This window comes from Giraffa tippelskirchi, chromosome 9 (genome assembly GCF_054371585.1).
Source record: "Giraffa tippelskirchi isolate mGirTip1 chromosome 9, T2T-mGirTip1v1.2.pri, whole genome shotgun sequence".
Classification (NCBI taxonomy): Eukaryota; Metazoa; Chordata; class Mammalia; order Artiodactyla; family Giraffidae; genus Giraffa; species Giraffa tippelskirchi.
This window is the reverse complement of record NC_137283.1, coordinates 126,298,632-126,428,657: the sequence shown is the minus strand read 5'-3', so window position 1 is coordinate 126,428,657 and position 130,026 is coordinate 126,298,632. Positions and strand designations below refer to the sequence as shown.

General features: G+C 40.1%; 3 protein-coding genes, 3 long non-coding RNA genes and 1 pseudogene across 23 annotated transcripts; 4 read left to right on the top strand and 3 right to left on the bottom strand.

Annotated features, from left to right (window-relative positions):
* Positions 1 to 47,297: 47,297 nt before the first annotated feature.
* Positions 47,298 to 48,377, bottom strand: LOC145520988 (CBY1-interacting BAR domain-containing protein 1 pseudogene; annotated as a pseudogene). Its single transcript, XR_014064968.1, has one exon. The product of XR_014064968.1 is annotated as a CBY1-interacting BAR domain-containing protein 1 pseudogene (transcript).
* Positions 48,378 to 50,206: 1,829 nt separating this feature from the next.
* PNRC1 (proline rich nuclear receptor coactivator 1) lies at positions 50,207 to 54,266 on the top strand. Its single transcript, XM_081528565.1, has 2 exons — positions 50,207 to 50,884; positions 53,185 to 54,266. Exons 1-2 carry the CDS (start codon positions 50,339 to 50,341, stop codon positions 53,626 to 53,628), a joined length of 990 nt encoding a protein of 329 aa, XP_081384691.1. The 5' UTR covers positions 50,207 to 50,338; the 3' UTR covers positions 53,629 to 54,266.
* Positions 54,267 to 64,236: 9,970 nt separating this feature from the next.
* Positions 64,237 to 106,330, top strand: LOC145520989 (uncharacterized). 2 transcript variants are annotated; one of them, XR_014064969.1, is made up of 4 exons: positions 67,809 to 67,910; positions 99,031 to 99,104; positions 102,504 to 102,629; positions 103,658 to 106,330. It is a non-coding gene; the product is annotated as an uncharacterized LOC145520989 (long non-coding RNA). The 2 variants fall into 2 exon arrangements; XR_014064970.1 differs by lacking the exons at positions 99,031 to 99,104; positions 102,504 to 102,629; positions 103,658 to 106,330 and adding exons at positions 64,237 to 64,286; positions 77,431 to 81,056.
* SRSF12 (serine and arginine rich splicing factor 12) lies at positions 66,131 to 84,197 on the bottom strand. Of its 15 annotated transcripts, none has more exons than XM_081528574.1 (6): positions 83,545 to 83,954; positions 80,978 to 81,033; positions 75,875 to 76,221; positions 74,943 to 75,066; positions 74,624 to 74,765; positions 66,131 to 68,092 (listed from the first exon to the last, which is right to left on the bottom strand). In XM_081528574.1, exons 5-6 carry the CDS (start codon positions 74,752 to 74,754, stop codon positions 67,723 to 67,725), a joined length of 501 nt encoding a protein of 166 aa, XP_081384700.1. In that variant the 5' UTR covers positions 74,755 to 74,765; positions 74,943 to 75,066; positions 75,875 to 76,221; positions 80,978 to 81,033; positions 83,545 to 83,954; the 3' UTR covers positions 66,131 to 67,722. The 15 variants fall into 15 exon arrangements, with proteins under 15 accessions (XP_081384700.1, XP_081384701.1, XP_081384697.1 ...); XM_081528575.1 differs by having other exon boundaries at positions 74,943 to 75,054; XM_081528571.1 differs by lacking the exons at positions 80,978 to 81,033; positions 83,545 to 83,954 and adding an exon at positions 83,998 to 84,197 and having other exon boundaries at positions 75,875 to 76,461.
* LOC145520991 (uncharacterized) lies at positions 84,729 to 107,562 on the bottom strand. Its single transcript, XR_014064972.1, has 3 exons — positions 107,481 to 107,562; positions 100,098 to 100,225; positions 84,729 to 86,282 (listed from the first exon to the last, which is right to left on the bottom strand). It is a non-coding gene; the product is annotated as an uncharacterized LOC145520991 (long non-coding RNA).
* Positions 88,113 to 91,154, top strand: LOC145520990 (uncharacterized). Its single transcript, XR_014064971.1, has 2 exons — positions 88,113 to 90,263; positions 90,380 to 91,154. It is a non-coding gene; the product is annotated as an uncharacterized LOC145520990 (long non-coding RNA).
* A 2,956-nt stretch (positions 107,563 to 110,518) lies between the features above and the next one.
* PM20D2 (peptidase M20 domain containing 2) lies at positions 110,519 to 129,395 on the top strand. Of its 2 annotated transcripts, none has more exons than XM_081528563.1 (7): positions 110,519 to 111,118; positions 113,216 to 113,364; positions 119,547 to 119,689; positions 121,037 to 121,191; positions 123,555 to 123,690; positions 124,727 to 124,834; positions 125,056 to 129,395. In XM_081528563.1, the coding sequence occupies exons 1-7, from the start codon at positions 110,663 to 110,665 to the stop codon at positions 125,193 to 125,195; spliced, it is 1,287 nt and encodes a 428-aa protein (XP_081384689.1). In that variant the 5' UTR covers positions 110,519 to 110,662; the 3' UTR covers positions 125,196 to 129,395. The 2 variants fall into 2 exon arrangements, with proteins under 2 accessions (XP_081384689.1, XP_081384690.1); XM_081528564.1 differs by having other exon boundaries at positions 124,727 to 124,867; positions 125,009 to 129,395.
* The last annotated feature ends 631 nt before the right edge of the window (positions 129,396 to 130,026 follow it).

Below are 130,026 nucleotides of genomic sequence, written 5' to 3'. Positions count from 1 at the left end.
TTAAATGACCCTGCCATGATTCTGATTGGGATGGTTTTTACTCTAGATCAGTTTATGAAGGATTGACATCATGATAATATGAAGGCTTCTTTCTAATCATGAGCAGTTTCCAATTTCCACTCTATTTAGATTTTTATTTCTCTCTATAATATTTGTGTTTTTCAGTGTAGATGTTTCCCACATTTTTTGTTAAACTTGTTCATTCCTAAGTATTTTGTTGTGCTGCTTTCATAAATAGTATTTCTTTCTAAATTTCACATATGGCCCAGTAGCATAAAATATATCTTGGTGAATGTCTGATATGCACTTGGTTTTTTTTTGATTTTTTTTTTTTTTTTTTGATATGCACTTGTAAAGAATGTGTACTCGGCAATTTTGGGATCATCTAAATATGTCAGTTAGGTCAAGTTGGTAAGAATGCTGTTCAAATCTCCTATATCCTCACTGATATTTTTGTCTATTTATTCTATCACATACTGAAAGAGATGTATCAAAACCTCCAGGTATGACTGCAGATCGATTTCTGTCTTGTCAGTTTTTGCTTCCGTATACTTTGATGGTCTGCTGTTAAGTGATCACACAATTTGAATTGTTATGTTTTCTTGATTGATTGAGCTTTTATTGTTACAATATCATTCTTGGTTCCTGAAAATACTCTTTGTCTTTAAATTTACTTTGCCTGATATGTGGAAATACAGAAATACTAGCTTTCTGATGCTTAGTGTTTGCATACTATAGAGAAACAGCTTAAAAATTAAAGGTTAAAAAAAAAAATCTATGTATGTCTCTGTATTTAAGTGTATCTCCTATAAACAGAATATAGTCGGGCCTTGCTTTTTATCCAGCCTGACAATCTTTATCTTTTAACTGGAAAGTTCAGTCCTTCAAATTTGATGTATTTATGTTATAGGTAGGGCTTCCCAGGTGGCAGTAGTGGTAAAGAACCCGTCTTCCAATGCATGAGACATAAGAGACAAGGGTTTGATCCCTGGGTTGAGAAGCTCCCCTGGAGGAGGGCATGGAAACCCACTCCAGTATTCTTGCCTGGAGAATGCTATGGACAGAGGAGACTGGTGGGCTACATTCCAAAGGACCACACAGAGCCAGACATGACTGAAGCATCTTATCATGCATGCTTGCACACATTATAGGCAGATTTCAGTCTCCTATTTTGCTATTTGTTTTTAATTTGGTCTTCTTTTGGACTGAGGTTTTTTTGGTTTGGGTTTTGTACGTATGTGTGTTATTGTTGTTTATTTTTGTGTACTAGCTTATCCCCTCTATTGGCTTTTTAGCTTTTTTTTTTTTTTTTTTTGGCCGCATAGCTTGCATGATCTTAGCTCCCCAACCAGGGATCAAACCTGCACCCTTGACAGTGAAAGTACCAAGTCCAACTACTGGACTGCCAGGGAATTCCCCTTTAGGTAATATTTTTAAAGTGATTACTAGAGATTATAATATACATCCTTAATTTATCAAAATCTATCTTGAATTGATATTATACTACTTCATATATACTATAAAAGCCTTATAACAGTATATGATAATTTTTGGTAAAAGTTGTACCTTTTTTGAAACTTCAAATTTTCATGTACATGTTTATCAACACCCATCAAATGGAATACTTAAGATATTTGTATATAAAGAACCATGAACAAACATCAAACTCTAGATAATGGTATGCATACTGAAGTGTCCAGGGATGAACTTGACTGATGTCTCTAACTGCTTTAATATGCATCAAAAAATAAGGTGGATTGATGGATGGTAAGAGGAATGGCTAGATGGATAGACATGTGACAAAGTAAAGCTAGCAAATATAGGCGATTCTTTCCATTCTTCTCCTTGTTTGAACACTTTCATAATAAAATGTTGAATTAAAAAGCCAATCTTCTAATACGCCATAAAAATTAAATTTTAATCTATTTTGCAGCAACAATTAATTACATAATGAAACCTTAAGGGCAAAAGAATTATGCACATAAAATGTTGTGGTGATGGCTTTCCATACTAGCCCAGTGATTCCTTGACCTTGGTTTTATTTTTTAATTAAAAAATTTTAAATTTTATTTATTTATTTATTTATTATTATTATTATTTGACCACACCATGTGGCTTGCAGGATCTTAGTTCCCTGACCAGGGATTGAACCCGGGCCCATGGCAGTGAAATCACCAAGTCCTAACCACTGGACAGCCAGGGAATTCCTTCCTTGACCTCTTAAGGTCCTTTCTGGCCTAGTCCTAAATTCACTACAGTGTTGCAAGGCTACAGAAGATCTCACACTTGCCCACCCTTCCAGTCTCACATACAGCCCTCTTTTCACTCTGCACACCAAACACAGGAAACTTTCAGTTCCCAGAATGCCCTGGGATCGATCTTGCCTGAGGCCTCAAAGCCTCCACATACACTGTTTCCTTGCCTGGAATGCTGCCCACCCCTCCAACCCTCTCCTTGTTTTGGAAAAGTCATGCTCACCGTTTGGATTTCAACACAAATGTCATTTCTGTTGAAATGAAGCAGAAGCAATCCCTCCTCTCCCAAAGTAGGTGGGGTTCCTGTCCTGGAGGAACTAAGGGAAAGCACCTCCCAGGGCCGGAATTGCTCTGAAGCCCTCACAGAATCACTGAGTTTCCTTCTCAAAGAAGGCAGGCTGTGACCTGTGTAAGTTGTCCTTAGGCGAGGCATTCCCCTTCCTCATTATGTAAGAGTGTGTGTAACACCTAAAAATTTCCGATTAAAAGCCTGTTTGGGTTTAAAAACCATGCTTGCTTTTCATGTTATATCATCAGGGGAGAAATATTGCCCCTCCCCCGTGTCCTAAATGAGGGAAGAGAGGTGTGATAGGGTACTACCCTGGACCCTTGGGAAGCAATGCAGAGGGTCAGAACACCAGCAACACACACACACACAGAGTCATGCAGTAACTCCTCAGCAGCCTGTCAGCTGAACCCAGTCTCTCCAGTCTACCCAGTTGCCAACGCTCCCCTGCAAAGCCATCTGCACATGTGCAGAGGTCCACCTTCAGCCAGAGATCCAAAGCAGTGCCTTTATAACAACAGTGACAAACTGGAGTCACCAGGAACAGAGAGCCAGTGAAAACCGTGGCTTGGTTTCTACTGTGGGGGGCCCTGAGTTGCCTGTCATGTTAGAAGTAAAAGACAGCCAGACTTGATTCTGAAAAGAGAAGGGAAGCAGCTCCAAATTTAACAAAGCCCAGAGCAGCCTTCGGCTCCATAGCTCCCCATGGTTCTCTTTGTAAAACCAACCCCGTCCTTCCTTCCGTGTTCTTCTTTGCATCAGCGTCTAAGCTCCATGAAGGCAGAACCATCATCTGCCTTGCTCCCTGTGGTATACATCAGCAGGTAGTGCGGAATAAGACTTTCATAAATGCTAGTTGAAAAAAAACAAGGAATCCCTGTCTCTCTTCTTCATTATAACACCATTCTGTATCTTAATCATGGGCTTCCCGGATAGCTCAGCTGGTAAAGAACCTGCCTGCAATGCAGGCGATCCCGTTTCAATTCCTGGGTTGGGAAGATCCCCTGTAGAAGCAATAGGCCACGCACTCCAGCATTCTTGGGCTTCCCTGGTGACTCAGATGGTCAAGAATCTGCCTACAATGCGGGAGACCTGAGTTCAGTCCCTGGGTTGAGAAGATCCCCTGGAGGAGGGCGTGGCAAATCACTCCAGTATTCTTGCCTGGAGAATCCCCATGGACAGAGGAGCCCGGTGGACTACAGTGGCAAAGTAATGCTCAAAATTCTCCAAGCCAGGCCTCAACAGTATGTAAACTGAGGAATTCCAGATGTTCAACCTGGATTTAGAAAAAGCAAAGGAACCAGGTGTCAAATTGCCAACATCTGTTGGATCACAGAAAAAGCAAGAGAGTTCCAGAAAAACATCTACTTCTGCTTTATTGACTACACCAAAGCCTTGACTGTGTGGATCACAACAAACTGTGTAAAATTCTTTAAAAGATGGAAATATCAGACCATCTTACCTGCCTCCTGAGAAATCTGTATGGAGGTCAAGAAGCAACAGTTAGAACCGGACATGGAACAACGGACTGGTTCCAAATTGGGAAAGGTGTATGTCAAGGCTGTATATTGTTACCCTGCTTATTATATGCAGAGTACATCATGCGAAATGCAGGGCTAGATAAAGCGCAAGCTGGAATCAAGATTGCCAGGAGAAATATCAACAACCTCAGATGTGCAGATGATGCCACACTTATGGCAGAAAGTGAAGAGGAACTAAAGAGCCTCTTGATGAAAATAAAGGAGAGTGAAAAAGCTGGCTTAAAAGTCAACATTCAAAAAACTAAGATCATGGCATCAAGCCCCATCACTTCACGGCAAATAGATGTGGAAACAATGGAAACAGTGAGAGACTTTATTTTCTTGGGATCCAAAATCACTGCAGATGGTGACTGCAGCCATGAAATTAAAACATACTTGCTCCTTGGAAGAGAAGTTATGACCAACCAAGACAGCATATTAAAAAGCAGAGACATTACTTTGCCAAAAAAGATCCATCTAGTCAAAGCTATGGTTTTTTCAATAATTATGTATGGATGTGAGAGTTGGACCATAAAGTAAGCTGAGCAATGAAGAATTGATGCTTTTGAACTGTGGTATTGGAGAAGTCTCTTGAGAGTCCCTTGGACTGCAAGGAGATCAAACCAGTCAATCCTAAAGGAAAGTCCTGAATATTCACTGGAAGGACTTATGCTGAAGCTGAAACTCCAATACTTTGGCCACCTGATGCGAAGAACTGACGCATTGGAAAAGACCCTGATGCTGGGAAAGACTGAAGACAGGAGAAGGGGACGACAGAGGATGAGATGGTTGGATGGCATCACTGACTTGATGGACATCATTTTGAGCAGGCTCCAGGAGTTGGTGATGGACAAGGAAGCCTGGCATGCTGTAGTTCATGGGGTCACAAAGAGTCAGACACGACTGAGCCACTGTCATTACATTATCTTAATCCTGACTGCCACTGTATTGTACGCATTCTGCACTGCATTCATTCATTCTTTCCTTTAATCATTTATTCAACTGACATTATACATCTGCTAAATATTGAGGGAGCAAGTATTACTATTACAGATTCCTTACCCTTAAGAAGCTCATAATCCATAAGAAGTCCAGAGACTAGCAAGGGAAGCACCACCATATCAAGAGGAAGTGCCACATGCCGGCATGAAGGAGACAGACGACAGACAGGAGGGTAAAATAGCAATGAGGAACTCTCCTCTATCAAATTAGCAAACATAAAAATAAAAGAGTAATAGTCCGTCCCTCCTTGTTCCTTTCTAACAGAAGCCCCAGTTTTTCTTTGGGTGTTCCTACCTCATCCATGCAGTCAGATGCCTCAAGAGAAGCTGACTTTATCCCAGAATCCAAAGGCAGATTTCAAAAGAATCACAGTTCATTCAGTGGGTGGCCAGTAATTGGCTCAAGAAGCCAGGCTTAAGGTTAGAGTTAGATTCCCCCAGCAACTATTGTATGTCCAGGGAAAAGCACATGACCTACAAGTGCTTTTAAGTTTGACTCCATCAGACCTAAAAGTGGAACTTTATTCCATCATCAGGGTAGCATTTCACCCCTTCACAAGCCAGGAAGAGACTGTCTCAGCCTTGATGTGAGGGAGCCCTGAGGACAATGTCAGCCCATGGCAGGAGTGTGGAGCAATTGCAAATAGGAGAGAACTACAGAAAAATAGAGTAGAAACTCAAATTATAGCCTGCCTGAAGCCTGCCCTACTTCTGTGGCTCTTGTTATAGCAGTGATTACGATGCATTCCTTATTGTTCAGGACATTCTGAGTTGGTTGTTAACTTGGATCCAAAAGTATTCCAACTGAAAAAGCAAAGGTATTATGAAATTGTGTAATAATACAGGGAAACGTTTACACTAATACTACCAGCGCCGCCCCCACCAAAAGTAGACTACCAAGTAATGCACACATAGAGATTACAGCAATATTTAAAAATCTATGAGAATAGTTGTGAAAATACTTAAAATAGTATAAAAATCATTTAAAAAAAATAACCATGATTGTATTTGGATAGGTGATAGTCACTCAGTCGTGTCCAACTCTTGGCGACCCTGTGGATTGTACCCCACCAGGCTCCTCTGTCCATGGGATTCTCCAGTCAAGAATACTGGAGTGGGTAGCCATGCCCTTCTCCAGGGGATCTTCCCAACCCAGGGATCGAACCCAGGTCTCCTGCATTGCAGGCAGACTCTTTACCATCTGAGCCACCAGGGATAGATGTACTATTGAGGAATAATTTTTAGCTCTCACAACTTTCTATAATAAATATATGTTACTGTTATGGTGAAAAATGTTTGAAGATTTAGTGGAAACATAAAGGAATGGAACTCTGCATTCAGATGGGAATATCTTTTCTTTTCTCCTTTGTTTTTCGCTTCTCTTCGCTTCCCAGCTATCTGTAAGACCTCCTCAGACAGCCATTTTGCTTTTTTGCATTTCTTTTCCATGGGGATTGTCTTGATCCCTGTCTCCTGTACAATGCCATGAACCTCTGTCCATAGTTCCTCAGGCACTCTGTCTATCAGACCTAGTCCCTTAAATCTATTTGTCACTTCTACTGTATACTCATAAGGGATTTGATCTAGGTCATACCTGAATGGTCTAGTGGTTTTCCCCACTTTCTTCAATTTAAGTCTGAATTTGGCAATAAGCAGTTCATGATCTGAGCCACAGTCTGCTCCTGGTCTTGTTTTTGCTGACTGTATAGAGCTTCTCCATCTTTGGCTGCAAAGAATATAATCAATCTGATTTCGGTGTTGACCATCTGGTGATGTCCACGTGTAGAGTCTTCTCTTGCGTTGTTGGAAGAGGGTGTTTGCTATGACCAGTGCGTTCTCTTGACAAAACTCTATTAGCTTTTGCCCTGCTTCATTCTGTACTCCAAGGCCAAATTTGCCTTTTACGCCACGTGTTTCTTGACTTCCTACTTTTGCATTCCAGTCCCCTATAATGCAAAGGACATCTTTTTTGGGTGTTTGTTCTAGAAGGTCTTGTAGGTCTTCATAGAACTGTTCAACTTCAGCTTCTTCGGCGTTACTGGTCGGGGCACAGACTTGGATTACTGTGATAAAGAATAGCAAGGAGAGATAAGAAAGCCTTCCTCAGCGATCAATGCAAAGAAATAGAGGAAAACAACAGATTGGGAAAGACTAGAGACCTCTTCAAGAAAATTAGAGATACCAAAGGAACATTTCATGCAAAGATAGGCTCAATAAAGGACAAATGGTATGGACCTAACAGAAGCAGAAGATATTAAGAAGAGGTGGCAAGAATACACAGAAGAACTGTACAAAAAAGATCTTCACGACCCAGATAATCACGATGGTGTGATCACTCACCTAGAGCCAGACATCTTGGAATGTGAAGTCAAGTGGGCCTTAGAAAGCATCACTATGAACAAAGCTAGTGGAGGTGATGGAATTCCAGTTGAACTATTTCAAATCCTCAAAGATGATGCTGTAAAAGTGCTGCACTCAATATGCCAGCAAATTTGGAAAACTCAGCAGTGGACACAGGACTGGAAAAGGTCAGTTTTCGTTCCAATCCCAAAGAAAGGCAATGCCAAAGAATGCTCAAACTACCACACAATTGCACTCATCTCACAAGCTAGTAAAGTAATGCTCAAAATTTTCCAAGCCAGGCTTGAACAATATGTGAACCGTGAACTTCCAGATGTTCAAGCTGGTTTTAGAAAAGGCAGAGGAATCAGAGATCAAATTGCCAATATCCGCTGGGTCATCAAAAAAGCAAGAGAGTTCCAGAAAAACATCTATTTCTGCTTTATTGAATATGCCAAAGCCTTTGACTGTGTGGATCACAATAAACTGTGGAAAATTCTGAAAGAGATGGGAATACCAGACCATCTGACCTGTCTCTTGAGAAACCTGTATGCAGGTCAGGAAGCAACAGTTAGAACTGGACATGGAACAACAGACTGGTTCCAAATAGGAAAAGGAGTCCGTCAAGGCTGTATATTGTCACCCTGCTTATTTAACTTATATGCAGAGTACATCATGAGAAATGCTGGGCTGGAAGAAACACAAGCTGGAATCAAGATTGCCGGGAGAAATATCAATAACCTCAGATATGCAGATGACACCACCCTTATGGCAGAAAGTGAAGAAGAACTAAAGAGCCTCTTGATGAAAGTGAAAGAGGAGAGTGAAAAAGTTTGCTTAAAGCTCAACGTTCAGAAAACTAAGATCATGGCATCTGGTCCCCTCACTTCATGGGAAATAGATGGGGAAACAGTGGAAACAGTGTCAGACTTGATTTTTTTGGGCTCCAAAATCACTGCAGATGGTGATTGCAGCCGTGAAATTAAAAGACGCTTACTCCTTGGAAGGAAGGTTATGGCCAACCTAGATAGCATATTTAAAAGCAGAGACATTACTTTGCCAACAAAAGTCCGTCTAGTCAAAGCTATGGTTTTTCCAGTGGTCATGTATGGATGTGAGAGTTGGACGGTGAAGAAAGCTGAGCGCTGAAGAATTGATGCTTTTGAACTGTGGTGTTGGAGAAGACTCTTGAGAGTCCCTTGGACTGCACGGAGATCCAATTAATCCATCCTAAAGGAGATCAATCCTGGGTATTCATTGGAAGGACTGATGCTGAAGCTGAAACTCCAATACTTTGGCCACCTCATGCCAAGAGTTGACTCATTGGAAAGACCCTAATGCTGGGAAGGATTGGGGGCAGGAGGAGAAGGGGACGACAGAGGATGAGATGGTTGGATGGCATCACCGACTTGATGGACATGGGTTTGGGTAGACTCCAGGAGTTGGTGATGGACAGGGAGGCCTGGCGTGCTGCAATTCATGGGGTCGCAAAGAGTCGGACACGTCTGAGCGACTGAACTGAACTGTAAAGGAATGGATGCCTAATATCTGGAGCAGTCGGAGCAGGCTTTACAAGGAAGTAAGGCAAGCTGATGCTGTCAGGAAAAGTCATTCACCAGAGGCAATTCTAGGTCATACTCATTTTCTTTGTTAGATTTGGGCAAAGAAATTAACTCTTACCAGCCTCATTTTATTTTTTTGGCCTCACAGCATGCAGGCTCTTAGTTCTCCATGAATGCTAAGTTGATTCAGTAGTGTCGGACTCTGTGACCCTATGGACTGTAGCCCACCAGCTCTTCTGTCCATGGGAATTCTCCAGGCAAGAATACTGGAGTGGGCTGCCATGCCCTCCTCCAGGGGATGTTCCCAACCCAGGGATCAAACCTGCATCTCAAGTCTCCTACATTGGCAGATGGGTTCTTTACCACTATGGCTACCTGCAAAGCCCCCTTAGTTCTCCAACCAGGTATCAAACCTGCGTCCCCTGCATTTGAAGCACAGAGTCTTAACCAGTGGACTGCCATGGAAGTCCCTCAGGGTCCTCATTTTAAACTATGGATAATATGACCTGCTCCACAGAGTTTTAGCTGGAGGTGATGGTGATAATGATTGATGTTATGTCAGAGAAAGAATCATGAATGTGCACGGCTGGTTCAGAGAGATTAGAATATTTTGGTATGTTTGGAACACAGGGCCCATGTCAGACCTGGAGCAGTAGCCAGTTCAACAGGGGCCTTGTGTGTCCTGTGGGAGATAGAGCTTCCAGTAACCTGAAGCCTTATCCCGTTTGGGAAAGTCTGATTCAGATGTCACTGGAAATTGTTCTAGGATTCCACCTGGGCCCACTGTGATTGCTTAGGAATGTACTGAGCCTGCTACACACCATCTATATTACAACCTGAGAAAAGGCAGAAGTGCATATCCTCCCCAGGGCAGGGTGCTTCCTACCATGAGAAAGTTAATTCATAGTTTGCACCAGGAGGCTGGCAGAAACACAGAAGAACTATCAGCTTCTGAGACCAACTGGCCTTCCGGAGGGGGACTGGGATGGTCTCTCCTCAAAGGATGCTGGTCCAGTGGCAGCATCAGTATGCAAGCATGCTAAGTCGCTTCAGTCATGCCCGACTCTTTGCAATCCCATGGACTGCAGCCCTCCAGGCTCCTCTGTCCATAGGATTCTCTAGACAAGAATATTGGAGTGGGTTGCCATGCCCTCCTCCAGAGGATCTTGTCTCCTGCATTGGTAGGCAGGTTCTTTACCACTGGTGCCATCTGGGAAGACCACAACAGCATCATTTTAGGGTGTCTTTATGGGAACTTGAGGCCAAGGAAAGCTTTGGCTTTCCTTTGGGGAGGATGCTGCCAAGTCTTGCTTTTTTTGTTGTTGTTTTTTAAATTTTTTTAATTGAAGTATAGTTGATTTATAATGTCATGTTAGTTTCAGGTGTATAGCACAGTGATTCCTATAAATATATTCTTTTTCATATTCTTTTCCCTTATATACTATTACAAAATATTGAGTAGAGTTCCCTTTACTATATAGTAGGTCCTTGTTGGTTATCTATGTTATATATGGCAGTGTGTATATGTTAATCCCAAACTCCTAATTTATCTCTCCTCCCACCCAAGTCTTGTTTTGTTAAGCACAACATTTACCAGGTTGGAAATCATACCTTTTGCCTGTGGTGTTTAGAGTATTTTTTCACCACCTCCATCACCCTTCCAACAATCACACTACTTGTCAAGGAATTTGCTTGTCTCCTATAGGCCAGTAGTTCTTCCCTTTTGGGGAGCCACAGACCTTTTCAAGACTGTTATGAAGGCTATATACCCTCTCCTAAGGAATGGACATAATCATGTCAGTTGTCTGCACATCTTCAAAGGGTTCCTGGCCCCTTATATGCCTAATATCTGTGGACCATGAGTTAAAGACCTTAGCAGCAGAGAATGGTGAGTCCTGGAAGGGTTTTATGAAAGGGAGTGGCCAATCACCCCAGCAGTGGGGTGAATCCAGAAATGGAATCGGAGGTAGAGGGGGTGAAGGCAGTGCTAGTGGTAAAGAACTCACCTGCCAACGTAGGAGACATAAGAAATGGGGGTTCAGTCCCTCGTTGGGAAGATCCCCTGGAGGAGGACATGGCAACCCACTCCAGTATTCTTGCCTGGAGAATCCCATGGACAGAGGAGCCTGGTGGGCTACAGTCCATAGGGTCACAAAGAGTCTGACATGACTGAACTGACTCAGCACACACTCACAGGGTGAAGAAGAGACCGAAGGCAGTAAAACCACTTATGAGGCCACCACAAAATTCCACAGGCCTGAACTAGAGCAAAGTCAACAGCAAAAGAGAGAAGGTGGCAGCTCGGTCTTTGTTGTGAGATCTGTGGAGGCTGATGGAGCACTTGAGCGAGCGGATGGGTTAGGGGAATCCTCATTTACCTTCAGTCACCATGGTTGAAATTTTGGAATGCCAGGAGAGTCAGTTCTAAGCTGCTTAATGTTTAGGCCTCCCTATGCCCTCTCCCCACAAACACAGCAACCCAAATGTCCAATCTGGCAGAGGTTTATGATCTATAATATTTTTTTTTAATGAAAATAACGCCGAATAAATTTACTGAAAGTTCTGCTCCTTTGGAAGCATACTCCATGATAAATCTCCTGTCTCAACTTTCTTTTCTTTTTTCTATTTTAGAAGCTCAGTCGTGTCCTACTCTTTACAACCCCATGAACTATATAGTCCATGGAATTTTCCAGGCCAGAATACTGGAGCAGGTAGACTTTCCCTTCTCCAGGGGATCTTCCCAACCCAGGGATTGAACCCAGGTCTCAACTTTAAACAATAAAAATAGAAATGACTTCTCAGAAAGCATCATTCTATGTTCTAACAGAACTCTATCTTTTGGATAATGTTAGTTGAAGTAGCCACCTAGAAACAATCAATTTTCAAAAGAACATGGAGTACATCTACAGAGATTTATTACCGATATGGATTTCCTTTTTTAACTTAATGACTCACCAGCAAAATCCTTTAGAATTGGAAAGCTCTGTACTTGATGAGTGTGTCGATGTTAGTCACTGATTTATTCCCCTGCGTATAATTTGGAAGAAACTGCTATGTAAATCTGAATACTGTAAACCTGTAAACCATGAGTTGTTTTTAGTCTAGTTTCCCTATTAATGGTGCATAACACTTGAGAGTAAAATCATGAATGGAGTGGAGGAGAGGATTATGGAATCTTTGCTGTGCTAAACTTTTATGTAAAAACTTCTACTGAACCTACATTCAGAGGATCAGTGGCAGATTCAGCACAAATAAAAGCAGAGAACCAGGCCCTGGGATGGGCAGACCGAGGTGGTTGACCATGATTACAAGGACTGATGTCTTGAAGTTGGGTAAATGATCCTTTGTTGTTGTTGCTTAGTCATTCAGTCATGTCCGACTCTTTGAGACCCCATGGACTGTAGCCCACCAGGCTCCTCTGTCTATGGAATTTCCAAGGCAAGAAAACTGCAGCGGGTTGCTGTTTCTTTCCCCAGGGTGGGGGGTGGGACAGTCAATAATCCTGAATTTATCAAAGGGAAGAAACACCAAAAAAAAAGTCATTCTTGTAAATATATCACTACAAAATACGCTGAGTGTCATGAAGGCCATGTGCATGGTACTCTGATAATGTCTAACTGGGGATTAACTTGGTCTAGGAATGTTGGAGGAATTTTCTTTTCTTGTTTTGGAGGCATTTTCTTCAGATGACTCAGTTATCCATTGTTGCACAACTAGCTACCCCAAAATGTAATGACTAAAAGCAACCATCCTGAAGAAGAGGAGCCTTTTATTCTACTTGCTCACAACTTTGTGATTTGGGTGGAGCTGGTTCATTGCCCTGCTGGTCTTGTCAGGGGCCACTCACGCAGCTGCATGCAGCTGGCACATAGGCTGGGACACAGCTAGGGTTCTCAGGAGGAGCCTCTCCATTTGGTCTCTCCAGCAGGGGAATCAGACCTTTGTTACACTGGCCCAAGTCTTCCAAGAGCACAAAAGTAGAAGTTGCCAGCTTTTCTTAAAGGTTAGCCTCGGGACTGGCACAACCCCATCTGGTACTGAATTCTGTTGCTTATAGCAGTCACAGCACCAACCCAGAGTCAAGGGGGAGGAGAATACAAAAGGAGACGAATACTGGAAAGTATAATTCACCAGGAGCCACGTTGAAACAAACTACCAGAGTGACACCAGTCAGGAATCTGGAAGATGAGTAGGAGCTAACTGGGCAAAGAGGGTGGAAGACTGTTCCAGGCAGGGGCAATGGTACCCTCAAAGCAATTACAGCAGAGGAGCAAAGGAGCTTCTAAGTGACTGAGAGAAAACCAGTGAAGCTGGAGTACAGAAAGCCAGGGGAGGGTGCTTATGGCAGCAAAGGGCCAGACCACACCATGCCATTGTATATTTCTTAGCTATCTTCCATGTGCAATTGGTAAAATTCCAAGAGATACTGGCTTAAGCAAAAATATAAGCAAAACAAACAAAAAAAGGAATCAATAGAAAAAGAGAGGGGGAGAGAGAGAGAATTTCTTAGTTCATGGTCCTGAAAATTTATTAGTTCATGGTCCTGAAAAGGCCAGGGCACAGTTCACTTCAAGTATGGCTGTATTGGGACTTCCCTGGTGGCCCAGTGGCTGAGACTCCACCCTCCCAATGCAGGGGGCCTGGGTTAGATCCCTGGTCATGGAACTAGATCCCATATGCCACAACTAAAGATCCCATATGCCACAACTAAGATCTGGTGCAGTCACATAAATAAATAAGTTTTAGCAAGTATGGCCATATCTGTTGAGGCAATCTGAGAACGAGTTGGAAAAGAATTTTCAAACACAGACTATTTCAGAAGAGAGTGAATTTATTAAGAACAAAGAGCAGAGATAAAGTGAGCACTGCAAGCACAGGCAGGCCAACCTCCTGACAGACCAGGAAAAGTCGATACTTTTAATGGGTTAGTAGCCAATTTTTAGAACTTCCAGACAAAGAAAATTCCTGCTGGAAGGTTGGCGTTAGGTGATTGGTTAGGGCACTATAGGGTGACTACTGAGGTGGGCATTTTTGCCTAATATGGGTCAGGAAGCCTGCTGGTGATGATCAGGGGGCCTTTTGGCAAGGTTACAAAGGGGCTCTGTCAGCTTTTGAGGTGACCTTGGTTCTGGGTTCTGCTTTTGTGGCCTTGGTAAAGGCCTCACACCGGTAGAATCCCGGGCTGAGATGGTATGGCCAGGGTTTGTCTACCTCCGTCTCTTAGCTCTGGCTTCCTCTTGGTTGCCTTTGCTCTCAGCTTCTGAAGCTCTAGTTTCACGTCCTCCCAGATTTAAGTCCTATAGAAAAGAGAGCTCTTTTCTCTCTGATTAAACATTCAATGGTCCAGGATGGTTTCAGAATCAGTCTGGGGCCCAATAGGAATCAGATGGCACACTCTATAATTTAGAAAGAATTCATTTATAAGAGGACCATCTCAGTGAATGCTGTGCTGGAGCTGGCTCATAACAGTTTATAAAAGCCGCCTCTTAGCATTTTCTCCCAACTCTGTGTTCAGTGACTTCACACTGGTAGCTTGAGATGGGCCATGATAGGAATATTCACACCGCAGCAGTTGGCAGGTGCTGCAAGTTAAGGCTCTCGCACACCCCCAGCTATCTACCAGCATATCACCAGCCTATTTTGAAGATGTGGGAGAGATATAGGGGTCCTGCAAGGACCCAGGGCTAATAGCAGTAAAGGTCCAAAAGAGCAGGAGGAGAAGGAGGTTACCAGAATCCAAGAGAGAGGAGTTGTGATACCAGTAGTCTTAGGGGTATCGCAGGAAGGGAGCTGGAGAATAAATATCCCAACCTTATTTTCTGCACCAAAGGGGGTAATATTGTTTTATATCTTCTAGAAAGAAAAAACTGAAATGGACTAATCAGTGTTCAATCAATTCATACTAATAGAATGTAGAGTATTTAGCTGCCAATTTATTTGCCTAATGTCAAAAAGTACAGAGCTAGCTTTAGGAAGTCCCCATCCTTTCCTTGCTGGAAACTCCCGTGGCCTGACAGTTTCGGAGCCAATCCCGTTCTTGTCATGGACTTCCTCCTCCCACTGGTTTCAAATTCACTTCTACATATAACCTGAAGAACTTCCATTGATGTGGTAATTTAGTATATAACAAAATGGTATTTAAAACATTATAGAAAAGATAAAGTGAAAGTGTTAGTTGCTCAGTCATGTCCAACTCTTTGTGACCCCATGGACTGTAACTTGCCAGGCTCCTGTGTCCATGGGATTCTCCAGGCAAGAATACTGCAGTGGGTTGCCATTCCCTTCTCCAGAGAATCTTCCTGACCTGATCAAACCTGGGTCTCCCAAATTGCAAGCAGATTCTTTACTGTCTGAGCCATCAGAGAAGAGAAAAATAAAGTGTTTAATGAATAGTATTGAGGGATTTCCCTGGTGGTTTCAGTGGCTAAAACTCTGTGCTTCCAATGCAGGGGGCCTGGGTTTGATCCCTGGTCAAGGAACTAGATCCCACATGTAGCAACTAAGAGTTTGCTTGTCGCAACTAAAGAACTTGCGCACGTAACAACAAATATTGAAGATCCCGAGTATTACAATTAAGACCCAGCATAGCCAAATAAATAAATAAATATATTTTAAATAAATAAATAAATAGTATTGAGACAATTGTCTAGTCATTTGGAAAATAAAATCACATCCCTACCCTATACCAAAATCATATGTTAAATGTCCTCAAAACAATCTGTACAACAATTTTCACTTTTCTGTGGTCCTATTCTCTCTATAGTTTCCTTTTGTGACTTTTTGCACTAGATAATTTTGTGTAAGTTATATTAAAAAGATTAAAATGTGCATGAGAAAATAAATCATTCCCTTACGGTAAATAGCACTAAGGCCATTCATTCTATTCGATCCAAAAGTTTAGTTGATGAGGCTACTTATATGTATAATTCAAAAGCATTTCACAAGACATCAACCCAAATGGTGAGATTTTTCTTGTTTTTCTCTTTAAATTCCACCCAAGGGCACTGTCTATTTTAACAGAGACAGGCAATTTACAAGTGTAAAATTGTAAAAAGCTGTATTTGGAAAACCTGAATTAACAGAGACACCACAATCTAATGTATTCAGCAATGATTTGTGTCTCTTAGAGGTAGTTCAGGCCACTGCTGCCTGGCTTGACCCCTAGTTCAGCTGTCTGCAGTATTTACACTTCTGGTAGGCACAGCCTTTCAGAGTAATGAATTCTATATTTTCATGCATGCTATATGAAGAGGTATTTCCCTTTTGTTTTTATTAGAAGGATTTTCAAGCTTAAGAAATGTTACCTATTTCTATTTTTTTTTTAATAAATTTATTTATTTTAGTTGGGGGCTAATTACTTTACAATATTGTAATAGTTTTTGCCATACATTGACATGAATCAGCCATGAGTTTACATGTGTTCCCCTTCCTGGACCCCTCACCCACCTCCCTCCCCATCCCATCCCTCTGGGTCATCCCATTGCCCCGGCCCTGAGCCTTTGTCTCATGCATCGAACATGGAATGGTGTTCTGTTTCACATATGATAATATACATGTTTCAATGCTATTCTCCCAGAACGTCCCACCCTCACCTTCTCCCTCAGAGTCCATAAAATTGTTCTATGCATCTGTGTCTCTTATTCTGTCTCACATATAGGGTTATCGTTACCATCTTTCAAATTCCATTTATATGCATTAGTATACTGTATTGTTGTTTTTCTTTCTGGCTTACTTCTATTTCTATTTTTTTTTTTTCAGATTTGAGAAAGTAATCTGTGATTATTCTTTGTGAATTTAAGACTTTAAATTTTTTTCAAGTAGAATCTTTTTTATTTTTACTACCATACCTACCTAATTCTTTCTGCCCTTGATCATCTTTAACATCCTTCTCTGGGTTTTTTTCTAGCTCTATCTTATGCTAGATAGACCAAAATCCTATGAAATATTTATCATGTAAAATATTCCAGGACCAGGCACTCCTTTAATTATAGTCACCTCTCTTTTTCTACAATAATCTCCAGACCTGTTTCAGTCATTGCTCCGACATATCTCGCAGACCTGTGCTTGCCAGAGACAGAACCCTATTGGAGAGTTCACAACTTGTGCCTCCATTCTGGTGTGAACTGAATCCAATCCAAAAAAATCACACTTGATACCATAATCTTTCCTTCATCAAATATTTATAAGAGTTTAAGAATGTGCCAAGCATGGTGCTGGGTATGTAGACATGGGACTAGGGGGTGTTTTTAAAATATTAATAAGAAGAAAGAGCACCTTGATTTTTCCTTGGCAGAGAGGGCCATATTGAACGGGTTTTGTCTCTGTCTATTGTAGAGTTTGGTACCTAAGGCTTCACCCTCCTGAAATAAACACAATTTGAAGTAAGGATTTGTTCACATTCATCACAAAGAAGAAAAAAAAAATCAGACCCTAAGAAACACACCGAAACAGCTTAATGGGGAAACATATGAATTAAAAATTATATACAGATATAGATACATAAATGTTGTGAAATTCACTCCATCTCCTATTAATGCTGTAGCAGTTTAACACACACTTAGTGGCTTAATTCAACACCAATGTATTCTTTTACAGTTCTGGAGATCAGAAGTCAGAAATGAGTTCTAAAGGTTAAAAATAAATGTGTTTGACAGGGCTGGTTCTTTCTGGAGGCTCCAGAGGAGAATTTGTTCCTCATTTCTCCCAGCTTTTCAAGGCTGCCAGCAACTTTGGCTCACTGCTGCCTCACTGCAGTCTCTGCTCTCATCATCACACTGCCTTCTCCTCCTCTCTATGACCATCCTGTCTTCCTCTTATAAGGCCCCTTGTGATTACTTCAGACCCACCTGGATAAACCAGGATACTTACCCAGCTCAAAATCCTCAACTTAACATCTGTGAAGTCCCCTTACTATATAAAATAATATAAAGTATTTTAAAATAACTTGCCCAGCATCTAAGCTGGCAAGCAGAGGAGTCAGGATTCAAATGAAGGTGTCTGCCCAGAGCCTCTGTTCCAAAGCGTGATGCTGTCAAAGAAATGAAAGAGAGGGCATTCCAGGACAAGAAAACGGTATATTTAAAGGCCGAGAAGCGTGAAAGAACACAGTACCTGCAAACTATAACTGAGGTGAGCATGTGAAGGGAAGAATGATGGAGAATAAAGATTGTAAGGGAGACAGAGATTCAAGGTGATAGACTCCATGGGAGAGCGAGTGTGGAATATTTTTTCTGTCAATAGTGGCAAATCCTCATAAGATTTTACAAAGGAAGATAACCTGATTTGATGGCTGTTTGAGAAAGATCACTGGTGGCAGCATTTTGGAAGAAAATTACAGAGGTGTGAATTTAGTAACAAAGTTATTCTAAAGATCCAGGTAAGAGCCGATGGGAGCCTACATTGTAGCCTGGGAGGACAGGAAGGCCAATCAGAAGAGTCATGGAAGAGGTAGAATCAACTGGGTTTTGCTGACAATATCCATATGGGTGTGAGGGAGGTAAAGAGGGCAGATTTAAGCATGTCTCAAGATTCTGGCATGGCTACTGGGTGTCAGCAAATTAAGAAGGGGCTTCCCAGGTGGTGCAGTGGTAAAGAATCCATCTGCCAATTCAGGAGACACAAGAGACTGGGATTCGATCTCTGGGTTGGGAAGATCCCTTGGAGGAGGAAGTGGCAACCTTCTCCAGTATTCTTCCTGGAGAATCCCATGGACAGAGGAGCCTGGTGGGCTATAGTCCTTAGGGTCACAAAGAGTTGGACAGGACTGAGCGACTGAGCACAAATCGAGAACAGTAGAAGTTTCACATATTAGATGGTATGAAAAGTCTTCTATTTGGATTAATAAAAGTCATTGAGAGCTTTCTACTTACTGAGAAACTGCACTCCTATGCTGCCAAGAGATAACCCTCCTCAGTGGTCTGCCACTGACTCAGGTCCAACAGCCCAATCACAGAGTCCCTACATCCTAGCCACCTGGTCTGATCTTATTACCACAACCTAACTGAACTGAAAACAGTGATATCAACAAAGAAAACTGCCCACCAACCACAGCCTAGCCCAAACCTGCGTGATCTTGCTCTGTGACTAAGTAGACATTTCAAGAGGACTTCAGAAAAGAGTAAAAGTTTTTCTATCTCCCTGGGAGGGTTGAGGCTCACTGTGGGTATAAGATAAATAGTGTCCATGAAATAGTGAGCAAAAATACAAGGTAGATTATAATAAAGCACTGTCTTGTGAAGTACATTTCATTCAGAGGAAAGTGACATAATTTTTACTCTCCTAAAACAGTCAGGAGAGATATTAATTTTTATTGAACATCTAGTGTCAAACCACCACCTTGCAAAATATTGTCCTATTTTCTGAAGAAGGTAAAAGAACTTCCCTAAATCATACAGATGGGGAAGAACCTGGGTGAGAACTTAGGAAAGACTGTCTTTGAACTGGTGCTCCACGAAGGCTTGGGGAATGGGTGTGGGCAGGTGAACGGGGCAGCAGATTAGGGAGAATCACAAGAGGAAAGGCAAAGAGGCAGGACTTGACACGTTTTAATTATTCCCAAAAGGAGCCCTTCTGACTGGGGACTTTCAGTTCTCCTACCACTGCTGGGTGTTCTAAGCATTTCACCATGGCGGTAAACATCAAATGTTGTTTCATAACACAGGCATATGCCTGGAATATTCAGTGACAGCTCACTGCCATGAATAATTATTACAAAATAACAGCTGTGAAGAGATCATGAGGCAGCGGCCCCTCCTCTGTACACTTCGGTATGAACTACAGGCTTTCCAAGTCCACAGGAACCAGGCCAGATGCTCATTCCAATTATGGAGTTTCACTGGTCACCTTCCAGATACGTTGTTTTATTGGTGAGAATGATGACTAACTAGCAGGCTGCTTTACATGCAAGTTCCTACTTGGTCTTTTTCCTGTCAGCAAAATCTGCTAGTGTCTTCTAGCTAACTTCCAACTTCAGTATAAACAATAATTACACTCCAGGCAGTGAAATACATCCAAGGGGCAAGCAAAGAAAGGTTAAGGAGAAGTCCAGCCCAGGGACAACGTGGGCTGGACATTACCAGGAAGAGCAAGAGCAAGCTAGCCAAGAAGTGTTGCAAGGAAAGAATTTTCTGGAGCCTTACACAAACTCTGGTTATTATCCTGGGCAATGTTACAGTGTCACTGCTGGTTTGTATTAACTAGTACTAGAAACACATAGTAAGTGACCTAATTCTTTTCCAGTGGATTTTCCTTTTTTTAGAGCTATACCCTGGTTGGCTACTTTATTTAATAATTTAATAAATCAACAGTCAGTATGACTTTGAGCTCAACCCTGAATTAAATTTTCAAATGTCATTATAATATTTAATAAATATGAATTCAGTTTTTTTAAGGTTTTTTAGGTATAATTTTATATTTCATGAAATTTACCCATTTTAAGTATACAATGCAATGAATTTTAATATTTTTACAGAGTTATGCAATCATCACATTAAGAATTCTTTGGGTTTTTTGGCCATACCAGATGGCTTGTGGGTGAGATCCCTGACCAGGGATTGAACGCAGGGCTATGGCAGTGGAAGCACTATGTCCTAATCACTGGACCTCTCAGGGAACTCCCAAGAATTCATTTTTGAGCTTATTTTTCATTTGAATCTTTCAATAGATGATAATTTTCAAGAGTAAATGATAAGCCACAGAAAAGTCTGTCATCTAAGTTACTGACTAAACTTTTATTTAGTTTTCTTTGAGTGGCCAGAGGTCTCTCGCCTGTCCTTTCAGATACCTGTGTTTGAAGATAGTGTGTCCAGATAATGTGGTTTATTGTTCCGACTCATCCTGTGGTTTCACTGTTACTTGATCTTCCCTGAAGTAAATGACCAGTGAGTAGGGAGAGAACTAATGAGGCCTTCCAATTGGCCTCATTATCACACATGGCAACCAGTGACCAAACAACTCTTGATGTCACTAGTAAGTGCTTTGAAATCAAGCATTTCAACAATTCTTGACAACAACTGTGCAAAGTCCCCTTGTGGATCAACAGCGTCACGTATTTCTATTTTTGCTTTAACATTGATTCCAATTCCCTTCACCTGCCTACATCAATCACTATGACCTTGAAGTGTGGGACAAATCTTTTTCCAGTTTTTCCCTTTCCCACATGGACCTCTGTGACCTAGATTCTGGCTTTATTTCCTTTATGCTCATTTGCTTCTGTCAAAGGCATCTTCATTACTGTCTCCTTTTCCCCTCTCTTCACAAACTATTACTACAGCACATACCAAAATTTTAGTTATGAACACCTCATACTCTGAAATTGAAGAATTAGTCTGCAGAGCTTCTGAATTCTATGGTTCTATAGTCAGCTCTTCCAGGAGTTGCTTTCAAAATCTGTCTTAAGCAAACCACTCTCTGACCACTGCCTCCAGTCTTTGCAGCTCTGACTTCAGAAATTCTTTCTTTGTCTGGGATCCATAATCCATCAATCCTCAAACTATTTAATTGTCCATAACATCATCATGTCTGTCCTGAACTATCTTCCATCCATGACTTGTTACTCCCTACACCTCTCCCTTCAGCAAACTTGCCTGGTAAAAGCCTAACCCATGGTAAAACCAACTGTCCATCAGCTCCACCTTTGCACCAGTGCAGCTGAATGTGGTTGGAGGAGACAACCAACTGTGTGGAGTGGTTCACGTTAAATTATGACCACTAACCTCAGGTGTCCCCTTAGTGCTACCTGGCAACCCTATCCCATTGTCTTCCATCGTTCACTCTTCCACTCTCCAAGGTAGCTGTTTCACACCTTCCTTGCTCTCCTAAACCTCACATGGATGACCTTACCTCCCAGTTCCTTAAGAAAAGAGAAGCAACCAGAAAAAAATCTTCTGGGAGTTCCCATGATCACATCTGCCTTATCCTCTACTTTATCACATGTTGTCATAGATAAACTATCCAAGCTCCCTGTTCAATATCATTGTCTCCACTTGGGTACTAGACCCACTATTCTCTCACCTACTCAAAGACATGGCTTCAGAAATTATTCCTCTCTCCCTTGCATACTCAAATTTTCCTCTCTACTAGATCATTCTCCTCAGTCTATCAATACGTCCTAAAATATCCTCATCTTAGCACATAACAATATTTACCTCTCAATTTCACTTTAATCCCCCTTCTGGTGGCTCAGATGGTAAAGAATCCACCTGCAATGCAGGAGACCAGGGTTTGATCCCTGAATCAGGAAGATTGCCTGGAGAAGGGAATGGCAACCCACTCCAGTATTCTTGCCTGGAGGATTCCATGGACAGAGGAGCTTGGTGAGTTACGGTCCATGGGGTTGCAAAGGGTCGGACACAACTGAGCAACTAACACTTTCGCTTTACTGGCTGCTACCCCATCTATCTGCTTCCCTTTTAACAAAACTTGAAAATGTACATTGTCAGTGCATGCTGTCTCCGATTTGTCTCTTACCATTCTCTTTGGAATCTCCTCTAATCAACTTTTCATTGCTTTTGTCATGATCGCCTGTGAGGTCCATGTTGTTAACTTCAACAGTCAAACCAGCATTTCCACAGCTGATCTTTCTCTGCTCCCCAAAACACTTTTTTCCCTTGGCTTCCAAGACATCACTTGCTCTTATTGCCACTCTATCTCACTGGCTGCCCTTTCTGTCTTCTCTGCTAATTCCTCCTCTGTGGATGCAGTGCCTCAGAGCTGAGTACTCAGAACATTTTACCTCCTCTTGCTGTACCCCTAGATAATCTTAAGCAGCCTGTAGTTTTAAATACTACTAGTATGCTGGTGACTCCTAAATATACATCTCAAGCCAGAGCTCTCCTTTGACCTCCAGATTCATATTCAATTGCCTGCTTGAAAATTGCCAATGGATGCTTCTCAGGCCTATTAAATGTGTATATCCAAAACAGAATACCCAATTCCCAACCCCCCAGATTTGTGCCTCTTGCAGTTTCCTCCATCTCAGTGATTGGCTTATCAGTTGCTCAGTCCAAACATTTGGATTCACCTTGATCTCTCCCTTTCTCTCATGCTAAGACTGCATACTTAAGATTGGGACTTGAACCCACAACTTCTGGCTTAGGAGGAGACTTGAGCCCACAATCTCCCAGCTGAAATTGCACACCTGGTCTCAGGACTTAATGAAACTCATGTTCTTTATGTTTCAGTGCAGAAGGAATTCAGCAAAAGGCAAAGTGATAGGCGAGAAATTGATGTATTGAGAGTCACACTCCATAGACAGAGTGTGAGCCGTCTTGGAAGGTGAGAGATCCCAAAATATGGCATGATTAGTTTTTATGGGCTGGGTAATTTCATAGGCTAATGAGTAAGAGGATTATTACAATTATCTGGGGAAGGGGAGAGGGTTTCCAGGAATTGGGCCACTGCCCCCTTTTTGGACTTCTCTGGTTGACTTCAAAACTGTCATGGCCCTTGTTGCTGGGTCATTTAGCTGATGTATTGCAATGAGCATATAATGAGGCCCAAGGTCCACTGGAAATAAATCTTTCACCATCTTGGGTCTAATAGGTTCTAACTAGTTTATGTCACATCTTCACCCACAGCACAATGAAAGATCTGCACGATGCAGCAAAGATCCAGAATGCCATAACTAAGACCCAACACAGCCAAATAAATAAAGAAATTTTAAAAGTTAACAAATAAATAAATAAATAGGTACTAAAGGTTTATTTCAAGACAAACACTTTGCATGCTCTTAGTTAATTTTGACTGTCTAAATATAAACACACTACTAAAGTGTTGTGGCCTTTTCCTTAAAAAGACCAAATAGAAGTCACAGAGGAAATGTCTCATTTAATTTTCTGTACATGATCCTAAATATTTCACTTTTATTCATATTGAAATAATCAGTACTGAAAATCTTTCTAAAAGGATTTATGCCTGACAGAAATCTAGACCTTCAGTATTCACTTTAGAGGAAGAAGCACCTACTTAATAAGATTTTCAAATAAGATGACCTTGTAGGTTTTCTTACTAAAAATTAAAAAAATAGAATAAAACTAGAGTTTCCTTCAAAGATATATTACCAATCTAGCTTTGAACACACACCACCCAGTATGAATTTGTATACTCCTTTCTGTGGTTCTGTGGGTTTTACCCTGTTATTTTGTAACACTGTGTTTTCTAGCAAATGTCCTTCCTCAGCCTCAGGGCCTCTTCCTGCCTTTTCTGAGAAGGAGGGCCCACCAGCTTCTATCAGATCTCTCCTCCCAAGCTCTCCTCTTCCGGGTTCAAAGATTGTGCATTATTTTTTAAAAACAGCTTCTCCCACACAGACCCGGTGGTTTCAGGCGTGGGAAACCACCCACACCGAGGGCAGACTTTCTGAGTCCAGCCTTGCACAGCTGTACCATGTGCGGGGAGGGAGAGCACATCAGGGGCTCCAGCTTCTAATCCCAGCCCCACGGAGGCCCTCCAGCACGTCACATGTTCATCCAGGGCTTTAGTGTCCCCAAGTTAAACACATGGGCCAGGAGCCCTGTCAAGCTCTCACTGTCCCTATTCCTCAGATGACATGGAGATAGGAAAATATAATGATGGATTCCTCTGAAGCAGAGGGGCAACTGAGTGGATATTGAGGATCATGCGTTGATTTCTTTTGGCAAAGAAAGCTGTAAATGGTGAATAAAAGTTCATCTACTCGTACAGAGTTGTACTGAGGCAGTCTAAGGAAGAGAAACAGTACCTTAGAAAGGAGATTTTTCTTTTCATAAAACCAAATAATGGAAGTTTCAAACACTTCTCAGAAATGCTAGTAACTAGATTTCTTGAGAGTCATTTTCAAAACTGTTATATCTTTTGGGCCTGGGATTAGTGGGTAATTTCTATTTCCTCTTTTTTATCTTTTTATATATCCCTTGAATCTTCTACTAATATATATTAACTCTATAATCAAGATAGGTATTTTTTAAAAGAAAGAAGTAAATGACTTTAACTCCAAATAGAGGACAGAAGAGAGAAAGAAACTGAAAAACTAATAATGATGAAACTGACATTTACTGAATATCATTTGTTAGCTACTGGATAGTAAAGAGCTCACTTACTTCTTTCTCTGAATATGTAAAATTCTCACTTTACATATAACGAAAACAAGGCAGAGAGGAGTCAAATAACTCTTCTAAAGTCACGGAGCTGGTAAATGCAGTCACTGGGGCTTCACCAAGATGGTCTAACATAAGGGCCTCTGCTGTTTTATCACCATGCTCTGCTGTCTTCTAAATGGTCTAAAAATTAAGCATAACATTGTTTAACTTTAGAGGACAGGGTTTTTTTGTTGTTGTTTTTTCTTTTTTTTTTTTAGGACAGTTTTTTTTTTTTTTTAATACAAACTACATTTTATTTAGGTTAATATTTCCTGAACACACATTAACAGAAGTTAAATGGTTTAAAATGGTCTGTGATTTAAAGTTTGCCATGGATGGGGGAAGGAGGGATTGAGAGTTTGGGGTTAGCAGATACAAACTTATATAGAGAAGATAAAAAACATGGTCCTACTGTATAGCACAGGAACTATATTAAATATCCTCTAATAAACCATAATGGAAAAGAATGTATATATATCTCAATCAGCAGAAATTAACATAGCATTGTAAGTCAGCTATATGCATGTGTGCTTCAGTCGTGTCTAACTCTTTATGACCCTATGGACTATAGCCCACCAGGCTCCTCTGTCCATGGGGATTCTCCAGGCAAGAATACCGGAGTGGGTAGCCATGCCCTCCTCCAGGGCATCTTCCCAACCCAGGAATTGAACTCGCGTCACCTATGTCTCCTGCATTTCAGGCAGATTCTTTACCCACTGAGCCACCTGGGAAGCCCCAAGTCAGTTATACTTCAATAAGATAAATTTTTAAAAAGAATGATAAATAAATAAGGGACTTTGCTGGTGGTCAAGTGGCTGAGATTCCACCCTCGCAAAGCAGAGCCAGGATTCAGTCCCTGGTCATGGAACTAGATCCCACACGCCACAGTTAAGAGTTCACATGCTGCAAACTAAAGATGCCACAAGGAAGAAAGACGATCCTGTGTGCTGCAACTAAGACCTGGCGCAGCCAAATGCCCTAGTTTTGAGCTGTGCTCAGTCGTGTCTGACACTTTTCGACTCCATGGACTGTGGTCCACCAGGCTCTTCTGTCCATGGAATTCTCCACGCAGGAATACTGGAGTGGGTTGTCATTTCCTACTCCAGGGGATCTCCCTAACCCAGGGATCTAACCTGCGTCTCTTGTGTCTCCTGCATTAGCAGGCTGATTCTTTACCACTGGGCCACCCGCCTTAGAGGCCTAAGCAAACCCAAACTGAAACCTACAAATACCTCAAGGTTAAGAAAGCCAAACGTCAGGACTACCAATCACAAACACCCAAGCAAGCTTTCCCATACAAGGCAGGAGTGTAAGCTATAGACAATCAAATAATTTCCTTGCTTTGAATCTGCCTTTTCTCTGTAAGTCTTTCCCCTAGCTCCTATTGGTAGAAAGCACTACTAAATACTTCTGTTTTGGTGCTGCCTGATTCCAGTTGATTTCTGCTCCAATGAACACTTAAAATCTTTAATATGCCTCAGTTTGTCTTTAAACAGCTGATATCTGGATCATTTTGTGTAGGCACCTCAAGACGGTTGGGAAACATTCCAATTCCAGTTCAGTCATTCAGTCGTGTCCGACTCTTTGTGACCTCATGAACCGCAGCACGCCAGGCCTCCCTGTCCATCACCAACTTCCACAGCCTACCCAAACTCACGTTCATTGAGTCAGTGATGCTATCCAACCATCTCATCCTCTGTTGTCTCCTTCTCCTCCTCCCCTCAATCTTTCCCAGCATCAGGGTCTTTTCAAATGAGTCAGCTCTTCACATCAGGTGGCCAAATTATTGGAGTTTCAGCTTCAGCATCAGTCCTTCCAATGAACACCCAGGATTGATCTCCTTTAGGATGGACTAGTTGGATCTCCTTGCAGTCCAAGGGACTCTCAAGTGTCTTCTCCAACACCACAGTTCAAAAGCATCAATTCTGAGGCGCTCAGCTTTCTTCACAGTCCAACTCTCACATCCATACATGACTACTGGAAAAACCATAGCCTTGACTAGACGGACCTTTGTTGGCAAACTAATGTCTCTGCTTTTTAATATGCTGTATAGGTTGGTCATAACTTTCCTTCCAAGGAGTAAGCGTCTTTTAATTTCATGGCTGCAATCACCATCTGCAGTGATTTTGGAGCCCAAAAAAATAAAGTCTGACACTGTTTCCACTGTTTCCCCATCTAGTTGCATGAAGTGATGGGACCGGATGCCATGATCTTAGTTTTCTGAATGTTGAGCTTTAAGCCAACTTTTTCACTCTCCTCTTTCACTTTCATCAAGAGGCTCTTTAGTTCTTCTTCACTTTCTGCCATAAGGGTGGTGTCATCTGCATACCTGAGGTTATTGATATTTCTCCTGGCAATCTTGATTCCAGCTTGTGCTTCCTCCAGTCCAGCGTTTCTCAGGATGTACTCTGCATATAAGTTAAATAAGCAGGGTGACAATATACAGCCTTGACGTACTCTTTTTCCTATTTGGAACCAGTCTGTTGTTCCATGTCCAGTTCTAACTGTTGCTTCCTGACCTGCATACAGGTTTCTCAAGAGACAGGTCAGGTGGTCTGGTATTCCCATCTCTTTCAGAATTTTCCACAATTTATTGTGATCTACACAGTCCAAGGCTTTGGCATATTCAATAAAGCAGAATAGATGTTTTTCTGGAACTCTCTTGCTTTTTTGATGATCCAATGGATGTTGGCAATTTGATCTCTGGTTCCTCTGCCTTTTCTAAAACCAGCCTGAACATCTGGAAGTTCATGATTCACGTATTGCTAAAGCCTGGCTTGGAGAATTTTGAGCATTACTTTACTAACGTGTGAGATGAGTGCAGTTGTGTGGTAGTTTGAGCATTCTTTGGCATTGCCTTTCTTTGGGATTGGAATGAAAAATGAAAACTGACCTTTCCAGTCCTTTGGCCACTGCTGAGTTTTCCAAATTTGCTGACATATTGAGTGCAGCACTTTGACAGCATCATCTTTTAGGATTTAAAATAAGTCAAGTGGAACTCCATCACCTCCACTAGCTTTGTCATAGTGATGCTTCCTAAGGCCCACTCGAGTTCACATTCCAGGATGGGAAACATTAGGAGCTGCCAATCAGCTTTCAAAAAATATGTGTACAGGGACTTCCCTGTTGGTCCAGTGGCTAAGACTCCACACTCCCAATGCAAGGGACCCAGGTTCGGTCCCTGGTCAGGGAACTAGACCCCACATACCACAGCTAAGAGTTCATATGCAATACCTAAAGATGCCACACCCTGGGCTTTCCTGGTGGTTCAGTGGTAAAGAATCTGCCTCCCAATGCCAGAGACACCGGTTTGATCCCTGACCTGGGAAGACCCCACTTGCCAAGGAACAACTGACCCTATGTGCCACCACTGTTGAGCCTGTGCTCTAGAACGCAGGAGCTGCAATAAGAGAAACCACTGCAATGAGACGCCTACACACTGCAACTAGAGAAAAGCCCAAGGAGCAACAAAGACCCAGAACAGCTAAAAACAAATAAAATTATATGAAATTATTTTTTAATAAAGATCCCACATACCACAACAAATTAATTATTTTATATATGTGTGTGTGTGTATTTTTTTTGGCCCTGCCAGACAGTTTTCCTACCAGTGATTGAACTCAGGCCATGGCAGGGAAAGCCCCAAATCCTAACCACTAGGCCATCAGGGAACTCCCTCAAAATAAAATTTTTTTAAAAGTACAATCTATCCATAAGACAGAGGATGAGATAGTTGGATGGCATCACTGACTCAATGGACATGAGTTTGAGCAAGCTCCAGGAGTTGGTGATGGACAGGGAAGCCTGGTGTGCTGCAGTCCATGGGGTTGCAAAGAGTCAGACATGACTGAGCGACTGAACTGATCCATAGGACAAGATTCTATCCGCATAGCAAATGGCCAAGGAGAAACCACACAGCAAAGGGGGCCCTCATCACCATGATCTCATTTTGTGTCAACAGCGTGGTCCCTGTCCTGCTCACAGCCAGGACTGGCGACTCCTTAGGGCTGCTAACTGTCAGTCTTCTTTCTCCTCTCATCCTCCACTTCTTGATTTTTCAATCTGCTCTCCTCCTATGGCTGGATCCATTCCACTTTGTGTGTGTGTATGTGTGCACGCACATTCATGTGAGTGCTCAGCTGTGTCTGACTCTTTGCTACCCCACTGACTGTGGCCCACAAGGCTCCTCTGTCCATGGAATTTTCCAGGCAGTAATACTGGAGTGGGCACCTATTTCCTACTCCAGGGGATCTACCCAATCCGGGGATTAAACCCTTGTCTCTTGCATCTCCTGAATTGGCAGTCAGATTCCTTACCACTAATCACCTGGGAAGCTTCATACCACATTTCAGGACGCCGGATCACAGAAGCAATTCCAGGGTTCAGAACTGAAGAAAGGCCTCAGTCTCAGTAAACATTAGCCAGATGAATGAGTAATAACTATAGGTGTGGTCATTTCATCTAATATCCCGGGGTGGGGAAGGACACAGGACTGCAAGATATAATAAAGACTACCTGTGCTAACCAATCTGGTGCTAACTGTGGGGGATGGGGGAGCTTAGAAGGGCAGCAGCATGGTTCACTGGAACCTGCAAGCCGAGTTCAGACTCTGACTTTGCTCCTTCCTTAGCGTGGAACTTCGATTTCTTTCTTTGAGCCTCAGTCAATAGGCCTATTTAAAATGCCTAACTCAGGACTCAGGTGGTGCAGTGGTAAAGAACCCACCTGCCAGTTCAGGAGATGCAGGAGCCATGGGTTTTAACCCTGAGTCGGGAAGATTCCCTAGAGAAGGAAATGGCAACCCACTCCAGTGTTCTTGCCTGGGAAATCCCACAGACAGAGGAGCCTGGTGGGCTATAGTCCGAGGGATCACAAAAGAGTTGGACAGGACTGAGCAAACACACACAACTCAGGACTTCCTTGGAAGTCCAGTGGTTAAGACTGTGTTCTCAGCACAGGGAGAACAGGTTTGATCCCTAGTCTGGGAACTAAGATCCCACATGCCACACAGCTCAGCCTTAAAAAAGAAAAATGCCTAACTTTCAGGGATGCTATAGTTTGGGCATGAGAAGTGTCTACTCAGGCTCTTCCTTGGTCCTTGCTTTTATTCCGACTCCAAACAGGAGACCCCAGTTTGATGGGTTATGAATTGGGCCACAAGTGAATGGGGCTTTCTTTCTTCTTTATCTTTTCTGAGAGTCAGCATGGAAGGAGACACCCCGCCCCCGCCCCTCAACACACACACTCCTTGTTTTTCTCTTAACCCTCTCTTCTCTTTCTGGTGCATGTTTCAGTAGCAGGAGGTCAGATCCATCTCAGCTCTTTCTTTCCAGGTGGCCAAAGTGGCAGAGAAGATGGGGAGCATTTCCTTCTGAAGAAAAGACCTGTCCATCCTGTTGTCTTTTCTTCTGGTATCTCTTCGCTTCAACCTCCTGTCTCCCATGTGACCAACTGGTCATAACACTTGGGTTTAGGATTAAAAGAAGTAAGGGTCTGATTGAGTCATTATCACTGGAGTACCCTGCCCCAGGGTTCCACATCCAACCCCAGCAACAATAAATGGTTAATGCATTCAGATTGAAATTTGATGACAGGTCATCTCAGACATGCAAAGAAAATGTTGAAGATGGAGCTTCAAATTGCCATTGAAAGTATCTCAGTTTTCTAATGTGAGACAGTGTTATCCCAAGGTGACAATTCTCTGCCAAAGCTGTTTCTCTCACTTTTTTTCTGTTCCTCCTGGAGACAGTCTAGAGGGTAGTGCTTAGGTGACCTCATGATGACTCTTCTCTGGATAGTCACCAACGTGTGTTGCAAGAATGCTAGTCTGCTCTTGTCCTTGAGCTGTCAGTCCTAAAGTCTGCTCTCTTGGCTCTCCCCCTCCCCCCCCATTCCTGTGATTGGCAGGAACTTCTCTTGCATCATATCTGCCTCCTCACCAAGGTGAAATCTGTAAACACCTACTTCCCAGAACTGTAGTAGCAGAATGGCTCCTGGGGAAACATTATTTATGGAATAGAAAAAAACACACACATACATCCCACACACACAATCTTTGTTACATTGCATTCCTTTATCACTGTCTGTTGTCTGAATATCACCTTTGGAAATTTTATATATAGGGAAAGAAACCTGGAATTTGGGATTATTCCCCAAAATTCATAAAGTCAAGCTCTTACAAATAATTTCTAGTATTATCACTACATGTGACTTCATTTCTCATTATACTCTTTCATGTTCTCCCTATAGAAGAACATTCAGGGATTTTCCATTTTGCTTGCTACTGTAACTGCAACATCTGAAATAGCACACGGCCCAGGGTAAGTGCTCAATAAGTATTTGTTGAATAATTGAATGGGCAGTCACATCCTCTGTGTTTGGATTTATCCAGTTCCACTCTCAGGGCAATCCTACTTCCCTTCTCTCCAGGTCCTTGCAGAGTGGTACACAGGAGCTTGCATGCTGCCCAGAACAGTCACCAGCTTGGAGGTGGTAGTTGAAGTGGTGGGCCTTAGTGAGTTCCCTCAGGAAGAGCAAGAAGGAGCACTCGTGGGGGCCAAGAGTGGTCCTAGAGCAGCAGTTCTCAAACTTTCGAATCTCAGAATCTCTTTACACTTTAAAAAATTGTTGAGGACTCCAAGGAACTCTCTTTACATTTATTCTATTAAAATTAAAACAAAAAAATGTAAATATTTATTAATTTATTGAAAATGAACAAAAATATTATGTTAGCATAAATAATATATTTTTTAAACAGTTATATTTTTTTAATTGAAGCATAACTGACTTATAATATCATGTTAGTATCAGGTATACAGGACAAGTGATTTATTTATATATTAATATATATATTCTTTTTCATATCCTTTTCCCTTATGTGTGTTATGTGTGTTAGTTGCTTAGTCGTGTCCAACTCTTTGCAACCCCATAGACTGCGGCCCACCAGGCCTCTCTGTCCATGGGATTCTCCAGGCAAGAACACTGGAGTGGGCCGCCATTTCCTTCTCCTAAAGGAACTATAGAAAGAGAGAAAGTGAAGTTGCTCAGTCGTGTCCGACTCTTTGCGACCCCATGGACTGCAGCCCACCAGACTCCTCCATTCATGGAATTTTCCAGGCAAGAATACTGGAGTGGGTTGCCATTTCCTTTTCCACTTTTCCTTTATAAATTACTACAAAATATTGACTATGTTTCCTTGTCCTATTCAGTAGGTCCTTGTTGGTTATCTATTTTGTATATAGTAATGTGTATAAAGCATAGCTATGTTTTCCAAAACAAAAGTTACCAAGAGGAGTGGTATTTACTTTTTTTGCAAGTCTCTTGTGTCTGGTTTGATAAAAGCAGTTGAATTCTTATATCTCCTCCTCTGTTCAATCAGTTGTGATATGTTTCGGTTGAAATCTGTTCTCACATAGAGATATAGTTGGAAAAGGGAGGATCTTGGGGATTCCAGTGGTTTCTGACCTCATTCTGAAAACTGCTGTCCTAAAGTGACACTTGTGGGACATTCTTGGTGGTTCAGTGGTTAAAACTCTGAGCTTCCACTGCATGGCACATGGGTTCAGTCCTGGGACAGAGAACTAAGATCCTGCATGCCTCGGGGCACAGGCAAAATAATAATAATAGTAAAGCAGCCATTTAAAGTTAATAATAAATAAACAGACAGTTGCTGCAGCAATAATGACCCTCTTTGTCACAAAGCTCCTTGTCGTTGTTGGTCAGTCGCTAAGTTGTGTACGACTCTTTGTGACCCTGTGGACTGTAGTTCACCAGACAGATCTGTCCATGGAATTCTCCTGGCAAGAATACTGGAGTGAGTTGCCATTTCCTTCTGCACGGAATCTTCCCAGACCAGAGATCAAACCTGCATCTCCTGCATGGACAGGCAGATTATTTACCACTGAGCCACCTGGAAAGCCCCACAGAGTTCCAGCCCTCCAGAAATTCCAGGTCCTGCTAGAACAACAGAACTCCCATTTCTCACCTTCCCTGCCTCCCATTTCTCCACTTAAGATTGCCCATTTCTTCAATCATGTATGACAGCTGGCAGTCTGGAACAGGAAAGATAGACAAAATATACGTTCCTAAAGGAAGGTGCTGAGGGAAGAGGGGAGTGGACTAGACATCTTAGGAAGGGGGTGAGGGAAGGAAAACACGCTGCCCATCTTCAGCGAGAAGAGGTTAGGACATGCAAGCGCAGTTATGAACCAAGATGACTCAGTGCCCGGGCTGAAAGAAGGGAACAAGCAATAAAGCCCAACCTGCTGGACGTGTGTGTGGAAAGAATTGGTTCTCAGAGGGGGAGGAGTTGATGTTATAAATTAACAATAACATACTTACATTTTTACAGCCTGGTTCCTATTTATTGGGGGAACCTATGGAAAGATAGCTGACAACCAATTTAAGCTCTGAGACTAATGAATTCTCAGCACTTTGGTGTGGCCTTGCTACCACGGGTGGGAAGGCTTTAGGCAACAACGGTTTATAAACCGTCCCCCTTGGGCCAGCACCACCACCTACACCTTCACTGTGTATCTTGCTTGTCTGCTTTATGGAGGGAAGGCACAGGCAGCAGCTGTCAATGGTCCTAGCCAGGTCCCTGGGACCACCTATCATACGTGGTCCAGCTCTGCTTGGAAGGCTGTCTCCGGGTGTGTGTGTGCGCATGTGCACACGTGTAAGTGGTTGTGTGATGATGCAACTAGAGGCAAGAGCTACACCCACATGGAAATAGAAGATTTTCGTGTCTCTCTAAGAACTTCTTAACCTATTAGCTCAGTGAATAAGTATAAGCAAGGATTGGGTTTTTTGTTTAGTATAACAACTTTACTGAGATAAATTTGAATGCCATAAAATTTACAGTTTTCAAGTTTACAATTCAGTGAATTTTAGACTATTTACAGAATTATGCAACCATCATCAATATCTAATTTTAAAACATTTTTATAAAAATAAAAACTTTGTTTCTTTTCCAAAAAGAAACCCCATACTCATTAGCAGTCATTCCCCATTTCTCACCACCCCAGCTCTTGTCAGCTACTAACCTTACTTCTGTTTTCTATACATTTTCCTTTACTGGACATTTCATTTAAATGGAATCAAATCATACAATACTTGTGTCTGGCTTCCTTCACTGAACAGGTTTTCAAGGTTCATCCATGCTACAGCATATACCAGTATTTCTTTCCTTTTTATGGCCAAATAACACTCTATGCTTTGAATACACCACACATCTTAGTGATCTGTTTATTAATTGACAGATACTCATTAATTGGCAACCATTTGGGTTGTTGTGACTATTATAAATAAGACTACTATGCATATTTATGCCACAGCTACTGAGCCACGAGACACTAGAGAGTCTGAGATCCCGCTCAACACAATGAAGACCCCAAGTGCCGCAACTTAGACCGGACGCAGCCAAACATAAATAAATATTTAAAAACAAAAGTCAAAAAAAATAAAAAAATAAAAACAAAAGTCAATCTTATCCAAATATATCCTCATGGAAACATTCAGAACAGTGTTTGACCACATACCGGAGTACTGTGGCCCAGCCATGTTCACACATACAATTAATCATCACATTTGGAAATTTAAAAATAAAAAAAATTAAAAATAAAGTAAAAGTAGTGTTGCAGTGAAACACGGAAAAGCTTTCTTTTTCTCTTTGCCTTTTGAGTCCTTCTCTGATTTAACTGTTCCTGATCTACAGTCTGCATTGATAACTAAATTTCCTTCTTTTCAGAAGACTAACCTGTTAGGTAAACTACATCACAGACCTATTGCCCTCCAACTCTGCATGAACCACATTATGTATCCATTATCTTTTAAGTTTATGCTAGTCACACCCTGATGCTTAATTTTACAGCACTGTCTCTACAAACCACCCCTTATAGTTTGTTTTTCCTTCTTTCTGCAAATCGCAGTGCAATCCACAAAAAACAATGGACCCTACTACTGGGACCAACTGTTAGACCCAAATGACGGAGCTACCTGATGGCAGCCTATTGAGTGTTTTGAAACAATGCAAAAAGAAAGAAGAATACAGGATCCTTACATCTTTGCTCTTTATTTCCAACCCCTGACTGCGAGCGAGCCCCAACTATAGGATCCCCTTGATTCCCCATGGAGAGGAGACACAATCCTTGAGGCATGAGCCTATTTCTCTTCTCTGCTGGCTTGAAGATTAAAGCCATCTTTAGATTTTCTCCAAACTCTGTCTCCATATTTTCTTTCAGGCGGGCAGAGGAAGCCAAGATTTTGGCAGCAACGATAGCTTCTAATTAGTCACCTTGCCTTTCAACTTTGGATGTCTTGGCCCTCTCTTTCTAACTCTGCCAAAATACACTCGCCAGCACATGACATAAATACTTCCCCGTCTTCTTGATGTACTCACAGCACCAGAGTTCTTCAGCAGGGCCCTGAGTGCCCCTTTCAGTATGACCTCCATCGAAATTTCCAGTTTCTCTGGATTATTTCCTTTCCTACCCATGCTTGCCCTGTGTACTCCCATCTCTCTGACTTTGCTTTAAGGTTGAAGTCCTGTTCAGTTCAGTTCAGTCGCTCAGTCATGTCCAATTCTTTGCAACCCCATGGATTGCAGCATGCCAGGCTTCCCTATACATCAACAACTCCCAGAGCTTGCTCAAACTCATGTCCGTCGAGTCAGTGATGCCATCCAACCATCTCACTCTCTGTCATCCCCTTCTACTCCTGCCTTCAATCTTTCCCAGCATCAAGGTCTTTTCCAGTGAGTCAGTTCTTCGCATCAGGTGGCCAAAGTATTGGAGCTTCAGCTTCAACATCAGTCCATCCAATGAATACTCAGGGTTGATATCGTTTAGGGTTGACCAGTTTGATCTCCTTGCAGTCCAAGGGACTCTCAGGAGTCTTCTCCAACACCACAGTTCAAAGCATCAATTCTTTGGCACTCAGCTTTCTTTATAGTCCAACTCACATCCATACATGACTACTGGAAAAACCATAGCTTTGACTAGACAGACCTTTGCCAGCAAAGTAATGTCTCTGCTTTTTAATATGCTGTCTAGGTTGGTCATAGCTTTTCTTCCAAGGAGCAAGTGTCTTTTAAGTTCATGGCTGCAGTCAACATCTGCAGTGATTTTGGAGCCCAAAAAATAGTCTGTCACTGTTTCCATTTTTCCCCATCTATTTGCCATGAAGTGATGGGGACCAGATGCCATGATCTTCATTTTTTGAATGTTGAATTTTAATCTAGGTTTTTCACTCTCCTCTTTCACTTTCATCAAGAGGTTCTTCAGTTCCTCTTCACTTTCTGCCATAAGGGTGTGTCATCTGCATATCTGAAGTTATTGATATTTCTCCTGGCAATGTTGATTCTAGTTTGTGCTTCATCCAGCCTGGCATTTCACATGATGTACTCTGCATAAAAGTTAAATAAGCAAGGTGAAAATATACAGCCTTGATGTACTCCTTTCCCAATTTGGAACCAGTCTGTTGTTTCATGTCCAGTTCTAACTGTTGCTTCTTGACCTGCATACAGATTTCTCAGGAGGTAGGTAAGGTGGTCTGGTATTCCCATCTCTTGAAGAATTTTTCACAGTTTGTTGTGATCTATACAGTCAAAGGATTTGTCATAATCAATAAAGCAGAAGTAGATGTTTTTCTGGGATTCTGTTGCTTTTTCTATGATCCAATGGATGTTGGCAATTGGATCGCTGGTTCCTCTGCCTTTTCTAAATCCAGCTTGAACATCTGGAACCCCATGAACAGTATGAAAAGGCAAGAAGGTATGACACAGAAAGATGAAGTCTTGTAGGTCTACTTTTTAAAAAAATCATGCTATTTCTTTAAAAAGAAAAATAAGTGTGGTGTCATAAATCAAACTCCCTCTACCCACCCTTGCTTCCTGTCCATGCCTTCTCCCTTCGGGCAAACTTCTAATTTTCTTACATTTCCTTTAGTGTCAACCTTCATATTTTAAAGTAAAATGCTAATAATGATATATTTGGGGGGCTTTCCTGGTGGCTCAGTCGTAAAAAATCTGCCTGCCAATGCAGGAGATTCGAGTTTGATCCCTGGGTCAGGGAGATCCCCTGGAGAAGGAAATGGCAACCTTCTCCAGTATTCTTGCCAAGGAAATCTCATGGACAGAGGAGCCTGGCAGGCTACAGTTCATGGGGTCACAAAAGAATTGAACACAACTTAGTGACTAAACAACAACAATAATATATTTATTTTTTGGCTGAATATAAACTGATGACTTTCTACTATGATGAGGTTTTCACTCTGTTATCACCTAGATCCCATCTATACACATATACTTACACTTATGCGTTAAAAAAAAAAAGAAAAAAACCCTGAATATTCATTGGAAGGACTGACGCTGAAGCTGAAGCTCCGATACTTTGGCCACTTGATGGAAAGAGTCAACTCATTGGAAAAGATCCTGGGAAAAATTGAAGGCAAAAGGAGAAGGTGGCAGAGGATGAGATAGATGGCATCACGGACTTAATGGACATGAATTTGAGCAAACTCTGGGAGATAGTGAAGGACAGGGAAGCCTAGTGTGTGAAGAGTCGGACATGACTTGTCGACTGAACAGCAACAATATAATACATGTGTCATATACTCTCCTTCCCCATTTGAATTCTATTAATATTTGTCATGTTATAAAACAAAAGTAGACTGAGTAAATCTAAAGGTCTAATTGCCTTTATTTTTTTTTTTAAGATTTTTTGATGGGGATCATTTTTAAAGTCTTGATTGAATTTGTTATAGTGTTGCTTCTGTTTTGGTGTTTTGGCCTCGAGACATGTGGAATCTTAGCTTCCCAACCAGGGATGGAATCTGCGCCTCTTGCATTGGAAGGGAGAGTTTCAGCTGGACTGCCAGGGAGGTCCCTGACTGGCTTTATTAAGTGACTCCTGAGGTGTTCCAGAAGAGTTTGTGTAAAATGGAAGGTTTCTACAGCAGAAAGAGGGTGGGACAAGGAAATTACAAGAGTGGATTACTTCAGGAACATCACTCTCCCTGAGAGGAAGGCAGGGGTGGGTCTTGGGCAGATTACCTCACTTTTCCTACCAGGAAATTTCACACTCAATGGTTTTAAAACCTTCTGAGAGAGGTTAAAACTGCATTAGAGTAGGTATTAAGTCTTGGTGTGGTTTACCACAGTGACTTCAGGGCTTGTTGTTTCTTTTTAACAGGTATTTACATGTAACCAGTTTTACTATGAGTATAGTCTCTTGCTTGGGCTTTTTCTCTTAATCATTGCCTTGCTCCTCCCTTGACTTTATTTTCCTTGTTTCATTTTCCATTTGTTGTTGTTGTTCAGGCACTATGTCATGTCCCACTCTTTCTGGGACCCATGAACTGTAGCCTGCCAGGCTCCTCTGTCTATGGAATTCTCCGGGCAAGAATACTGGAGTGCGTTGCCATTTCCTTCTCCAGGGGATCTTCCCAACCCGGGGATCAAACCTGAGTCTACTGCATTGGCAGGCGGATTCTTTACCACTGAGCCAACAGGGAAGCCCATTTACCTAGCATTTATTTGTCCCCAAGCTCTCTGCCAAAAGTGTACATCTCTTCTCAATTCCTTCAAACATATTGAGGACTCCATCAATTCCATCTTTTTCTTAGAAATCCTCCCCTCCCGCCAGAGTCATCCATCTTCCTGCTACAGGCTGAGCGTCTTGCCTTCCAGGCCACAATATGGCTATTGCCCTGAGCTTACCTCTCACCCTGATCCTGAAAATTCCTTCTACTTTTCTCTGGTGTGGGCTCTCATGTTTCCTAGTTTCCATGACTTCCTCTTTGTTGGTTTATTCTCTTCAATGAAGTGCCTCTTCTAGTAGCTTCCTGAAGAAAAAAAATGCATGGGAGAAATTTCACAAGTTGTTCTGTATTTGAAGATCTTTTATTGGGCCATTATGCTTGAATGATAGTTTGGGAGGTATCTTAGTTTGGGCTGCTATAACAAAGTACCACAGGCAAGGACTTCCCTGTAGCTCAAATGGTAAAAAATCTGCCTGCAATGCAGGAGGCCTGGGTTCGATCCCTGGGTCAGGAAGATTCTCTGGAGAAAGGAATAGCAATCCACTCCAGTATTCTTGCCTGGAGAATCCCATGGACAGAAGAGCCTGGTGGGCTACAGTCCATGGGGTTGCAAAAAGTTAGCTGGACACGGCTGACTAACACACACAGGTGATTATAAATAACAGAAGTTTCTTTCTAACAGTTCTGGAGTCAGGCAGTCCCATATCAGGGTGCCAGCCTGGCTGGGTTCTAGGGAAAGCTCTATTCTGAGTTACAGGCTACAGACTTTTCATCGTATCCTCACCTGGTAGAGAGCAGAGAGAAGGAAGAAAACTATCAGAACTGTTACAAGGGCACTAGTCCCAATCATGAGAGCTCCAAGTACATGACTGAATCACCACCACCCCCCACAAAAGCCCCACCTCTTAATATCATCAGGCAGGGAAAAACAGGTCCCATACAAAGCATCAAGATCAGAATAGTATCTGAAATATCAGCTTGAAGCCAGAAGACAATGGAACGATGACTTCCATCCCTTGTCCTGGAAGATTCCGCATGCCAAGGAGCAGCCACAACTACTGAAGCCCATGCTCTAGAACTGATGCTCTGCAACAAGAGATGCCACCATGATAAGAAGCCTGCACAACACAACTGAATATCTCCTAACTAGAGAAAGCCCATGCACAATAACAAAGACACAGTACAACCAAAACTAATTTTTAAAATTTCTCCTACCTCCTCTGTGTCCTGCAAGTTCCTTTTATTCCTGCTTGTTTGTTTCTCTGGTGATCCTTACCTGACTGCTTGCACTTTAGGGTATAGCAAAAAGAAGCTGACAGTAAACTCAGTGTACATGGCATGAATTACTGGCTAGTGAACATCTTTATGAGATGATCTGGGTGGGCTAACTCTTAAAGAATCTTTGCTGTCAGTATTTAAGCTAACTGAGAGAAAACTAAGATCATGGCATCTGGTCCCATCACTTCATGGGAAATAGATGGGGAAACAGTGGAAACAGTGTCAGACTTTATTTTTTTGGGCTCCAGAATCACTGCTGATGGTGACTGCAGCCATGAAATTAAAAGATGCTTACTCCTTGGAAGGAAGGTTATGGCCAACCTAGATAGCATATTTAAAAGCAGAGACATTACTTTGCCAACAAAAGTCCATCTAGTCAAGGCTATGGTTTTTCCAGTGGTCATGTATGGATGTGAGAGTTGGACGGTGAAGAAAGCTGAGCGCCGCAGAATTGATGCTTTTGAACTGTGGTGTTGGAGAAGACTCTTGAGAGTCCCTTGGACTGCAAGGAGATCCAATCAATCCATCCTAAAAGAGATCAATCCTGGGTGTTCGTTGGAAGGTCTGATGTTGAAGATGAAACGCCAATACTTTGGCCACCTCATGGGAAGGGTTGACTCATTGGAAAAGACCCTGATGCTGGGTAGGATTGGGGGCAGGAGGAGGAGGAGACGACAGAGGATGAGATGGTTGGATGGCATCACCGACTAGATGAACATGAGTTTGGGTAGACTCTGGGAGTTGGTGATGGACAGAGAGGACTGGCGTGCTGCAATTCATGGGGTCGCAGAGAGTCGGACACAACTGAGCGGCTGAACTGAACTGAACTGAACTGAGAGAGTCATTTCCTAGGCTGGTTGATAGGAAGTCTAGGGGTCCCCAAGGAGAGAGGTGTCTGGAATTCTCAAGGAGGAAGAAAGGACAAAGTTTTTTTTCTTCTCTACATTCTTCAAGATTATATAACAATAATGTATCCTGCCTGAGGACAGTCTTTGGATTAAACCTTCTGGCTAATCCTATTATCTTAAAATGTAAATTATGGGAGTTGGTCTAGTGAGGTCTTTACAACCTCCAGACATTCTTTTGATTCACTGTGATAACTAATTGGAGAGTATATAACTCCATTGCTAACGCTAACAAGCGGGTACTCTTTCTGCCCCCTTCTGATGCCTATGCCAGAAGCTTTCTCTATCTCCTTTATACTTTAATAAAACTTTATTAAACAAAAGCCCTAAGCGATCAAGCCTCGTCTCTGGCGCCGGATTGAATTCTTCTCCTTCAGAGGCCGAGAATCCCGGTGTCTTTTCGTGGTTCAACAACAACCTTTCATAACCACATATGCACTTGTATGCTGCTGCTGCTGCTGCTAAGTCACTTCAGTCGTGTCCGACTCTGTGCGACCCCATAGACAGCAGCCCACCGGGGTCTGCCATCCCTGGGATTCTCCAGACAAGAATACTGGAGTGGGTTGCCATTTCCTTCTCCAGTGCATGAAAGGGAAAAGTAAAAGTGAAGTCGCTCAGTCGTGTCCAACTCTTAGCGACCCCATGGACTGTAGCCTACCAGGCTCCTCTGTCCATGGGATTTTCCAGGCAAGAGTACTGGAGTGGGTCGCCAGTGCCTTCTCCGATGCACTTGTATACATGCAGAATAACTGTAATATGCTTCACTTACTAATTTTGCCAATAGATCACTCTCATCTCTCTCCTGAAACCCAAAAGGCTGATGACATCATTTTAGATCACAGCAATGAGTCATACTTGGCTACAAGTCATAATCAATATCTCAGAAAACTTGGTAAAATATCAATATCACAGCTTCATTCTGAGTTTCTCTGTGCTTTTCTTTGGCTCTGCAATTCAAACGTTGTTTTGGTCTTCCTCTCTGTCTTCAGCAATGTAAAAAAAAAAAATGATATAACTCAGGGATGGTCAGTTTCATTTTCTTATACAAATCTTAAAATTCCAAGGATGGAATAAGGACACAGTAAAGATAACTCAGGCAGTGCTGATTTGGTTGCTTTGGACAAATCCTAAATCTTTCTGGATATGGTAAGGACATGGAAAATCTTCTTTCTTAGGAAAAATTAATAGAAAAATAATTTGCCAAACTTCATTTTTATTTTTGTGCTCTAGGGTTACAAACTACAGAAAAAAAAAAAAACTCCACATGATCCAACTTAGACTTGAAAATCAAGAGCATTTCTCTAAAACAAAGGTTCATTTTGGAACCTGTTACCATCACCTTGAGTCTGAAATTCTACTTTATTATCTCACCCTAAGTTCAAATACAATAAAAATTGGGGCATTGCACTATTTCATAGAAATGAGACATGTTATTTCCTTCATGGAATTTTAGCTGACTAGGATAAGATTGAATTGACTGTTCGGGGACCTGAAAAATAAAGGCGATTTGACAGGGTATATTTCTATTCATTTTCCTTAATTTATTTTAAGTTTTCTGGAAGTAGCTTAAGTATTTTCTGGAAATGTCAAATGAAATAATCAAAGATAACCAGATTGATTAAAAAAGTGGATTTTCATGTTTTTACTGAACAAAGGTAAGAACACTTTTTCTATCAGGGGTTCATAGGCAAATAAAAAAAAACAATTATTTTGGGTTCTTTTGTTTATGAGAAACAAAACAAAAATTTTAATTCATTTGGCTTTAAAAGGAAGAACATCAAAAATAAAATCTTACTAAACCCCAATGATCATAGTTTCTCCCCAAATTGCCTCTCTGGATTTTCACAGTCCTGTCAAGCTACTATTTCTCTCCAAATCAACCAGATCAGAAAATCAGGGAGCGTCCTGTCCACCCTCCCTTCTCCTTACCTCTCCTCTCCCTCATCCTCCCCACCATGTCTGGTCTCCCCGCTCAGTCACCAGGTCTCAGGCTTTTATTTCCATGTCTACCTTTCCATTTCCTCTGAACTATCTTAGTCCAAGTCCTCAGGTGCCTCACAGGGAAGTTATTGCCATTTGCCTCACTGCCTCCAATCTGTTTTTAGAGGAACTTCAAGCTTTTTTGCCTAAAGAGTCAGGGAAGTAAAGGAATGAAATGATCTGGATGAGAACAAGCAGGCTTTTATTTTTTTAATTGAAGGATAATTGCTTTACCGAATTTTGTTGGTTTCTGCCAAACATCAACATGAATCAGCCATAGGAGTATTTATGTCCCCTCCTTCTTGAGCCTTCCTCTCATCTCCCTCCCTAGCCCACCCTTCTATGTTGTTACAGAGCCCTTGGTGTTTTTTCTTCTAAATTAATTTATTTGTTTTAATTGGAGGATAATTACTTGACAATATTGGGATGGCTTCTGCCATACATCGACATGAATCAGCCACGGGTGCACATGTGTCCCCTGATCCTGAACGCCCCCCCCCAACCTCCCTCCACATCCTATCCCCCTGGGCTGTCCCAAAGCATCAGCTTTGAGTGCCCTGCTTCATGCATCGAACTTGTACTGGTCATCCATTTTACGTATGGTAATATACTTGTTTCAATGCTATTCTCTCAAATCATCCCACCTTCACCTTCTCCCACATAGTCCAAAAGTCTGTTCTTTACATCTGTGTCTCTTTTGCTGCCTTGCATATAGGATCCTTCTTAGTGTCTTTCTAAATTCCATATATGTGCATTAATATACTGTAATGGTGTTTCTCTTTCTGACTTACTTCACTCTGTGTAATAGGCTCCAGTTTAATCCGCCTCATTGGAACGGAGTCAAACTCATTCCTTTTACAGTTGAGTAATATTCCATTGTGTATATGTACCATGCTCTCTTATCTGCCAATGGACATCTAGGTTGCTTCCATGTCCTAGCTATTGTAAACAGTGCTGCATTGAACATTGGGGTACACATGTCTCTTTCAATTCTGGTTTCCTTGGTGTGTATGCCCAGCAGTGGGATTGCTGGGTCATATGGCAGTTCTATTTGCAGTTTTTTAAGGAATCTCCACACTGTTCTCCATAGTGGCTGTATCAGTTTGCATTCCCACCAACAGTGTAAGAGAGTTTCCTTTTCTCCACATCCTCTCTAGCATTTATTGTTCATAGACTTTTTGATGGTGGCCATTCTGACCAGCATGAGATGATACCTCATTACGGTTTTGATTTGCATTTCTCTAGTAAAGAGTGATGTGGAGCATTTTTTCATGTGTTTATTAGCCATCTGTATGTCTTCTTTGAAGAAATGTCCGTTTGTTCTTTGGCCCACTTTTTGATTGGGTTGTTGGTTTTTCTGGTATTGAGTTGCATGAGCTGCTTGTATATTTTGGGAATGAATTCTTTGTCAGTTGTATCATTGCTATTATTTTCTCCCATTTTGAAAGTCAGGCAACCTTTTTAAAGGGCAGCCTCTATTCAGCTCTAGTCAATTGTCGCTTCAGCAAGCATGATGGGACAATGTTGCTAGAAATCCAACTTTCTCAGAAAAATCAGAGATTTCCAGAGTTTCCATAAGTTCTCTCACTTCCCTTGAATTTCTGGGAATTATACATCCAAACAGAGGGATGTGTAGTGCCTGGGAAATAGTTTATGTAATATACTGGGCTGGCCAAGCCTATCAATGCTTGTCATGTCCATAATTCCTAAACTGGTCCTAAGTGGTTCCTTAGAAAGTGCCTCGCCATCCTGGCTCATCATTCTCAGCAGGAGTGGCCCAGAGGAGATCTGATCTAGTTAGAAAGTTCTATTGAACCAGGCTGATGGTGATGAATCATCCAATCATTCAGTGAGAACCAATCCAAACTGGACCAATCAGCTTCCCTCTGGAATTTGAACTTTAGATAAACAGTATGTTAATTGGCAGTGATAGTAGAGGTAGAAATATACAAAAGCACAGAGTAGTTAAATCATGGAGATGACAGAACATTAGACCAAGCAAACATCTTCTGTTTAGGAGTCACAAAATAAACCTAGTTATCTAGGGTTGAGCTGGATGCTGAAGAAATTCTGAGTTTCTTCATTCCAGATCTTTTAGGCACTGTACAGTAATTCCTATTCTTCCCATGAGTTCTGGGTATAAAGGTTTCCTAGGAGCCTATGAGGCCTGATATGTGGTCAGTCTTTTCTCTCTTGTGACTGTGTTCATATCCTTAAAACAGATACCTCCTTACTTTAGGTAATCTGAGTGAATTCTTGCAATGAAGAAACAACAGTGTATTCAGTGTTCTTTTTTTTTAAGAAGTAATTTTCTCAAACCTTGATAAACTGCAAAATGCTTGTCCTAACTGCTTCTTTTCAGTGATCCACTGCCTTTCTCTTCAAATTGTTTTGATGTCTAAAATTGTTCTGTAATACTTATTAAGAACACTGTTCTCTGATGGGTTAAAGGATTTACCTGAGGCCAATTGGAAAAAAAAAAAAGAACATTGTTTACTAATGGAAAAATATATCAGTAAGTTTAATTAATGTGCCAGTAATCTAGAGTGCACGGGAAGCCTGGCGTTCTGCAGTCCATGGGGTCGAAAGTTCAGTCACTCAGTCATGTCCGACTCTCTGCGACCCCACGAATTGCAGCATGCCAGGCCTCCCTGTCCATCACCAACTCCCGGAGTCTACCCAAACCCATGTTCATCGAGTCGGTGATGCCATCCAACCATCTCATCCTCTGTCGTCTCCTTCTCCTCCAGCCCCCAATCCTATCCAGCATCAGGGTCTTTTCCAATGAGTCAACCCTTCGCATGAGGTGGCCAAAGTATTGGAGTTTCGGCTTCAACATCAGACCTTCCAATGAACACCCAGGATTGATCTCTTTTAGGATGGATTGATTGGATCTCCTTGCAGTTCAAGGGACTCTCAAGAGTCTTTTCCAACACCACAGTTCAAAAGCATCAATTCTGCGGCGCTCAGCTTTCTTCACCATCCAACTCTCACATCCATACATGACCACTGGAAAAACCATAGCCTTGACTAGATGGACTTTTGTTGGCAAAGTAATGTCTCTGCTTTTAAATATGCTATCTAGGTTGGCCATAACCTTCCTTCCAAGGAGTAAGCGTCTTTTAATTTCATGGCTGCAATCACCATCAGCAGTGATTCTGGAGCCCAAAAAAATAAAGTCTGACACTGTTTCCACTGTTTCCCCATCTATTTCCCATGAAGTGATGGGACCAGATGCCATGATCTTAGTTTTCTGAATGTTGAGCTTTAAGCCAACTTTTTCACTCTCCTCTTTCACCTTCATCAAGAGGCTCTTTAGTTCTTCTTCACTTTCTGCCATAAGGGTGGTGTCATCCGCATATCTGAGGTTATTGATATTTCTCCTGGCAATCTTGATTCCAGCTTGTGTTTCTTTCAGCCCAGCGTTTCTCATGATGTACTCTGCATATAAGTTAAATAAGCAGGGTGACAATATACAGCCTTGACGTACTCCTTTTCCTATTTGGAACCAATCTGTTGTTCCATGTCCAGTTCTAACTGTTGCTTCCTGACCTGCATACAGGTTTCTCAAGAGACAGGTCAGATGGTCTGGTATTCCCATCTCTTTCAGAATTTTCCACAGTTTCTATGGGGTTGAAAAGAGTTGGACAAGACAGAACAACAACACACCTCAGGGCGTGTGGCCCTCAGGCAAGTTACTTTATCTTTCAGTTCAGTTGCTCAGTCAGTCTTGTCCACTCTTTTCAACCCCATGAACTGCAGCATGCCAGGCTTCCCTGTTCATCAACAACTCCTGGAGCTTGCTCAAACTCATGTCCATCAAGTCAGTGATGCCCTCCAACTATCTCATCCTCTGTCGTCCCCTTCTCCTCCTGCCTTCCATCTTTCCCAGCATCAGAGTCTTTTTAAACGAGTCAGCTCTTTGCATCAGGTGGCCAAACTATTGGAGCTTCAGCTTCAGCATGAGTCCTTGCAATGAATATTCAGGACTCATTTCCTTTAGTATTGAGTGGTTTGATCTCCTTGCAGTCCAAGGCACTCTCAAGAGTCTTCTCCAACACCACAGTTCAAAGGCATCAATTCTTCAGCACTCACTTCATCTTTAGAGACTTTATGTATCATTTACATCTACATTACAAGTAGATAGAATATCTTCTTTAAAGGATTGAAGAATTAAATGAGATAATAGATGAAAAAGTGCTTTGAAAAAGTAGAAACTCTTACAAAAACAAAAGAACAAATAGCTCATTCTAGAGGTTCCACAATCTTTGCCTGCTCTTTTCTACCAGCTCTTGCTAGGCTACACTTCTTACTCGGATCTTAAACCCAACTTCAGTTTAGAGACCTGAGAATTTCAATTAAAGGCTCTCTAAGATCTTTGACAACAAAATCTTTTACAGGGCTTCCCAGATGGCTCAGTGGTAAAGAATCTGCTTGCCAATGCAGGCGACATGGGTTCCATCCATGGATGAGGAAGATCCCTTGGAGAAGGAAATGGCAACCCACTCCAGTATTCTTTTTTTTGGTTGGCATAAATTTCCTTTAATAATTTCTACATTTCCAATAGGATTTAACTTTGAGTTTTAACATATTAAGCCAATATTATGTTTTGTAATTTTAGTAATTCTGGATTCCAGGTCATTTAAGATGAAAATGGAAATGCAAAGTTTACTTAAGAAATTTAATTTTCTTCTTCTGTAACATCTAAGTCTTCATCCTTTTCATCATCATCTTCTGTTTGCTCATCCTTTCTTAGTCGACAGGTCAATACCTGTCCTGTTCCAGATACACACTTAGCTAACAATGATCTTTGAAGAGGTGACTTCGAATTTGCTCTTGCAATATCTAAACGGGATGAATAATCTTGCAGATACAGAGAATGCTGGAAAACTTCTAAATCTTCTTCTTCATCAATCTTTTGTATATTTTGGTAGGCAGCAGTGTAGACCTCTAACATTTTGCGTGAAATAACATTTTAATAGTGATAAATTCTGAAAATATAGTCCTTTTATCCTTTATTTTCTGCTTTTCAAAATTGTCAATAATTTCCTCCAGATGACGATTTGTTCGGGTAGCATCCATTGTAGCTCTTTGTAATTCAGTTTCTGCCTGTGAAATAACATGTAGATCAGATGGGTTTCTCTGCCGTGTTCTTTCTGAGTTAACTGCTTAGCTTCTCGATTCCTTGCTGTTAATGTTGCTTTGAGATCATCTCGCTTCATTTTTACAATGGTTCCATAAGCTTTCAAAGGTTCAACTACTTTGGCTTCAAGTCTTTCATCCTCGACTTGTCGATAATCCTGAAGTTTGGCAAATTTGTCCGCAATGTTTTTCAGGCCCTGCTTTAAGTGCGGGGTCTCGGTAGAGGCATATACGTTGATTTCGTCCACCAGGAGGTCTGCTTTGTCTCGCAGTCGGGCGGTTTTCCGCACATAAGCAGCAAAGATCTGGCACAGCTCTCCGAAATGTTTCTCCACATTGGTGACAGCATCTTGCAGTTGTCTAGTCTGAGCGTCCCGGTTTCCCAAGCTGCGCCTCAACATGCTGCCTCGCTCACGGCTGGAGACCCCGGGCTGAGGCCCAACGACCGGGTCTCGGCGCCCGGACGTGCGCCTGGGTGCCAGCATGCTTGCCTAGAAAATCCCATGGACAGAGAAGCCTGGTGGGCTACAGTCCATGAGGTTGCTAAAAGAGTTGAACACAATTTAGTGACTAAACAACAAGATCTTTTACAGGACTGGAAGTATGTGATTCCCATTCATCCAATGATCATAAACACTTACTATGTATTAAATGTTGGAAACACAAAAATGAGTAAAATCCAGCAAAAAACGTGAAATCCAGCAATGAAAAATGATGAAATGTAGCATTTGCAAAGTTTATATAAAGTTATTGGGAAGCATCATTCTGTTTATTGCCTCTTTTCGACTCTTGCTATCAATCACAAAATACTTCTCAAGCACACAAAGCTGAAGAATACTGGTTAAAGGGTGGTAAGATACAGAGAAGTTAAAGGATTATTGTGGTATTCCAATAACCTATCATCTAGTGTTGCAAGCAGTACGATGGTGTTAAAATTTTAGTCTTGCCTGATCTGGAGTTCAAATTCTGTTAACTTGCTTATTGTATGACATTTGACAAGTACTTTTTGCCTCTCTAAGCCTGCCTTCAGGATTCCCTAGTGGCTCAGAGGGTAAAGAGTCTGCCTGTAATGCAAAAGACCTGAGTTCGATCCCTGGGTCGGGAAGATCCCTTGGCGAAGAAAAAGGCAACCCACTCTAAGTATTCTTGTCTGGAAAATCTCATGGATGGAGGAGCCTCGTGGGCTACAGTCCATAGGGTCTCCAAGAGTCGGACACCGAGCTGCTTCATTTTCACTTTCAAGCCTGTGTTCTCTCCTGTAAACTAGGGATAAAATATAGTACCTATTCCTTAGAGTTCTTTCGAGTTTCAAATGAGATAATTAATGTAAAAAACAGGTCATGGTACATAAGTGTTAGATAAATAACCACAATTCTTTCTGTGTGTGAGCGCAGTACGGGGAGACGATGAATTTCTATCAACACAGAGCAAGTAAAATGCAGTGTGTTGCAGAACTGTTTCACTTTCTCCCTTTGAGACGCAACCCTCCTCCTCTGCTTCCTTCTCAGTACCAAGCACTGTTTCGCGATCCAAAGTCCCGCCGTATGAAAGCAGTAACATTTCCAACGCGCAATTACGGATAATGGATAACTTTTTATGTAATAAGAAGTCAGTTTCATCAAGTCACTCTCTTAATTTTTACTCCGATTACCATGGCTAATGAGCAGCGTTTCTCACCCAGGTTAATGAAAAAACGTGAGCACTTCATCAAATGTAATGTAAATGTGGACTGGTTTTCCGGCTGCGAGGAGTGAAACTCTTACAACGTACTCTGAAATCTTAAAATTAAAAAAAAAAACCACAATAATAATGCTATTATGTTGGGCTTGAAATAAATACTTCTCCAAGGTCAGTGGCTGGGGAGTAGGCGTCAGTGGTCTTGACGCTTTCAGATTCTTTCTCCCTGGCTCCCGCCCCCAACCCCAACAACGCCCAAATCAGCCCAGATCTGGCTGTCGGATCAATGCCTTCACGGCAAAGTGCAAGGGTAAGTAAGGAGGAGTCAGGATCGGGGGGTGGGGCAGATGGGGCTGAAACGGAACTTCATTGTTCGCGGGACCGACTCTTCCCGAAAGAGCCCGTTGGCAGCGCCTGCGCAGTGCGCGCTCTTTGTGCCTGGCTGCAGCAGCGGGTTGTTTGTGTGTGTCTCTTCCAGGCGGTGGAGGCGGAGCCTGATGGGCGTGACCTGCTCTGTCGCACTCTGATTGGGCTCTCTCAGGAAGGTGGGCGGGCATAGGGCGGAGCTTCGGATAACAACACTCAGAGCGGAGGCTGAGGATATTTGTTGCTGCGCCGCCACCGCCCGAGCCATGGACCGCGATTCACTCCGGCTCTCTTAGCAGCAGCCGCCGCCGCCCTGTGATCTGTGGCCTCACTCGCTCCTTCTACTCCCGAGCCACTTTTCCGCTCAGCGCTATGACCGTCGTTTCTGTCCCACAGCGGGAGCCGCTTGTTTTAGGCGGCCGCCTTGCGTCCATGGGCTTTTCCACCCGCGGTTACTTCGGCGCCCTCCCGATGGTTACCACTGCTCCGCCGCCTTTACCCCGGATCCCGGACTCCCGGGCGCTACCTCCCACCCTGTTCCTCCCTCACTTCTTAGGGGGAGACGGTCCCTGTCTGACCCCCCAGCCTCGCGCCCCGGCAGCTCTTCCCAACTGCAGCCTCGTTGCGGCGGGGGGCACCCCTCGGGCGGCACCAAAGAAGCGACGAAAGAAGAAGGTGCGGACCAGCCCGTCGGGGCAGCTACCCAGCCGCTTCCACCAGTACCAGCAGCACCGGCCGAGCCTGGAGGGCGGGCAGAGTCCCGCGACGGGCCATGGCGGAGCGCAGCAAGTCCCAGACCAGGCCCAGGCCGCCGCCTGGGTCCCAGCTCCTGCGACCGCAACCCGAACTGAGGAAGCGAGCCCTTTACTTGGCTCGCTGCCGCCCGCGGCGCCCGGCCAACCCTCGTTCAGAAGAGAGGTAAGGGCCACGAGGGGGACGGAGGGGGAACCGTTGGCGTTCTGGCCTCTATACGGCCACAGCCGGGCCCCGACGTTTGGGGCCCTGCGCCGAGGGGTCGGGGAGGGGGGCGGGGGCCGGGGCGAGGGGCGGCTGTTTACTCGGGAGGGAAGTTTCCGTGACGCCGGCTCCCTTCTTGCTGGGGGGAGGGGAGGAGGCCTGCGCTGGCACCGCTGATTGGCTCCGGGGAGCCGGCCAATGAGAGGAGCCGCTGCGCCCCAGCAACAGCCCGGATTTAGAAGGCTGGCGGCGTTCCAGGGGGTTTCGGCGTTCAGGGCGCGCGGGGGGCGGGGGAGGGAAGCGGCCCGCGGGAAGCTGACGTCAGCGCGCGCTACGTGCAGAGCGCTCCGGCGCCCATGAAGGAGGCGAGCGGGCGGCGATGGAGTGCCAGCGTGCGAGCCACCCGGCGGCTTCCCGACCGCTGGTAGTGCCAAAACCGGTCGGGACGCGCGTACGGTCTCTCGCCTCCCTGTGTGGGGTTCTCAGTGGGCCGTCAGCCGCTCGCTTACGTTGGCTTTTTGTTGAGTTGTGAGGTGCCTGGTGTTGGGCGTCGGTCCAACTGGGGCGCAGCTCCTTGCCGGGCCGACCTGCTTAGCTGTACTTTTCAACTTTGAAAGTTGGCAGGAGCGACGGTAGAGTTGGGTTGTTTCTTTGAAGCGGTAAATTCTCGGTGTTTATCAGGTGAACGGCATTTACGGTTTAACCATCCCCACTATGTATGCTGTGCCAGGCTTCCTTCATGGAAGGTAGTGTTGTGTCCAGAAGGATGAAGTTTTCGAAAGAAAAGTTATCAATTGACGTTATGATGCCCAGTTGCTGTTAAAGGACTAGGATAAAACTGATAAAACTTAGATGGTATTAAGTCGCTAAGGTAATAATTACATCGAAATAAGACATTTTTTCCTTTAATTTCAAAGATTTTCATAATAATGAAAACAAGTTACTGCTATTTGTTGAAAGAATATTTAAGAGATTTGCAGCTTATCTAGCTGTGCCCTTGCAAAAATTAAATTTGTCCGCCGTGAGTCCTAAAAATTTTGTATAGGTTCTTTTTTTCAATTCCATCGGCTTCCCTGGTGGCTCAGACGGTAAAGAATCCGCCTGCAGTGCAGGAGACCCAGGTTCAGTCCTTGGGTCGGGAAGATCCCCTGGAGAAGGGAACGGCAACCCACTCCAGTATTCTTGCCTGGGAAATCTCATGGACAGAGGAGCCTGTCCGGCTACAGGCCGTGGGGTCACAAAAGAGTCGGACACGACTGAACGTCTTACACTTCTATGGCTCTTCTGAAATATTAGTGATAATGTAAAAACGAGCTTTTATATTTGTTTCCTAGTAAGATTACTTTTTCTAGAACTATATTCAAACCTGGGCGCTCTCTGTTGCAGTTACCACTTTTGACTTGGTTATGTTACCTTGTGTTCTGGCTTTCTATTTGTGTCCTACTTCCCTTCGGCATTACATGTGTTGCAAGGACAGTGATCTAATAGATCTTGTCTTTCCATCCTCTCATCGCTTCCTATAAGGATCACTTGAGTTAGGAAAGTGATTAGAATTAAGGCAATAAAGTTCTTGAAGCAATTGTTAAACAGAAAGTAGGGGGCAGGCAGAAATCGCCTTTACCATTAGGTATAAAAGTGGAAAGGATGATAGAGTTTTTTTAGTATTTAAATTTCTGAAATTTTATTTTCAGAAGCTGGGAGATCATTTTTAATGTATTATACTTAGTAACCATTGTCAAAAAATTTCCTCACTCCTCACATTTCCTGGCTCCTGCTAATCAGATTTTTATTCTGAACTATTTTTTAAAGTACCTGTCTTACAAGGTAGATAGTGTATCTGTTAACATAGTTTTTCTTTCAAATCTGCCAAAGCATTTGAAAATTTCTGTTGGAAAACTCCGATTGTAGAAACACTGACCTTTGTTAGGAAGAGGTTGGCATACTTGTTTGGAAGAAAGCGCATTACTCTTCTTTCCAGAAAGATGAAATGGTTACCTTGGGCCTTTTACTGTATGTTTTAGAATCAGCTCATACACTGCACAGGTAACAGTGATTAACTATTTTCAGTGGTAAAATTAGATATGTGCATATTTGGACATTAGTGTTTAAGTGCAGCAAGCACATTTAATCAAGACAGTGAATGAAAGTCCAGGAGAACTTTTTAAAAAAATAAATATTAGCTATATGGTGAGGTTCATGACTGCTTTTTTATCATGAGACTGTATTCACTTTTATTTTTATTATGTTCCTTGTCTTTGTAGGTTTTAAAATCAAAGACGGGAAAATCGGAGAAAATTGCCATTCCCCACGGCCAGCTTGTTCATGGTATACCCTTGTGTGAACAACCAAAGATAAACAGACAGAAAAACAAATATAACTTACCACTAACCAAGATCACCTCTGCAAAACGAAATGAAAATAACTTTTGGCAGGATTCTGTTTCATCCGATATAATTCAGAAGCAGGAAAAAAAGCCTTTTAAAAATACTGAGAATATTAAAAATAAGCATTTGAAGAAATCATCATTTCTAACTGAAGTGAGCCAAAAGGAGAATTATGCTGGGGCAAAGTTTAGTGATCCACCATCTCCTAGTGTTCTTCCAAAGCCTCCTAGTCACTGGATGGGAACCACCATCGAGAATTCCAACCAAAATAGGGAGTTGATGGCAGTACACTTAAAAACTCTCCTAAAAGTTCAGACTTAGATCTCAGTATGTATGTAAAACATAGTTTTTCCAAAATCCCTGGACTCCTTTAAAAGAAGTGGTACAGAAATGGAAAATTGCCTTGTTGTAACATACAAGGGCAGAAGATGAGTTTAAAAAATTACAAACAGCTTGTATTATATTTTATATTTTGTAAATACTGTATACCATGTATTATGTGTATATTGTTCATACTTGAGAGGTACATTATAGTTTTGTTATGAAAGTATGTATTTTGCCCTGCCCAAATGGTAGGTGTTTTGTATATATACAATGGAGAAATTTTAAGTGTGCTAAGGCACATATAAGACCAATTTATTTGCACAAGGTACTGAGATTTTTTTTCAAGAAACAGCTGTTGAATCTCAAGGTGAAGATCTCAATGTGAACAGTTTACTAATGCACTACTGAAGTTAAATCTGTGGCACAATCATTGTAAACATAGGGTTTGTCTATGTTTCTCTAAATTGATTTCTGCCTTCTAATCTGTAATTACTGGAAAACTTCTATTCCCATTTTTACCAAACTTAATTTCTGGTTTTTGGTTTATATCCATTCAAATTTAAAATTTTAATGCCAACAAAATCGGTTGTAATCAAATTTTAAAACAATAATAATAATTTGGCCCCCCCTTTTAAGTCTTGACTCTTTGTGTGTGATTGTTTTTTCATGTTGGAATGTGTAACTAGGAGATGGATTTTAACCTTCCATTTCACTGGCTAAATGTTTATACTAATTGTATGTCCTCTTGAAATTTGGAGAGTCTTAATTTAACACTGCTACCTCTAAGGGGAGGAATTCCCCATCTTATGAATGGAAATGGTTGTGGGCAAAAGTATAGCTGATTTAGTTTATAGCTTAGAATATGTTTTTATTTTTGAACTGTTTCGTTAAGTACCATTTGACTTACCACATTTACAATGAAGGAAAAGGGCACTTTTTTAGTTTCATATTTTCAAATTTTCAATATACTGGTTTTCAAAAGCAGTATATTGATACTGAATGGGATACTTGAATCAAAGCAAATATAACATGTTAAAATAATGGAGATTCTGAAATCTGAAGCTTGCTTGAAGTTACTGTAGCATATGTGTTTTTTTACTTTAAAATTCAAACTTCTCTCAATAGCGTATAAGGTCTATTCCAGTAAGAAATTCTAGAACACAATTTTCCCTTTTCATTATACAAAGCCAAGGTTATCCCAAACAGTACAAAGGAAAAAGTGGTAATGAGTAATTGGTCAATATTTAGACGTGAAAATGTAAAGTTGTTAAAAGGTTATATATGATTTTATAAAATAGTATAGATGAGAAAGGTACTACCATCCTGAGGGGAGAAAATGAGTCTTAAGTCTCATTTTCTTGGATCCTTCGGTTCACACAAGGGAGGACCTAACTTTAGAATCCTATTGACTTGATAAGCAGTGCCATGATGGCATGATGACTTGTTACTGCCACCACAAAATCTCTTAAGAATTTACAACTTGTAAACAACCCATCCAGCCATTTTTCTTTGGCACTGATTGTAACATACCTTGTTCTTATGAATTTAGAAAAAGTTACACTTAATTTACATACAGGTGTATATAGCTAGATTTTTAAAAAGCATTTAGAGAAACTAAGATACAGGGTGCACTTTCAACCTTGTGAAGACTTTTAGCCAAGAGGAGTGCTAATACACTGGTAAAGAAGATGGCTAAATTTTTTAAGGGATACAAGGAAATTATAAATAATAAACTTTATAGTTTGAAAAGTGGTTGAAATAGATTACAGATATATTTAGTGAGAAGGTGTTCAATTTAAGTTGGATAGTTTTGTTTTTACAGTAAAACAGTTACTTAGCAGTCTTAGTCCCTTCAGACTACTATAACAAAATACTAGAGACTGGGTAGCTTATAAACAAAATTTCTCTGTTCTGTAGGCTGGGAAGTCCAAGATCAAGGCATCAGTAGATTTAGAGTTTAGGGCTTCCCAGGTGGTGCTAGTGGTAAAGAGTGTGCCTGCCAATGCAGGAGATGGAGGTTCCACCCCAGGGTCAGGAAGATCCCCTAGAGGGAGGGGATGGCAACCCACTCCAGTGTTCTTCCCTGGAGAATCACATGGATAGAGCCTGGTGAGCTTCAGTCCATAGGGTTGCAAAGAATCGGGACAGGACTGAAGTGAGTTAGCATGTAAGCATGCTCGAGAGCCCTCGTGAGGTTTGTAGCAGGTGACCTTTAGCTGTGTATGCGCATGGCACAGGTGGGGGAGCTTTCTGGGCTCCCTTTTATAAGGACATGAATCCCATTCATGAGGGTTCCTGCCCTCCTAATCACTTGCCAAGTCTCTACCTCCTAGTATTACCACCTTGGAGGCTGGGTTTCAACATAAAAATTCAGACCATAGTGCAGCCTAATTAGCAATTATTTTTCTCCTATTGGAGTTTCTTGAAACATTTCCTCCTAATGTTCCTGTAATTTGTTTTGTGGGGGTATAAAGCACACTGCGGTTTTCTGCTACAGACCTAAATTTTAACTAATAGCCTAGTTTAAAATTGCAAAGGGGTAAAAGGTGTACATGAGTGGAAAAAAATTGTTCCATGCAGTGGCACTTCCTCTATAAAACATATGTGATTTAGAATCTTACACTGAAGTGTCTAGGTAAATTTGTACAATTTGATACTGAGTTTATTCAGCTCATACCACTGATGTAGTGACAATATAGAAAGTGCTTTTATTTGCATTAATCTTGGTGCTAAGTAATTCGTGTCCTTGCAGAATGAGAAAAGAAAAAAGGTAATAAAAGACCAAATTACAATATTAAAAGATTGATGGGAGCCATTCTTTTCAAACTTAAAGGTGGTTTTTAAGTTAAAATACAAACTTAAGGGTAGTTTATAAATTTGAAGATCTGAATGTATTATCAAGTAATTTACATTCTACTCTTAACCAGGTTTCAGGTTTTTAGGCATTACTATACCCCGTTCCTTCACAAATTAGTACAAACTAGTACAAATGTGGGAAATGAATGGGATCCAGTTATGCTTTACTTAAAACCACTTGTATTTCTTTTGCTTAGTACGTGGTTTTTAAACTAGCTAAAAACCCATAGTACTTGTTCTGTTTTCACCTGCCTTCATTAAAAGCCCTTACTCAACTTTTGGTGTTGAGAAGGAACAAAACCCGGGCCCATCCCAGTGCTTTTACCCCTCAGCACCAGGGCCCAGCATGGACCTGGTAAGGAGGGCACAGTGGGCATCCACCCGAGTCAGGGAAATGAGGATTATGAGGAACTGTGAGTGTAGTGGATAAACTAGACCCCTCTGATGCCCTGTTCCTCAGCTCCCAGCATGTTCTCAAAAGCAAATGTCTGGGGAAGAATAGGGCTGTCAGCTCAAAGCCACCAACCTCTGCCCTATTTATTCCTGGTTCCTCCAGAAGCAGTGCTGGGGAGAAACGAATATTCAATGGTTTGAGATTACCAAAAGATGCAAGGCAAGTGTTTTGTGGGGGAAGCTGGTTTTGTGATTGAGGCGGTGGGTTAATTTTGAGTTGAGTCCACAGGGTTGGAATGGGATAACGACTGAGCAACTAACCCTTTCACTGAGCTCCTGTGGTAGCTCAGATGGTAAAGAATCTGCCTGCAGTGCAAGAGACCAGGGTTCAATCCCTGAGTTGGGAAGATCCCCTGGAGAAGGTAATGGCAACCTATCCAGTGTTCTTGTCTGGGAAATACCATGGACAGAGGAGTCTGATGGGCTACAATGGGATTGCAGAGTTGAACATGACTGAGCAACAGACACTTTCTCCATTAAGCAATCAGTTCTAGAAAGGAAGATGCAAAGGAACTTCTGTTTGATACTGGCATTATTGTATGAGTCTTCATTCCTGCTCACGTAAATGTGGATGTCTTTCTTACAGATGGGAAATTCATTTTAGGAGTTAAGCCCATAGTTAAAAATTCCCCCGATTGTTAAGTCATCAAGTTTAGCTTTTTAAAATAGTATGTTGTAAATATTACCACTAATTGGCCTACATGAGTTCTAAAGTCTCCCAAATCTTAGTCTATGATTTCCTGAAATGGCTCATTTATGTGCATATGCACAATTCTTCGTAGGATAAAAATCCTAACAATGAAACTAATATAGAGTCCTTGCCTTGGATAAAAACTTCAACCACTACTCCCCTCTTTGTTTGAAAAACCTGTTCTTTTGTGTCATTTTTGAGCAGCATGTCTACTGTTGGGAATGTGGGGGATTAAGTGTGAAGTATGTTCAGGAGATAGCTAACCCTTGGACAACACAGGTTCAAACTGAGCAGGTCCACTTTATACACACGTATTTTAAAAATATTAAATACTACATGATCTGCAGTTGGCTGAATCCCAGGATGTGGAACCTTGGATATGAAGGAATCACAGATACCAGAATTAGACTAATTTATATGCATGTTTCCTTCAACTGCAAGGGTTTGGTGCATCCAACCTATGAGTTGCTCAGGGGTCAACTGTACAAGGATAAGTGGCGAAACTAAAAGTTAACAGCATAGGTGGGTGAGGGAGAAATGGCCACCGTTAACTAAAATACAAGCTGCATTCCCTTCACCATACACCCTACCGAATGTCTTTTGAGAAGGTAAAAACACGTCAAGTCACTGTGTCTTCCAGCAGGTGGTTACTAACTATTGAGTAGGGATCATCTCCTTGGGAATCAGACACTCTGGAAGGGGCATTGCGTGGGGCCTTAAAATAGTATATGACATGCAAAGAAAAGCTGAATAACTGTCACAGGTAAAAGTTTTAGCAGTGTTATATGAAAAGATGTGGACTACCCAGTAGCTTGAGAATTGCAGAGCTGGAAGATTCCGTCTTGAATGGTGTATTGGGGTAATAACATGAAGGGCCTTAAATTCAATGTTTAAGAGTTTCAACTTTATAAGCATGACAGTCATCAGAGGTTTATGAACAAGGTAATAAGATTCTAAAGGAAAACGTGAAAAGATGGAGTGTAGTTTGGAAAGGGAAAGCTTGAGACACGAAAGCCACTTGAGGATTCAGTTTAAAAAAAAGCCTAAAGGACATTATCGGAGGTTATACAGAGGGCTTACAGATGGACTTATTTGGGAGATGTTTTGAAGGTAGAATTCAGACTCAAGAAACTGAATGAAGGGTGAGAAAAAGATTTAATTTAAAATTGAGCCATTAAGAAGACAAAGCCAGCAATTATGGAACTTTGGAAGGGGCTGGAATTGTAGAGGAAGGTAATTTTGATTTGCGTGTTGAACTTTGAGATGTGTGTAGGATATCCAAGTGGAAATATACAGCAAGTAAGGTCAGGTCAGGCCAAGAGGTACAGCCGTGGTAACTGCACAAAAACACTAATTACAACATGCATATGAAACTGAAGTATTGTCTTCTGTATTTTCTCCTTTTCCCCTCCTTAGGTTAGCACCTTTACCAGTACTCCTGACCTCATCCTTTCTGTCTCCTATAAACTCTAGATTTCATCTATGATGGTAAATGGCTTAAAGTATTTCCTCTGAAACAGTATTAAATGATGGTTAGTTACTACTGACCTGTAAAAGTCCATTAGTAATGGTTCTAATACTAAATTCTGGATTCAAAACAGACAGCAGGGGGCCGCCTGCTGAAATTTTCTGAATTTCAAACTGGGTAAAACTGATCTTTTATAATCCTGTAACTTTTTGTAAGTCTTACCCCTTCTAATGACTGTCCCATTTTGTTGCTGAATACGTTTTTCTTTATCGGAGGGTGGAAGCCCCGGACTCCCATGCCCTCTATGCAGCTGATACCTGCTTCAGGTTGAGGGAGTCAAGCAGATGTACTTACACGTGGATATGAAAGGCTGACAGTCTCATCATCTTCCTCTATATAGTTAAAATTTTGAAGGACACTGCTGAATGAAAACATTTAAAAATCACAAGCCTGCTCTTCTAGCCCTGAGGTAACTCCTCCAAGTTGTTTTTTTGTACTTTATTCCTTTCCTGAATCCATAAATCTTTCAAAAGTTTCCAAATGGGGAAACAGTATGTCTGTTATGAAATGAATTATTGTAAGCACACACCATGTGTAATTCAGGAGCTCACTTGTTTTTGTAACTGAAAAGGAATTTGAGAGTACATTTTATAGACTGCTTTTCATAAACACTCAAAAAATTAACCTTTGAAAGAAACTTTCTTGAAAATTTTAGGATTCTCTGAAGGTATGGGGTGGATGAAGTTTTAAGAGTTAGGGATAATCTATTTTATGCTTGAATTAAATTTTTTCTTTAAATCTCTTGGATTAGATTGTTTTACTCTGACAGTTTTCAGATTACTTTTCATATCCTTTGCAATTTCCTTGGGAGTTCTAATTGAATATGCTAAGAAGTATGAGTAATATTCCCAACACCCAAGAATTGTATTTGCCAAAACTAAACTTGTGAATTACAACTTAAGATTTATAGAAGGTGTTACATTTACTGAGGGTTCATTGTCAAGATCTTAGAAGTTTGTTGTTGTTTAGTCATTAAGTCGTGTCGGGACTCTTTGGGACCCCATGGACTGTAGCCTGCCAGGCTCCTCTATCCATGGGATTTCTCAGGCAAGAATACTGGAGTGGATTGCCATTTCCTTCCCCAGCGGATCTTCCCAACCCAGGAATTGAACCCACATCTCCTGCTTGGCAAGCAGACTCTTTACCACTGAGCCACCAGGTAAAGTGAAAGTGAAAGCAGGTCAGTTGTGTCCGAATCTTTGGGACCCCATGGACTATACAGTCCATGGAATTCTCTAGGCCAGAATACTGGAGTGGGTAGCCTTTCCCTTCTCCAGGGGATGTTCTTAACCCAGGGATCAAACCCAGGTCTCCTGCATTGCAGGCGGATTCTTTACCAGCTGAGCCACAAGGGAAGCCCCATATATACACGTGCTGTGTGCTCAGTTGTGTCTTTGTGACCCTTTGAACTGTAGCCTGCCAGGCTCCTCTGTCCATGGGATCCTTCAAGCTACTCCTAAATTAGTACAGGTAGTTCCTTTGTTCTAAGATTAGAAATCAACCTGATTAGTTGTCAAAGCCAAATTACAAACCAGTCTAGAATCTTCAAATGGCAGGATGAACACATTCTGGTGACTTTTTGATTATTTCCGACATGGAAATGTTTGATTTAATTGAACTCAAATTGCCTTCTAACAGTAAGGTCTTTAAACAGGAAGATCTTTATTTCACTCTGCTTGGCAGCATGGAACCAGAGGCCTTTGGCTCTTCCTATCAAAATCTTGGAGAGATCTACAATTTGGGAGATCTTCTTGCTAAGTGGCTGTCAACGGTCCTTTTAAACGTTGAAATTACCCTTAAAGTGATCAGACATTAAGGGCTCTCACATTTTATTAATAGAACAAAAGGATTATCAAAGGTTAGATTTCCTTTTTCAGTCAGCCTTCCAAGGATCCTAGTCACTGTGCACTCAGTCCAGTCTCTTTAAATATTTGTGTGTTCCTTAGGTTACTGTAAATCATCTGATCTTTGAAATCACACCCTGAATTTTAAAACTAAGAAAACAGCATTATGTTTATGAAAGATAATCAAGATTTTTTTATCATTCTTTTGCTAACTGGAAAAGCCTACTTATGAACATTCCAATTTTCAAAAATTTACTAAATGTTAAAATAACTGAGAAGGATGTGATAAAGCAAGCATAATTTACTGTTCAATTGTAGACTCTACATAATTAATGAATATATGGGTATTCATTGTAAGATTACCTTATTAAAGATTTTTACAACAAAATGTTAACAGAATTGGGGAGAATGAAGGCTGCTTATACACGTTAAAAATTATAATGAATATCCTAGTAGCTTCCCTGGTGGTTCAGTCAGTAAAGAATCCACCTGCAATGCAGGAGACCTGGGTTTGATCTCTGGTTCGAGAATATACCCTGGAGAAGAAAATGGCAATGCACTCCAGTATTCTTACCTGGGAAATCCCATGGACAGAGGAGCCTAGCAGGCAGTTCATGGGTCGATTTAGCGATTAAACCACATTACTCCTACATTATACACAAATTGAATATTTGCCAACAATTCCAAAAATTCATTTACATTAAATATAAAAGCACAAATAAGTCAATCTTTTGAGGTTGTAAACAATGTTTTTTCTTTACACTTTCAACTAGGCTACTTGGTTGGTTATAACTTCTAAAATAACATAACTCTAGTCAATGAAATACCAAAGTCATTGTAAATAAGAACTGAAAAATTAGAGAAATGATAATATATTTAAGCATTGGCTTATTTGGGAAATGTGACAATTGTTATTTAATGTTAATGTTGACAAAAATGTTAGCTTGAAACTAAATTTAGAGGAGGATGAAGAGGTAGGTGGAGACTATAGAGATTCTGAAGGGCATTTATCATAACTGCCCATGGTTTGAGAGGAAAGTTAAAGAATGATCTACAGTGGAATAACCTGCACTTCAAGCAGTGTAAGGAAACACCTGTTTGTATGAGATGCCCAAAGGAGAAGAAAGGGGATGGCTAGAGGGCTGGTTAGCACTGAAGGGACCAGGAAGTAGATAGACAAAGCAGCATGCAACTCTCTGGCTCCTACTCTTTAAAGCCTTTAATGCTGAATTAACATCCGTGGAGCTAATGAAAAGTTAAAAGCGTTTAAATTTATTCAAGTGTAGTTCCGCTTTCCATGATAGATATTCATGTAAAACCACGACATTTTAGTCAAAAGTAGATAACAGGTGGTGGACAAAAGTGTGGTCACTAAAACCTCTTTGAATATTAGTTATACTTGACTACTGACAACCAGCTAAGAGCACCTTATACAAGTGCTTTTCATGTATGAGATACTGTAGAATAAAATTTTATTATCCATATTTTTAAGTGGAATAAAAAAAACCCACATAGATTATATGACAAGACTAGGGAATGAATTATAAAGTATAAAACAATACCAAAAATGGTTAGACTTATTATACACATTAAAAATTATAATGAATATCTTAACAAAACTAGAGCCTGAGTATTTCTAATTCAGCTACATTGAACATTTTAAGGCCAAAATTTTAACGTTTATTGACAATGATGAATGTAAATGCTTTTCCTTAAGGTTCTTATGAAATTATGTCAGTGTTAAAATAAATTTAACACTCTTTCTCATTTTTAAAATGTAAAAATGCCCTGAAACATTCAACCAATTATACAGCTTACGTCAGAGTACTTTCTCCTCAAGGTGTAAAATATTAAAGCAGATACTGCCTCACATATTTAATAGGAATGGTTTTTAGTTTCACCTCACAAAAAAATCATTAATTTTTTTTCTTACTACTGAAACAGGCTATCACTTGAGCCTGGAAGACTATTATTTTATATTGAGATTTCTGTTGACATAAATCAATTTAACAACATTTTAAGACTACTTATCAGGAGTAAGCTAAGAAAACTAGAATGTAGTTATTTCTTTAGGAAACAGCTGCTCATAGCAAAGAATCCTGGGTTTCCTCAATCTACATCTACATCCACTTCTAAAAAGCATATAGTTCTTAGGTATTTAGCTCATAAAATTATACTCCTGAATTCGGGAAGCTGTAACTTTGCTTCTTGTTTCAGTTATACTTTTTCTGAGAAACTACGCATCCTACACAAGATGCAAGACATAAGATCAAACAATAATAAACGTGATCAATCCACTTCTAGCAAAAGCACTGATTACTGGCTAGATATTCTCATTTGGAGACTGACCCTTTACATTTTCTATCCACATTCTGAAAGAACCTGAAAGCTGACACACCATTAAGATATTCTTGATTTTATAGCCTATTTAAATATTAGTTTATAAACTAAGTAGGCTTTAAGAGGTAGCTTTAATATGGTGTTTTGAGTTATGTGAACCAAATATGCTTAAAACTGCATAATGCATTTAAAAATGGTAACCATCAACCCTCTTGAGCATCTACTTCCACAAGTTGATACTATTTTTTTCATATATTCAAAATTGTGGTATACTCCTAAAATATAAGCTTCAAGAAGAGTAATCATATAACCTTTTCCCCCAAATATAATTAAAACATTATACCATGTTTTGTGGGGGAATATTACTGAGGTATAGTAGCCTAGGTGTATTTTTAAATTCCCAATTTCTTCATGACTCCTTTATAGTCCATCCACCTTCACTGTGGGCTGTCCCAGCTCTACTGTGTTCCTGGGATGGGATCAGTGCATCAGGAACATTCTCTAAGTGGGGGGTGGGGCCAGGAGGGGTTCAGGGAATCCCAGTCAAGAATGAAGTACTTACTTCCCTGAGCCTGTTTATGTGAGGCAATGGGGCCTGGTCTGGGATGCACAAGCTTGGTTAATTTGCTTGATTTAAGAGCATCTTGTACAAGATACAAATTTTGCAGAGGGCCTAAACTGACCTGGAAGACCAATGCTAGAGCTAATGCTATGATCCTAAATATCCTATTTTCATCAAGGGAGTGATTCAGATGGCTAAGTTCATAATCTTCACTTAATGCCTAAATGTTTTCTAATTGAATATATGAGTTTTGAGACTAATATCTGGATGTATCACTGAATCACTGGTTTTTAAACTATTAGGAGTCACAGACTTGTTTTAAAATCTACAGGTGCTAGATCTGAAGCTTTGGTTTCATGATGCTGGATTAAGATCCTCTGCGTAAGTAGCAATGTTATACAAGTACCTCAGATATTCTGCCACCCTGTTTGGAAAAAAATTTTAAATCCAAGTAGGAAATTACAATTTTAATGTAGTTTAGGAGAATTATGGGCTTTCCTGAAAAGCTCAGTTGGTAAAGAATCCACCTGCAATGCAGGAGACCCTGGTTTGATTCCTGGATTGGGAAGATCTGGTGGAGAAGGGATAGGCTACACGCTCCAGTGTTCTTGGGTTTCCCTTGTGGCTCAGCTGGTAAAAAATCTGCCTGCAATGCGGGAGACATGGGTTCGATCCCTGCGTTGGGAAAAATCCTCTGGAGAAGGGAAAGGCTACCTACTCCATATGGCCTAGAGAATTCTAGGGTTACAAAGAGTTCTTTAGAAGAACTCGAACAATATTTCTAAATGTTTCTTCTTTTAAACTCTGATTTTGCCTCATGCAATGGAACTGGAACAAAGACAGATACTCGTATTTATTTGTAATAGAAGAGCATGTCTTAGAATAGTAGTACCTCAAGTAATATATCTCAGATAACACATAAAGTCCTGAAATTAGTTAATATTTTACATTTAAAGATAAATAGCCCAGTGGCACAAGATTAAATCCTAGACTCCTGATAAAAAATTTTAGCATGTTCCCCTATTGTCTGTTTGCAGCTGCAAAATACCAGCTGCTATACAGCAATTATGGGTATTATTTATAAGAGAAAGAAAACAAGCAATCAAAGTGGCCATCTTTACCTTCTCTGACATTATCTGATCCTCTATGCTGCTGCTGCTAAGTCACTTCAGTAGTGTCTGACTCTGTGCGACCCCATAGACGGCAGCCCACCAGGCTCTGCCATCCCTGGGATTCTCCAGGCAAGAACACTGGAGTGGGCTGCCATTTCCTTCTCCAGTGCATGAAAGTGAAAAGTCAAAGTGAAGTCGCTCAGTCATGTCCAACTCTTCACGACCCCATGGACTGCAGTCTACCAGGCTCCTCCCTCCAGGGGATTTTCCAGGCAAGAGTACTGGAATGGGCTGCCATTGCCTTCTCCAGATCCTCTATGAATCCCAAACAAATGGAGGTAGGAAGTGCCCCTATATTTAAACTGGGGAAGTACCTGAGTAAATATACTATCTTTAAAGGAAATGATCACAGATGGGCGATACATTTGCTTTATTTAACAACATTACCCTAAGTATCCTCTCTTAAAAGGCCCAAGAAACAATTCTGTAGCAGAAGTGAATCCTAGAACAGATGTACCCAGAATACAATTTTACGGGGTATCAGCACAATTGTTAATCAATTTCCACTCACAGAACCCAGTTTCATTGAAGCCTATAATCGTTTCTTTTCCTAATTCTATTATCTCCTTTTCCTCTAAATATTATCTTAGTTAAGCATATATCTGTCAAAGACTTTCATCTTCCAAAAGACAAGCATGGTGATCAGGGAGGGCAGTATGGAGCCCAGCCACCACCCAGCTACAAAGTCTAATGGTGGTGTGACCTTGTTTGTGCATGTCATTTAACCTCTCTTCATCTTACTTACCTTATCTGCAGTGGTATTGCCCTCATAAAGCTCTTGTGATGAGTGAGTAATGTAAAACTTGACAGAGCATTGCCAAGCACATAGTAAATAAACCTAAAGTTTAAACTATTATCATTCCAGTTTTTCCATCAAACCAAACAGTATCCTCATAAGCAGTCTAACAATTACAATGGACAACCAAATCAGAGTAAATCGAAGGATTAAGCATGTTCAGAAACACTGCCTTATTAACTTTTTACTAAAATATGATTAAATGTAGACACTATAATCAATTCGTAGTTAGTATCCACAATAACTACATACATGTGTACATAAATCAAAACATTTATTTAGAAAATACAAAAAAATTACTGTTTGTCTTGCTCTTTCTTCAGACTATCCTTTCAATTTTCAATAGTGCCACATAATTTTATAACTAAATTTTATTACATCTGAACACTTCAAAGAGCTGTAGTTTTGAAATAAATTTTGCTATGATTAAACAGAGAAAATCTATTCAGAAAGTACAGAATACACAAATTTATAGTACTTATCCAATTACCACCAGCATATAAATTATTTTGTAAAGTTATTTCTTACACACAGGATGTAAAATGCAAAAAAAAAAAAAAATGGAATTTGTATTCAAACAAACAGAAGCAACACTGGCTCCTTTATGCTAAAAATATAAGACAGATTTTTTTCTTAGGCATTCTAGATACAAATATTAACTGTATGGGCTGAGAACTTTTAATTTCAATATAATTCAACAAGGTACACAAGTAGAGCTCTATAAATATATCCCCTATAATAACCATATGCAAAACCATTTTATCACAAATACTACCAAACCCTCTGAAAAACGTAAATTAGAAACACATTTTTAAAGAAATTCTGTTTTAACAACTACAAAAGAATATCAATAAAGCTATTTAGCTTAAAAAAATGAAGGGCAGTGTAATGTAAATCCCAGTACTGCGAAGCTATTTTCTGAGAATGCAGTCTTGAGTTTAATACAAGGTACTAAGCATTTTCAAAAATAAACAAGACTTATTCTATATAATTTAAAGTCTTGAACAAAAGCTCTAAAAAGAAACCGCTAAGTAACAGATGAAAAGTAGGTATGTAGAATTAATGGTATAAAATGTGATTTTATACAAAATGTATCAATCTTCATATGTATAAGGCTTGATATGAATATTTTTGGACTATGAGTGTTGCACATCATTTTTATAGTAGTCTCAAACCATTCAAAATTCAGTATTTTTAAAACGTTTTGATATTTTTGACATGAATGAACATGATACAGGATGCAACTTAATATCAATTTATCTATACTGTTCCACTCAGTAACATTTTTTGAGCTTAGGAAAGAATATCTTTTGAATGCTTGATCTCTACATAAACTCTACTTTTAGAAATGTCAGTATTTTGTGATATAGAACTAATACCATCAGGAATTGGCCCAAGTTTAAAGAGAAAACACAAAGGAGACATACAGTGTCAAACAGTCTTAAGTTTGCCTTATGCAATTATACAGTCATCATTACTTTTACATGAAAGTAAAGTGCTTTAAAGTAAAAAATATTTTTTTACATTATTATTAATACTTAATATTCCAAATCACATTTTCTAATTTAGTTCCACTTTATACATTTCCTCTAAAAAGTACTCTTCTGCCACGATGTAAGCAAAAAATGGTCCATAAAATGGGACATCACTCACATCATATTTGTGGTGTGGGCCCTTATACTGAGACCAAATCTTCATTAATCCAAGTGAGAGAGCCTTTATTTCTTATACATGCCCAAAGTAACTAATATCAACTCACATTTTCTGTAAGCCTTCAAGAATTTTTATTCAACATAATGAGAAGTTTAATAACCTATATTAACACTACGGAGCATTCTTCTGTTACTGTTCACCAGCTGTTTTTATGACGATAACTCCGCGATCTGGAATGTGATTGAAAATGAGAGTGTTTCGCTGTTTGTGCTTTCGTTTCAGAATTGGTATACGCTTTGGGAGATTTACATGGGGATCTTGCTATGGAGTCAGAATGTCTTCCATGTGATCTTGATTTTGTTCCTGAGCTAGTCTGCTTCTGAGGTGAGCTTGACTGTGATTTTCCTATTGACTTGGACCTTTTCTGCAAGGACTTGGACCTTGACCGTTCTCTAGAACCAGAATTCCTTCTTGGAGTTCTTGACTGCCTTGCTGAGGTAGACCGCCTGGGCAGTGATTTGGAGCGAGATTTAGATTGGCTGTAAGAAAATCGCCTGTGTCGAGACCTGCAAACATCCATAACGTGAAAGTATATATTTCGTACAAAAATAGTTAATAGGTTAGGAAACAACACTTTCAGGAACTTATATACTTTACATAACAGTAGTTGTGCTTTTGTTGGAGGAAAAAATTCTAATTTTTTGATTTTGGTTCAAAAATATGTACAAGTTTGTAATGTTTGACCAAAAGATTTTGACTTTGCTAGGTATCTTTTGTGAGTCAGTTCTGAAAAATATATTTTGCATATTTAGTCTGGGTTACAAAATTCCTAAGATAAAAAGAAAATATTTAAAGAATATTAAATAATGTTAATAAAAACAAAAACCTAGATGGAAGATTTCTGAATCTTGCCATGACAGAGCAGCTTGTTCTAGACCAATCTTCCCATAAAAAAAAGCTATATTAAAAGGCTAGACAACACTTAAAAGTCAAGAAGCCTTGAATTACAACCTAGCCTTTCAATTAAGAACTCAGAAGGGCCTTATCTTCCAAGACTCCTGCCCTAGGAGTAAGTATAAAGCTGAAACAGATCAGCCTTAACACTGCCTCAAACCAAGTATCGACAGGATCAGGTGATCTGCCAATACTCTGTCTGCTAGAAGAAAACAGCTTTCTTTTGAGAATCATATGATCATCATCCAAAACTTCCGTAATTTTTCATCAATAATGTCCAACATCCAATAAAAAATTCAGAAATATGTGAAAAGCAGATTAACAATGACAAAAAGGAAAATAAAAGACAAATGAAAGAGACCCAAAATAATTTAGGTACTGGCATTATTAAGAAAATTTTTTTTTTAATTACTATGATTAATATTTCAAGAAAATAAGGGAATTCTCTGGTGATCCAGTGGTTAGGACTCCACACTTCCACTGCAGGGGGCCAAGGTTCAATCCCTGGCCAAGGAATAAAGATCCCACAAACTATGCAGTATGGCCAAGGAAAAGAGTAAAAGACAAACAAAAGAGATGAAAAAGATGGGGAACGTCAACAGTTAACTGGAACCTGTAAAAAGAATTAAATGGACGCTTTAGAACCAAAAACATGGTATCTGAACGTAAAAAGTCACTGGGTGGATTTAATAGCAGTTTAGATATAGGAGAAATAAGAATAGCAAACTGATTATTAGAAAAACATTACAGTGAAACACAATGAGAAAAGAAATTATAAGAAATCCAGAACACAGCGTAAGTTGTTTGGTACACAATCATAATGAACTATGGACAGAGGTTAATGACACTGTACAGGAAACAGGCAGCAAGACCATCCCCAAGAAAAAGAAATGCAAAAAAGCAAAATGGCTGTCTGAGGAGCCCTTACAAATAGCTGTGAAAAGAAGAGAAGCGAAAAGAAAAGATACACCCATTTGAATGCAGAGTTCCAAAGAATAGCAAGCAGAGATAAGAAAGCCTTCCTCGGTGATCAGTGCAAAGAAACAGAGGAAAACAATAGAATGGAAAAGACTAGAGATCTCTTCAAGAAAATTAAAGATACCAAGGGAACATTTCATGCAAAGAGGGGCTCAATAAAGGACAGAAATGGTATGGACCTAACAGAAGTAGAAGATATTAAGAAAAGGTGGCAAGTATACACAGAAGAACTGGACAAAAAAGATCTTCACAACCTAGATAATCATGATGGTGTGATCACTCACCTAGAGCCAGACATCCTGGAAAGTGAAGTCAAGTGGGCCTTAGGAAGTATCACTACAAACAAAGCTAGTGGAGGTGATGGAATTCCAGTTGAGCTATTTTGAGTCCTAAAAGATGATGCTGTGAAAGTGCTGCATTCAATATGCCAGCAAATTTGGAAAACTCAGCAGTGGCCATGGGCCTGGAAAAGGTTAGTTTTCATTCCAATCCCAAAGAAAGGCAATGCCAAAGAATGCTCAAACTACCGCACAATTGCACTCATCTCACACACTAGCAAAATAATGCTCAAAATTCTCCAAGCCAGGCTTCAGCAATACGTGAACCTTGAACTTCCAGATGTTCAAGCTGGTTTTAGAAAAGCCAGAGGAACCAGAGATCAAATTGCCAACACCCGCTGGATCATCAAAAAAGCAAGAGTTCCAGAAAACATCTATTTCTGTTTTATTGACTATGCCAAAGCCTTTGACTGTGTGGATCACAATAAACTGTGGAAAATTCTGAAAGAGATGGCAATACCAGACCACCTGACCTGTCTCTTGAGAAATCTGTATGCAGGTCAAGAAGCAACAGTTAGAACTGGACATGGAACTACAGACTGGTTCCGAATAGGAAAAGGAGTACGTCCAGGCTGTATATTGTCACCCTGCTTATTTAACTTATATGTAGAGTACACCATGAGAAATGCTGGACTGGAGGAAGCACAAGCTGGAATCAAGATTGCCAGGAGAAATATCAAGAACCTCAGATATGCAAATGACATCACCCTTATGGCAGAAAATGAAGAAGAACCAAAGAGCCTCTTGATGTATGTGAAAGAGAGTGAAAAAGTTGGTTTAAAGCTCAACATTCAGAAAACTAAGATATGGCATCCAGTCCTATCACTTCATGGCAAATAGATGGGGAAACAGTGGAAACAGTGTCAGACTTTATTTTTCTGGGCTCCAAAATCACTGCAGATGGTTGACTGCAGCCATGAAATTAAGACACTTACTCCTTGGAAGGAAAGTTATGACCAACCTAGACAGCATATTAAAAAGGAGAGACATTACTTTGCCAACAAAGGTCTGTCTAGTCAAGGCTATGGTTTTTCCAGCAGTCATGTATGGATGTGAGAGCTGGACTATAAAGAAAGCTGACCACTGAAGAATTGATGCTTTTGAACTGTGGTGCTGCAGAAGACTCTTCAGAGTGCCTTGGACTGCAAGGAGATCCAACCAGCCCATCTTAAAGGAGATCAGTCCTGGGTGTTCATTGGAAGGACTGATGTTGAAGCTTAAACTCCAAGGATGAGATGGTTGGATGGCATCAATGACTCGATGGACATGAGTTTGGGTAAATTCCAGGTGTTGGTGATGGACAGGGAGGCCTGGTGTGCTGCAGTCCATGGGTTCGCAAAGAGTTGGACATGACTGAGCTACTGAACTGAACTGAACTGAACATAGTGGCTTAAAGGAAAAAAATCGAATAAAGTAAAAGCAATATTTTAAGAGATGATGGTCTAGATTTTCCAAAAGTAGTGAAAGGCATTAATAACTCTCAATTTCAAGGAACTCTGCAAACTCACGCAGATTAAATACAAAGATAACTACACTAAGCATGTCACAGTGAAACTGCTGAAAACCAAAGTCAGAGAAAAAGCTGAAAATCTTCTAGAGAACAGAAGACACTTTATGTAATCTTCATGGGAGCAATATTAAGACCGATTATGGATATGAACAATGGAATGATATTATTAAAGAAAGGAAAAAACTTCCTGCCAACTTACAACTTCAGCAAAAATATCCTTCAAAAATGAATATAAAATGAAGATGTTTTCAGGCAGACAAACTGAGAGAATTAACTGAGAGAATTTCTTATATTCTAAGAAATGGTAAAAATGCTTTAAGATGAAGAAAAATAACCCCAGGTAGAAGCATGGAAGTACAAGAAGGAATAAAGAGCACTGAAAAATATATATTGATGTAGAATATATTTTAAGGATAGTAAAACCACAATCTTTTTTTTTAAAGCACGATTTTTAGATATTATTAAATTTCATTCCTATTGTAGACAGTTGTAGAAAACAAAATGGGAAAACTGACCTTGGGAAAAAAGTTCTAATATAGTAAAAAAAAAAAAGTATGCATATACCTAGTACTACATATAATACAGATAACCAACAAGGCCCTACTGTATAGCACAGCCATGGAAATTAAAAGATACTTGCTCCTTGGAAGAAAAGCTATGACAAACCTAGACAGCATATTAAAAAGCAGAGACATCACTTTGCTGACAAAGGTCTGTATAGTCAAAGCTATATGGTTTTTCCAGTAGTCATATACAGATGTGAGAATTAGACCATAAAGAAGGCTGAGCGCCAAAGAATTGATGCTTTCCAATTGTGGTGCTGGAAAAGACTCTTGAAAGTCCTTTTGACAGCAAGGAGATCCAACCAGTCCATCCTAAAGGAAATCATTCCTGAATATTCATTGGAAGGACTGATGCTGAAGCTGATACTCTGGCCACCTGATGCAAAGAGCTGACTCATTGGAAAAGACCCTGATGCTGGGAAAGAGTGAGGGCAGGTGAAGGGGGTGACAAGAGGATGAAATGGTTGGATGGCGTCAACTCAATGGACATGAGTTTGAGCAAACTCCAGGAGAGAGTGAAGGACAGGGAACCCCGATGTGCTACAGTCCATGGGGTCTTGAAGAGTCTGACAGGACTGAGTGGCTGAACAACAATGTAACTACAAACAAAACCCACTGAGGTCAGAGAGGTTACGCAACAGTCTTACAATGGAGAACTATAACTAGAACAAAGCAGAATTATACAGTCTTACAAGAAAATGTGGTTCTTTCTATTCCCGATACTCCACAATGATTGGGGTAACTGACAGTCTTTATTTTTCTCCAGACAAGTAGTATACTTTACTGCCACTAGAAGGCAGAAAATGCTGTGAATATTCACTTCTCTAGATCAATCAGGAGAAAAGTTGGTTGATTAAGGCTCTAATGCATTTGGAAACAGCTTATATTTTTAATGAGTCAGATGGACAATTTTCTCCTTTTCTTTTACTCTTTTTCACCAAGACCACTGGTTATCATTTAGTAAGTTAGGACGGTACTGCTTTAGGTAAAATATTATATCTAGTTTGATTTTTTTGTATATAAACCATTAACTTATAGTAACGTGAAATGCTGAATATCACTCATACTACTCACGTCCTTTTTGAAGTCAGAAGCAATACCAGTGGTATTGGTGTCACTTTGCTACACACATGGCATGTAAAATTTCTTAATTTGTTCTCACCACATTTTAGGCTCTATAAATGTAATTTGTATTTGAGTATACTGGTGTCAAAATCTCAAATAATCAATCAGTAGTAAAATGACTTTCCTTTAGCCATGGAATAAAATGGATTATTCTCCACAGATTCACGAGAGGTTTATATTCTTACACTATCAGACCAAGTATGATAAAAAGAATCAAATTCCAGACCAAAATATAACTGTTCCTAAATATTTCTTCACCCACCCTGGTGATAGCTCAATCCTGACCTGGGTTCTCCTGGCTTATAAAAGGAGCTCAAGGCTTCCTCTTACTTGCATGCCTCCCTAAGAATGTGTCAAAATCAAAACATTTGGTTCAAACCCAAGGAGAGGGACTGATCTGACATGTTAAGATTCTAGGGCTCTGAATAGGCTACATTTTCTAGTAATCAGGATTCTCTGGTATTTCTCTCTTCCTATCTTTTCTTTCCACTTGGGGGACTAGAGCCAGGCCACTTTCAGTTTTGTTTTTAGAACGAGGTACTTGGGGTAAAGACTCTCTGTCTAGCTCAGGTACACACACTCTATGTTGTATAGGCTCCTGGGAGTTGAGGAACAGAGGGAGTGGAGTGAAAGTGAGCAGCTCTGCAGAGCAGCTCTGATTTGAGGCTATGTTGTCATTGGACAGCATATATGGCGCAGGAGAGCCAACTCTTTCTTATCATTAACTGCGCCATGTGGCATGTGGGATCTTAGTTCCCCAACCAGGGATCAAACCCAAGATAAGTCCCCTGCAGTGGAAGCCTGAAGACTTAACCACTGGATTGTGAGGGAAGCCCCAGGAGACCCAACTCTTTATTACTCGTAGAAAGAGGATACTAGTGTAAATGCTCATCAATCTTTAAGAACAGAATTCACCTTAAAATTCTATATACCTATAAAAAAAAAATTACAGCATTAAAACTCGAGAAAAACAGTAAGTGGTAGAATTTAGGCATGCTAATACAATTTCAGTTATGACTAAAACAGCATCATCAAGTAATTTCCACTGCAATTTCCTATTATTCTAACAGAAACTAACTCCTAGCAGGAAAAATAGATAACTTGCAAATATCTTTTTCTGAAAAATCTACTACTTTTATATTTTATTCCTACAATGCTACCATACTTGGAATTTATTCTTGAAATAATTTGCTTTTTATAAATACACTGATTCACATTTTGGTCAACTTCCTTTCACAAGTGATTATATTTTATTTCATATGAGTTTCTAATTATCAGGGCTCAAGATTCTTAATTTGGGGGTTCATTTAGAAAAATTTTATTTAAAACCCTCATTTTATTGTCAAGTATACATCTTTAAATTTTTGCTTTTTTCCTCAGTATATATTATCCTTCTATTAAAAAGGTTAAACTTGAGTCTGTCATAAAATGAACACACTGGAAGGTATCTAACAAACCCAAGTTAAAATAACAATACATTATAGAGAGGAGCATATCCTTCTAAAAAAGTTGATTCTTTATATATATTAAATAAAATGTTTCTGGTGTCCTGTTTTTGAAAACTCTTTAAAATGTTTTCTGGAAACAGCAGAAAATTAAGTTTTCAATCCCCTTATATTTTGTACTCACTCTTTAAGGCTATCTGACCGCCGCCTATTTCTTCCCCATGAGGAACTTCTACTTCGAGTTCTCCTTTGGCTAGGGCTTCTTGATCTCCTATGATCACTTGGAGAACAAGGGTGACGTTCTTTTGATTTCATCTGGCCTGGTGCTAGAATATGAAGTTCAAGATTTATAATTCATTATCTGAAAACCTCAATAAACAATCATTCAATAAATAAGCCACTCAAATAGTATTATATTCTGAAATAACTTTAAATTAAAAGCTTTGTCATTGCTGAAACTCATCCTGCTAAAAAAGCCAGATCTACTATTAAGTCACACTTACTTTTGCGATCACCTTGTGCAAACTGTATTTCAATCTGACGGCCACATACCCACTTTCTATTGAGGTTATAAAGTGCATCTTCAGCATCACGAACATCTTCAAATATGACTAGCTGTTAAGGACACTTTGAACATCAGATATCAAAAATATTATTTTTTAAAAATAATTTACAGGTGGCATGAAATTATTAGGAAAAACAAGCTCAAGTTTTTAAGGTCGTATCTCTAACATAACTGAATAATCAGAAAAAATATCACTTTCACTATCAAAACAAATGCCCCATTATGATTCTGAAGAGTGAGTCTGAAAATAAAAAGAACAGAAACAAATCTCTAACTGTATTTTTAATGTATACATTAAAAGCTGTAGAATGCATGTATAATTTGAAACATGAGAATAAGTCCAACACTGGCTAGTATTATCAAATAAAACATTTAGGCAGGACTCACTCCCTTCTCTTAGGTAAAAGATTTACCAGGTTTTTCAGTATTTCCAGTAAAAATCAGTACACAGAAACCTTCATTTTGAAACTAAAATTACTCTTTCGTTAAAAGGCTTTTTAAATTAACTTAGGAGAAATTACTTATAAACAAAAGGGCACACATATAAGTGAGCTAAAACATATATTCAAAACTGATTTGGTCCTTTAAAAGTGATCATATTTGACTTTGAACCTACTGCTTTAAAATACCTTTATGTTTTTATTACTTCAGATATAATTATAAAAGAAATATATTAACAATCTGTGAACATCTGGAATTATATATCCCACTGAACTCCCTTATCTATGTAAATTATATAATAAACCTAACTAAAATGGAAACAAACTATATAAACCAGCTAGTTGTATTTCAGGAGGTTGTCACTGGTTTAACAACAGAAAACAGAAAAAGCTCAAGTAATGCAATACAAAATGAGACTTAGGCAATTACCTCAGCGTCACTTGATCTTGAACCTTGACCTTTATTCTTTAGGGCTTGCAAGATGGACTTTATAAGAGACGCAGAACCAACAAAATCAGACTTGGCTTTGATCCTGGAACTCTGAGTAAATGTAGGAAAGCCGAAGTCTCAACCTGGTGTTGGCTTTGTCTTTTGCTTGGTCAAGACTTCCCCTCTTCCAGGTCTTTATATCTGTGTCCACCCTCCCTCTTTACTCCTTGAGGCTTGAACTTTAGGTGCCTTTTGTCTCGCCTGCTCGGTTTATGCTTGGATTCTAGCTAACAGGTTGGTTCAAACTGAGGGGTGCTTGCCAGCTACTGTGGACTGCTTTAGATTTTCTGAGATAAAGAAATAAACACATTTAATTAGGCAATATTATTTCATAAAATATGCTCCTGAGTGTGTGTGTGTGTATATATGTATATGCACATATATGTAGTCTATGCACATGCACACAGTAAAATAAAGGATATTGAACATAAGCAAATCCTCTTGGGCGGCGGGTGTAGAAGTCAAGTGGAATGTAAACGTCTACTATAGGGCCATATCGACCAAACTCACGGCGCAAGTCCTCAGGCCTGAAGTATTTTAGAAATAAGGTAAAGAAATATGAATAGCTGGATTCAAATATTTTGCCTGCAGAAATTCAGTTGAAACCTTCAGAAGAAAGTATATTATCCAGACTAGAATTATCTAAAATTGTCTCTCATAGGAATCACCCAGGGTTTAGAAAAGAAAGAAAAAATAAAACAACAAATTCTCAGTTCTAAGTTTTGGAGATTCTGATTCAAGAGGTCTGGAAATCTGTATTTTTATAAGCACTCTAGGTGGCTTTTATGTTCAGTCAGGTTGGGGATTCTGATCCAGCACATTCACTTAATTTTTTTGCTTTTTTAAAACTGAAGTATAGTTGATTTACAATTGTGTTAGTTTCAAGTGTACAGCATAGTGATTTAGCTTTTATATATTTTCTACATATTCCTTTTCAAATTCTTTTCCCTTATAGGTTATTACAAAATATTGAGTACAGTTCCCTGTGCTATACAGTAGGTCCTTGTTGGTTATTTATTTTATATACAGCATATCCACTTTTGAAAGTTACTCCTATTACAAGACTTTTCAACTGTCAAAATACAGAGCTCGATCAACAATTCATTAAGAACACATTCGTCTCACTATAATTTCATATTTATGTTAAATGTTTTCAGATAGCAATAAGATTCTAAAGAAGTCCTAAAGTTATTTCTCAGGCTTTAAAAGAAAAACTGATGCTTTATTAGTAAACATAAAGCAAAAATAACTACCAGAGCCTCAAATCTGGCAAGTATTTTTGAGTCACTTACATGCTTTATACTGTCATAGGTACTAAAGAGGGGACACCAAGAAAACACATAGCATAATATTTCTCTTCAGGAGTTACAATTTAACTGAAGAGACAAAACACTTAGCATTAAAAACTGACAGCTATAATGCATTTATATACCTGCCACTGTTCACCTTAAGACCACTTAATTCCCATAACAGATCTTTACAAATGTTGTTTACAGATGAGTGTACAGACAGATGAAGTCACCTAACGTAACCGAGTCAGCAAGCGACAGAGCTGGAAGCAAACTCCCACAATCTGACACTAGTCTGGCTTCCTAATGACTATATTCTACCGCCTCATGGAGCTCTTAGAGATTCAAAACCAGCTATGAGCACAAAACATGGCTTAAAGGAACTAAAGAGTATTTCAAAACATACTCTGTGGAAAAAAGGGCCCAAAGATGAGTACAAAGCTTCTAACTTGGGCAAATGGAAGAAAGATGGTGTCCAAGATAAAAATTAGATAGCTGGAAAAGAGAGTTAGATTGAAGATTGCTGCTGCTGCTGCTAAGTCGCTTCAGTCGTGTCCGACTCTGTGTGACCCCATAGACGGCAGCCCACCAGGCTCCGCCGCCCCTGGGATTCTCCAGGCAAGAATACTGGAGTGGGTTGCCATTTTCTTCTCCAGTGCATGAAAGAGAAAAGTGAAAGTGAAGTTGCTCAGTCGTGTCCGATTGAGGAGAGGCAAAAAACTTTCACGTTTAGAAATGCCAAATTTGAGGTGATGGTGGAACAGCCACAGAGTTCTATTCTATGAGCAACTAAAAACTGTGGTTATACAAATTCAATTTTATTTTTTCTCAAGACTAGAAGTCAGTGACTAAAGCTAGAGATATGAATTTAAGAATTACATAAAGATTCAACTAACGCTAAGCAGCCAATATTACGTTGATACCATGACAACATTTTATTTTTATTATTTTATTTTTAATATTCACTGTACCATGCTTAACTGCCTGCCTTTCCTGAGTGACTGTTAACTTTAGACTTAGAGGACAATGACAATGTCTTTTTCTTTCATTTATTTATTCAACAAATACTTACTGAGTATGTACTATGGGCCAGGCTCTAGGAATGTGATGGAGAACAGGAAAGACACAATTCCTGCTCCCATAAAACACAGACTACAGAGCCAAAACTCTCAACCATTCCTGAATATTGGAATCATCTGTAAAGGAGATGTCACAGAAGCAGGCATTTCAGCCTGATCCTTTAATCCCTGACCTAATTTGTGCTTCCCATGGTGAGCCCCAGTTACATTTAATGTTTTAAGGGTTTCACAGGCAATTCTGAGGCTCACGGTTGAGAATCACTTCTAAGACAGATGTCTTCACTAGTATATCTCAGTACCTAGCATAGTTGCTTGGCATATAGGAGGCCTCAGTATATACCTGCTGTGTTAATGATTGAAGGACACATTACTGTTACCATTTACCAGTCAAGGAGACTGAAAGTGAGAGCAGTTACCTTGCCCAAAGATACACACAGCCAGTAGCAAAGCCGGACTTCAAATGAGTACCTTCAGAGACAACCAATTCCATCAACCAAATGTGAGTGGCTGACAGAAAAGGATACTAGATATACAAAGGAGGCTAGCGCAATGTGTCATCGAGACTTAGAATCCCAGAAGTCTGAGGGAATGAACTTTCTCAAAAGAACTGGCTCTCATTCAGTCTCCACTCCATCTGTTAGCTGTTTTTTTCATTTATTTTCGTATTTCTGGTGTAATCTATTTTGATATTCAGAAATATATATACATAGTAAGACAAACACCTATGTATCCATCAATAAGATTTATTAACCTTAATACTTACTATACTTGTAATTTTTAGTATTTTTAAAGAAATAAGATATTGTATCCTTCTCCCTTAGAAATAATCACTGGTGTTCATCATTCCTCTACATAACTTTGTATTTCTCCTGCAAATCTATATAAATGCTATCAGATTACCTATAAATGGTATCAGATTAGCTGTAAAATTTTGCACCTTGCCTTTTCCACCCTTGAGATTTCTCCATGGTGCTCTAGTTCACTCATTTTAACTCTGTATTGGTATTGTTATGGATAAACCACAATTTATTTATACATACTTCTATGAGTGAGCATTTAATATGCTTCCTTTTTTTAACTGCAAGTTGTGCTGTAGCATAGTTCTCTGGGATGTACCATTAGCCATGCAACTGATGGGCTGGAGAGTATATATATCTTCAGCTTTACTACATGTTCTCCAAAATGGCCAAATCAACTTATACTCCTCAAGACATGCATCAGAATTCCTAAGACTCTAACTCCTCATTCCGTGCCATTCTGAAGGATATAAAGTGAATGGGTATCTCATTATTTGAATTTTAATTTCTGTAAACACCAGTTAGGTTCAACATCTTTACATGCTTATGGGTCCTTTATTCTAGGGGCAGAGTTTCTGGGCTAAAAGGATATATCTATTTAATTTCTATTAAACGGCCAAACAGTTCTGCAAAATGGTTGTTAACATTTTATACTCCCACCAACAGCATATGCGGTTCAGTTCTGCCCATCTTCATCAGCACTTTGTATTGTCAGTCTTTTGAATTTTAGCCATTCAAGAGGATGTTGAGTGGAATCTTGCTGCGGTTTCAATTTGCATTTCCCCAAGAACAAATGATGCTGAGCACTTTTTCACATGCTAATTGGACATTCATATGTATTTCTCTTGAACATGTAGGGGTTTTTTGGTCCATTTTTAATTACATCTGTCTTTTCATTGTTGACTTATAAAACTTCATTACTATTCTTATAAAAAGTCCTTTGTGAGATATATGCTTTCTGAATACTTTCTCCCAGTCCCTGGCTCACCTATTTACTTTCTTAATGAACAGAAATTTTAATTTTGGAGAAATCTGATTTTTCAATATTCCCTTTTAAGGTAATGACTTTGTCTTATAAAAATTCTGCCTATCCCTAAGTCATACAGATATTCTCCTTTGCCTTCTAAAAGCTTTACAATTTTATCTTTCACATTTCAATTAATGATCCAGTTCAAATTATGTGGGACAGAAGTCAAAGTACATTTTTTTCCCTATATATACCCAGTTGTTACAGCATCATTTGGTGGAAAGATTTTTCTCTAAAGGCTTTAGTGCCTTTGTCAAAAATCAATTGACTCTATATGCGTGGATTATTTATGGACCTTCTTTCTGTTCCATTGATCTATTCGTCTATCCTTAGGCCAATAACAAACTGTTTTGATTATTGCAACTTTTTAGTAAATCTTTAAGCCAGGGAATATAAGCTTTCCAGCTTCAGTGACCTTTTAAAAAATTATTTTGGCTATTCAGATCCTTTGCATATTAATATATTTTAGAATTAATTTGTTCCTATTTTTAAAAAGCATTTGATCAGGAATGCCTTGAATCTATAATATAATCAATTGGGACGGAACTGATAACATAATAGTTCACCTTCCAATCTAAGAACACACAGTATATTTACCAATTTATGTTGGTCTTTGATTGCTCTTCAATGCAAAGGTTTTTATGTGGTTTTGCGAAACTTATTCCTTACTATGTTTTTTGATACTAAGATAAATGGAATCTAAAAAGTTTTTGTTGTTTGCTGTTAGTATATACAAATAGAATTTTCACTAAATTTACTTCATATTCTCGTAACTTAAGGAAACTATTAGTTACTGTAGCTTTATGTAAACAAACATGTCACCTAAGAATAGGGACAGGTTTTACTTTTACCTTTATAATTTTTATGTCTTTATTTTTCTTGCCTTGTTGCATTCATTGGTTAGGACCTGCAATAAAATGTTGAACAGTGGTTGCAAGAGTTGACATCCTTGTCTTGTTCTGATCTTAAGGAGAAAGCATTCAGTTTCATCATTAAGTATGTTGTTAGCTAAAGGTTTTTCATAGACGCCCATAAGCTGAGGAAGTTCCCTTCTATTACTAGTTTGCTGAGACTTCCTATAATGAATTCGGTCAGATTTTGTTTAATGCTTTTTCTACATCACCACTTACACCAATATTAATGTAAGCCTCATACACGCTATAACCAAAGAATGCTACTAAGTATGTCCAAGAGAAGTACTCGATCGGTGCTCCCCAATCTACCATGATGTTAAGCATCAAAACAGGAATGTTTTATTTGAGATCTCGGGATTGCTTTGTTCCACTAGAAAACTGTATCTGACATTAAAAAAGTTATACAAAAAGATTTAAAATTAATATTCTTCCCAATCCACATCTTATTTCACCAGGGAAAATTATAAAATTACAAAATGTATTTTTAAACCTTTCCTTAGTTCTTTTGCTTAATTTCATTTCTAACAAATTTTATGCTAATCTACATGTTTTAATGTCTTGTGCTTTATCATATATATTAGAACAGCTACTTTAAAGAAAATTTTTAAATAAAATTTGACTTTGTTATAAAATTAACAATTAGAATTTGAAAACAGGATGAAGAAAACCACTCAAAGGGATTTCTTTCTAGGCTTATTTTCTATTATATACATATGTGTGTGTTATGTGTTTATAGTTTTCCCCTTCTTCATTTTTTATATAACTGAAAACATATTGTATATAATTTTATACCCCATTTAACATTTATCCCAATGATTTTCTTTATATGCATACCAAATGTTAAAAAATTAAAATGTGTCTAGGTATCATATTGCTAGTTAAATTATATGCCACCTTGTACAAAAAAAGCTATTAAGGTTACATGTGATGATTCTACTTTCATAACACTACTCAAAAGCTGAGCAGTTTTAGTCAAGATCCTTATTCTCTCTAAAATCTCTGATTTTCATCCATTATATAAGGTTATTGAAAACTTAATAAGATAATATATGTAAAGTTTATAGTATAGTGCCTGGTACATAATGAGTACTCAACAAATGTTATGATTACTATAATTTCACTACTTCAAACCTCCTAGATTTTGATTGCCCACCCCACCCTCCACTGCCCAGTGGAAATGTTAAAAAGTTGTGGAAAAAACGGAGAAGAAAATTAATAAATCTCAATTATCATTCTTGATTATCTAGATCAGAGATCATGCATCAAAAAACATGCGTGTGTGTGTGTGTGGGGGGTATTTGGCCAGCACAGTGTTTATAAACATTTAACAAAAAGTGCTGAAACATGGAAATGCCAATATTTTATAGCTTTTAAAACTACAAAAATGGGAATTTCACATGATTCAACTTAGAAACTGCCAACAGTTTCAAACTGAGAGTTTCCACACACAAAATATAGGCTTTTGACTTCTTTTGAAAATTAAATGATGTGGCCACAAGTCCAAATGTCTATACAGCAGTTATTAGCTAAAGCTTGGTAGCAGCCGCTGTCCCCTTGAGATGGCACATGTTCTTTTCCATTTGCGACAGTCCACACCATTCTATTGGGCTTTAACCTGACACCTTCACTCATTCATACTACCCTGGTTGGCCTCTGTGGCCATTAGAATTGAAAACCTTACGTTTTTTTGTTGGCGCACTGCAATCTTATTCAGTGTACAAGTGGTCTGTTTAACCGTAGGAATTTTTTTAACCTTACCCAGATTATAAATTTTGCTTGCTTTCTATGTAATATGCTGATAAACAAGTTGAGCGAAGACACGTAAACACAGGCATTCTTAAGATGTTAAAGTATGTTAACTTACAGTCTATAGTTGTGACACACATATATATATATTATTAGCAGAAACAAGTTTCTAAAAAAGACTTAAAATTTACTTCTCAAAGGTAAATTATGATGATTACTCCTGATGGCTCTGGAGTCAAAGGCTCCAATATGTTTCCAGCCGTGAAGCCCCAGGTAAGCCACGGAAACTCTGAATTTCAGCTTTTCCTTATGTACCACAAGATAATCTTGCATAACTATAAAGACTGGGATGGGGAGGAGGGCTGTGGAGTAAATTAAGCAAGCCCAGTGACACGAAAATGTCTACTAATTCCCCCCATCCCCTCTGGCCCCTATTGAGGGAGAAAGGCACAGCTATTAAGAAGTCAACGTTAGAAATTATGCAGACAGAATTCTCCAAAGGGGAGCGGGTGGGCTGAATGCAACAGAATCGACCAGGAAAGTCTATACAAACCATTATGATGGGTGTTTATATTGCACTCAAAACTTTAAAGAAACACACATAAATCTCATTCACTGAAGTTATCCTTTGTATACAGTATAAAATTGTGCAACAAATAAAATTTAACCAGCGCCACCTGTAAGTAAACCAGACTACTGACTACAGGGAAAGGGAGTCCTAAGGCCCAAGGTACGCACTATTCCATAACGCGTCTCACCATTCCCAATTCCTTCCCATCTAGGTGGTGAGACGCGCGGCTTTATCCCTGCACAGCGACAAAGGGGCGAGACGCGGGCACCCGCCCGAGGAACTCTCAGGGGCGGAGGCGGGGAGGGACCGTGGCTCCCAGCCAGGGGCAGCCGGCGCTCCTCCCGTTCTCTCGGCGAGGAATAGGCACCTGCCAGCCGCCCAGGTGCGGGGGGCAGTCAAGGGCGGCGGGGCCCGGAGACGGGGCCGCGCCGGAGCGGAACGCCGGCCGGGAGGGCGGAGGCGCGAGTCCCGCCCAGGCCCCGAGCAGCTCAAGGACTCCCGCCGGCCTTGGGAGAGGCTCCTCCACGGCGAGCCCCGGGCCGGCCGGCGGGGAGGTGCGGGCTAACCCTGCCGAGCTCTGCGTCGCGGCCGTTACCCGCCCCTCCCCCGCGCCCCAACCTGCGGCCCCGCCGCCGCTCACCTGGTGGCGTCCGCGACGTTCCTGACGAACAGGGAGGTGTTGGGGGGCCTCGTGTAGCGAGACATGACCGCTTCCTCCGTTCCCTCGGCGTCCGCCCGGCCGCCGGGCTCGCTCTGTCTCCCGCAGCCGCCGACGCCGCCACAGCAGCTCCGCCGGCCCGCGGCGCGACCCCCTCGCCTCGGCCTCGGCCCAGCCAGCGCGCAGCCGCAGAGGCGGGCGCGGGGGGAGCGATGTGCAGCGCGAGTCCGTCCGTGCAGACCACGCGGGGGCGGGGCGGGGGCGGGGCGGGGTCCCAGAATTCGAGGGCCTCTGCGAAGGGGGCGGTGCAGGAGCCCCGGGTGGAGAGCATCCGGGGAGGGGGCAGCGCGGGCGTCCCGGGGGGTCGAAGGGGACGCGGAGGGGGCGGCTGGATCCAGAGTGTAATAGGAGGGCAAGGACTAGAGCGGTCCTAGGGGCTGAAGCGGGTGAACCGGGGGTTAGAGAGCATGCGGAGAAAAGATGTCGCGAGTCGGAGGTGGGCGGGGTGAAGGATGCCTTCAACCGCGCCACAGCCTGATGGTCACTGGGGCCTTCTTTATTGCATCCTCAGCTCCAGACCTTGGCAATGGTTCCGCCTCCTCCCCTTTGAATGCTGAGACTGTTTAGACTTTCAAACTGTGAGAATTTTTTTTTCCTGTGTGTTTTGATTCTTCATCCATTATTCGTTTAGAGTACACCATAAGCTGTGAGTACATTCATTCAGATGTTTATTGAGCACCTGCTATGCACCGAGAACTATTCTAGGCGTGGGACCCAGCGACAAACAAAAGAAGCCACATCCCTGCCCTCATAGAGCTTACATTCTTGAGCGAAGACCAGACAATAAAAGAATGAACAGGTGAACACGTGATGTAGAAGAAAGCGATGAAAATGCTGAGGCAATTAATCAAATTTAAATTATCCTCTCCCTGCCTCTCCAAAATGTCATAGCCACCCCTTCCTAGTAATCCTCGTGCCTTCACATTTGCTACTGTGGTCAGAACAACTTGTTACCAGGACTGAAACCAGGTGGCTTGTAATTATAGTAGCACCCCTTTTCATTCTCAGAAGTGGCTAATTTGGGAGGGTAAATAATATGGTCACCCTACCTAGCCCATGGCTGTCTCAAAGGCTGTGAGAGTTTCCCAAGGTCAGCAAATGCTTCTGGAATAGTGGCCATTTGTTCAAAATGTGATTCCTTAGGGCACAGCAAGCTCAGGGCTAGCCTGGGAATCTAAGGGGGTGGGAGTGGGATCACATTCTTTGAAGCTTACAACTTGGTAGGGGAGGCAGAATCTAATTATCACACTAATAAAGATAAGCCTATGCTAAGGGTATGAAAACAGCTATATGCAGGACTTCCCTCATGATCCACTGGTTAAGAATCCATCTTGCAGGTGATACAGGTTCAATGCCTGGTGGGGGAACTAAGATCCCACATGCCTTGGAGCAACTGAGCCTGAGGACCACAACCAGACAGTCCATGCACCACCACGAAAGATCCCGCATGATGCAAGGAGGATCCTGTGTGCTGCAAGACCTGATGCTGTCAAATAAATAATTTTTTTTTTCTTAAAAAGGAGCTACATGCTGCTGGAAGGGTACCTTATGGGGGTTGGTAAGCAAGGCTAGAGGATCACTGACCTTTACCCTGAAGAAGCCTTACAGGAATATTTGAAGAATGAAGAGGAGTAATCCATGCACTGGAACAGCATGTGCAAAGACTTTGAGGCAATACAGGGAAATGAAAGGCAGCAAACAGGAGCAACAAGCTGGAGAAGAACAAGAAAATGAGGCTGGAGAGCAGGCTGAGTGTATGGTAGGAAAGTTTGATTTTCTCAGTTCAGTTCAGTTGCTCAGTCGTGTCCGACTCTTTGCGACCCCACTGACTGCAGCATGCCAGGCTTCCCTGTCCATCACCACTCCCGAAGCTTGCTCAAACGCATGTCCGTCGAGTCGGTGATGCCATCCAACTATCTCATCCTCTGCCGTCCCCTTCTCCTCCCACCTTCAATCTTTCCCAGCATCAGGGTCTTTTCCAATGAGTCAATTCTTTGCATCAGATGGCCAAAGTATTGGAGTTTCAGCTTCAGCATCAGCCCTTCCAATGAATATTCAGGACTAATTTCCTTTAGGATGGACTGGTTGGATCTCCTTGCAGTCCAAGGGACTCTTCAAGAGTCTTCTTCAACACCACAGTTCAAAAGCATCAATTCTTCGGCGCTCAGCTTTCTCTATAGTCCAACTCTCACATCCATACATGACCACTGGAAAAACCATACCTTTGATTAGATCTTTGTTGCGAAAGTAACGTCTCTGCTTTTTAATATGCTGTCTATAACTTTTTTGAAACAAATTACCACAAATTCAGTGGTTTAAAAGAACAGAATTGTATTCTCTCACGGTTTAGGAGGCCAGAAATCTGAAATCAAGGTGTTGGCAGGGCCACACTCTCTCCTAAGGCACTAGAGGAGCATCCTTCCTTGCTTCTTCTGGTCCCTAGTGCCTCCAATCTCTGCTTCCATCTTCATACAGCTTTCTCCTCTTTGTCTTATGAGGACACTTGTCATTGGATTTAGGGCCCACGCAGGTAATCCAGGATGATCTCATCTCAAGATCCTTAACTTAATTGCAAAGACTCTTTTTCTAAATAAGATTAGGACTTGGGCCTGTCTTTTCTGGGGCCACCATTCAACCCACTACACTGACCTTGCCAAGGAAAGAGATTTGGTAGCAAGTGAGTTATTAATAAACCTCTTCCCTTGGGCTTCCCAGATGGTGCTAACGGTTAAAGAACCCGGCTGCCAAGGCAGGAGATGTAAGAGAAGTGTGTTCGATCCCTGGGTCGGGAAGATCCCCTGAAGGAGGGCATGGCAACCTACTCCAGTATTCTTGCCTGGAGAATCCCACAGATGAGGGAGCCTGCTGGGCTACAGTCCATATGGTCACAAAGAGTTAGACACAACTGAAGTGACCTAGCATGCACGCATGCACACTGACACATTCAGTTCAGTTCAGTCGCTCAGTTGTGTCTGATGCGACTCCATGAACCGCAGCATGCCAGGCCTCCCTGTCCATCACCAACTCTCAGAGTCCACCCAAACCCGTGTCCATCGTTAAGTGGGGTAAAAATTCACTGGACTCTATGTAAACCATGAACCTTTAGTTAAAAATATATGCATTGGTACGCTCATTTATAAACAGCTGTTTCTAGGTGGAGGCATTACACTCTGGTTTTCACTTTGTTTTCCTTACATTTGGTACTGTCGGGTTATTTTTAAAATGCTTTTTATAATTGGAAAAACCTACAAATCTCTTTACAGTCTGAAAAAAGCTTCTATTGGCATATCTAAAAAGACCTAATGGATAGATAGTGGGTTTTTTCCTGTTCCTATTGATAGAAGCATTTGAGGAAAGGGACTTAAACTATGGAAGTTCAGTTACAAATTTGAACTTTAAAGCTAGCTGGAATTGATTTAAAATAAGTTATGGAAATGGTAACCATGTCAGAGATGGATACGATAAGTAGCTTAACTGTAGTAATCATTTCACTATGTGTGTATATATATATATCATGTTGTATGCTTTAAATGTGTACAATTTTAATTGAAAATAATAAATCAGTAATGGAACCCTAATTGTTTATATGACATAAAAATGTATGTTCCTCCTATTTCCAAATTTGATTCGAGGCAATGAAGTGTAAAGAAGTGTGGGGAAACTGCTCTCTAGTTGGAAGGCTGGAGGAGGGCTGTTGTTAGGAAGGGACAACTGCAGAGTGTTACACACAGGGTTAGGCTGCCCCAGCATCTAACCAGGTCCTTAAACCGGTTCAGATGGTAACTGCTGCACTGTGTTTCACCCTTCCCTTGGCATTTCTTGGTACTCTTACTTAAAGTGAAAGTGAGAGTCACTCAGTCCGACTCTTTTGGACCCCATGGACTGACTATACAGTCCATGGAATTCTCCAGGCCAGAATACTGGAGTGGGTAGCCTTTCCCTTCCCCAGGGGATCTTCCCAACCCAGGGATTGAACCCAGGTCTCCTGCATTGCAGGCAGATTCTTTACCAGCTGAGCCACAAGGGCAGATACTCTTACTTAAAGAAGCGAAGAAAAGGCTTAGGTCAAGATTAAATACCCTGCCTCTCACCAGGTTCACGAACATATTCATATTTACCCTAAGACTAAACTTTAGCTAGATGCATTTAGTAAAAATATCACTTTAATGAATCATTGCCTTAAGGCATTAAATGGTACCCCCAAGGCCTGGGAGAGTTAATGTTCTCTCTAAACTACCAGAGAATTCCCAAGGGGTATACCACTGGCAAAATCTGATGACTGTTTAATAACTATAGCCCCTGTTCTATAGCAGAGTTATATGTATCATTTTTTGCAGCAATTACTACTTCCTTTCCATTTAATACAGTTTTAATGGGAATTCCCTGGCTGTCCAATGGCTACAGCTCTGTGCTTTCACTACCAAGGGTGCAGGTTCAGTCCCTGGTCAGAGAACTAGAATCCTGCAAGCTGAGGAGCGTGGCCAGTACATAATAATAATAATAATGCTGTTTAAAAATTACACTTTATATTCACCATAAAAAAAAGGGAATAATTATGCGATATGATAGAAGTGTTAGCAAATGTTAATCATGTTGCCATACATAAATGTGTCAAACAAATGTTATACACCTTAAATGTAGGTAATGTTATGTCAGTTCTAGCTCCATAAAATAAATAAGTAATTAATAAATGCTACAATCTAATGCTTCTTGTTTTTCCCTATAAAAGAGACTTTGATTGGAAAATATTTTAGGAAAATTAGGTTATTTCTCATTTAGATAATATCGTTACTTTACCTATCTCACTTTTCAAAAGTAAATAGATTTTAAACTTATTCATTGAAATCATAGTTCCATAGAGAATATAGCATGAAAAATTCAGAATCTTTTTTTAATCTTTTTTTAACTTGCTAAAACTTGTCATAGTGGACAAATCTTTAAAATCAGCCTTCTGTAAGTTATGTTTAAAACAAAAGCACTTAACGATTTTATTTCTAATGTTTGAAACTTTACTCCTAAGCCCTGTCTCTGGGGAAATTGCTGATAATTCACTTGTCATTTAGCATCTAAAGTGAAAGTGAAAGTTTAGTTGCCCTGTGACATGTGAGATCTTAGTTCTCTGACAAGGGATGGAGCCCACATCCCCTGCATTGGAAGGTGGATTCTTAACCACTGGACCACCAGGGAAGTCCTAAGGCTAGCCCTATTTCTAATTACCATGGATAATCAAGAGATACCAAGGCTGGTTTATAAAAGCAAACAATGTATTTTTGTTTTTCATTCTGAACACACACACACATATATATATCAAATTGAAATAAAGCTGATGTACAATAGTACATTAGTTTCAGGAGTATCACATAGCAATTTGACATTTACATATATTATGAAATGATCACCACAGTAAGTCTAGTAATCATCCATCCCCATACACAGCTATTACAGTATTATTAACCATATCCTTATGCTGTATATTACATCCCTGTGGCTTATTTTATAACTGGAGGTTTATACCTCCTAACTTCCTTCACTTGTTTTGTCCACCTTTCCACCATTTTCTCCTCTGGCAACCACCCACCCACTTGTTCTCTGTATCTATGAGTCTGTTTTGTGCAACATGTATTTGTTATTCTACAGCAAACCTACAATGCCTGTGGCTGTATAATATCACTAACTTTTTTTCCAGTTCTTAAATGGGTCAAAATAGTCTCATTATCAAATCTGTAATTAAAGAGTCAAATCATGAAAAGCTAGTATATTTTAATCAGATTAATTAACTAGTTTTGTTTTTGACTATCATAGTGGAGAACTAGACATAATTGAAAATTAAATTGTACTTGGATATGCATGAGTGTGTTGAAATTTGGATGATGAAAAGTACTTTGGAGAAATAAATTCCACAGTAATGAAGTCAGCTGGTATCATCTTATGCTGTGAACTAATTCTCCAACAGATGGTGCTAGCTTGCCTCTAGTGACAGCTATTCTGGTCTATCCTCCCTTAAAATGTACCGTGACCTTGATGGTGTTGATGGTAGAAAGTGATGTGGTGATTTGAATAGAATGTCTTGTAAACATTCTTCTATTGCCCCTGAACTTTGGTTAATAGGACATCATTTCACACAATCCAACTGGAGAACATATCCCCTTATGAGAATTATGAACATTTCTTCCATGATAGTTCAGCTGGTAAAGAATCTGCCTGCAATGCAGGAGACCCTGGTTCAATTCCTGGGTTGGGAAGATCACCTGAAGAAGGGATAGGCTACCCACTCCAGTATTCTTGGGCTTCCCTGGTGGCTCAGATGGTAAAAAAATCCGCCTGCAATGCGGAGTACCTGGATTTGATCCCTGGGTTGGGAGATCCCCTGGAGGAGGGCATGGCAACTCACTCCAGTATTCTTCCCTGGAGAAACTCCATGGACAGAGGAGCCTGGCGGGCTATAGTCCACAGGGTCGCAAAGAGTCGGAGATGACTGAGTGACTAAGCACAGCATAGCTGTAGGAAACCATTTTAAAGGTCATTAATATGATAATATTGAGTATTATTTAACTTTTTCAGAAAAGTCAGATTAGGGAAGGCTTGTCTCTTTAACTATATATCCCCCCAAATTACACCAAATCTCAAAAATGTTGGAGGTGGGTGTTTCTTCCTAACTTAATTTGACAAATATTTAGTGATCTACTAAACATAGTACTATTAAACATAGTACTAGGATGAAAATAGATGTTTCCTAATTCTGAAGGACTTAGCCCAATTTCCCCGCATTAAGTCATTTTCACATATCCTATAAGAGTTTTGCCATAATGATGCACTTTGTTCCTATTATAAGCTCACTATCTTTCTTTAAATTATCTTTTATTTTAAAAGAAAAATCTATTATTGATATTAATTTTTAAAATTTCACAGACAAAAATCAATCATCAGAAAATATCATGAAGTGGGACTTCCCTAGTGGTCCAGTGGTTAAGACTCTGTGCTTCTAATGCAGGGGGCACAGGTTCAATCCCTGGACAAGGAACAAAGATCCCACATGCTGTGAGGTGAGGTCAGAAAGTAAAAAAAGAAAGAAAAGAAAATATTTTGAAGAAATATATAAACTTAAGCCAATTTAAGTAGGTGTCTACATAGTTTCAAGCCTGACATCTGCTCTCTCTTTAAAAAGGGAAATTAATCACACAGTAATAGAGAGATGTCAAAGCCATGTATGTGCATATGCCTGCTTAGTCACTCAGTCATGTCTGACTCTTTGCAACCCCATGGACTGTAGCCCGCCAGGCTCCTCTGTCCATGGGATTCTCCTGACAAGAATATTGAAGTGGGTTGCCATTCCCTTCTCTAGAGAGTCTTCCCAACCCCAGGATCAAACCTAGGTCTCCTGCACTGCAGGTGGATTCTTTACCATCTGAGCCACCAGGGAAGCTGTTAACTAGCACAAAACTAAAACTTTCTCCCTAAAGTATTAAAAGGGGAATAACTCTCACACTATGCAATTCAATATTTAATGTCATATCAGTGGAACACATAAAACCATTTACAGTACCACCAGTGGTAAGTGTTTTACCTTTGGGGGAACATTCTAGCTAGAGAGAGAAAGAGAGTGATGCATGTAAACAAATCATTATTATACAATTTCATTAGCACCACATACAGATATTTCAAAGTACTATGAGGGACATGATAGAAACAGATTAGTTCTCTATGGGGACATGAGACTACAATTTATTTTAGAGAAAACTGATGTTTGAGCTATTTATTGAAGGGTAAATACAACTTTACTGAGGAATAGAGAAATCGGGGCATTTCAGGGAGATAAGCAAAGGGACAGTGTGGTGGGAACAGTACGGTGTGCTGAACTACGGAGGAGGAAAGAATGACTGGTAAAGAGGTTGGGATGGAGATCAGGAGCCAAATTTTGAGAGGATCTGCATGTATACCATGCCAAGGAGCTTTGGCTTAATCCTTTGGGCAATGGAACTCCATCACAAGTTTTTAAGCAGAGGATTAAGAAGATCAGATCTGTGTTTTACAAGGATGATTCTGACAGAAATGCGGAGGATGAATTGGAAGGAATAGTGAAGTAGAAACTGGCACAAACAGATCAGTTAAAAGGCTCTTGCATGTGGTATGTTTTATCTTTAAAAAAATACCTCAAGTCAGACAGAGAAAGACAAATACTACACGATCTCACTTACCTATGGAAGCTAAAATAATGGAGCTCATAGATACAGAGAACAGACTGACGGCTGCCAAAGCCGGGAGGAAGGGGCTGAAGAAAATGAATGAAGGTGATCAAAAGGTACAAATCTCCAATAGTAAGAAAATAAGTCCTGGGGTTAAAATGTGCAGCATGGTGACTGGAGTTCACAATACTGTATTACACATTTGAAAGTTGCTGAAAGTAAATTTTAAAAGTTCTCATCACAAGTAAACAAAAATTTTTATCTGTGTGTGGTAATGCATGTTGACGACACTTTTTGTGGTAATCATTTCACAATATATACATACATCGAATCATTATGTTGTACACCTAAAACTAATACAATGTTACAAGTCAATTATATGCAAATATGCTAAGTCGCTTCAGTCGTGTCTGACTCTTTGTGACCCCATGGACTGTGGCCCGCCAGTCTCCTCTTCAGGCAAGAATTCTGGAGTGGGTTGCCATTTCCTTCCCCAATGTCAATTATACCTCAATTTAAATACTATTTCTTAGCTTTGTCCACTGAAAAGGCTTAGAAACAATGACCAGTAGCACTTAGCACCCTGAAAGCATGGACTATAGTCTTTAAATATAATTTTTTTCTCAAAGGAACCATGACTGTGAAAGAGTGGCTAATGTCAGGTCTGGGGAAAGAAATGTAGAAAATAAATCTAGAATATTTTGTCAAATCAGAAGTAAAGAAGCTATCAAAGTCCTCTGGAGTCCTGTCAAAAGGATTCAAAGGCAGTAATAGCTAAAGAGGGGACAATTCGAGTATCAATAAGAATAACTGCGATGAATTAAAGCATCATTTATTTGTAAGTGTGCAAGGTCCCACTCATACTAAAAAACAAGTCTGATTGATCACCTTTTGAACCTAACTTCTCGGTATAAACTTATACCTCAAGGAAACCCAAATGGCTGATGAGAGAAGTTTTCTTTCTAAAAGTATTTCAGTCAGTAAAATAAGGAATTAAATAGAATTAAATAGAATTAAAGAAGGAACAATAGAATTAAAGTGAAATTGCTCAGTGTCGGACTCTTTGTGACCATGGACACAAAGCCCATGGAGCCCACCAGGCTCCTCCACCCATGGGATTTTCCAGGCAGGAATACTAGAATGGGTTGCCATTTCCTTCTCCAGGGATGGAATTAAAATATCACAATTTTGCAACTTCTAGAGAAATAATGGATCTAAGCAATGACCATGAATGGCTGTTCAATTAACACAAAAAAACAACCAGTTATATGCCCTCTTGAAGGAAGTTCATATCAGTATACTCTTGCAAAAACATTGAGTGATCCAGCCTATAGCTCAGCACTAACAGAACTTTCTTTGATATTGTAAGTATTTCTGTATCCGTACTGTCCAATACCAGAGGAAAGCAGTCAACAAGTTTCACTATGTGGGAATCTATAGGAGTAACTACCCAGATTCTTTAACAAATAAATTACAAACATTTTTTAAAAGGAGGGAAGCTAATGTGAACTAGAGGATGTGGTGGCCTCTTATTTTATGGTTAAGGACCCCTGATACTCAGTGAGGGGTTCTTGCTGCAGAGCTAGGGGGCTGCCTTGTTGATGTGAGGTCAGAGGCAGTGGAGTATGGGGACCAAGAAGGGTGGGCTGATGATGTCCAATCATGTGTGTTTGTACAATGGCATTCAACTCAGAATGAAAGACATGGACCAACATGGATGAACCCCAAACACATGATGCTGAACAAAAGAAACCAGATACAAAAGAATACATTCTCATGATGCCGTTTATGTCTAGAGTTCAAATTAATATATGTCGATAAAAATCAGAGACGACTGCCTTCAGGAAGTAGGGATTCCTGGAAGGGAGAATGAGGGAACTTTCTGAAGGTGATGAAACTGTCCTACATCCAGACTGGCATGTTGGTTATACAGGTGTATATATTTGTCAAAAGTCATCAAATTATATACATTTAAGATATGTATGCTTCACAAAATGTATATTTTACCTTAATAAAAAAAAATGTTTCAGGACTTTCCTGACTCTGAGTTTCACTGCTGGGGGCACAGGCTCAATCCCTGGTAGAGGAACTAAGATCCCACATGCCACACAGCATGGCTTGAAAAAAGAAAGGTACATGTTTTTTTCTTTTTTTAATTAAGAAGAGAGGAGGGGGTCAGTGGACAGTAACTGTAAGAAACTAAAAAGTTGATCTATCCATTTTTGGGGGCTTCCCTGGTGACTCAGCGGTAAAGAATCTGCCTGCAATGCAGGAGACACAGGAGACATAGGTTTGATCCCTGGGTCAAGAAGATTCCCTGGAGAAGGAAATGGCAACCCACTCCAGTATTCTTGCCTGGAGATTCCCACGGACAGCAAGCGAGGCAGGCTTCAGTCCATAGGGCTGCAAAGAGTCATGTAAGACTGAAGTGATTTAGCACGCATCCATTCTCTGAACCAGTTCCACTGGTGGCTTGCTTAGGTTGCTAGTGTGGGATGTTGCCAGCGTAACTAGAGGGATCTCAGAAGTTTTCGTGAGCTGGTAGGGGCATGGTTATTCCACAGGACTCTGTGGTGGGCTTCAGTGTCATGGGAGGGATTTAAGCCATTCTAGAGTTTGGCTTCAGGCGTCCTTGGGAAGCCACAAGCAGTGGTGGTGGAGCCCTGGCTGGGTGAGGGGTACCCAGGCCCTGCCCTCTGCAGCCTCCAGCTGGAGTCTGAGATGTGTGCACAAGTCATCAGCCTTTTGGTGGGTCTCATATGTGGCGCTAGTGATAAAGAGCCTGACTGTCAATGCAGGAGACCTAAGAGACGCTGGCTCAGTCCGTGGGTTGGGAAGATCCCCTGGAGGAGGAAATGACAACCCACTTCAGTAGGCTTGCCTGGAAAATCCCATGGACAGAGGAGCCTGGCAGGCTCTAGTCCATAGGGTTGCAAAGAGTTGGACACGACTGAAGCAACCTAGAATATCTGTTCAGACTTGTCTAAAAGCTGACTTTATGTGAAACAGGAAATGCTGCTTTTACAAATGCTGGCTGAAAAATCACAAACATTGGCGGCACTAATTTAAGAGAAGCGTCAACTCCTTGGCAAGGATGGCACTGTGCAAAGGGGGGATGCAGCAACTGAGTCATCTCTGGAGGATACAAGCCTAGAGAAAGAGTTATCAAAGATTCAGAGCCCAGCAGAATCACAGGGAGTACAGACGAATACCAACTGTATCCTGAAGGAGGAAATAATAAAATAATACTTTCCTAGTAAAACAGAGAGATGAAGAGAGATCCAGATACTCAGGAAAAGAAGAGATGATGACTGAAGTTACAAGACTGATCCGGTCACTGAAATAGGAGTGAACACATCTCAATAAACTCAACAGCTTCCTTGCTGTCCCTCCAAATTGTGGGCCTTTGTCTGAAAGCAGAGGCCTCCCATGCTGCCAGGCCACATACACCCACCTTCCCTCCAGTATGACCTTATCATTGCCCATAATGAAAGCAAACTGTTCCTGCAGAGACCTCCTGTTCTTTCTCTTCCTCCTCTGGGAGGTGCTCATGGAGCCCCCTTCTTGGATTGGAGTTTCTCCTCAACCCTCAAGCCCAAAAAACAGAAGTGAGTTCCTTTGAAGTTAATCCAAATTTCAAATGAACCAACTACTGGAATCAACATCAAGAAACTAGAGACTTTTACAAATCATCTCTCTTCAAAACGAATTTTAATCTCATTCGTTAGCATTTTAAAAACTGATGCTACTTCAAGAACCATACTTGTGCTCTAATTAACAATAAATAGGGATTTCCTTGGTGGTCCAGTGACTGAGACTCAATGCAGGCAGCCTAGGTTCGATCCCTGGTCAGGGAACTAGATCCCGCATGCCACAACTAAGACCCAGTACAAACAAATAAATAAAATAAACATTTTTAAAAAATCAATAGACCTTTAGTTCTCTGAATAGGGTTTTGTGAAATTATTTTTATATAAATTTTATAATTAAATTACTTTTACTTAATTTTCATTGTATATAATATAAATATTATGTTTTCTTTAATTATATGTGCAGTTTATCAATATCAATATCTTTAAAAAGTCCCAAGCAGGATTGAGGGCTTCCCTGGTGGCTCACATGGTAAAGAATCCGCTTGCAATGCGGGAGATCAGGGTTCGATCCCTGGGTTGGGAAGATATCTTGGAGGAGGGCACAGCAACCCACTCCGGTATTCTTCCCTGGAGAATCCCCACGGACAGAGGAGCCTGGGGTCCATGGGGTCACAAACAGTCAGACACGACTGAGCAACTAAGCACAGCACAAGCAGGATGGAGCCTGAGCTCTATAGGGTGGTAACCATTCAATAACATACATTTTATTGGTTCTCTCTCCTTGCCTGTATCACTCTGCTTTTTCTGGGATTAGCTTCCAAATAAGTTACATGCCCCTGAGAGTATGTCTCTGGCTCTGCTTTCAGACAAAACTAAGCTAAGATATTGGAATGTACAGCCTGCCACACCATATGTAACTAGGCCCTTCAGGCTGATTTTCCCTTGCCTTCTCCTACCAGGGTTGTGGATGCTGCCATCAATAAATGAAGCTTAGTTACATCCTTCTGAACTGCAGTCTCCATTGTCAGAGAGACAGCATGTAATGGGGACAATGTCATCCCCAAGGAGTGGATGCCTCTGCTCTATGAATTCTCTAGACTCTTTCCATCCTGCCCCTTTTCAAATGTTCCTGAATGTATCAGTCACATTAAATCAATGAGACTGATGTAACTGCTCCTTCCTTATTCCATTGCTTCTCTGACACCACCCAGGAAATTATGGGAAGCTTTGATCTTGAGTGTCCCTCAATTGTGCTGCTGTGTCAACGGGTTGTCTGGTAGCAGTCTAGTGATTTGTTTTCAGTAGAGAAGTCGTGAGCAGCTATGTTGGGTAATTTTAGGAGCTGAGAGCCTGGAGTTCTGCAGTTAAGCCAATCCTGATCTATGTCAGAGGCCATCTCATTAGAGCTGGGAGCACCCTCTCAATCTTGTTATGTACAATAAACAAGACAGAGCACACTATAGCACAGAATACCAGACATGAACACTGTCTTTTTTTTTTTTTTTAAATCACCTGCAGTCTTTCAGGCTAACATATGCTTCCTTGAACTGAGAGCTTCAGAAATAGCATAACTGTCAGTTGCAGGCATCTCTCTGGGATTTACTGGAGAAGGAAATGGCAATCCACTCCAGTATTCTTGCCTGGAGAACTCCATGGACAGAGGAGCCTGGTGGGCTACAGCCCGTGGGGTCGCAAAGAGTTGGACATGACTGAGCGACTAACACACACACTGGGATTTATGATCCCAGGCCTTTAGAATGCTAATAAGGTGATCTTGCAGAGACATCCTTAAACATCTAGTGATTTTTTCCCCTCTGTTCTTATTTAAGAGAGAAACGTCAGAATGGCTTAAAAGCTTGGCTAGGGGCTATTAACTGATGGCTTCACTGTACAGTTTACTGTAGACCTATACTCAGGCCTTACTTTGCAGATGTGCAAATATTAGCATCGGTAGGGTTTTTTCCTCTTGGGTTGTTTGTTTGTTTGTATTGTTGTTGTTGTATGTTTCAGAAGAGGGTGTAAACATGGCTGCTATTATTCTAGGAGTTGAGTAAGGACAAGGGAATTAGGTTCTCCTTATATGAAATTTAACTTTACCTCCTTGTTTTACCTTTTTCTCTTACTTTCCAAAATACTCCTGAGGCTAGAGTTCTGGTTCAACTTTTCCAGTGAGAATACCTGTCTTCTGTTGGGGTGGGAAAGTTTTAGGTGCCCAGCTGTGCAATGTTAGGTCTGGCATCAAGAGATCTAACTGCTTTTTATACAGACTTTCAACTAATCTTGTTTTTAATCCACACACCATTTAAAGTGACAGATACCTCCAATTCTACAGCCGTTTTTGTCTTGCTTTTTGGCTTTTCTGATCCAGATGATTTTTGTTGCTGTTGTTGCATGTGGGATCTAGTTCCTCGACCAGGAACGGAACCCAGGTCCCCTGCATTGGCAGCATGGAGTCTTAACCACTGGACCACCAGGGAAGTCCCTGACTGCAGATGCTTTAATGTCAGCTTTCTCTGCTTTGTTAAGTCTCCATTTGTCCACCTGCTTGCCATTTTCCAAGTTGCATTCTAGCAGCAAATCACCTATCTGAAAAGACTACACATCTCAACCTCCTTTGTATCTAGTTATGGTCACATTACTAAATTCTGGCCAAAGGGGAAATGCTATGAAAAATATCTGGAATAGCCCCTTAACGGGATTTGATTTGGCTGTAGGGCACATCCTTTTATCCTTCTCTTCTTCCTGGAAGGTAAACATGATAGCTGAAATACCAGTAATTATTCTGAATTCATGAGAGAATCCTCAGGAAGGAAGCCACATACTGAGGATGACAAAGCAGAAATATAGGAGCCTTGGTCCCTGGTGGCTGTAGAGTTACTCCAGACTAAAACCAGACTTCTTTTATACTAACAGTAATTCTGATAAATTCTATCATGTATAATTTCCTTCAAAAGAGGGGGAAAGACTATGATACATTGATAACTATGTACATGGCATTACTGAGCATGTTGCTGACAGGACAGAACTTCTTTTTTGACTAGGAGGATAAAAATAGACTTCTCTCTCCTTAACAATTTACCTATCTAGTGACTGGAAGAATTTTCAATAGACTGACTCTTAACCTCCTTTCCTTTTAGTCTTTGTTTCTTCTCCACTAACCCACATATTAATACTTACAGGGCCATCCACTGTAGGAAAAAGTCACATTGCGGTGTATCCCCTGGTTCTGCAACTTTACATGACAGGATCCCAGGTAAGCTGGCACAGAGGGCAGTAGGAATATTCCTGAAAGCCATTTCTATACCTGGATGGCTAATAATACTTATCTCTACACAGAAGTACTGCATCACACATAATCACATTCCATGAAACTCAAACCAATGTGTATGCAGTTCGGCTTCCCATTAACTGGATCCCAAAATGCTTATGGCCATTCCAACGTGACATGACTAAGGGGAAGTCTATCAGAGGGAACGTCAGAATGAAAAGAAATAGTGGTCCTAACTGATTGTGATTGAAATATCTTTGGTAAGTTCTACTCAAATATATGACCACGTGAGATCATTTCTAGGCCCTTAATGGGCTTGGAAGCAGTCTGTGTGAGTGAGGGACCCTGAAGCTTAAGCTCCATTAGCTTCACTGTATATTTGCGTCCCAACTGGATGGGTGGAATAATATTTATCAAACAGGAACACTTAGTTTACTTATGTTGTTGCAGTCACAGTACCAGGAGAAACAACAGTCACTATGCCCAAAATGTTCAGTTGAATTAGATGCAAGATCATCCTTTTATTCACAAACCAAGCGCTTCTCTGTGATCTTAAACACTGGCTTCTGCATAAATTCCTCCCAAACTACACTTCTGTTTCTCCCTCTTTTTGTGGTGCAGGAATTTCACACTGTGAGGTCTCATCCTCTTTGTTGGATCTATTTCCAAATATCTTGCTGACCGAGACCCATTCTTAGCAAATGAGTCATGTTCACCTAAATCTGCTAATTCAGTACAATTTACTTCTAACTTATTAGTACACAAAGTAGTTTTCAAACACATATATCCACTTGATGCTTTAATCCTTCATATAATCCTAACCAGATATATCATGCATACTGTTATACTGTACTCAGAAAAGATTCATGTTTTATACACATTAATTTTATACATTTCCTCAGAATATATTTTTCTTTTGAGCAATACTACACTTCGTTATGGGGGCTTCCCAGGTGACGCTAGCGGTAAAGAACCCACCTGTCAATGCAGAAGACTAAGAGACGTGGGTTCGATCTTTGGGTTGGGAAGATCCCCTGGAGAAAGGCATGGCAACCCACTTCAGTTTTCTTGCCTGGAGAATCCCATGGACAGAGAAGCCTGGTGGGCTATGGTCCATGGGGTCGCAAAGAGTCAGACACAACTTGGCGACTGAACAACAACAACAACAACAACAACACTTCATTATAAGTTAAAGAAAATGGCAGTGTAGCAACGGGGGTAGACAGTTTTTCTGGTATGAGCAGCAGAGGCTAAAAGTAGAATCCATTGCCACAGAACTTTTACCATGATAGTTTTCGTAAGATGTTTCTCCGGGATTGTTCTGTCAGCTTTTAAGGTTTTTCAGCTTCCACAGGCTTGCTGTCTTATCAGAATCATAGGCTGCTGAAGCAGATACTCTGGAGAGCAGTGTCATTTCCTTGCACACATGGGTTTCAATTCTACTGCAACTTTACTAATAACTACTGTTTCAGATACCACATCAATCAAAGTTAACTAACAAACACTTGCTGAGATTCTATATTGATGTAAAAATATACAATTAAGGTAATGGAAATATAGGTACTCTGATGTCAAAAAGGGACATAAGAGGCACTTTTCAGAAAGAATTTGGGAATTTGAAACCAGATTCTTGGTTACGGTTTGTGAAGTTTATTTCACAGCATTAGTATCTGAAGATCAAATTATCTTGGATTAGCAGCTATGGCGGATCATCCTATTGTGCAAAGCAGAAACTTGGGTTGAATTTGATCTTGTGTAAAATTCATGTAGCCATCAACTGAAAGCAGACAAATAGGCTGGTCATGGATTGGCAATTTCGGCCTTTTTACTCATTTAATTTAGCCTAGTTTGTTTTCTTCATCTTCACCTTCATTGTGTATTCCCTGGGCTAAAGATGGAATATTTATGTGTGTTTAATTGTATATATTGCAGACTTAATTTTTAAAATAAATAAAACTATTTAGACAAGACTACAGCAGTGTAAACATTTCACAGCTGCAAAATGTTTCCTTACTACCCCTCTTTTTGTCGCTCTCTCCTTCAGATACATTGCATTTTCAATTTCTTTTAATAGTTTCTCTAGTATTCTAAAATTATATGGTATAGGGCCTGTCTGTTAATAGTAAGTATAAACCTTGAACATTTCTGTGTAATGACTTTGACTTTAGACCTTTTATTCCCATTTCAAATATTAATTTTGGTTCACTTCTATTCAGTAGTATACACTGTTCTACAATTAATTTTGCTCTGTGTTGAACTCTGATATTGAATGTTATGGACAAATCTGGGTTTTGAAGCTTTCAAAGCAACATGATAGATACATTATTACATGTCCTTATGATTGCAGATCACTGCATAGTCAAGTGATCCTGGAGAAAGAAACTGACCTCTTGGCAACAACAATACTTGGGTAAAATTATAAACTAATTTTAGACAAGAAAAAGAAAAACAAACACAAAAGAGCATCAGTTGCTGCCTTTTTTTTTATACAGTCCAAGCAGACAGAACTTTTATTAAACAGTGGATAGTGGGAGTGGGCCAACCTTGAGGGAGAGGCCAATTGCTGCCATTTGATATGAATTAGACAATGAATAAAATATGTTTTTCTGAAACGATAAGTGACATTCTAGATTTTTAAAAACTGGCCAATTATCATATTTGCCTGAAAAAAATTAAAATATTGAATGAAATCTCTCTTCTCTCATAAGTGAGCTTGAATAAACTTTTCTCGTAAGCCATATGAATTTATAACAAAGGAAGCTAGTTTGAGTGAAGTTAAATAGCTTATAATAATAACAATAATTAAATATGTGTTAGCTGACATAAAATGCATTAGAGCAAATAGGTGAAAAGCACCTCTGGAAGAACATTTTAATCTGATTCATACTTATTACTTTAAAAAAACATGTAATTTCAAGGAATGATCTCTAGAAAGGAAACGAACATTTTCAATTCTAATGTTATCATAAATATACATTAACAATTTTTAATTTTTCAAGGCCAATACACAGGAAGCCTTTATGAAAAATGTATCTAGTTTTATTATGTGTTTACCATACATGTCTCTTTTTAGAAATACTTATTATTATAGCCTATAATGAGAGATTACTCAAAACAAATCATCTGCTTTGCTGATACGTAGTTATCTAGAGCCGTTGATGTTTGGTAGTTGTTATGGACTGAATTGCACTTCCCCAAATTCATAGGTTGAAGTTCTCACTCCCAATGCGACTGTCTTTGAAGATAGGGCCTTTAGGGCGTTAAGGTTAAACGAGGTCATAAGGACGGACTCCTAATCTAATAGGATCTGTGTCCTTAGAAGAGGCAAAGACACCGGATATCTTTCTCTCTTTCTCTTGTTTGCTCCCCACTCATCCTCCCCAGCATAGAGGGAAGGTCATTTGAAGACAAAATGAGAAAATGGTTGTCTGCAATCCCAGGAAGAAAGTCCTCACTCACTAAACACCAATCCTGACAGCAACTTGATCTTGGACTTCCAGCCTCCAGACAGTGAGTAAATAAACTTCTGTTGTTCAAGCTACCTAGGCTCTGTCTGGTATTTTGTTCTGGCAGCCTGGGTGGACTAAGATAGTAGATAAAGGCACAATACAGACTTAAAAGGACTGTACATTAAATAAAATTCTGAATCTGCGGATTGGCAAGGTCTGATGTGAGGCACAGTGTAGAGATAGCACCAGATTCACCTTGGGCAGCATCAAAATACCACTTCTGAACAGAGGAGATGTTTCCAGTTAAAGCATTACAACATAAGTAATTTGATGGTGATGACACATCTACTTCACTCAGCTGGTCACTAAATTACAGATTCTAACAGTATTTCAAGAATTGCATAAGAGATTGAGAATTTGCAATTTCTATTATTGTTGATATTTCTATTGTAGAAATTTTATTATTTTCTCTCAAAGCAATTCAGATGTCTGGACTTAGTAAATGGAGCGATTCAAAGCAAAGGCTTGATACACTTTTTTTTTTTTAATTTGCTTATTTGGCTGTGTTGGGTCTTAGTTGCAGCACACAGGATCTTTGTTGTGTCATGCAAGATCTTTCATTGTGGCACTTGGGCTTAGTTGTTTTCTTTCTATTTTATTTATTTACTTGTTTATTTTGGCTATGCCACACAGCTTGTGGGATCTTAGTTCCTTGATCAGGGATGAAACCCTGGCCCTTGGCACCGAAATCTTGGAGTCCTAACCTCTGGACTACTAGAGAATTCCCATGATATATTACACTTAAAAATCAGAAATAAGGAAAATGACACTCAAAAAGAAGAGAGCAAAAGGGAGAGTGCGGATGAGTGGAAACTACCAAATGTATTGGTAGATTGTGCTAGGTCTTTTTTTCTCACCACCGTGATCAACTCACAGTGAAAAACATGCTTACTAGTAAACTTGTGCTTTAAAAATGAAAATATTTTATTGAAGGGTAGTCAGAATAATTAAAGAATGGGATCCTAGGGGAGTATCTTTACCCCAAAATGGGTCTTACCCATAACTGAGTCTAATCTCCTCATTTTACAGGTGAGAACCTGAATGACCCAAGGAGACACTGGTCAAGTGTCAAGGACAGAGATGAGATCCCTGTTTCTGGTTACATAAACACAGACTACACAATTTAGACACATGTTTTAAAAATGTGAACTCAATTATAATTTGTTACCATAATCACTAATATTTCAATGGTCTAAGCCATTACTTAAGCTAAACTAGGAATTATCCCTAGAGTTGAGCAGACTCCCCTAAAACATTTTAACTTGGAAATCATCATGCTATGGGGGGGAACTATCAATATAATACTCAGGAAGGCTTTGTGGTTCTTATAGGCACCTCTTTCTCAATAGACCACTTGATTGAGGTATGAATGACATATCAAGAGCTATACATATTTAATGTATGCACCTTGATGATCTTGGATATAAGTATATATCAGTGCAACTATCACCACAATCTATGCCACAAACATATCCATCACCTCCAAAAGCTTCCTTCTGCCTTCATTATTATTATTTTTTGTGCTTAGTATAACATCTACTCTCTTAACCAATTCTTAAATTTTTTTTTGGCTGCGAGGGGTCTTTGCTGTGGTGCACAGACTCTCTAGTTGTGATGCATCAGCTTAGTTGCCCTGGCATGTGGGCTCTTAGTTCCCTGACCAAGAATCAAACCCGTGTCACTTGCATTGGAAGGCAGAATCTTAATTACTGAAACACTGGAGAAATCAATTCTTCATTGTCAACACAGGCACTACTCGGTCCAGTAGATCTCTAGGAATTTTTCATCTTGCATAACTGAAACTCTGTACCCTTTGACCACTTCTCTTCAGGCACTGAACCTTCTAGCTTGGCTCCAGTTTCAATTTAACCAAGTACCAGAAGCTTATTTGTTTCATATTAACAAACAAAATATTTCAAATGTAAACTAGTAAAAAGACTTAACTTGGCTTTTCTGTCTTTTTTGGTCAGCCAGAACTTTCACCAGTGTCTCTTCTTTCTTTACGTTGGCCTTACACTTTGTAGCAAAACAGAATAGGAAGCACTTTATGCAGAAGACCTTAGAGAACGTTGTAACTTCACTTTTCCTAATCAGTTTTATTGGATATTTCTCATTTGCTTCCTGTTTCATGTTCCATGATACCTTTAATTCCCAGATGTTTATTAATTTTTAGACCACACATTTTAAAAGTCACTAATGGCTCTTCATGATCACATCCTTAATGAATCTTCTGGAGTATTTTAAGCATCCCATGACCATTCATGTAATCCAGTCCCGCTAGCATAAATAAGTAGCACCAGGACTTTCCTGGTGGTCCAGAGGTTACGAATCTGTGCTTCTACCACAGGGGGACACAGGTTAGATCCCTAGCCAGGGAACTAGGATCCCACATGCTTCACATTGCGGCCAAAAATAAACAAACAAGTAACATCAAAATGACTGAGAAGCTTGAGAGGTGACTCCTTAGTAAAGGTAATTATTAATGTGATACGTACATGGTCAAGTTGTACACATTGCTTGAGAGAAGATCTTGAAGAGATGTCCTCTCTTGAAGGACCTTCTAGTACTACATTGGGTCCAAGTTCTAAATGTTGTATCAACAAGGGAAGGGGAGCCACAAAAGTTGTCTCCATTTTCCCGAACCATAACCTTAGCGGGAGAAATGCTCTCACAGCACAAGCCAGGCTGTGTCCTCACAGTGTTGTAGTCCCCCAGCCCTAGGGAATCAGGCAGTAAAGACACCTTTCCTCTGAGAGAAGCTCACTGTCCTCATTTCCAGGAACGGTTATGGTCAGCAAAGCAGCTAATCTCACTGCCAAGAGGGAGGGAAGTCAAAGGGAGCCTCAAGTAACTTAGTACTAGGACATTCCAGGCTTTAAAATAGCTGCCTTTACCTCATGGGTCATTTGAAGAAATCTATACAGAACTTGAAAACAAGTTGTACTAGAACCTTACCCAACAGAAGCAAGATCCTGCCAGACATTTTTGCTCATTCCCTTTGGTTTTGTTTTTGAGTTTCTTCCTCAGTTTAACATTTTTCCTGCCTACTTACTTACTCCCTGGAAGGTTTAATTCTCCTCTGGGTATAACCCAATATGCATAGTAGATACATGGATATGTAGTTTTCTTAGCTCCTCCTCTTTCCTTCCAGCCACTGCTAGGCTCTAATATGGCGGCATCCACCTCCTCTGACACACATCCATCCACTGGCCCCACACGTTCTCACTGTCCCTATCTGCTGAATGACTTTACCATCCACCTAGCCATTCCTACTAGAAACCTCAGTCATCTCACCTCTTTTGCTCATTTCTCTCCCCCCAAAAGGATGCCTTTCAAACAGGCATCAAGTCTGGCCACTTCTGTCTGTAGAATGTTTTTAGAGTCCAGGGACTTTGCAGGAAGTTTTTAGCTTGTCTCAGCCCAAAGTCTCTGTTTCCATTTATCCTCCACATATCATCAATTATTCTTCCAGAACAAAAATCTGATTTTATTTCTCTCCTGTTTAGTAACATCTGATAGTTACCCACTGTCTCCTTAACAGTGTAGGACTTCTCTGGCGGTCCAGTGACTGAGACTCCATGCTCTCAGTATAGTGGGGCCGGGTTTCATTCCTGGTCAGGGAACTAGATCCCACAGGCCATAACTAAGACCCAGTGCAGCCAAATAATAAATAAAATAGATATATGTTAAAAAAAAAAAAAAGTGTATACAACTCTGCTATATCCCTTCACCCTCAATCAAAACTCATCTTTCTGCCAACCCATTCCCTTGGTTCACTTAATGTTGTTGTTGTTCAGTTGCTCAGTCGTGTCTGACTCTTTGAGAGCCCATGGATTGCAGCACGCCAGGCTTCCCTGTCCATCACCAACTCCGGAACTTGCTCAAACTCATGTCCATTGAGTCAGTGATGCCATCCAACCATCTCATCCTCTGTTGCCCTCTTCTTCTGCCCTCAAACTTTCCCAGCATCAGGATCTTTTCCAATGAGTCGACTCTTTGCATCAGGTGGCCAAAGGATTGGAGCTTCGGCTTCCACACCAGTCCTTCCAGTAAATATTCTGGATTGATTTTAGTATTGACTGGTTTGATCTCCTTGCTGTCCAAGGGATTCTCAAGAGTCTTCTCCAGTACCACAGTTTGAAAGCATCAATTCTCTGGTTACTCAGCCTTATAGCCAGCTTTCCCAGCATCTTAGCCCAAGAAGTGGTTTCTTAATGTGCTATCTAATTTTTCATTCTATTTCTTTTTCTGGGTTCTCAACATATTTTTTTTCTTCTCATTTAGGTCATGCTTTGCAAGTCTATGTTGAGGTTTTATTTTATTACAATCATAAGAACATCAAGCTTATCCAAGTGTGCTGTCTTGCCAGAAAGAGTTCTAAATCTGAAGTTCAGAATACTATCCAGTCTAGTCTTGTACAATTTGGCTAATGTTTCAATCATGGACAATGTTGCTTTCCCAGGGTAAAGGAAATACTTAATCTACTCTTCCCACCAAAGCACTCATTTGTCATGAATTTCCTGTTCTAAAAGATATGGAATCAGGTGTCATGGAGGCTCATTTCCTGAGCAGAGAGAGAAGTATCCTTGGACTTTAAAACCAATCCTTTAATGAGAATGCTTTCTACCCACCCATTCCCAAAACAAAGGTCAAAATTAACACCTTAATACTAAATTCTGGGTATTGTATTATTTTTGCAGATATAGCACCTGGTAAAGGAAGGGAAGTACTCTACATTTTTAAAAAATATTTCTGTGAAAAAGAATTACAGGCTCCTTAGTGGCAGCACATAGACAGTTGTATGAACATTATGCGTATAAATGCCAGTGATAGTGAGAACTACTGAGCTGACCTGATTCAAGAAGGCATATGTCCAACTCCATCAGCTTCCAGAAGCCATTCTTCCTGCCTCTCAACTCCCACAGGCAAAGGACTGAGAAGTCTGGGGAGAAGAATCACATTGACACACACAGTATCTGTAGGTATTTATCATAGCTGAGTGGTTATTTGCTACCATTACTCCATTAGCCTATTAGATTCAAGAAGAAAAATCAACCAACAAACATTTATTGACAAGGAAAGGTTGTACCACCACCGCGCCATGTTAGAAACACAGTGGGAAGGCAAAAGAAGTTTAAAGACTGGAGGGGAAGATACATATTCAACAAATTATCACAATTTATTAAATAATTTAAGAATACAATAAGTAAGAAATACAGGCTGCCAACAATGGAAACCCAACACATGAATGCATGCATGTGCATACACACAAAACAAAGCTTGAAATGAATCTACTTTTCTCTACCTCAAGTGACAGCTTTGTTAATTCACAAGTCACATAACTAGCAGCTTCTATATAGAATATCTATGTACCCCTTTTCTGTTGTTGCTGCCTGATAAAAGCAAGCAAACATGAGTGCTAATGATGTCAACAGGCAGGGTTGCTGCAGTAAATTTATTCAAAATGAGTAACTGTTATGGGTTCTGATGTCAGTTGACAAGCTATAGATGAATTTAAAAATTTGGATAGGCAATAGAGCACAGTAGCTGAAAGTAGGCCCCTGGAGCCAAACTGGCTTCTGTTCTATACTTATCTATACATATCTAAAAGATCCACTGCTTACTAGCAGTGAAATCTCATATAATACATCTGTAAAGTGAAGATGAACAATTTCATTAACAACCTCATCGGTTGTTATGAGAATTAAATGAGTTAATACTTGTAAAGCACTTAGCTCCTGTTACAGAGGAAGTGCTCTACAAATGTCACCTATTGTTTTTACTCAAACAAGGCCAGTTTTTTAGCCAACTGAGCACCGTAATACTGAATCTCATAGACTCAGGAGATTATTGCAGAAGTGTATCTCGGTAAGTTTATTAAGCATAGACAAGAGGGTCCAGGAATTTAATTCCACATTTGTTGTCTCTAGGGCTGAGCTTTGGTTAGACTGAGAATGACAGTATTTTCTGATCTAGAATGTGACATTACTCTAGTATTTTAACATACTCTAGTATGTTAATATGTGTGGTAGTTAAAAGCAGCAGTAGATAGTCTTCATGTATATTAGCTTTCTTTAGACCAGAAATGTATTTTCAAAAAAAATACACTTTTGGGACTTCCCTGGTGGTCCAGTGGTTGAGACTTCCCCTTCCACTGAAGGGGGTGTGGGTTCAATCCCTGGTTAGGGAGCTAACATCCCACATAAAACAGAAGCAATGCTGTAGCAATTCAACGAAGACTTTAAAAATGATTCATACCAAAAAATATTTTTAAAAATACATTTGTCTTATTATATGAATATATTCTGTCTGATTTAACCTAATTGTGACAAATTAAGGAAAGAGGTGATAGGGTATGAAATGCTGATGGAAGATTTTACTATGTGGAACACCTTAGATTATAAATCTCTACCGTGCTATTAATAGTTATATCATCAACAACAGTTTTTCAGACTTTGTGCTTCACTCTGGAGCATCTTGAATTTCTTCATTGGGTAATCTAAAACCGAGTTATAATGTGGACACCAACTGCACACCTCATGTTACTTGAGTTCAGCCTCAAAATCGTGAACGAAAACAGAAAATATGCTCTCTCTCAAAGCTGTTACTATTAAAAAAATAGTCAAATCAACAAAGTAGTATGAGTCTATGTAACCATATATCTTTTAATTAACTTTGTTTTGCGCTTTTTTTTTAAACAAAAAACAAACCTCATTTTAAATTCTTAATTCTAATTCTACTCTACTCAAATAGACTATAAAGGGAATACATGCCTAGTGCTTACTGTATTCCAGGCGCTGTTCCAGTCATTAGTAAGTTCTGATGCTAATGAAAAAGCCATAAACAGTAGTCTCAGCTTTTCTATTACACAGTAACCCCAAGGAGAAGTGAGGGCAAACCGAAAAGTGAAGTTCGTAGTCTATAGACCGGTGTTCTTTGCAAACCATTTATATCGGAACCCAATTTTATGAACTAAAAACCTTGTATAAATTTGTCTTACTATTCTAGAAACAGAGTGGCTTATTCCTGTTTTAGAGAGAGCTGGTTTTTCAGGGGGACTATGCTGGAGAAGGCAATGGCAACCCACTCCAGTACTCTTGCCTGGAAAATCCCATGGACGGAGGAGCCTGGTAGGCTTCAGTCCATAGAGTCGCTAAGAGTCGGACACGACTGAGCGACTTCACTTTCACTTTTCCTTTTCATGCACTGGAGAAGGAAATGGCAACCCACTCCAGTGTTCTTGCCTGGAGAATCCCAGGGACGGCGGAGCCTGGTGGGCTGCCGTCTATGGGGTCGCACAGAGTCGGACACGACTGAAGCGACTTAGCAGCAGCAGCAGCAGCATGTTCCACTTGACTCCCCTGGACGGTCCAGCGATAAAAAAACCCACCTGCACTGCAGCACACGGTGGGGCTGAGGTGGGGGGAGAGGGGTTGTGTTTCAGTCCCTGGGTTGGGAAGACCCCCTGGAGAAGGAAATGGCAACCCACTCCAGTATCCTTGCCTGGGAAACCTCACGGACAGAGGAGCCTGGCGGGCTACAGTCGACGGAGTCGCAAAGAGTCGGACACGACTTATCGACTATAAACAACAACAAATGCTCACTTGGTCTGCCTCTGATACCTATCAGCCGATGAAACCTGATACCTATCAGCCGATGAAACCGTCCCCATTCTGCTACTGTGGGACAGAAGCAACGACGGGCAAGGAATAGAGCCTTAGAGCATAGCTCCGTTGTCCTGACAGCCGCGAGGACTGAAGACTGAGGACAGCGGAGGAGTCGCCGGAACCGGGTTTTTCCCAGCGACCCCCGCCCCGATCCGGGGGCGGAGCACCTGCGGGCTGTAGAAGGGGCGGAGCACGTTTCGGGCGAGGCTCTGGAGGCGGGGCCGGGGGACTCCGGAGCGGGTCTCCCGGGAGCTGTGGCAACGACCTCCGCGGACGCCGGGCGTGTACGCAGGCTCGGTGTGCCGCCGGGAGAGCGATCCAGCGGTCCGCGGAGAGAACTGCTGACCGGTCACCGGCTGAGGGCACGATGAGACCCGGAGAGGAGCGGCCGGTGGAAGGGGGTGCCTGCGCCAGCGTCTCCGATTTGGAGCTGCTGAAGCTGCGCGCTGCGGAGTGCATCGACGCGGCGGCCGAGCGCCTGGGGGCCCTGAGCCGCGCCATCTGGAGCGAGCCCGAGCTGGCCTACGAAGAGCATCACGCCCACGGAGTGCTGACGCGCTTCTTCCAGAGCGAGACCCCGGCCGGGTCGTGGGCCGTGCAGCCGCACTACCAGCTGGCCACGGCCTTCCGCGCCGAGTGGGGATCGCCCGGGGGCTGGGCGGCTCCGCGCCCGCTGCATCTGGGCTTTCTCTGCGAGTACGACGCGCTGCCCGGCATCGGGCACGCCTGCGGCCACAACCTGATCGCCGAGGTTGGGGCGGCGGCCGCCCTGGGCGTGAAGGGGGCCCTGGAGAGCCTCGCCGGACTGCCTCTGCCGGTGAAGGTGAGGTGGGACCCGGGAGTGGGGCTCCCTTTGCCTGCCCAGTCCGAGACCGACCGGAGAAGGGCGGCAGTTGGCACTTCCCCTGCCCATCAGTCCCTTCCCACCGCGGGGCAGGTGTAAGAGACAGCGCTCAATGTCCTGGCCTTTGCTATAGTGGGCAGAACCCCTGGATCAAAGTCAGTAGTTTATGAGTTGCCGACCTAGCGACATTTTACAGATTTTTGATTTTTCTCTCCTGTGTAGTTGTAAACAATTGAGTCGACTTTCTCCGACTTTCTCCCTTAGGAAAGAACCTTAGAACCAAGCCTGGTTTTCGTGATGGCTTATTTTTGGTAACGGGCAATCGCAATTGGCTGACAAGGTTGTTCAGTCTCTAGAAGGAAGCAGTTATTGTAGGGAAACCTGCAGACCCTCTTTGTTAGACTCCAAAAAAAATTTTTTTGTGGCAGTTCTAGAAGCTGTTGTGATTCGAATCATTGGGGTTTGGATAGGAAATGTTCAGCCATTATAACTACAAAACCTCTAGAAGTATACAGAAAATGGGAGGAGAGTGACCATTAAGAACATAGATGAGTTGATCCTTAAGTCTTAAGGTTTATTTCGCGATTTTAAGAAATTAACTCGAAATTAAACAGGGAAATGTTGTCTATGTTAGCCATAGGGCAAGTTTAATCTTGTGTTACTCTGTTTTTCCAGATGGTATATTCTTCATTCTGTGAGCTAAGATTCAGTCAACACCATTCCTGTTAAGGGGAAGACTAGTGTTATATTTCATATTCTTTATCCCATTTTTTTCCAGTGTCAGTAACCTTTCTCTTTTATTCTAACAGTTCCATCTTTTGTGGCTTTTTCTGTTTAGCTGCCTTCTCTTTTCTGCGTATGACTGGGCCTTTGTTTTTCATCTGGCTAGAATTTTGTTTTGTTTGGGGGAGGAGGTGTCCTTTGCTGTTGCATGAAACGCTGGAGAGGTTTAGCTTTAACCAGGTTTATGAAAGGTTTGGAGAAGTCAGCAAGATTTAACCTGAAAAGTCATCAGATTTCTTGAGTCAAAGGTTAAGAGTAAAAAGCAGCTTAATATAAGAGTTTGAATGCCTGGAAATATACACACTTCTGATTTTGAACTGTAATACTCAGATTTACAAGGTTATCTGTCTTACCTGAAAATGGAGTTTATGTTGATTCTCTTTGCAAGCCAAGACTTTTTCCAACTTGTTTCATTGTGTTCTTATACGTGACCTTGAAAGTGTATTAGTTGATTATAGATAATTTGTCTTTACTTTTAAAAATTGTTTGAAGAAGTTAAAGTTTAAATATCAAAGTAAAATGTTTATTCTGTAAAGTTCTCTTTTGTTTAATTAGGTGTTTGGTGACCAATAAATCTGCCTGGTTGAGCTGGTGGAATCGAATTAGTAAGTTTGTGTAACAGTTCTAACCATGGTATTAAGATTTATTTAATATTTTTCATAAAGGATTAATGTGTTAAGACCTTTTAAAGAGGTAGTTTAGTAAAGAAACAAAGTTCAGGCCTGAAGGTCAGGATATCTCATCCCAGCTCTGCCTTAAGACTTGCTCTGTGACCTGGGGCAAGACACTTCACTCCCTGCCTCAAAACCACCTTTCTTAAAATGATGACACGGATCTCTTACCTACCTCACAGGGTTGTTGTGAGGATAACTAGTAAGTAACTAGAAAGTTCCTTACCAGTAAAGTGATTATGAATCATTATATACATATCCTAAAAGATAATCAAATAAAAGCTTTAAGAAATAAGTCCTAAATAATTTTGAGGGACTTAGTGTATAGTACTTGTCTTTTTTCATCTTTGACATTAGTTATATAAAATTACATTAGAATATTGGGAAAAATTTCCTGTAGAGGTTTTAGTACATACTTTGCAATAAATTGGTATAATAATGTCAACTGCAAGTTTGTGATTAATTTAGCACCATAGATTTATGCCCACTGCACTATTTAAGAGTCAGAGAACAAAATCTCTCTTCATAGTTTGATATAGATTGTGAATATATATGCAAGGAAATCTGACTGACATTTCCTACTAGGAATTTTTGTCCCTCTGACACAGGTATTTCTTTCTAGGTAATTGTCCTGGGAACCCCTGCAGAAGAAGATGGTGGTGGCAAAATTGATTTAATTGAAGCCGGGGCTTTCAAAAATCTTGATGTTGTTTTTATGGCCCATCCATCTCAAGAGAATGCTGCTTATCTACCTGATGTTGCTGAACACGAGTGAGTAATCAAGTTGAAGTTCAGTTCAGTTGCTCAGTTGTGTCCGACTCTTTGCGACCCCATGATCCGCAGCACGCCAGGCCTCCCTGTCCATCACCAACTCCTGGAGTCCACCCAAACCCATGTCCGTTGAGTTGGTGATGCCATCCAACCATCTCATCCTCTGTCGTCCCCTTCTCCTCCTGCCCGCAATCTTTCCCAGCATCAGGGTCTTTTCAAATGAGTCAGCTCTTCACATCAGGTGGCCAAAGTATTGGAATTTCAGCTTCAGCATCAGTCCTTTCAATGAATATTGAGGACTTATCTCCTTTACGATGGACTGGCTGGATCTCCTTGCCGTCAAAGGGACTCTTCAAGAGTCTTCTCCAACACCATAGTTCAAAAGCATCAGTTCTTCGGCGCTCAGCTTTCTATATAGTCCAACTCTCACATCCATACATGATCACTGGAAAAACCATAGCCTTGACTAGACAGACCTTTGTTGACAAAGTAATGTCTTTGCTTTTTAACATGCTATCTAGGTTGGCCATAACTTTCCTTCCAAGGAGTAAGCATCTTTTAATTTCATGGCTGCAGTCACCATCTGCAGTGATTTTGGAGTCCCAAAAAAATAAAGTCAGCCACTGTTTCCACTGTTTCCCCATCTATTGGCCATGAAGTGATGGGACCAGATGCCATGATCTTAGTTTTCTGAATGTTGAGCTTTAAGCAAACTTTTTCACTCTCCTCTTTCACTTTCATTAAGGGGTTCTTTAGTTCTTCACTTTCTGCCATAAGGGTGGTGTCATCTGCATGTCTAAGGTTCTTGATATTTCTCCCAGCAATCTTGATTCCAGCTTGTGCTTCCTCCAGCACAGGGTTTCTCATGATGTACTCTGCATATAAGTTGAATAAGCAGGGTGACAATATACAGCCTTGACACACTCCCTTTCCTGTTTGGAACCAGTCTGTTGTTCCGTGTCCAGTTCTAACTGTTGCTTCCTGACCTGCATACAAATTTCTCAAGAGGCACATCAGGTGGTCTGGTATTCCCATCTCTTTCAGAATTTTCCACAGTTTTTTGTGATCCACAGTCAAAGGCATTGGCATAGTTGATACAGCAGAAATAGATGTTTTTCTGGAACTCTCTTGCTTTTTCGGTGATCCAGTGGATGTTGGCAATTTGATCTCTGGTTCCTCTGCCTTTTCTAAATCCAGCTTGAACATCTGGAAGTTCATGGTTCACGTATTGCTGAAGCCTGGCTTGGATAATTTTGAGCATTACTTTACTAGCGTGTGAGATGAGTGCAATTGTGTGGTAGTTTGAGCATTCTTTGGCATTGCCTCCTTTGGGACTGGAATGAAAACTGACCTTTTCCAATCCTGTGACCACTGCTGAGTTTTCCAAATTTGCTGGCATATTGAGTGCAGCACTTTCAGAGCATCATCTTTCAGGATTTGAAATAGCTCAACTGGAATTCCATCACCTCCACTAGCTTTGTTCATAGTGATGCTTTCTAAGGCCCACTTGACTTCACATTCCAGGATGCTTGGCTCTAGGTGAGTGATCACACCATCGTGATTATTTGGGTAGTGAAGATGTTTTTTGTGCAATTGTTCTGTGTATTCTTGCCACCTCTTCTTAATATCTTCCGCTTCTGTTAGGTCCCTACCATTTCTGTCTTTTATTGAGCCCATCTTTGCATGAAATGTTCCCTTGGTATCTCTGATTTTCTTGAAGAGATCTCTAGTCTTTCCCATTCTATTGTTTTCCTCTATTTCTTTGCATTGATCACTGAGGAAGGCTTTCTTATCTCTCCTTGCTATTCCTTGGAACTCTGCATTCAAATGGGTATATCTTTCCTTTTCTCCTTTGCTTTTTGCAGGAAACTTCTTATTCATTTATTTTGGTACCTGGGTGCATCATTGAAGTGGTTTAAATTTTTACATCGGAAGTTTCAATCATAGCAGTTAATGGTCCAGTTAGTAGTCTGGTTCCAAGGAGCCACTGCTCAGGTGCTTCAGGAAAACCCTACATCCTCTGCAGTAGCTAGAGAGTAATAGAGGAACAACCCAGCAGTGCTAGTGATAGTTCAGTGCTAAGGATAGTTCAGTTATCCTACCTCTCTCTGCATCCCTTGTTTTCAGAGGGTGAGTATTTTAACTATCCTGGTGTCTTTGGCCTTATCATCAGGAATTGATGTTGTGACAGGAGGAGGAATCTTTCATCTTTGGTTTCAGGGATGATGTATAGCAGTACACCTCTGGAAAATCGTAGAGATTAGAAATCTCTGCCAATGCCTCTGGCTAGAAGGGGCCAGTGGCTGCCGGCAAGCTTCCCAGTCCATTAGCCTTCTAGGATTTAGGGTTAGGTAGGTTTATTGGCCTTGATCCTAAAGTCAGCCCTTTTGGCCTCAGGCCTTTTCTTAGTATCTGACTTCTTAGATTTTCATTGGCCATCTTTTAAGGTGGAAAAGAGAACAAGAACAAAAATTTAAAAAAATTACTCATCTATTTATGCTAAAAATCTGTAACAATAAATAAAGCATTGTGTCCCTATTACTCACCTTCCCCACATCCAGTCCTTTTCTAGAGATATATATTCTTCCAGAACTTTTAGGGTGTATTTCTAGCCATAAAATAGGTACATGTACAAATTAAATTTTAAAGGAGAATTCCCCCCCAAAATATTCTTCTAAATATATTGTTGATCTTGCTCTTGCTTTTTAAATTAAACAATATGTCTTGAATATCATTCCATATCACTTTTTAAATATGTTTTTAAGCCTAAAATGCTAATGCTAATACAAAACAAGCATTAAGATTTCTTTTCTGTAGTTTATTGTGCTTTAATTGTACATAGATTTGAATCATAGAAAAAATAGTGCTAGAATCTTTTTCATAAAGGACATCCTTGTCCATTTTATAATATTTATCACCAGTTTTGTTAAAATTCCACTTTCTGGATGATGGTGATAAGATATATATTGAGGAAATAACAAGTATCCTAAAATTTTTAAAATGTATTTTACTTGAATACTTTTAGTTGTTTTTGTTTTGCTGATTGAATGTTTGGAATCAGTAAAGAAATGTCATGAGCCTCCTGAATCTACTCCTTAAAAAAGAAAATCTAAGTGACTTTTTATTAATTTATATGTGGGTACTATTATTCAGGCTTAAAAAGTATTATTAAGCAAATCATCTTTGTAAATAACTATTTAATATGCAATCCTTTCTCTAAACCTTCAGTTCAGTTCAGTTGCTTAGTCATGTCCAACTCTTTGCGACTCCATGGACTGCAGCACGCCAGGCCTTCCTGTCCATCACCAACTTCTGGAGTTTACTCAAACTCGTGTCCATTGAGTCAATGATACCATCCAGCCATCTCATCCTCTGTCATCCCCTTCTCCTCCCGCCTTCAATCTTTCCCAGCATCTGAGTCTTTTCAAATGAGTCAGTTCTTCGCATCAGGTGGCCAAAGTATTGGAGTTTCAGCTTCAGCATCAGTCCTTCCAGTGAATATTCAGGACTGATTTCCTTTACGATGGACTGGTTGGATCTCCCTGCTGTCCAAGGGACTCTCAAGAGTCTTCTCCAACACCACAGTTCAAAGCATCAGTTCTTTGGTGCTCAGCTTTCTTTATAGTCCAACTCTCACATCCACACATGACTACTGGAAAAACCATGGCTTTGACTAGACAGACCTTTGTTGACAAAGTAATGTCTCTGCTTTTTAATATGCTGTCTAGGTAGGTCATAACTTTTCTTCCAAAGAGCAAGCGTCTTTTAATTTCATGGCAGCAGTCACCATCTGCAGTGATTTTGGAGTCCCAAAAAATAAAGACTGTCACTGTTTCCACTGTTTCCCCATCTGTTTACCATGAAGTGATGGGACCAGATGCCATGATCTTAGTTTTCTGAATGTTGAGCTTTAAGCAAACTTTTTCACTCTCCTCTTCCACTTTCATTAAGAGGCTCTTTAGTTCTTCACTTTCTGCCATAAGAGTGGTGTCATCTGCATATCTGAGGTTCTTGATATTTCTCCCAGCAATCTTGCTTCCAGCTTGTGCTTCCTCCAGTCCAGCATTTCTCATGATGTACTCTGCATATAAGTTAAATAAGCAAGGTGACAATATACAGCCTTGACACACTCCTTTCCTAATTTGGAATCAGTCTGTTGTTCCATGTCCAGTTCTAACTGTTGCTTCCTGACCTGCATACAAATTTCTCAAGAGGCACATCAGGTGGTCTGGTATTCCCATCTCTTTCAGAATTTTCCACAGTTTTTTGTGATCCACACAGTCAAAGGCATTGGCATAGTTGATACAGCAGAAATAGATGTTTTTCTGGAACTCTCTTGCTTTTTCGATGATCCAGTGGATGTTGGCAATTTGATCTCTGGTTCCTCTGCCTTTTCTAAATCCAGCTTGAACATCTGGAAGTTCATGGTTCACGTATTGCTGAAGCCTGGCTTGGATAATTTTGAGCATTACTTTACTAGCGTGTGAGATGAGTGCAATTGTGTGGTAGTTTGAGCATTCTTTGGCATTGCCTCCTTTGGGACTGGAATGAAAACTGACCTTTTCCAATCCTGTGACCACTGCTGAGTTTTCCAAATTTGCTGGCATATTGAGTGCAGCACTTTCAGAGCATCATCTTTCAGGATTTGAAATAGCTCAATTGGAATTCCATCACCTCCACTAGCTTTGTTCATAGTGATGCTTTCTAAGGCCCACTTGACTTCGCATTCCAGGATATCTGGCTCTAGGTTGGTGATCACACCATTGTGATTATCTGGGTTGTGAAGGTCTTTTTGTATAGTTCTGTGTATTGCTGCCACCTCTTCTTAATATCTTCTGCCTCTGTTAGGTCCCTACCATTTCTGTCCTTTATTGTGCCCATCTTTGCATAAAATATTCCCTTGATAGCTCTAATTTTCTTGAAGAGATCTCTAGAGTTTCCCATTCTATTGTTTTCCTCTATTTCTTTGCATTGATCACTGAGAAAGGCTTTCTTATCTCTCCTTGCTATTCCTTGGAACTCTGCATTCAAATGGGTATATCTTTCCTTTTTCCTTTGCCTTTTGCTTCTCTTCTATTCACAGCTATTTGTAAGGCCTCCTCAGATAACCATTTTGCCTTTTTGCATTTCTTTTCCTTGGGGATTGTCTTGATCCCTGCCTCTTGTACAGTGTCACAAACCTCTGTGCCTCTGTCACAAACCTCCCAAAACTTCCCAAGGGAATCTCTGGGTTTCTGACTGCTCGACCACCCCCCTTAGGCCATGTGCAGGCACAGTGACACCCACACAGCCCAGCCCACAGCCCTGGGGAGGCCTGGGTGCAGCCAGGGCCTGAGCTCGGACGACCCCGCTGCTCTCAGGCCAGCATCGTTCTTCAGGCACTCTATCAGATCTAATCCCTTGAAATTTGTTTTTTCTTGTATCTGAGTAGTTAGCCTAGCGTGAGAACTATTTGAAAGTGGGAAAACAATGTATAAAATTTTAAGGCATTATTGATACGGGTATTCTGGATCATTAATAAGTATTGGTCAGGAACAGCTGACTTAAAGCAAGAGTATTTTATAAAACTGTGATTTTAACCTGATTTTTAGAGGTTTTCTTAACCCATTTCAAATATTACATCCTGGGAATTCTCTGGCAGTCTACTGGTTAGAACTCTGTGCACTCACTGCTGAGGGCACAGAATTTGATCCCTACTCAGAGAGCTAAAAATCCATAAGCTGGGTGGCTCTGCCAAAAATAAAAATAAAACCCCCCCCACACACAAAAAAACAAATGTGACCTCCTTTTTGTCTTTCCTTGACCTTTCCCCACCCCTAAGACAGAATTATCTTGAGTTCCTGCAGACCTTTGATACAGAGCTGTCACAATACAGGATAGAAGACAGGAGCCATCTTTTTTGTAATACTAGCACTCAATATAGTATTGGGTTGTTTATTTAAATTTAATGGTGTACAGATTTAATTTGAAGAGGAGCAAAATTCTTTTTTGGACTGCCTTGTTTGTGTTAGTTTTTGTATTACATATAAACTAGAACTAAGATATGTAAATTGCTACATTATTGCTACAAATAACTTGCAAATAAAAATTCCAGCAGTGTGAATTAATTTTGAATAATAATTTGATTGTCTTTGTTTAGTAATATTGAAAAAAGTAATTCCTAGTGATGTTTCATTTCCTAGTGTGACTGTGAAGTACTACGGTAAAGCCTCTCATGCTGCTGCTTATCCCTGGGAAGGGCTGAATGCATTAGATGCCGCTGTCCTCGCTTACAACAATCTGTCTGTGTTAAGACAGCAACTGAAACCAACCTGGAGAGTTCATGGTACAAATATCAGATACTTTGAGTAACAGATGGTGCTTAATACATTTGAGTGCAATACAATTCTTTAATAGACTATTTGATGAAAAAAAATTTGGGTTTAAAATAAATACATGAATTTTTTAAAATATAAAAAAACATTTGGGAACATTTTATGTTCTCTGTGAATATTGAAACATTTTTTTAACATTTTCAGAAATTCCTGGGGCAGGATAGTAGATTTTTGTTTACATGTGGTTAAGATTATTTGTACATAAATAGAATGGTCATTTTGAGTATTAGAACTGATGTTTTTATGTAAGGATCTATGTTCTTTCTGTTGGTATTTGAAAGTTAGAACTTGATTTCCCAGTTATCCTGTTTCTTGATAACAAAATTTCATTGTTTTCTCATTTAAAAAAAAGTGATGGCTACTGGTTTTATATACTCAAGTGCTGTTAATCCTAAGTAAAAGTATTATGCATAATTTAAAATTATGTGTCACACCTTAATGTAAATACAGTAATAAAGTACTGTCTTGAAATTGAAGATTTATTTTTTAGTTTATTTCTTTATGCTTTAGGAAATTATTATACTTCAAATCTGTTCTTTACCTGATTTTGCTGTACTCTGAAATTAGTTGGTAACTGCACTTTTACCAATTTTCTACTTTAGTTTCTTTAAAAGGACCAAACATGAATATGTAAAAATGCTTTTAAAAAAAAGCAGATCATAAAATATTAGGCTTTGCTTATTTATTTTAGTTATTATTTTGAATGGATACATTTTCCTTCTCAGTGTAGTTCCAAATAAATGCATTTGTTTTGACAGTTGAGAGTGTACTTTGTGATCCTTGATTTGTATTGGTTTCCTATTAACATAAAAATATTTTCAAATATTTTCCCAGAGCCAAATGCCATTTAAAATGGGATTCCTAAGATATGAGAGTAATTATATAGAACCTCATACCATTGGGGTCTTTCCTTATGTCAAAAGTTTAGCAAAATATACAACTGTAAGAAAGCCCACTGAAATAAAAGTCTCTTCCAGAAGGCTAACAATACGTGTAAAAATTTCTGACAGTTTCCTTTTAGTCAAGAATCATAATTTATTAACATCATGTAAATTCCTCAGGCTAAAGTACATATAGACAGTTATTTTATTTTTCCTATTAGCCAGGAAATATCACACTATGCGTAGAAACTTGTTGTATAACATCAAAATCTTTGATTGGTGTATATGTGAAGGTAATAAGTTTAAACTATTTTTCTGTATTTATGTTTTGGCTGAAAAACTTTATGGCTGTATTTAAACTAAAGGAATGGTCTCCAAGCTCCAAGTTCAATTCCAGTAATTTGGTTCTTTTTATAGGTATAATAAAAAATGGTGGTGTAAAACCCAATATCATTCCCTCTTATTCTGAGTTAATCTATTACTTCCGTGCACCCTCAATGAAAGAACTTCCAGTTTTGACCAAAAAGGCAGAAGATTGCTTCAGAGCTGCAGCTTTGGCTACTGGGTGCACAGTAAGAACTTTTAAGAGTTAATCTAAGTTATAATCAGAAGTATATATGTGGGCTGGGACTGTTTATATTAAGTTACATTAGAACCTAATTTTGCCTTTCTTTCATTTGGCAGTGTCTTGAATATGCAAAAATCAGTTGATTTGAAAGTCTTTCATTCTTATTTGTTTTACTGAGTGTTTGCATAGGGAGGACCACAGTAGTCTTATCACACAGGACTTAGAATAACTGGTATTGCTGAGCTAGAATCCCCGCCTTTCTGCAAGTTATATTTTTCCTTATTGGCAGTTACGCTTTTCGAATTGCTCTATATAGTTGCTATGAAGGCAACTTTACGGTAAAATCAGCCAAACCTATCTTTTGTTTTTATTCCTCCCATCACGGTTACTGCTTTTGATACCATATTTTACACCCTTTTCTTTTCTGTGTCCTTTAACTCCTTATTATAGTTACAGATGATTTTGCTACTTTTGTCTTTTGACCTTCCTACTAGCTTTAAAGTGGTTGATCTACTACTTTTACCATGTATTTACCTTTGGCAATGAGATTTTTCCTTTTGTAATTTTCATATTTTTAGTCATGGCCTTTTTTTTGCTTAAATAGTCCTTCAGACATTTCTTAGAAAGTTGGGGCTTTGAGATACTGAACTCTTAGCTTTTGCTTGTCTGTGAAACTTTTGATCTCTACTTCAAATCTGAATGAAAGCTTTGTCAGGTAGAGTATTCTTGGTTGTAGGTTTTCCCTTCCATCACTATAAGTATATTGTGCTACTCCCTCTGTGCAGAGTTCCTGCTGAAAAGTCAGCTGATAGCCTTATGGGAATTTCCTTGTAGGTAACTTGTTGCTTTTCTCTTTTGCTTGTTATATTCTGTCTTCATCTTTAATTTTTGCTGTTTAATGACAAGATGGTCCTTTTCGGGTTGATCCTGTTTGGTATTCTCTGTGTTTCCTGGACTAGATGTCTGTTTGCCTTCCCAGATTAGGGAAGTTTTTAGCTATTATGTCTTCAAGTGTGTTCTCTGCTCCTTTCTCTCTCTCTTCTCCTTTTGGGATCCCTATAATACAAATGTTAATACTCTTGATGTTGTCCCAAAGGGCTCTTAAACTGTCTTCATTTTTAAAAATTCATTTTTCATTTTCCTTTTCAGCTTGAGTGATTATCACTACTTTGTCTTCCATTTTTCTCATCCGTTATTCTGTATCATTTAATCTACTATTGATTTCTAGTGTATTTCTTATTTCAGTTACTGTATTCTTTAGCTCTGTGTAGTTCTTTTTTATATTTTCCAACTCTTTGTTTAAAACTTCTCATTCTATTCATCCATCCTTCTCCTGAGTTCTTTGAGCATCTTTATGATTATTACTTTAAATATCTTATCAGATAGATTGCTTATCTCCTCTTATATTTAAATAGTCTTTTAATAATTTTTATGTTTTGGCTGACTTATAGTATCTGTTGGGCTTCCCTGGTAGCTCAGCTCATAAAGAATCCGCCTGCAATGGGGGAGACCTGGGTTCAATCCCTGGGTTGGAAAGATCCCCTGGAGAAGGGAACAGCTACCCCCTCCAGTATTCTGGCCTGGAGAATTCCTTGGAGTCGCAAAGAGTCAGACACAACTGTGCGACTTAGTATGTTTAGATTTTCATTGTTTCTAACTTAGATGTTGCTAAGAGTAGAATAATTATTATCTCTGCCATTTTATAATTGGTTTTTGCTAATGTTATTGGAATTATTTTTAGTTTGTGGGAATATTGCCCGTTTTTTATTTAATCAAATCTAAATCTGTAAATCCTCTTAACTGGATACATGTAAACTGCTTCTGTATCTTAATGCACTGAAATTAATAAATGAGGACCATAGTCCACCCCTCCACACTGTGGATCTTCTGTCTTTCTCTTAAAGTACTTTATACCTTTCAGACCAGGTAGTGGTATCAGTGTCAGTTTGTATACTGAAAATTAGTAAATCTTGATTTGTCTTTTAGGGGCTATAGCCTAGAGCAGTGTTTCTTATGTGGCTTTGGGACCACCTGCATCAGAATTACTTGGGGCTGCTGGTTAAAGTGGAGATTCCTGGCTGCCCCCACTCCTGGTTTAGGTAACTGAAATTGAGACTTATTGGTTGGTAGAGCTAGGGGACCTAGTGTGCTTTGGTGCATATATAGCATAAAGGAGATAGGGTCCTAGGAACTCTCATTATAGAAAAATGTATTTTTTTTTAAAGTAAAGGTTTGAGAGAGTTTATATCCTGAAAGGGAGGTTCCTCCTTTTAAAACCTCTTTCTGTTAGAGAACCGGTGCTGGTTTGAAAATTAGATCGTGAATTCAAGTTTCTTAATTTTAAATTTGTGTTATAATTTTTATCAGGTGGAAATTAACAGTGGAGCACATGATTATTACAATGTTCTTCCCAATAAGAGTCTGTGGAAAGCTTATGTTGAAAATGGAAAAAAGCTAGGAATAGACTTCATTTCAGAAGATGCTATGTTCAGTGGCCCTTCAGGTAATTAAGTTCTTTCAAACATATGCTGTTTGAGGAAGGGAAGTACTATCCAAGGTTAAATGGTTTTGCTTAACAGTTGTGGACGTTGGGGGAAGTATTGCTTATGCTTTTTAATGACACTTTTTTACAAACTTAATGGTTAGGAGAAAGACATTAAAGAACTCTTCAGTGAATGTAGAATGTCATGTGAACAGATTCACTTTTAGAGAAAGCCAGCCTACTCTTGGCTTTATATTCTAAGTGTTTCTAGTGTTTAAATTTGCTTAGTTCTAATTTTTAAGTAAGCTACTTAAAGGGGAAATCGAATTTTAATTCATTCTCAGTTATCAGTAAGCAGGTTACTAAGGACTTGGTTACATGGGGACATTGTCAGTTTCTGAGAAATAACAAACAACTATTAGAATTTAAACACTCGTAAGTATATCAGGTTATTTTAGATTTTTTTTCCTTTTAAGAGCATTATTGCTAATATGTTTACATGTTAGAAATGTATCTCCTAAAATACAGTAGATGTTGATGACATAGACTCAGGGGTACTTGGAGATAAAAACAGGGTGTTGATGTCATTCAACGAGATAAGGGTTCAAGGGGAAGAGCAGGCTGAAGCAGGGTGGGTTGGTATAAATTATTCATTTGTTAAATTTGAGGTGTTCACAGGACTTCTAAGGAAAGCTGTCCAGTAGCCTATTCCAAAAGTTGTCTCGGTCGAGACTTAGGGGTTGTCAACACATGAGAGGTGATTGAAGACATAGGTTTCAATGTTGAGGAGGTTGCCTGAGGACACAGAGGAAGGAGTAACCCAGAGATGGAGCCCTAGGGATCACCAGTGCTCAGGAAACAGGAGACAGAAGTGACTAGAGAGGGAGTCATAGAGAAAGCCAGACAGTCAGTAGAGAGTGGAGTCATGGAAACCAAAAGGGTAGAGAATTTCTGGAAGGGAAGGAGTTGTAAATCATGTCAGGTGTATAGAGATTAAGGTACATGTGCTCCATTGGACTAGCAGTTAAAAATTCATGATTCGTCTTACCTTTCCAAGGATCTACCGATTTTGGAAATGTTTCTTTTGTGGTTCCCGGGATTCATCCATATTTTTACATTGGGTCTAATGCCTTGAATCATACAGAACAATATACTGAAGCTGCAGGTAAGTGTTGATGTTTTGACATGTGCTCTTTTTGTAGTAGTAGCTGCCTTTCTAACTGCTTAGTTTAGCCCATTATCACTTCTTTACCGAACACCTCAGGAAATACTATATTGTGGTGGTCAGTTGGAGAGGCAATTTAGATATTGAGAGCTAACCTGAAAATGAATAAATTAGTTGTAATACATATGAAATTACCTTTATTTAACTTCTCTCCCATTTAGGATCACAAGAAGCTCAGTTCTACACTTTGAGAACAGCCAAAGCTCTGGCAATGACTGCACTGGATGTTATTTTTAAACCCGAGTTGCTGGAAAGAATCAGAGAGGACTTCAAATTGAAACTTCAAGAAGAAGAGTTTTAAATACAGTAGAATAAAAGGAGGGTTTAGGAGCTACTTACAGATCATTCAGAAGAAGTGATGATTTTTATCCTGTAATCTTTTTTAATGAGCGAGGAGGGCATGGCTTGTTTTTCAGTCATAAAGGAGTCAAATTTCTCTTACCTGAAAAGTGAGGACATGACGTGGAAAAAACGTGTTACCTCATATCTAGAATGAAAATTTCACAAATCTGTGTCTGATGAAATTGTGACCTTTCAGAGCTGGCATTTCGTAAACAACCTGGATGACACATGGTTGATCGGTGATAATATTTTATAAAGCCATATGGTATGTGAGTGTATTTTAAAAGATCCAAGAGATTTCAGGCCTTATATTCATAATGGGCACATGAAAGATATTTTTGGTATTGGTTGGTAACACTGTTCTATAAAATTGTTTAAAAATTCCTGTTCTAAATTTAGGGAAGATTCATTTGGAATATCTGACTGTATCTGTTTTGGTCTAGAGACTCTTTTCATTGATAATAAAAGTAGGCTTTTAATCAGAAATGCTGTGGGAAACAACTAGAAACTCAGGTACAAAGAATGAGCTTAAATTACCATTTGAAAGAAAATGAAAATGTTCATTTTGTATATAACTTACTCTGAGAAGTGGCATTGAAGTGCTATTTCTCATTCCATATTATTGTCATAGGGAAAATGGTAGATGGATAGGATTAGACTCTTCTGTAAGGTTTTTGCTTGTTGGCCCCACGTGTCCTAGAGGAATATGGTGAGAGGAGTGATGTCTGCTTATCTTGAATGTTAATGTCATGGAACTGGTCCCCTCTACCTAGCAGCCCTGAATGGCTTCTCCTCAGAAGCTAGCCTGTCCAGCCTGAGTAAACTTGGTAGTTTATTAAATTTAGGGGACAGAATTCTAAGCCTCCTTAAGCCCCATGCTAGCCCAGTATAAACTAAAAAGTATTACATTATTTTTTCCTGGTGTGACGTTCTTTATCACGATAAAAGAATGTGAAAAGTATCCAGTAACACAAATATATTAAGCTGTGAATATAGTAAAGGTCCAGGAGTCTTTATTTTAAAGGGAGTCCTCAAATTTGAGCCATAAGCATTCCAAAAATGGAAGGGGGAAAGAAAGCAAAGTGAGCATTTGGTCTCAGCTGTAAGCAAGTCAACTTGTATGCTCTGAGACTTCGGCTTCTCATTTGGAAAGTTAGATTTGATCCCTTATCCTTATAGTCTTTTAAACCTCTATTTCCTCTTCTATCTGAAGTTATTTAAAGTTGAAAGAGAGGGGAATTTGAGAGGAGAGTTAGTATTTGAGAATTGCTTTCCTTCTGTATCTGCCGTCTGCAGACTGGCCTGATTTGGCAAGCAGCCTGATTGTTTATGGCTAGCATGCTGAAAATGAGCTGTTCTTTTTGAACGGGCGCAGGAAGAAACAGCATCAGAGAGCAAATTGTGTGACCTGCAACACCTAAAATATTTACTGTCTGCCCCTTTGTAAGATAAAGTTTGCCAGTCCATCCTGTATAACATAAAAACTGGTTCTTTTTGACTTACATCATATAATCAGATCTTCTCCTAGAAGAAAACTTCAAACCTCTGAATTGAAAACACTGAGAAAGGGATTTAGACAGCAGTGCCCATAATGCATCAGTGGTTTGTCCTTACTGGGCGTTCTGGCTCTTTCGAAGTTTGCTTTCTTTTAGTATCCAGCCTTAAGGCTGTCCCCTGTGCAAGCCACTCTTCTTACTCTTTGTATCAGCTTTTAGAACTTGATCCTCCATGACATTCTTTGTCTGATTTTTTAAAATTAGAGTAGATCCCTGGGTCCGGAAGACGCCCTGGAGAAGGGAATGGCCACGCACTCCAGTATTCTTGCCTGGAGAATTCCATTTCCCCTTAGATCTCACCTTGAAGTTATTTAGTATAATTCAGATTTTATTCTTTATAATTCAGACTTTTAAAATCCCCTCTTCATTTTTATTTACTAATGAAGTGAGTTAACTGAGCCATATTACATTAAAGCGTGTAAATAAATGCTGAGTCAAAATCTCCCATCCAGAGGAACAACTGTAGCTAATCTTCACTCTGCAATTAGAATTTGGGAGACTACTTCCTTTGTGAAAGTATTAGTTGCTCAGTTGTGACAGACTCTTTGCGACACATGGACTGTAGCCCACCAGGCTTCTCTGTCCATGGGATTTTCCAGGCAAGAATACTGGAGTGGGTTGCATTCCCTTCTTCAGGGGATCTTCCAAACCCAGGGATCAAACCCAGGTCTCCTGCATTGCAGGAGGATTCTTTACCGTTTCAGTCACCAGGGAAACCCACTTCTTTGTAACAGTAGTTTTTCATTTTGGAACTAAGGTCTTTCTTTATTCTCATACTTCAATGGCATGTTTGTAATGTGCTAAATTTTCATAAATGTTTATACTTAGCTTAAATTATCATTGTGTTGATTGGGCCTCACATTTTAGATTAAATCTCCAAAGATGATTTGGAGGATAAATGGGGAACCACTCAATTACAGGAGAACAGTGTCACTTCTAGATAAAAAGGGTTATATATATGTATATACATGTACTCTATACATGTAAATGATGAGTATTTTTAGGAGGTTGACACATGAATAAGACTTTTTCAAAATATAATTTTGTGTCTTGTTTTTGAGAAAGGGAGCAGCAACTAACTTTTTCTCCCAGAATTAGTTTGAATAATGACACTTGACATCTCTTAGTTTCAGTGATTGTATGTTATTCCTCCGCTCGATTATGTGTTCTTTGAGGCCGTTGTCTTTTCAGTATGCTTAATTTCCTTTAAGTACACTAAAACCTGACTCATTTGAAAGAAAAAACAGGCCAAGCTAAGTTAGTATAAAGTTTAAAATAATTTGACTTTTAAAATATTGAATTAACTTCTGACCTAAACTAGAGACATAGGTGGACCTGCTTGAGTATCTTGTTTTTTATGGAAAATGGTTTTATTACATGCTTTTTTTTAAACTTGCACTGTTCACAGACTAAACTGAAAGCATTTTCCTCAAATACCAACTTTTTGCTATTTTTGTTTAATTAATAGACCTAAAATGTATACTCCAGATTAATGGTTTAAATTTAATAACAGATTGAACATGTTTTTTCTTTTGTGACTTAATTTTAAAAGCAGGCCTGACTGGATATGGGACCTGTATAAAACAATCATGTGGTACTACTCACTACTAAGTTGCCATATACTATATAATGATTGAGTGTAGCTAATATTTAGCTTGCCTCTTAAAATTCTCAGGTTCTATTAGTTTTAAAAACTACTCATATTTTATGAATTATTAAGGAATTTTTCCCTTTTAATTGCTTTTTCCTGTAGCACTTATAAGGGCTGGGACATTTAGGTTAAACTAGAACATTTTCACATGTTCATGAATACTTGTATAAACTGGAAGTGTTTTGGTTTCCCACAATCCTCCAAAGGACTGTTTATTTACTAGTAAGTTGTAGTGATCTTTTCAACAGTTGAGTTCGGTGAACATTTGTTGAGGAGGGCCTACTTCTAAGCACTGGCGGTAAGGTAAAGAGTAAGATATAGTCCATGCTCCCAAAAACTTGTGGTTGGTGGTAAGTTCTCATAAGATTTGCTTCATTTAAGCAACACTGGGTTTGAGGGAACACCTGAAGGCTGCTGTCTTGGCAATTTTTGAGGAAGTGTTTCTAAAATATTTTAAAATACCTGAGTCATCTCAGTCTGTTTGAATAGGAGAAATTGATGAGAAGTCTTCTTAAAGAATGATTGTCTAATTTTATAATATGTTCTTTTTAGAAAATCTTTCAGATAGTTGTATTTTATACATTTCTTACTTTTTATCTGAAGCATCTCTGGTCTTCTGGAAAATGTCCTACATAGTACTAGCCTTCAAAAGATCAAAGTAAATTTTCATTGTAAAATAAGTCAATTGTCTTCCTGCTAGCTAGCAACTCTTTATAAATGTGTAAGGTATGAAAAACTACTTCTTTATTTTTGTTTATACTTCAGCAAGCCTTTTGCAAACAAATTATATAGTTAAGGATGGTGTGCTTGATATGTATGAAGTTAATATTTTCAAGTAAAATCAGTCTCTGCTATCATCAGATCATAGTCATTTTTAAAATATTTTAATGCATACACATATTAAAGTATGTATGAAAAAATCTATAATGTTAATAAATGTATTTATCAAGTAGCACTTGTGGTTTTTTTCAACCTATATAGGGAGTTTTGAAAATATAGGAATATAAAGCACAATTACCCAAATACACTGTGACATAATCTTTTTTAAAAATTTATTTTTGGGGGAGAATAATTTCTTTACAATGTTGTGTTGGTTTCTGCTGTATGTATTTTAGTCTCTTATTCAGTATTACAGATGTTGATTTGCTTTTATACTATAAATGTCATGTTATTTATATGAGAATTTAAAAAGAACAATTATTTTTGTTTAAAAATGAGTGTTTTACTGGTCTCAGATGCTGAGAAATGCCAGGACAAGTTTTACATGATGAGACGTAGGTACATAATTACAGTATTGAATTTTCTTAAAAAATTATTTTCAACTTCAGTACAAAGTCATACCATGTAATAACTTAAATGCAACAGAGCAGGTTTTTGGATTCTTACCAATGGCTAGAGAATAAGTGCCTCAAATGAAAAAAATTACAAGTGTTCGTGTTTTTTTTGGTTTGAACTGCCTTTCAAAATAGAGTCCAAATCTGTTCTTTTTTTTCCAATTAGTAAAATGAGCTTTGATTAGTATAGTGGATCACAGCATCCAGTTGCTTTAAAAAATAAACGTCAGAAATTCAAAAGAGAAAAGA

Bases quoted from the DNA above. Each gene is read 5' to 3' on its own strand.
- PNRC1 (XM_081528565.1), top strand. From the start codon at position 50,339: ATGACCGTCGTTTCTGTCCCACAGCGGGAGCCGCTTGTTTTAGGCGGC. The intron at 50,885-53,184 runs GTAAGGGCCACG...TTGTCTTTGTAG, and splicing joins AACCCTCGTTCAGAAGAGAG to GTTTTAAAATCAAAGACGGG.
- SRSF12 (XM_081528566.1), bottom strand. From the start codon at position 84,062: ATGTCTCGCTACACGAGGCCCCCCAACACCTCCCTGTTCGTCAGGAAC. The intron at 75,051-76,339 runs GTGTGCATGTGC...CTTAACAGCTAG, and splicing joins TCAATATCCTTTATTTTACT to TCATATTTGAAGATGTTCGT. The intron at 74,766-74,942 runs GTAAGTGTGACT...TTCATATTCTAG, and splicing joins TGCACAAGGTGATCGCAAAA to CACCAGGCCAGATGAAATCA.
- PM20D2 (XM_081528563.1), top strand. From the start codon at position 110,663: ATGAGACCCGGAGAGGAGCGGCCGGTGGAAGGGGGTGCCTGCGCCAGC. The intron at 111,119-113,215 runs GTGAGGTGGGAC...ATTTCTTTCTAG, and splicing joins GACTGCCTCTGCCGGTGAAG to GTAATTGTCCTGGGAACCCC. The intron at 113,365-119,546 runs GTGAGTAATCAA...TTCATTTCCTAG, and splicing joins CCTGATGTTGCTGAACACGA to TGTGACTGTGAAGTACTACG.